A 121896-nucleotide genomic window follows, 5' to 3' on the forward strand; every position below is an offset into this window, starting at 1 on the left:
ACCCTGCATGAGCTTGTGTTCCTGCCCTTGGTTCTGCCCTGATAGATTTGGTTTCCAGGAAGGTATATATCCTGCCTGTGTGTCCCATTGTTCCATCTGTCTATGTTTGATTGTGGGAAGTAAGAGAAAGCCAAGGATAAATTATGGCCTCAGGCTAAAATAATTAAGCTCATTTCTAAAAATGTCCAGCTAAAGTTACTTTTGTCTCAGCTTCCTCTAATCCTCAGTAGCCTAGTGAACTTTTGTGGCTGATTAAAAAAAAATCATAATCAATTCTTGTGGTGAGCCTATCTAACTTAATTTAACTGGTTCTTAGATGACAGATAAGCAAGTTGTCACTATGCTCAAGCCCTTTCAGCTTCATAGGACCTGCTAGAGGTTGCAGTTTGCAGCCATAATATGTAAGAAAACAGGATTACCTTAACACCATCCTTAAGCATCTGAGGACGCTTAGTCAAAAATCTTATTAAAATATTTTCAAGGGGTGGCTAGGTGGCACAGTGGATAAAGCACCGGCCCTGGATTCAGGAGTACCTGAGTTCAAATCCAGCCTCAGACACTTGGCACTAGCTGTGTGACCCTGGGCAAGTCACTTAACCCCCATTGCCCTGCAAAAAAAAACCTTCAAAATTACATTATTCTGTTTACTGATTGCAATTTTGTTAAAAATGGATCAGAACTGAGAATTGGAGTGGAACATTGTTATCTTTTATTTCAGTAACTCTGTCGTTGCCTCATTTACATTAATCAAGGTTAGCTGGTTGTATATGGACTTAAACATTTTTGAGTGGGGAAAGAGGATATGAATTGCTGAATGAAAAATCAGAGTGTTAGGAAAGAAGACATTCATGCAATATAAAAACTGGTAAAGAAATTTGCTTTATTTGAAGAATGGTCAGAGATTGTTAAGGTGTCAGGAATGGAGGAATAATTGATATACTAATAATGGTAGGGGAACATAGAGATTTATTTGAGTATGAAAAGAAAAGAAATTATGAGTTGGACTAAATATTTTCCAGGGTTTCTTTCAATTCTAAATCCTATGAACCTGTGAGCACTTATAAGGTATAGTGGAAATGGAGGACAAACATTTATCTCAAATATCTAATAAAGGATGTAGTATTCATTTTGTGGCAACCCCTTTAACCTGTACTTGCTGGCCTCTTAGGGAACCAGTACTCTGGGTTCAAGTTATTCTATGAGCCCATTCTTCGAAAACTATGGCTCAGATGCTTCCACTGTTGTGTTCACATTTCATTGTCAGCCAGCTGACACAATTAACTAAAAGCAAAGGCATGTACTGAAATGACATAACATAAACAGTAGTACCAACATATTCCCCCCTCAAACCAGCATATAGTGTCTACTTTCCCATAAATTTACAAAGTGTCATTAGGAAGTGGGCACATATGTAGAATATATTCGTAGAGGGGCACATATCTAGGGAACACATGTGGCCTAGGTAACTCATGCATCTGATGCTGAAGAGTCCTAATGTTGCTTCTCTTGGTGTCTTCATGCTGCACTCCCCTGGACATGGCATACAAGTTGCTTATCTGTGCACTCTGCCTCAGTTCTTGTTTGACTCACAGATGGACTCTGATTCACTGGATACTGCCTGCCATGGACTGGGGAAGGGAGAGACTTAGGAGGAAGAAAATAAAGATGTCTTCTCTCCCTTGCCAAACATTGCTTGAAACTTTCCAAGAATTGGTTTTCTCAAATGACTGGGATGCCCTCCCCCCCCCCCCCCCCCCCACCCATGACTGACTTCCTTAGGGGCAGCTAGGTGGCGCAGTGGATAGAGCACCAGCCCTGGAGTCAGGAGGACCTGAGTTCAAATCCAGCCTCAGACACTTAATGCTTACTAGCTGTGTGACCCTGGGCAAGTCACTTAACCTCAATTGCCTCACCAAAAAAGAGAGAGAGAGAGAGAGAGAGAGAGAGAGAGAGAGAGAGAGAGAGAGAGTGTGAGAGAGTAAACCTTGCTTTTTAAAGGCCACCAGGAATGTGACTGAACCTTCTGCTGTCCAATGGTTATGTACCCAATAATTCTACTGAGAATTGAATGAAGAATATTTCAGTATTGCTAAAGAAATAGTAAAGTACAAACACTCCTTTATACTCCCTTTAAGACTGTAACACTTAGTTGTCTTTTGTTTGTCCCTTACACTCTTGTTATTTCAAGTTATTTGGGAGGACTCAGATGATCAGGCCTGCCCTCCACCCTGATCAATCCCCCCCCCCTCCGTAAATGCCATATCTTATATACCCCCTATTTCTTAGTTTATGGGCATACAGGATAATAAGGCACCCAAGGTCATTAAATATTTACACTAATTTGATAATAATATCACTAATTCACTGCCCTCTTAATATGTATTTTTCAAAATCAGCACATCTGCCCATCTTCTATGTTTGCATATCTTTTTTTAAATCTCAAGTTGGTTAGTGAGTTAACAGTATGTTCCTATCAGTCTTTTCATACAACTTCCACTTTCTCTCTCATCAGAATTATCTCCCTTGGTTCTTTTGAATTTTATTCTTGATAGTTTTCCATCTCTTCTGAGCTAACTTCTCCCTTGTAACATTTTAGTCCATGAGATCTTACCTATCCTTCTATACCTTTAAAATCTATTTTTCCTTAAATCTAGGATGCATGGCAGATTATGCCTGGCTTTCTTCATCTCTATCACAAATTATAGAAGTGATGGATGAGTCATTTCAGCCAGTTAGTCAATAACTATGTGTCAAACATTATGGTAAGTTAAAGAGTCAGTCCCTGACCTCAAGGAGCTTACAATCAAATGGGTGAGACAAGTAAACAGATATGTACAAACAAGCTATATACAGGATAAAAAAGAAAGTAATTAAAATAGGAAAGGCACTAGAATGTAGAGGAGTTGGGAAAGGTTTCCTGTAGAAGATGGGATTCTATTTGGGTTTTTTTGGAATCCAGGGAAGTCAGTAGAAGGAGATGAGGAATAAGAGCATTCCAGGCATGAGGACCAGTCAGATAAAATGCCTGGAGTTCAGAATTGGAGTATTTTGCTTTAAGAACAATAAGGAGGTCAATGTCACTGGATCAAAGAGTATGTGACTGGTAGTAACAACCAAGAAGAATGGAAAGGGGACTGGGTTAGGAAGGCTTTGAACACCAAACAGAGGATTTTCTATTTTTTCTGGAGGCAATAGAGAGCTATTGGAGTTTTTGTTTGTTTGTTTGTTTTTAAATAGGTGAGTGACACAGCCAGACCTGTGCTTGAGGAAAACCACTGGCAGCTGAATGGAGGTAGGCCTGGAATGGGGAGAGACTTGAGGGAGGTAGATCCTCCAGCAGGCCAATTGTCCAAGTATGAGGTGATGAGTTGTCTGCACCAGAGTGGTAGCAGTGTCAGAGGGGAGAAGGGGTATTTGAGAGATGTTGCAAAAATGTAATTGACTGGCCTTAGCAACAGATTGGATTCAGGAGGTGAGAGACAGGAGTTGAGGATGACATCTAGGTTGCAAGCCTGAGGGACTGCGAGGATGGTGCTACCTTCCACAGTATGTAGACAAATTAGATGTAGTGAAGGGTTTAGGGAGAAAGATAAAACATTTTTACCCAATATTTCTATTATTTTGACTCTAGCAATCAGTTCATCCTTGTTAATACAATCAAATTCAGAACAGGATTTCCTCTTGTTGGTTCCTGCCTTTCTTGGAGGGTGACATTAAGGTAGGCCATTAAGTTATTAACTACTCTGCTTTTGGCAGAGAGAGAACTCTAGCAGGTGTCTAGATAAGGGAAGTCTCCCATCACTATTGTCACATGCTTCTGTGCCAGTCTTGATCTGCTTCCTGAATTTGTGCTTTTCTTCTTTTTATATAGTTGGTATGTAGTATACTTTGATGACAAAAGTATTTCTGTTTCTCTATCTTCACTTAAATTCTTTCAACCATGCTTCCCAATTCTGGTTTCTGTATTTCCTTACACAAGTATACATTGGCCCTATATTTTCATCCCTTGGTGAACCTTGTTCTTTTGAATAAGGTATATAAATTCAAAGCCATAGTTATGTCATAAGTTTCATTCCATAAAATTTCAGTGTTATTTGTGTAATGGGGGTCTAGGGCAGAATTCCTCAGCATCTTAATGGGGAGGGCATTGGAAAGCAGATCGCATTTACTAGGGAGCTTTTTCTACAAGAATTGTGGTGATGTACAAGGGAAGTGCCTTGGAGATACTATGGAGAATGCACATTCTAGAACTGCTTCTAGTTGGGTAATACCATCATTGGGAAGAACCTTTTTCCAATGGCTACATAGGGGGAATTGTTGGCATCTTATAATGGCTGAGTCAGCTTCAGCCAGCTGTTTGTCTCATTGTCTTCACCTGAGCTCTGATGATAAGATGGAGTCAGGCAAAAGACTTTTAAAGGGAAAGTCATATGGCCCCCAAGAAATGAGTTCTCTTTGTTCTTTTCATTCATTCTTTTCCGTTCTAAGTACAGGGAGGAAAGTCTCTGACCATGAGAGAATGATCCACAGGAATATAGGAGTTAGAATCCATGCCAGATATTGTAGTGAGCCCAGCATCAATGACCCAAGGAACAAGAAACAATCTTTAGGAGCTACTTTTGAGTTTTCAGTTCCATGGAAGGATTCATTCAGCAGTAATAACACATAAGGACATGAATTCAGTGGGACCAGTGGTATGTATGAATTCAGCTAAGTTTTGAACCTATGCCCCCAGTAACTGAAGTAGCATAGGGTAGAGCATGCCCTAGAGGTATTGGGGAAAATGTATATCTTTGAAGTGAATAAAAAATATATATAATAATATAAAAGCTACCTGATGTTAAATGGCTAAATGAAACTTCAGTGTTAGTCACAGGTTTCTTAAAAATGGGGGAAACAGTTGGTGAGGGCCCAAGCCAATCATAGAGAAAAGAGATACCCCCCAGGACATCTCTGAACCCCAAGGGGAGATGGAGCTGGTCAGGCCCTGAGAGAGTGGGGGGCCAAATCATACCTATTACACTTTTCAGGTAGAATTTGTCTTCTTTTATTAGGACCTTTAGTTCCCTTTGGTTGTTGCTTAATCTTTGCAAGTTTATATAAAGACACTTGAGGCTATATAGTTTATTACTGGCTCCTTTCTTGGATTTTGTTTCTTGTGACTTATAGGTGTCTCAAATGCCATTTTTCCTTCATCATAATTACTTTCTATGGTGTCTTGATTGGTGGATCTACACAGACATTTCACTCCCTTTTTCCATCCATTTTAGTTGGAAATCCTTTTGATTTCTGGTTATCACATTTTAGGAAGGATATTAATAACAGTACCCAGAAGATAGCAACCATGATAGTGAAAAGCTTCATTTAGCAATAAGAGACTATTTATTTATTTTGGAAAAAAGGCTTAGGAGAAGCATGATGGCTATGTTAAAATATTTGAAAGGGACCCATGTAGTAGAGGCTTTACACTTGTTTTCCTTAGCCCCAGACAGAATCAGTAGCAATGGGTAGAAGTTACAAAGAAGCAAATTTCAGCTTGATATACAATTCCTTAGCAATTTGATTCGTCAAAGTGGATTTGGCTACCCTGGGTTCAAGAAAAGCATTCATGACTTCCCCCCCTTCAATTTTAATAGTATTTAAAAAAATACATGTAAATATAATTTTTAACATTCATTTTTGTAAGATTTTGAGTTCCAAATTTTTCTCCCTCCATTTCTTCCCTTCTCCCTCCCTAAGACAGCAAGCAAGCTGATATGTTATGCAGTACAATCATGTTAAACATTCATGGATGACTATTTGATGGAAATTTTTGTTTGGTGTATTTTTTTGATCTGCACCTGTGATTTCAGTGATGTAGAGAGCTTATTCTATTAGTGAAGATGAGCAACTGTTCTGCAGTTTTATAGTATTACAGAATTTCTTGGAATGAGAGGTTAATTGGCTTTCCCAGGGTTGACAGCCAATATGTGTTAAAGGCAGGATTTGAACCTAGGCCTTCTTGACTTTAAGGCTGGTGCTCTATATGTAATACAATAGCTGCTTCAGTGTGTGATATAGGAGATGAGGATTCTTGTTCCAGGTCCATTTGGACTAGACAGCTTCTAAGCTACTTTCCAACTCTGACTCTGGCTGTGAGACCATATCTGACTAAAGTAGTGCCATCAGAAAACAATGAAGTCTGATTCAATCACTTTCAGCCTTCACTGCTCAGAAGGAAAGTAATACTCAAAATCCTAGAACTAGAAACAATCTTAAAGAAAACTTACTCACCTCCTATATTTTATATATGGGGAAATTAAGTTTCAAAGTCAGAACTCAGTTAAATAACTCAGCTAAGACCACAGAAAATTGATATTAGATCTCATACCTGTACTGAAGTTTTCTGTATCTTCTTGCAGTTTTCTTTCTATCCAAGCATTTCATACATCTCTAGAAATCCATACTATAATAGAAATGGAGCTGACCTGGAACCTCCGAGGCCATCTATGTGATGTTCCCAACAGATCCACAACCTGTTTGAGGTCTCATTGTAGGAACTGGAAATTGAACCCCGAAATTTTGACTCCACTATCATTTTGCTTTCTATTGTTACCATGTTGCCTCTAAGCCTATTAAAAAAGAAATTTCTAAATACCTCTTAAAGGGTTGCTAAGACAATACAGGCATATCCTACATAATATTTCCCTATGAATATTGTTGTGTAATATTCTACCAATTTACTATTTGTCATTAGGAAGAATGTGAGGTTGAGAGTTCTGAGGCAGAAAAGCTTATAAATAATAACTTGTCCTGCTTGAAGGATGGTTTACCCTTGAGCTCTTTCCTATAAACAGTTGAAATGAGTAGTAGCTGATTGAGCTAGATACTTTAAAAATGGTTAACTTTTATTGATATCTTTTGTTTTTGCATCATTTTCATTTCTTGAATATATCCCTTTATATTTCCCTCTGCAGTCAACTGTCTCATATTCTGGGACAGGGCTAACTCATCCAGCCTTATGATTCAGGGTAGGGATTGGAAAGCAATAAAATGCTTATTGACCATAACATGCAATAAAAATCACTTTACTTATTATGAAGGGTATAATTACTAAAAATAGACACTGCCTCCCTCTGCTTCCCCATTCATCAGGGTAGCGAGGGCAGTGGGAACTCTGTCAAACGTCAGAAACAACAACTCCCCACAGGCAAGGCTTTTCATACCCCTAGTTCTCTGGAGCAACTACATCTGGAGGATAGCCCTCTTGCCTCTTTAATGCAAAACCATTCCCATTTATGTAAAATAAATGCTTTTCCTACCATATTCCACCTCTTGGTGTCAAGGTCCAAAAAATTCCTATAGAGGACCTTCTACTTCTACCTTAAAATAACCCTACCCTCAGGAGGAAGTCTAGAATAAACAGCACTGGACAGAACTTGATACTTAATAGAACTCAATAGAAAGATAAAAACTTAAAACAGCATAAGAGTCTGAAAAATATAGTCCATGCTGTGCTTTTTGAAATAATTACTATTGCTCTCAGTTTTGCATAAGCACATATTAATTTATTCAGTATTATATACCAGTAAAGGATTGACCACATGTCTCCCTAACTTCTCATGGTCTCAGGCCAAGCAGGAGAAAAGCACTCAAAGACCCACAAGACCTAGAAACTACCCCCTCCTCCTCCAAGAGCCTTCATGGAGTGTTCCCAGAATTTTTTATCCTCTTTTGGTCATTATACATTGATCAAAGCTAATTGGTTAGCGTCATTCAATTCCATTGGTTGACCAACGTTAAAATGAACTCTACAGATGACATCAGGGAAAAGTATGCAAAAGACCCTCTCTCAAGTTGCTTAAGGAAAAATCAGTTATCTAGGTGTGGCACGATCAGTTCTTCTCTGAGCTAGACTAAGGCATCCATCTCCATTTCTTTTGTTCCTTTGGTTTTGTCCCAGATCAAAGAGAACTGGACTTTCTGGAGGGAGAGGGAGGGGAGAAAGGACTGAGAAACTGATCTCTAGGTCCCCCCAAGAAATCCATTATTAATAATTATTTTCTCATAGTGCAATGGGGTAATGTGAGGGACAGTTCCAAATTAATTTCCCAATATAAAACAGCTATAATGATCAGGAATAGCATCTGGGGAAAAGGGCCATGGCATCTCAAAATCCATAATATGAATTTGCATTGTGGTTTAGGGTATCTGTAACAAAAGGCAATATAACCTGTCACCCATGACCTGTAATAAGGCAAGGTCATAAACCTCTTGCATGCAAACTGTCCTAAAATATTAGTTGATATGGAGACTTGACCTATAATGCCAATTACTCAGTGTTCCCTGGCCCATCAGAAAAAACAAGTCTTTACTTCCTTGGGAGACCCATTCAAGAGATGGTACCAAATCCTTGCCCCATTAGAAGCTTCAGCCAAGGAGTTGCCCCATTCTTTTGCAGGTAAAGTGAAGACTCCTCACCTTCATTTAGGGACTCAAGATTCCCACCAAGTCTACTCAAGGATCTTCTGCCTTTCAAGTCAATACATATTTACCATCATTATGAAAAAACAATTTCACTTTCCTTATATCATTAGAAAGCAAAACACTTTCCATCAATTCTATCCCTTGGCATCCCATGTCCTTTCTAGTAAGAAGTTATCCAAACCATTAAGGGGGCCCTGAAAAGTTCCTCTTGAATATAATGAAACTTCTGAAGGGGCAAACCCCACAAAGCCTGGGTGTCTCTGCACAGGGAATAGACTAAGGAAGAGCTAGAAAGAGTTGTAGGACTATGTCTAAAAGTAGGTAAATCTTCTTAGAGACCAAGATCCAAGAAACCATTGAAGTCAAGAGCTCTCAGCTTTCTAGGATAGTGTCAATTTATCACACATCCAGCTTCTACAAGGCAGATTCCAACTTTAATGATGGGAGTGTGATGAATAATGCTGTTTTGAGAATTCATTTCAGTATTCAATGACAACAAATGCATAAAGATGATATAGGAGGGGGTGGCTAGGTGGCACAGTGGATAAAGCACCGGCCCTGGAGTCAGGACTACCTGAGTTCAAATCCGGCCTCAGACACTTAACACTTACTAGCTGTGTGACCCTGGGCAAATCACTTAACCCCAATTCCCTCACTAAAAAAAAAAAACCACACACACAACAAAAACCAACAAAAAAAACAAAAAACAAAAGATGATATAGGAGATGAAAAATACTGTGAATGTGGTTATTGCCTGTCTGATCTTGAATCTGCTTTGAAGTAAAATGGGTGCCATGACTAGAAGCAATGACATAAGGGAAAGGGAATGGCATAACAAATAAGGATATGCTTTGTAAAAGCTTTACTGTTGTTTATCATAGTGGTGGATTTGCCATAATCTGCAATGCCATCTTCCGAATAAGGGTAAACCTCTTATGCAGACATTGGTTAAGACAGCTGATAGGATCACTTTGCCAGTTGGTGGCAGTCTGAGAAACATGGATGCTCTGATTGGCATGGTGAATGTTATTGAACAGAAGTAGCTGCCTCATTCTTAATTAAGGAGATCATTTGGGTATATGCTTATTACAACAGGATATCACAGCCTCTCTGTCCAGATTGATGATGGATCCAGTCCCCAGTCTTTGCTGTTCTTAGAATGGTGTCAACCTGATTCATCTCAGTAGAGTATATGGCATCTCTTATGGGTATTGTCTTATGGGTGTTAAGTCTGATGAAAAATAGAAACAGCAAAGTCTCCAAGCCATAGAAAAATAGTTTTATTGAGAGAGGATACTTGTCTCACAATAAAATTGGTCTCAGGTCTAGGACTTGAAAACCCTGAGCCTAGGGATCTGGGGGTTTTTATACCCCAGCAAGGCTTGAATGCTTTTATACCCTACTGTTTTTAGATAAACTCCTCCAAAATATACAACAGATTAAAAGGACTCTTACAGAAAAGCAGAGTGTGGATGTAGTCACTTGTCCCAAGTCACTGTTGTAGACATGTGTCCTCTTCACCTCCTCCAGTCTCTAATGCTGATTGGTCTCGCACTGTGCTGCACCCAGGAAGTTCTGACATTATATAGGTTTGTGACAACACCTACAGGTTTACTTGGTATAGTTGATGCTGGTGTAAGAATTGGAATGACACCCCCTACTGGGAGGGATATAGTGAGCTCTGGCCTGAAAAGAAACCATGCAACTTTAGCGTCCAGAAGTGACCTATTCTGGGGTTTGGAAGGTCAGTTCGGCATCAGCAAGTGATGTTTGCTCATGGGTCCTGTCAATCAAAGTTACTAGCTAATTAGCTTGGAGCTGTGTGTGTGTGTGTGTGGGGGTGTATGACCCTTTTTCCTGTTTCACAAGAGGTTCTGGGAGTAGCCACTGAAGTGTTGGGTTTTTGGGTTCCTGACCTTGGTTTGGGGGGGGGGTCAGATGCTGAGGTCTCTTAGAGATAGTTAGATTTTTACCTCTCTCCTCAACAACTTCTTATGCACTTTAATAAATACTTAAAAGTTTAAACTCTTGCTAAAGCTTCTAATTTAAGGCGATCACTTATTAGATTTTAGACATCATAGCTAGAATTTTAGCCCCTTACATTGGTAACTCTCTGAAGCTGATTGGCTCCTTCAGCTTAGAAGATGCTATTTTCAGTACCTTGTAGTTAACCACAAGGATCAAGGGACACCAGTTATAATGATCAGGAAACAAATTTACTTATTAAGTTAATACATGGGGGGCAGCTAGGTGGCACAGTGGATAAAGTGGATAAAAAAATCCCTGGATTCAGGAGGACCTGAATTCAAATCTGGCTTTAGATACTTGACACTTACTAGCTGTGTGACCCTGGGCAAGTCACTTAACCCTCATTTCCCTGCCCCTCCCCCCCAAAAAAAGTTGATACATGAGAACATATTACTGCATTGGCTTAAGCCACTAAAGTATATTAAGAGTACATTAAGAACAAGTTACATAATTTCTAAGAGACTAGAGAACACCTAAATGTAAGTAAATAATCATCTGTAGTCTATTATACTGATTAGTATCACAATTAAATAACTTGTATCTAAGGACTGGGGAAAAATCTCACTCACATTATTAACATGCCCAACAAACAGCTATATATGATGGGAGGCATCAGTATAATTCCTCCATTGGGCCTGACCCTAGCAGGTAGAAATTTTGACTATCTATTCCTGTTATCCCCAAGACCTAGACCAGATTCATGAACTTATCCATTCATGAACAGTAGTCAGCCATCCATTCAACCAACATTTATTAAGGGCTTACTAGGTACCAGGCCTTGTGCTAAGTGCTGGGGATAAAAAGAAAGAAAAAAATGAAACACAATCATGTCCTCAATCAATTCACAGTTTAATGGGGAGGGGAATAAAGGTGGAGACACAATGTATACAAAATTATATATACAAGATATATACAGGGTAAGTGGAAGGTAGTCTCAGAGAGAAGGCACTAGAAGTGGAACCGGGAAAGGTCTCCTAATTAGACTCCCTGTCCCAAATCTCTCCCCAGTCCACTCTATTTTCTATAGGGCTACCAAAGTGATTTTCCTAAAGTACAGATCTGACCATGTTACTGTCTTATTTGGTAACCCCTGATGACTCCTTATTGCCTCTAGGATAAAATATAAACTCTACTGTTTACCCTTTAGAGCCCTTCACAATCTGTGTCCAAACCTACTTTCCAGCCTCTTTGTGCATTACTTCCTTTCCTGAATTCTGTGGTTTAGCCAAGATGGCTTCCTTGTACGCATGCATGAAAAAACTGTTATTATCATAAGTAAGACTGCTTGAGCATTAGGAGAAGCTCCTCAGCTATTGACAACCCAGTCAATCCAGGAGATAGAGTCAGGGAATATAGACAATGAGTGTAAACATTGATTATGAAAGTTGACCCTATGTGTCCCCAAGTGATTCACTTATGTATTGGTCACTGTTAGGAATTAATTGTGATTTGGGGTTTTTATAACCCTATCTTTGCTTAATTATGGTCAGATTGAAAAAAATGTAAGCTTGAAAAGCCTAAGAGAAGATAGGTATGTACTTTGGGAGATAATTGAACAAACAAGAGGAACTCTGACCACAGGGAACATTTATTGAAATAAGTAACTAAGCCTCTCCTCCCCCACACCCACATGAGCCTGGCCAGATTATAATGGGGACAGCCCATGTGGGTGTGCTGAGCCAATTGGAGACTCAGCAGGACTAAGAACCACCCCTTCCTGTGGGAGAGACAGTTAGAGGAAGAGGGTGAGGGGAGTTTTCTGAGAGGCAGTTAGAGAGTGTTCTGAGAGATACAGGGAAGGAAGGTAGGGACAGTTAGAGGAGCTGCTGGTGTTTTTGACCTTCAGACAAAAACAGAAGAGACTACAAAGCTAATTCTCCTTAAAGCTACAGATTTTGGGTGTTGGCAAGTTTGTGTTTTTGAGGCAAAGCTAACTCTTTGGAGCTGGCTAGGCTGGAGGCAGGCTTGGGGTGCCTGGGGCCTTTTTACCCCAGAGATTTAGATTCCCTAGCTCTATTAACCTCACTTATGTTTTGAACTTGTTCCCATTAATAAACCTGTTTTGTTTTTTGGACGAGGCTGTTTCCTTTCTTACCACAATACTACGGTGAGCCACCCACTTAACTCTTCCCATATTCTAAATTTGGTCCTTACATCAACAAGACCAAAACAGAGGCCAACTCAGGCTAAACAATTCTTATCAAAGAAGTTCAAGTGACCTGTGTACTTTGTTAGACTGTTGTCCAGAGTAACTCCTCCTAGCAGCCCAAAGAGGCCTAGGTTCATGGGTTAAGGCTACATACTTAGAGAATTGTATAGAAAAAGTATACCAGAAAGGGTTAGGAAGTATTTTGCTACAATTATGGATGAGATTGTACACTTCAAACAGGAATCTGGAAATACTTTCCCAGAGACTAATGACCACTGACAGGCATTAGGAAAATAGGAGCACAGTCAAACACAGGCCACTAAGAAAATAGTCCCTTCCCTTTTTAGAGTCCTTTCAAACTAGAGTCATAAAACCCTGTGTGGCAGTTATAGTGAAGATTGATGTGCTAAAGTGCTATGCTGTGTAACCCAAAAGACAATTATATTTTAGTTTTATGAAGAAAACCTAAGGTATGTACTGATAGCTTGTAAACAGGTAGGTCTTTGCTCTGTGAAATGAATAAGAAGTGCTATCTATAACAAGTATGTCAGCATATTTGGAATTTTCTGGGGAAGTTATGAGTACTATCAAGAAGGTAAATACCAGAGCCTTGTTATGATCAAATACAGGCATTCTTTTCAGTATTTTGGTACTTTTTTTTTTTTTTTTTTTGGTGAGGCAGTTGGGGTTAAGTGACTTACCCAGGGTCACACAGCTAGTAAGTGTTAAGTGTCTGAGGCCAAATTTGAACTCAGGCCCTCCCGACTCCAGGGCTGGTGCTCTATCTGCTTCGCCACCTAGCTACCCCCCTTTGGTACTTATTTGGGACCATTTTTAGCCTATTCTGAGTACTGGCTCACAACCTGTGCAGATGCTTGTAGGAAGACAGAGGATCACAGCAACCGGGCTAGGAGAAGTTGGCTAAAACTGTCCAATTCCCACTCATGTATTACTATAAAAACCCTCCATAATGATTTTAGACACATGGACCAAGAAAAAATTCTTGGTGCATAATGGGAAACTATTGGTTCAGGATTCCAGAAGATTTATATTAGAAGGGCAAGACTTCCTTGGTGTGTTCAAAGGAAAGTTGATCACCTAGAAAACATGGCAATGTCTTTGGTGTGATTAAACTTCTTGTCTTTGGTAGGAATTGGAAGAACATGAACAACATCTTAGTGGTGACAGATGACTTCACCTAGTACATTCATAGACTACTCACTCAGCAAACAAAGGAGTTCCAACAGTGGGCAAGGTACTTTATGCAGAGTATTTCTTGGTATATGGTTCTCTTGCCAGAATTCATTCTAACCAGGGTTGAGATTTTGTAGGATCATACATTTAGAACTGAAAGGAACCTTAGAGCACACTGAGTCTATCTCTCTCATTTTAAAATAAATTTAATTATTTCAATTATTGAAAATCCACATCCTCTCATTTTACAGATGAGGAAACTGAGGCACAAAGGTAGGAAGGATTTGAATCTAGGTATTTCTTTTCTTTTTTTTTTTTTTTTTGCAGGGCAATGGGGGTTAAGTGACTTGCCCAGGGTCACACAGCTGGTAAGTGTCAAGTGTCTGAGGCCGGATTTGAACTCAGGTACTCCTGAATCCAGGGCCAGTTTTTTATCCACTGTGCCACCTAGCCGCCCCCTGAATCTAGGTATTTCTAAATCCAAGTCCTGTGCTTAATCTAATATACAAGATGCTTAACCTGCTAGAAACTAAATCTGCCTTAGGGAGAGCCTTGGTTAGGGTATTTTAACCCATATTCTGCTGTATAGGATGGGGCCCCAAGACCTGAACAGAAGGCCTGATCTTTCCAGTGCATGCTTATGATACCACCATAAAAAAAGTCAAAGAATTTACTTTATCTTACAGCTATTAAGTGTCTGGCTGAATCTGAACTCTGATTTTCCTGATTCCAGGACTGGTATTCTCTCTAGGGCACTATCTATTTGCCCCAGTTCACAAGTTGCAGCTGGATACAGTTACCCAGCCAGATGGTCTAAATGGGAGGATCTTAATAAAAATCTGAAGATAAAGCCAAATTTGGGTAAACAAACCCTTTAGGAATGGGCAAGCATTCTAAGAATTCTTCAATCAGAGAGAGATCCCTGTCTGAATAGGAGGAAGGGCTAAATCCAGAGGCTATCCATTTCTTGCCCACTAGTTCTGCTTTGGAAGTCCCATGAGAATAGAAACCATCTACAGATACTGCTGACTTTTAAGAAACTGGAGACAGATACATTTAGGTTGTGTGATCCATGGACCCAGATTTTGGGCTGTGGGCCTCTGGGTCCAACAATACCATTTATTCAGAAGCCACAGCACTTAATCTGCAATCTGAATAAATGGTGGAGGTAATTACAATTCAAAAGCTTGACCTTTAGGCAAATTTCTCCAGAATGTAGGTGAATGTGAAGTTATAAACTCCTAACCCTTATAACTCCCTTATAGCTTTTGAATTGTAATTACCTCTATCATTTATTCAGGTTGCAGACTAATCCTATCACCTGAGAATCAGAAGGAAGACACCTGTCAGCCCTGTCTCAGTGTCTTTGGTCATTAAGAGAGGCCATTGACTCAATTTATTAGTTACTGCTAGCCTAAATAATAGCATGTTTGGAATCTTGTCTCTCAGTTTTTTTTTGTTTGTTTGTTTTGTTTTGTTTTTTAGTGAGGCATTTGGGGTTAAGTGACTTGCCCAGGGTCACACAGCTGGTGAGTGTTAAGTGTCTGAGGTCGGATTTGAACTCAGGTCCTCCTGACTCCAGGGCCGGTGTTCTATCCACTGGGCCACCTAGCTGCCCCTCTCTCAGTTTACCTTAATTTTCAAATGCAATGGTTGAGACCATCAAATATGCTAATGGTATAATATTATAAGTACATTAATGCAGAATAACATTTTGTTTTTGTTTTTGCAGGGCACTGAGGGTTAAGTGACTTGCCCGGGGTCACACAGCTAGTAAGTGTCAAGTGTCTGAGAACAGATTTGAACTCAGGTCCTCCTGAATCCAGGGCTAGTACTTTATCCACTGTACCTGCCCCCATAATAAGATTTTAAAAGTAAGTTTGTTCACCAGAAGAATATGTGAATCCTTTAAAGATCTGTGGCAGTGATAAGAAACTCCTAGTGTAAAGATTTCCCTTTACTTTTTTTTTTTTTGCAGGGCAGTGGGGGTTAAGTGACTTGCCCAGGGTCACACAGCTAGTAAGTGTCAAGTGTCTGAGGCCGGATTTGAACTCAGGTACTCCTGAATCCAGGGTCAGTGCTTTATCCACTGCGCTACCTAGCTGCCCCCCTTTACCATTTTTTAAATAAATATTTTTATTTAAAAATTTGAGTTCCAAATTTGATCCTTTCCTCCCTTCCCCACTCCTTCAGATGGTAAGCAATCATACAAGTTATACATGTACAATTATGTAAAACAATTCCATATTAGTCATTTTGTATAATAAGACTCAAATAAAGAAAAATTGAAGGAAAGTAAAAAAAATAGCATGCTTCAGTCTGTTCAGTCAATATCAGTTCTTTCTCTCAAGGTGGATAGTATGCTTCATCATTAATTAGTCTTAGATCATTTTATTGATGAGAATAGCTAAGTCATTCACAAGTTCTTCATCAAACAATATTGCTGTCATTGTGCACAGTGTTCTTTTGGTTCTGCTCACTTGATTATATATCAATTCATATTTGCCTTTCCAGGCCTTTCTGAAATCATTCTGTTTGTAAATTCTTATAGCACAAGAATATTCCATCACAATCGTACCACAGCTTGTTTAGCCATTCCTCAATTGATGGGCATCCCATTGATTTCTACTTCTTAGCCAACCACAAAAAGAGTTGCTGTGAATATTTTTTTTTTTTGCTGGGCAATGGGGGTTAAGTGACTTGCCCAGGGTCACACAGCTAGTAAGTCAAGTGTCTGAGGCCGGATTTGAACTCAGGTACTCCTGAATCCAAGGCCGGTTCTTTATCCACTGCGCCAGCTAGCTGCTCCTTGCTGTGAATATTTTTGTACAAATAGGTCCTTTTCTCTTTTTCTGGATGTTTTTGGGATGTGAACCTAGCAGTGGTATTGCTGGATGAGGGGGTATGCACAGTGTTATAGCCCTTTGGGCATAGTTCCAAATTGCTCTCCAGAATGGTTGAATCAGTTTACTATTCTACCAACAGTGGATTAGCATACCAGTTCTCCCACATCCCCTTCAACATCCAACAGTTTCCTTTTTTTGTTATGTTAGCCATTCTGATGGGTGTGAGGTGGTACCTCAGAGTTGTTTTAATTTGTATTTCTCTGATAAATAGTGATTTAGAGTAATTTTTCATAACTATAGATAGCTTTCATTTCTTTGCCTTAAAACTGCCTGTTCATATCCTTTGACCATTTATCAACTGGATAATGACTTGCATTTTTATACCTTTGACTATGTTCTCTATATATTTGAGAAGTGAGGCCTTTATAAGAGATTCTTATTGCAAAAATTCTTTCCCAAGTAGGCCGAAAGGGCTATAAAACTATACATACTCTGACCCAGCAATACCCCAACTAGGTCTTTATCCCAAAGAGACCATATAAAAGGGAAAAGGACCCATATATACAAAAATATTTATAGCAGCTCTTTTTTGTGGTGGCAAAGAATTGGAAATCGAGGGGATGCCCATCAACTGAGGAATGGTTGGACAAGTTGTGGCATATGAATATGATAGATTACTATTTTGCTGTAAGAAATGATGAGCAGGCAGATTTCAGAAAGACCTAGACTTACATGAACTGATGCTGAGTGAAGTGAGCAGAATCAGAACATTGTAAACAGTAACAGCAACATTGTGTGATGACCAACTGTGAAAGTCTTAGCTCTTCTCAGCAATACAATGATCCAAGGTAATTCCGAAAGATTCATGATGGAAAATGCTCTCCATCCAGAAAAAGAACTATGGAGTCTGAATGCAGATCAAAGTATACTATTTTTACTTTATTTGTTGTTTTCTTTTCTTTGTTGTGGTTTTTCCCTTTTGTTCTGATTGTTCTTTTACAACATGACTGATATGGAAATATGTATAACATGATTGTGTACACACACACACACACACACACACATATGATTGCTTATTGTCTTGGGGAGGGGGAGGGACAGAGGGTGGGAGAAAATTTTAGAACTCAAAATCTTACAAAAAAGAATGTTGAAAACAATCTTTACATGTAATTGGAAAACAAAGTAAAATACTACCAAGAAAAAAATTTCTTTCCCAGTTTTCTGCTTTCCTTATAATTTTAATTGTACTGGGCTTTTTTTTTTTGTGCAAAAGCTTTTTTTTTTTTTTTTTTTAAGTGAGGCAATTGGGGTTAAGTGACTTGCCCAGGGTCACACAGCTAGTAAGTGTTAAGTGTCCGAGGCCGGATTTGAACTCAGGTACTCCTGACTCCAGGGCCGGTGCTCTATCCACTGCACCACCTAGCCACCCCTCTATGCAAAAGCTTTTTAATTTTATATAATCAAAATTATCTATTTTATATTTTGTGATGCTCTCTACATCTTCTTTGGTCCTAAATTCTTCCTCTGCCCGTAAATCTGACAGATAAACTATTCTATAATCTTTTAATTTTCTTATGATATCACCTTTTATGTGTAAATCATGCCCTTTCCATATTTAATTGAAACTTGTCTGTGACTTAGTAGATAAATCCTAGGGAGTTGCATGAAGCACTTAGAGGTTAAGTGTCTTAACTAGGGTGATATGCTGGTAAGTATCTTACTTAGGATTTGAATGCAATCAACTAACATTTTCTAGACTATACCACATTGCCTCTGCTGCCAGCAGTCAGTCAATCTATAAACATTTAAGCTAAGAACTGAGTGGGGCAGAGGGACAAGAGAGAGAAAAAGAGAGTAGGACTACTGGTGGGGAGCAGTCTCACTTTCCTCACATGAGAGTATGAGTTTTGAAGGAGATAATTTCCTAATACTCTAAAGGAAAGAATATTTGCTGGGGGTTGTGTGTAAACCTTGTATGTGTGTGTGTGTGTGTATGTTTTAATATAGCTTGATCTGATTCTTGCAAGTTCAAATAATGCCAAATTTGATTTAGCAAAAATTATACAATAAAATTATATATTTAATGCAAGCCAAAATTCAATCAATGCAAGTCATGATGGCCAGTTGAGGGTTTTAATGCATTGTTACATCTTCACTCTACATTTGCTTGTCATTGAGTGTGAATATGATATGCTGCTACATAGCACATCAACAACAGTTGTGTTAATTTAAAAAATATACTTTGAAAAATGGACAAATGGAAATAGAAACAGTAGAAAAAAGAAGAAGCTTTGATGTAATTGAAAGGCATGAATGTGGTCATTGTAAGTTTAACATAGTATGAGATGTCAATGTTTGAATCTATGGCACAGAATATTATAAAACATGCAGGCAAAATAAAGGTAAATTTCCATCAGTTTTCTTGTGGTTCCAAACAACTTCAAGGAATAGAAGTGTTTGAGTGATAGAAATGGAGTACCTTTTAGCTGTATGGATTTAAAATTGTAATCAAAACCATATTCCTCTTAGCAGAGCAGCCATTTAGACAAGCTTCAAGTTTATTTAAGGCAGTGAAAGAAAATGAAAATGAAGTGGAGAGTAAAGAAACTTGTTGGTTGGTATGATTGCTTTATTTTTTTTTACCAAGTGGTAATTGGATTTTATTTTTTTCCCCAAGTTACATGTAAAAACAAATTTTAACATTGATTTTTAAAACTTTGTTTTCCAAATTTTCTCCCTCCCTCCCCACCCCTCCTTAAGAACTCAAGCAATTCAATATAAGTTATACATATGTAGTCATGTAAAACATTTCCACATGAGTCAGGTTGTCAGAGAAAACAGACAAAAAACTTTAGAAAGAAGAACTAACAACTAAAAAAAATTATACTTCACTCTATATTCAGATACCATCAGTTCTTTCTCTGTAGATGGATTGCATTTTTTATAAGTCCTTCAGAGTTGTTTTGTATCATTGTATTGCTAAAAATAACTTACAGCAGATCATCTTACAATATTGCTGTTATTTTGTATACAGTACATTTCACTTTGCATCAGCTCATGTATATCTTTCCAGGTTTTTCTGAGAGCATTCTGCTTGTTGTTTCTTATAGCACAATAGTGTTCCCTCATAATCTCATCTCACAATTTGTTCAGCCATTATCCAATTGATGGCCATTACCCCAATTTTGAATTCTACTTTTTAAAAAATCTCTTTTAGAATACCAACCTGGTATTGGTATTGCTAGGTCGAAGAGTACACATGGTTTATAGCCCTTTGGCCATAGTTACAAACTGCTCTACAGAATGTTTGAATCAATTTACACTTTACCAAGAGTGTATTAATGTCTCATTTCCCCCATATCCTCCACAACATTTGTCATTTTCCTCTGCTGTCCTATTATCCAATCCAGTAGGTATGAGGTATTACCTAGAATTGTTTTGAACTGAATCTCTCCAATCAATAGTGAGTTAGAGCATTTTTTTCTCCTATGGTTATAGGTAGCTTTGATTATTTCTGAGAACTTCATGTCTTTTGATCAACTATCAATTGGGGAATGGCTCTTATTTTAACAAATTTGACTCAGTTCTCTATGTGTTTGTGAAATGAAGCCTATCAGACATACTTGCTTCAAATGTTTTTTTCACAGTTACTATTGCTAACTGTGTTTCCCTCCATCCTATTCCCTCCCCTTTATGTTTATTCTATTTTCTATCTTCTTTCACCTTATCCCTCCTCAAAAGTGTTTTGCTTCTGACTGCCCCCTCCCCCAGTCTGCCCTCCCTTCTTTTACTCCTCCCCCTTTATCCCCTTTCCTGCAAGGTAAGATATATTACTATACCCAATTGAGTGTGTATGTTATTCCCTCTTTGAGCCAATTCTGATGAAAGTAAGGCTCACTCACTCCCTTGAATCTCCCTCATCTTCCCCTCCACTCCATAAGTTTTTTCTTGTTTCTTTTATGTGAGATACTTTATCCCATTGCACCTCTCCCTTTCCCTTTCTCCCAGTACATTCCTCTCACCCCTTATTTTTTTAAAAAAAATTTAATGATATCATCTCTTTATATTCAACTCACACCAGTGGACTCTGTCTAAATATACTCCATTCAGCTGCCCTAGTAATGAGAAAGTTTTTATGAGTTACAAGTATAATCTTCTCATGTAGGAATGTAAACAGTTTAACCTTTTAATAGGTATTATTGCTTTAAAAATTTATATAAGTTACGTAATGTTTGAATTACTAGAAATGGGAGCAGGGAAGGTAAGGATTCAGCAGCTACAGATTCTGATGTTTTGAAGAAAATAAGTCAAAGATGGACACACTGATAAATACATTTTTTTACACATTTTTTTTTTAGGGCAATGAGGGTTAAATCCAGCCTCAGACACTTGACACTTACTAGCTGTGTGACCCTGGGCAAGTCACTTAACCCTCATTGCCCTGCAAAACCAAACCAAAAAACAAACAAACCCAAAAAACCCCAATGCTTATCAATCTCAAAATATTTGAGCTCTGAGAAGCTACAATCATTGAAAACTTCCAGCTTTTTGGCAGGCAGTAAGAAAACATGGATAACTAAAGTTGTTTTTGAAAGCTAGTTTTCGATTTATTTAGTGCAGTTTTTATTTATTTAAAAAATTAATTTATGGAACAAAAAAGCATTTCTATAACATAATGATATAGGAGGCAAAAAAGGGGTTAATAGAAAAACCTAAGACCCAAGCTTTAATTTACATATTAGCTCCAAAAGGGAGTTAGATCCCAGTTAATGGATAACTTACAAGTCAGGATGCAAGGTTATCGTACCCACAGTGATCAGTACCCATAACTGGACCATAAAGGGTCAGGTCATATAACAATAAGACACAAGACAGGGTATAGAAATTATTTTTTTTTTTTTTGGTGGGGCAGTGGGTGTTAAGTGACTTGCCCAGGGTCACACAGCCAGTAAGTGTCAAGTGTCTGAGGCCGGATTTGAACTCAGGAACTCCTGAATCCAGGGCCGGTGCTTTATCCACTGCACCACCTAGCCGCCCCCGGGTATAGAAATTCTAATGAAAAATGAAGATGTTTTGAAACTAAGCATGGAAATCAAAAAGAGACATGCACAGGAAAGGCCAAATTTGTCCCCAGATTCACCTTATGATGTGTAAACCCCCAAAACACACCTCCACTGAGAAAGGTACACGCCTCGGGGGTTGGCTTAGGACCCCAGGAACTCCAAATTAGGATAAGTCCTCCCCTGTACCTCCCAAAGGTGGAGAATATTATAATTAGAAGGACAGGCCCTCCCCTGTACCTCCCTAAGGTGGAGATTATTATAATGAGACTGATAATCAGTTTATCCATACTGTAAATATAATTGTTTTTCTTTTACTATTGGAGAGATACCTTTCCACTTTTCTGGCTCTCTCCCTGTGATGACTCACAGTATTGCAATAAAACTTGGAAAACTGAGTCACTGAGTCTTGTAATTCTTTTGGGACGACTCACAATCAATTTGACCCCAAATTTCAGCCCACATCATTAATAAAATTAAAAATAAAGATGATTGTACATGAAACTGCAAATCTACTATGCACGGCTTGCTATTCCTTTCTAGCATCGCCCCCCCCCCCTTTTTCTTTTCTCCAACCCTTCCTCCCCCTGCCTTAGATATGGCTATCAGAGACAAATAGGTATACATGCATGTAAAATTGTTCTATACATACTTCTTTCTATCAGTTCTTTCTCTGGATGCATATAGCATCTTTCTTTGTATGTCCTTTATAGTTAATTTGGATATTTGTAATAGACAAAATAACATTTTGTCAAAATTGTTTTTAAAACAACGTTGTTGTTGTATACCAGGGCTTCCCACTTGCAACCTCTTTTTGACTGAGAAATTTTTACACAACCCGGGGTACGTAGGTATATAAAATAGGTATGCATAACCTTTTATTGTTGCCAAATTTTTGCAACCCCCAAATTCAGTTACACAACCTTATGTGGGGTCATGACCCACAGTTTAAGAAGGTTTGCTGTTTACAATATTCTCTTTGTTCTGCTCATTTTGCTCATCATTATTTTGTGCAAGCGTTTCCATGTTTTTCTAAAATCATTGAGTTCATTATTTCATATAGCACAATAGTATTCCATTACAATCATATACCATAATTTGTTCAGCCATTCCCGAACTGATGGGCATTCCTGCAATTTCCAGTTCTTTACTGCCACAAAAAAAGCTGCTATAAGCATTTTAGAACATATAGATTCTTTTCCTTTTTCCCTAATCATCTTTGGAAACAGACCAAGTAGTGGCATTGCTGGGTCAAAGGATAAAGGTAGTTTAACAACTCTTTGGGCATAATTCCAGATTGCTCTCCAAACTGTTTGGATTAGTTCACAATTCTACCAACAGTAAACAAGTGTCTCAATTTTTACACATCCTCTCCAACTTTTGTCACTTTCGCCTTCTATGATTTTAGTCAATCTGATGGGTATAAAATGATATCTCAGGGTTATTGTATTTCTCTAATCAATAATGATTTAGAGAAGTTTTTATATGACTATAAATTGTTTTAATTTCTTCATTGGAAAACTACCTGTTCATAGTTTTTAACCATTTATCAATTAGGGAATAATTCATGTAACGACTGGAATGACGCCACCTGCTGGAGACTTACTATAGAAAAGCTCTGTCATGAGGTGAAGGCCTCTGAGGGCAAGAACATGCGTCTTTTCTTTGGCGTCAGGAAGTGACGTTTGCTTGTGGGAGGAAGAAGGGGGAGCCCGGCACTCTGACTTGCTCTCTTTTTCCTGTGGACTCTGGCAGAGAGTGGAGCTAGGAATGCTCTCTCCCTTTAATAGATAGAGAAATCTAGGCCTTTCTCTCTCTCTTTACCAAATTCTTATTCTCCTTAATAAATGCTTAAAAGTCTAACTCTTGCTAAAGCTTATAATTTATTGGCGACCACTCATTGGATATTTTATACAGTATAGCTAGAATTTTACCCCTTACATTCATATTCTTATAGATTTGACAAAGTTCTTTATATATTTTATATACAAAATTTTTACATGATAAACTGCCTATAAAAATTTCCTGCCCCCCATTTTCTGCTTTCTTTCTGATCTTGCCTATATTTGTTTTATTTGTATAAAACTTTTAAAATTTAATGTAATTGAAATTATCCATTTTATACCTAACTTTGCTTTCCATCTCTTATTTATTCATAAATTGTTTGCCTATCTCTAAGTTTGATAAGTAATTTGTTCCGTGTTCTTCTAATTTTCTTGTACAATCTCGTTTTATATCTAGGTAATGTATCTATTTTGACCTTATGGTAGTAAATAGTTTAAGATGTTGGTCCATGCCCAGTTTCTGCTATACTGCTTTCTAGTTTTCCAACAATTGTTATCAAATAATGAATTCTTATCCCAAAATCTAGTCTTTACTCATGTCAAATACAAGGCTATTCTGTTTATTTACTGCTGTAAATTATATGTCTGCTTTATTCCATTGATCTACATTTTTATTTCTTAGCCAGTACCAGATAGTTTTGATAATTACTGCCTTATAATATAGTTTAAGATCTGACACTGCTAAACTTCCTTCCTTTAGACTTTAAAAAAATTTCCTTTGCTATTTTTGACATTTTGTTTTTCCAAATGGATTTTATTTTTTTCTAATTCAGTAATTTTTTTGGTAGTTTAATTGGGAGAGCATTGTGTGTGTGTGTGTGTGTAAGACATATATATATATATATATATATATATATATATATACACACACACACACACACACATACACCCCCCCATATATATATGTATGTATATAGGTCAAATTGTAATTTTTATTATATTTACCCTAGCTATCCATGAACAATGAATATTTCTCCAATTATTTAAATCTGATTTTATTTGTATAAAAAGGTTTTTATAATTTTGTTTATATGGTTCCTGGATTTGTTTTGGCAGGTGTACTCTGAGGTATTTTATATTGTCTAGAATTATTTTAAATAGGGTATTTTTTTTTTACTATCTCTTCTTGCAGTTTTGTTTGTGATATATAGGAATACTGATGATTTATATTGATTTACTTAAATTCTGTTACTTTTCTATAATTATTGTTTCAACTTTTTAGTTGAGTCTTTGGGATTTTCCAAGAATATTATCATGTCATCTGCAAAAAGAGATAGTTTTATCACCTAATTCCCTATTCTGACTCTTTCACTTTCTTTTTTTCTCTTATTGCTATTGCTAAGATTTCCAATACAATATTGAATAATAATGGTGACAATGGGCATTCTTGTTTCACACATGATCTTACTGGGAAGGCCTCTAGTTCATCACCATTACAAATAATGCTTGCTAATGGTTTTAGATAAATGCTTTTTGTTAATTTTAAGGAAAAATCCATTTATGCCAATACTTTCAAGTGGTTTTTATTAGAAATGAGTGTTGAATTTTATCAAAAGCTTTTTTGCATCAATTGATATAATATTTTTTTACTGTTATTATTGATATAATCAATTATGTCAATAATTTTCTTTATATTAAACAATACTTGCATTCCTGGTATAAATCTCACTTGATCATAATGTATAATCTTTGTAATATACTGTTGTAATCTTTCAGCTAGTGTTTTATTTAGAATTTCTGCATCCATATTCATTAATGAAATTGGTCTAAAATTTCCTTTTTCTGTTTTTACTCTTCCTGATTTCAATATCAATATCATATTTGTTTCATAGAATACCTTCTTTGCCTATATTATTGCAAATAATTTATCTAATGTTGGAATTAGTTGATCTTATTTACTTGTAAATCCATTTGGTCCTGGTGCTTCTCTCTAAGGAAGTTCATTTATGGCCTATTCAATTTCTTTTTCTAAAATATATCTATTTAGGTATTCTATTTCCTCTTCTGCTAATCTAGGCAATTTATATTTTTGTAAATATTCTTACATTTCATGTAAATTGTTAAATTTATTGGCATATAATTAGGCAAAATAACTCCTTATAATTGCTTTAATTTTGTCTTTGTTAGTGGTATATTCATCCTTTTCATTTTTGATGCCAGTGATTTGGTTTTCTTCTCCCTCTTTTTAAATCAGATTAGCCAATTGTTTGCTTATTTTATTTGTTTTTTTCATAAAACCAACTCCTAGTTTTATTTATTAATTCAGTGGTTTTTTTACTCTCATTTTAATGAATTCTACCTTTAATTTTTAGGATTTCTAATTTAGTGTTTCATTGGGGATTTTTAATTTGTTCTTTTTCTAGTTTTTAAAATTACATGCCCAATTTATTAGTCTGCTTTTTCCTCTGTTTTATTGATGTAAGCATCTAGAGTTATAAATTTTCCTCTACTGAATTTTCTATATCCCTTAGGTTTTGATATGTTGTCTCATTATTATCATCCTCTTTAATGAAATTATTGTTTCTATGTTTTATTCTTTGGCTCACTCATTCTTTAAGATTAGATTGTTTAATCTCCAATTAGTTTTTAATCTATGTTTCCTTGGTTCCTTATTAAATATAATTTTTATTGCATTACTATCTGAAAAGGATACTTTTAATATTTTTGCTTTTAACTATAATTTTTTTATTACTAATGTATGGTTAATCTTTGTATAGGTACCATGAACTACTGAGAAAAAGGTGTATTCCTTTCTACTTCTATTGGATTCTCTACAGCTATCTATCATATCTAGTTTATTTAAAGTTCTATTTACTGCCTTAATTTCTTTCTTATTTATTTTTTGGTTAGATTTATCTAGTTCTGCAAGGGGAATTTTGAGGTCCCCTACTATTATATTACTACTATCTATCTCCACATGTAAATTCATTTAACTTTTCTTTTTAAAATTTATATGCTATAGTATTTGGTGCATATAGGTTCAATATTGATATTGTTTATGGTACCTTTTGTTAAAATGAAGTTACCCTGTTTATCTCTTTTAATTAAGTCTATTTCAGCCATAAGTTTGTCCGATATCATAATTGCTACCCTTGTTTTTTTGTATCAGCTGAAGTATAACAAGTTCTACTCCAACCCTCCATTTTAATGCTCTGTGTATTTCTTTTTTTTTTTTTTTTGCAAGGCAATGAAGGTTAAGTGACTTGCCCAGGGTCACAAAGCTAGTTGTGTCAAGTGTCTGAGGCTGGATTTGAACTCAGGTCCCCCTGAATCCAAGGCCAGTGCTTTATCCACTGTGCCACCTAGCTGCTGCTTGTGTATTTCTTTTTTAAATGTGTTTCTTGTAAACAACATATTGCTGGATTCTGATTTTACTCTGTTTTGCTATCCATTTCTGTTTTATGGGTAAGTTCATTCTGTTCACATTTACTATTTGTAAATCTCCCTCTATTTCATTTTTACTCACTATTTTCCTACTCTGCTTCTCTTTTTACCATATCCCTGTAACCCTATCTTCTCCCCTTCTCCTCTTATTCCTTATTTTGCCCACTCCTCTAAAAGTCACCCTACCCTCCTAATCTTACTCTATATCTCCTTTAAAAAATGTCTTCTCCACCATGTCCCCCATTTTTCACCTCTCTAGAAGTTCAGAAGATATCTAAACATCTTCAGATAAACACTTCGTTTCCTCTTCAGTCCTGATGAGAGTAAAGTTCCAACATTATCAGCCCTCCATGCCCACCTATTTCCTTTATATTAATTCTTCCTATTATGCTCTGTTTTTGAGATAATTGTTTTTTTACCTTTCCCCACCCAATTTTGTTTTTTACAATGTCTTCCCATGATACACAAATCAGCCCCAACCTTTCTTTCAAACTATCTCAGTGATGATAAATTTTAAGAATACTGATAACATTTTCATATATCATAAGCAGTTTGACCTTAATCAGTGCATTATAATTAGTCTTTAATGATTTCCTTATATTTATTCTGGGTATTTTATATTGAATTTTCTGTTTAGTTCTGGTCTTTTTGTTACAAATACCTGAAAGTCTTTAAGTTCATTAAATGTTTTCATCATATTGTCAGTGTAGTCTTGTTTAAGTAATTCTTCATCTTTTTAAAGATTATTCCCCTTAATGCAATTTATATTCTGCCAAATTGGAATATCTTTGAAGCAAGTTTCCCTGATAAAAGCCTCATTTCCAAGATATATAAAGAGCATTCATTCTCCAAATTAAAGCATCAGAGTGGTAAAGAATAAAAAAAGGGCAGTGATCCAAGATAATCCCAAAGGACTAAGGATGAAGCATACTACCCACCTCTAAAGGAAGAACTGATATTGATTGAACACAGATTGAAGCATGCTATTTTTCACTTTCTTTAATTTGTTCCTTTTGTTCAAGTTTTCTTGTACAAATTGACCAATGTGGTAATGTTTTACATAAGTGCACATGTATAACCCACATGTGATTGCTTACCAACTTGGGATGGGGTAAGAGGAGGGAGGAAAGGAGGGATAAAATTTGGAGCTCACTAAAAGACATATATCACTTGGTAGCATTGGTTGTATGTTTCCCCTCCATATACAGCTATACAGTTTGTGAGTTGAAGGGGATCCAGATAATATTGAGAACCCTCCATGTTTTCATTTTACAAATGAGAAGACTGAAACAGAGAGATGTGTGACTCCTCTAAGTTTGCACAGACAGTAAATAAAATGGAGAATTAAAACCAAGGGAATCTAACTCCAAATCTAAAGCTTTTTCTCTATTATATGGAAGACATTATGCATAATCACAGAGTGAAGATAGAAATTTGAATAAGATGAACTTTTTGCCTGTGTCAGTACAGGATTTCCCCAATCCTTTTGGAGAAAGGAAACACTTGGCACACTCACTACAAGGCCCAAACCATTTAATGAAGACAATAGAAGAAGGATTCACAGATATTCAAGCCCTATCAGCCATTTAGCTACTTATGGTTACATTATGCTTGGCCCTGGGGTATACAGCAGACTTGTCTAACCAGGAAACCCAATGTCTTTTGAACCTTCATGGTTGTTCTTCCTATTGATTATCAGCTAGTAATCTCAACTTTCAGCAAATGTATTTATTGAGGTGGTATAATTAAAAAAATTGGTACAAAATGTCCCCTCCCTCCCCCCCAACAAGGGGTATATTCTCTTCCTACACATACAAGGTCCTGGGGACAGTAGACGTAAATTTAGAGTACAATGATAGTGAGACATATAAATAGGATATATCTAGCAAAGGAGCAATTTATAGTTCCTGGAATTATATGACTGGAAGTCTTTTCTTTAGGCCATGGCTAATAATAATGATATTAATGGCTAACATTTTAATAGTTTTTTTTTGGTGGGACAATGAGGGTTAAGTGACTTGCCCAGGGTCACACAGCTAGTAAGTGTCAAGTGCCTGAGTCTGGATTTGAACTCAGGTCCTCCTGAATCCAGGGCCGGTGCTTTATCCACTGCACCACCTAGCTGCCCATTTTAATAGTTTTTTTTTTAAAGTGAGGCAATTGGGGTTAAGTGACTTGCCCAGGGTCACACAGTCAGTAAGTGTTAAGTGTCCGAGGCTGGATTTGAACTCAGGTACTCCTGACTCCAGGGCTGGTGCTCTATCCACATTTTAATAGTTTTTTAAGGTTTGCTAAATACTTTACAAATAACATCTCATTTTATTTTCACAACAATCCTGAGAGGTAGATCCCCTTATTATCCCCATTTTACACATGAGGAAGCAGGCTTTTAGAGGTTAAAGGGACTTATCCACAGGCACACAGCTAATAAGTGTTTGAAGCTAGATTTGAACTTGGGTATTCCTGACTTAATGTTCAGCACTCTGGCCAGCGTAGCTATCATTCTTCACTTGTGCAAAGAGACACACTCCTTAAAGAAGCTTCCTTTCATAGGTAACTCTCTGTGACCTTGTTTGTACATGTTTATCTTTGATATGTCCCTGTTCCCAGATGAATGCATTGTCTGCTGAAGGTCCAATCTTTCAATGATATGATTAAGGGAGGGGTGGAGGGAGGAGAAAATCTTCTCTCCTCAAGAATGATTCTCTCTCCTCAAATCCTGAACTGAAATATTACATTTTTAGACTGATCTACTCTGGACTGAGAAATTGCTGAATTTCTCTGCTGTTTAAAGTTCCTAGCATCTTGTTTGGTTACTCAATAATGCTTTTTTTTTTTTTTTTTTTGCTTTTTGACTCCACTTAAAAGCTTCATACTAAGGGATACTCTGAGATAGGAACAACTATAAACAACCTTATTTACATATCATATACTCTGATTTATTGATTAATTCTATAATTCAAACTGATAAAATATGAGTGTAGAGAATTTTGTTAAATGAAGTGTGTATGTGTAATGTGAAACTGTTCTTGTAGTTTCATAAGTGCTAGTCTTATTTCCCCAACTAGATTTTAAAATGCTTTTTTTTTTTTTGAGGTAGTTGGGGTTAAGTGACTTGCCCGGGGTCACACAGCTAGTAAGTGTCAAGTGTCTGAGATTGGATTTGAACTCAGGTCCTCCTGACTCCAGGGCTGGTGCTTTATCCCCTGTGCCACCTAGTTGCTTAGTGCTCATTGTTTCTTACATCACAGTAGTATTCCATTACATTCATATACCACAACTTGTTTAGTCATTTCCCAATTGATGGACATTCCCTTGATTTCCAATTCTTTGCCACCACAAAGAGAGCTGCTATAAGTATTTTTGTACATGTGGGTTTTTTCCCCTTTTCTATGATCTCTTTGGGATACAGACCTAGCAGTGGTACCACTGGGTCAAAGGGTATGAACAATCCCATAGCCCTTTGGACATAGTTCCAAATTGATGGCAAAGGTCTTAAAAAATCCCTAGTAGTACAAAGCACTGTTCAATAAATATACGCTGTGGACAGAAAATTGGGGGCCTTTTTTACATTTTGTTCTTCCAAATAGAGACTAACCATAGCATTTTATTTTTATTAAAAATTTTTTTTTATGGGGCAATGGGGGTTAAGTGACTTGCCCAGGGTCGCACAGCTTGTAAGTGTCAAGTGTCTGAGGTAGAACTTTAATTCAGGTCTTCCTGAATCCAGGGCTGGTGCTTTATCCACTGCATCACCTAGCTGCTCCCAATAAATATTTTTATTTGAAGTTTTGAGTTCCAAATTTTATTCCTCCATCCCTCCCTTCCCTCCCTCTTACCTGAGGCAATAAGCAGTCAGATACAGGTTATACATGCACAATTATGTAAAACATTACCATATTAATAATTTTGTATAAGAAAACTTGAATAAAAGAAAAAATTGAGAACAAAGTGAAAAATAGCATGCTTCAGTCTGTGTTCAATCAATATAATTTCTTTCTTTGGAGGTAGAAATTATGCTTCATCATTAGTCCTTTGGGATTATCTTGAATCATGTATTTCTGAGAATTGTTAAGTCATTCACAGTTCTTCATCAAACAATATTGCTGTCGCTGTGCACAATGTTTTCTTGGTTCTGCTCACTTCACTATACATCAGTTCATATCAGTCTTTCCAGGTCATAATCATAGACGTTTAAAACAAGAATATGTTTAAGGGGGAATGTCCAAATATGGATTACATGTTCTTTCTGAAACTAGATCCCCAAGAATGTATGTGAGGGTACAGTGTGAGGAACCTCTCAGCATGGTAGGTTTTGAAAAACAAGTGGGGAGTGTTCCAAAGAAGAGATACAGGGTAGGATGATTATGGAGGTTAACCAAAAGAAAGAAGAAAATGACTCTTTTACCTTATTGAATTCCCTTAACACTGTCTATGGGTGATTAGTGCATTCCTCTTACTGTTCTATTGGGGAGACAGAGTAGTAAATTAGGAGCTGAGATGCATGTGAGACATAAGGAAACAACAGCTATTTGGGAATGGATGCCAAGAACATTTTATCCCTGATTTGGTTCTCTGTTATGTTCTCATTATTGTCAAATGACATTGCTTTGATTTCAGTCTTCAAGCTTAATAAAACCAATATTGGTAGAAGCTTGGTGAAACTGACATTAGTGTTATCTTGGTTCGAATACACCAATACCCCAACAATACCATAGACATATTTGTAACTGAAAAGAGAGTGACCTGGAAGGCTACATATTGTTTTGGATCCTTCATCAGACGTTTAACTATTCTGCCACATGGGGTTAAAATGGTTTGAGAAGAATAGGTACATTGTACTAATTGCTCAGACTTTTCATTTCTTGTGTGAAATGCTTTATAGAAAAATGAAGAAAGTGGTGAATAATTTTAGTTGTGAATAATTTGATGTTTGAGAATGTTCTATTTCTGGAAATAGAGTTCACAACAGAATTTATAGCAACATAGATGACATAGAAGCAGAGAAAAATAGGTTGTCCTCTTAAAGTTTTATCTCAGTAGTAAATTCAGTCATTCAAATTGTTTTTTCTCGAGACCTAAAAATGCCAAAGCATTGCCAGCTTTGAGTTTATCCTGAAAAAGAAAAAGAAAAAAAATTTAAAGTGTTACTGATGGTTGTTAAGACAATACATCAAGGACTTGTTTCTGCAAACCATCTATCACGTAGAGTTTTGGAAAGTTGCCTCAGGAAGCTTAGTTGATGTTCATAGTCACACAGCTAATAGGTATCAGAGATTGGATTTGAACCCAGCCTTCCTGATTTTAAGTACAATACTTTATCTACTATGCTACACTTCCTCTTATTATTATTACTATTGATGATGCTGATAATGATGACCATGATGACTGGGTCTCTAGCTCATTCAGGCTACAAGTACAGTGGACACTTACAGTCCCAATCCTATTGCTGTTCTGCATTGAAGCTTTGACCTGATCCATTTCTGACCTGGGCCAGTTTGCCCTTTCTTGGGCTCCAGTTCATTGGGGTCCACCATATTGATGAGGGACTAAGTTCATCAACTAAGCCTCCTGTAGCCTTAGCCTTCCTCAGTAGCAGGGATTATAGGCATGTACCACCATTCCTGGCAACATTACCTATTTTAAGTGCAATCAACTCATTTGAAAAAATGTATTAAGTATCTATGGTGTGTGGAACCTATGTTGCATAGTTATAATTTTTTAAGACCTTGCCTCAGTATAAGAGAAAATACCTTAGTGAATATCTTACCAAAATCTTATTGGTTTATGATGTGAGAATTTGGAGATTAGAACTCTGTCATCCTAGGACAAAAAAAAGGTGGATTTGGAAGCTACAGTATCTCTAAAATATCCATCCTTTTATTGTAGTGGAAGTCTCCAGAGCAATGAATGTTTCCTAGCTTAAACTAAAGTATACTCTGGACTATTAAAATGTCTAAATTCTCCATCTTAATGTACTACCTGCCCTTCCTCTCTCTTTCCAAAGACCAGATATAGGGAGAAGAAAATAAGTTGTTTAAGTTTATATATATATATATATATATATATATATATATATATATATATATATATACACACATTTAAAATTATATCATATATAATAACACATTCATGCACTCTGTTTATTTAACTTATTTATCCTGTCTATAGCTTGATTGTACATATTTGTTTGCTGTCTTCTCCATTAGATTGTGAGCTCCCTGTCTTTTGCCTCTTTTTGTAACTCTAGTGCTTAGTATAGTGACTGGCACAGAGTAGGAATTTAATACATGATTTTTGTCTGACTGACATTTAGTGCTTTAAAGTTTACACAACACTTTACAACCCCATTATATAGGTAATACAATATTAGTGTTCTTTTTTCCACATAAGGAAACTGAGTCATAAAACTGCTTACCCGGTGTGGCACAGCTGATAAATGTCAGAACTTCTAATTTGAGCGTAGGGCCTTTTGTATTTAAAGCTTTGTAGATCATCAAAATAGTTTCTTATGGAATGCTGCTGGTCATGGGACCTGCATTTGGGAAACCTTTTTGGGAAACTAGGGAATGATAAGATGTTAGAGCTGGAAGGAATCTTGAAAATGATCCAGTCCAACTTTTTATTGACATAAGGCCCTAGTCACAGAGACCAACTATGATTTAGGCTTGTAGGATCCTGGAACTGACAATTCAAATAACATTGTTCTACCGTATCCTTCTACTTCTAAGCGTGTCAATCAGTAATATACATTTTTTGTTTGATTTTCTGGACGACTAAATGAAGACAAGCTAATTTGACTCATCACAGGAAGACATGAATGGAAATTATATGATAAGTATTGATGGGCATGTTAAAATTTCATCATAATTTTCATATAAGGTAGAAATGAGGATTAAAATCTTTTCTTAACCTTCCTTTTACATTTGTGAAAGAAACTATATCAATGTCACCAAGAGACTCTCCATGACACAAGGAGTATAAGAACTTAGCTTTGCAAGTTTGCACTACAGTCCCATAAAGCAGAGGTGGGTTTTTTTTTTGGGGGGGGGCAGGGCAATGAGGCTTGTGACTTGCTCAGGGTCACACAGCTAGTAAATGTCAAGTGTCTGAGGTCAGATTTGAACTCAGGTCCTCCTGAATCCAGGGCTAGCGCTCTATCCACTGAACCACCTAGCTGCTCCCAAAGCAGAAGTTCTTAATTATTTTTATGTTCATCTGGTGAAGCCTGTGAGCCCGCCCCTTCTCAGAATGCCTTTAAATGCATGAAATAAAATACTTAGGATCACAGACGAAACCATTTATATTGAAACATAGCTATTTAAATTTTAAAAAAAAGTCCATAAACTCTAAAATCCTTTGCCATATAGAGTATGAGGCAGATAGAAAGTTCATGAAGGATGTTCATAGGATCTTAGATTTAGAACTAGAAAGGCCTTTAGATTCCATCTTGTCCAATACCTTCATTTTACAGATGAGGCAAATGAAGCCAATGGAAGTCAAATGATTTTGCATTAGTATAAGAGGTGGGGTTTGGACCCAGGTCATCTGACTCCAGTGGCAGTGGTCTGTGCTACTTTAGATAAAGGTATATAGTATGACTATATACCTATACATGTACATACAGACAAATGGCTGATAAAGGAGTGTTTATACCAGTTACTCAGTGTATTTCCCCTAGCCTAACCTGGGCTCAACTCACTTGACCCATGCAGCCCTGAGGAACCACTTGCTTTACCTCATAAGAGGAGTTTATACTGATTTTCCAGCAAAAAATCCCTCTAGTACAATGTCCTCAGAAGGTCCTTTGCTGTCAGGATTTTTATTTCCTGAAGAATGATTCCTTAAAAGCATATCAAAATCTCAATTGAGTAGAATGTTTGGGTAATGAAATGAATTTCATTTTCTGATTAACCGACACTATGTAGAAAACTCTTTAAGTTTTAATCCTTATGTCTGAAATAGCTCCTCTTCTCTTCCTCCCTTCCCTTTCACAGTTCTTTAAAGCATATTAGAATGTTTTTCTGTACTAAGTAAGTGGAGAACCCTGATTGTGATTCAAGATATTGCAGTGCCTTGTAATTTTAATTTTAGTCACAGATTTAGAGCCATAAAAGACTTTAGAAACCATCTTGTCCAGCCCATTCATTCTGTGGTTGAGGAAACAGGCTTAGTGGGGCTAGATTATTTGCTCACAAGTATCAAAACCAAATGATAGACCAATTTAGAGTTGGAAGGAATCTCAGGGACCATCAGTCCAAGCCCCTTCGTTTGATGAGAAAATTGAGGTCCAGAGATGTGACTTACTCAAGGTTAATAAGCAGCAAAACCAGACTTTCTTTACAGTTACATCCACTGATTTCAAATCTAAGTTGACTATACTTCACTGTTTTCATGCATTTATGATGTGACATTGTGGATATAAAGTTTGTAGGACACTAGGCAATTCTATACTAATGCTAGGACATAATCTCTGGAAAAGGCTTAGTAAATAGATCCCTAATAGCACCTTGTTTCATAAAACTCCAGCTATTTTGACGGTCTTGATTAGTTGGTTTCTGGGTCTTCAAGAATTTAGACACTGGAGTAAAACAGGATCATGGCAGTAGGGCTTGCTTTGAAATAGAAGCAAAAGATAACTGACAAATTTTCTAACACTTATCTGACTTGGAAATATAAATGAACATTAGGAGATGCTTCTATATCCACTATCCATCTGTATCCATTATCCATTTTGGTTGCAATTAGTTGAAACTGCCTTTTTACCTTCCTTCAAACCATGTGAAATTAACTGTTTATAATAATAACAATGATAACAGCTAGCATTTTCATAGTGCTTTATGGTTTACAAAGTACTTTACAAATATTATCTTATTTGATCTCCACAACAACCTGAAAAGCAGGTACTATTATTATTCCCAGTTTACAAATGAGAAAACTGAGGAAGGGAGAAGTTAAATGGGAGGGAAGGGAATAAACATTTTTATAGTACCTACTAAGTGCCAGGCACTGTGCTTTTTTTTTTTTTTTTTAGTGAGGCAATTGGGGTTAAGTGACTTGCCCAGGGTCACACAGCTAGTAAGTGTTAAGTATCTGAGGTTGGATTTGAACTCAGGTACTCCTGACTCCAGGGCCAGTGCTCTATCCACTGCACCACCTAGCTGCCCCGAAGCACTGTGCTTTTTACAAATGTTATTTCATTTTATCCTCACAACAAGCCTGCAAGGTAGGTAAATACTATTATTATCTCCATTTTACAGATGAGGAAATGGAGTTAAGCAAAACTTAAATGACTTGCCCAAAGTAACATAGCTAGTAGTGTGTGAAGCCAGATTTGACCTCAGTTCTATCTGACTCCAGCTGGGTACAGTGCTCTATCCACTGGGCCATCTAACTGTCTCTGGAGACAGAATAACACTTTCTACTTTATGGATTATCAAACATTGTGATCCAATGACTAATCCAATGCTGTTAATTATAAAATACCCAATGACAACCACATCAACACTTCTGTGACACTTTTAAAAGAGTCATAGCTTTTGAACCTTTTTTTTTTTTTTTGCTTTTTTGCAGGGCAATGAAGGTTAAGTGACTTGCCCAGGGTCACACAGCTAGTAAGTGTCAAGTGTCTGAGGCCTGATTTGAACTCAGGTCCTCCTGAATCCAGGGCTGGTGCTTTATTCACTGTGCCATCTAGCTGCCCCCCTGAACCTTTTTGGTGTGGGCTCAATCCCAACCTGATATGGAAGCAAAACCAAAGCTCAAATACCATACCTTTGCTTCATCATCAAATTCTTCCATAGACTCTATCAGTTTTCCAGCTTCTAAATCTCCTAGGGGAAAGGGATAATCAGTTCCCAAAAGGACTTTATCCTGAAAACAGAAAGATGTGGTTTTAAAAAAATCTATAACTTGATTGGATACCAAACTACCTATGGTAAATCAACTTTTGGAAAATACTTCTTTAAAACAAGAAACTATGCCTACATTTGATTTATCCTCTTTCATGTCAATGGAAATATAAAATACAATGACCAGGATATTTTGAGACTGAAAAGAGATTTTGCTTGTTTTGAAGGTTTTTAAAAATTCATCCTAACATTTTATCTCCAGTAGATGTCACCATGGTGTCTCCTAAAGCTACAAAAAACGAGTAGTTTAAGAGAACCGGAGGAAAATATAGAATGTTAACCTAAAAATGAAGGCTTCTACCTGATACAAAAATATGGATGGCCTTGGGCTTAAAGCAACATGATTGTATCTAATGAAATAATTTCTGAAAAATAATCATTGCACACAAAACATGCACGATTTTTAAGGGTATAGGCTGTACAGTTCAAACCTGTAATTTTACAGATGAGCTGGAGCCTCCCAAAATGAAATGACTCACCTAAAGCTACACAGGCAGTCACATAAGTGGCAGATGTAAAACTGGAAGCTAGATTCCTTGATTATAAATCTGGTGCTCTTTCCACTCTATTCTTTTTGGAGCAATGAGGGTTAAGTGACTTGCTCAGGGTCACACAGCTAGTAAGTGTCACGTATCTGAGGCCATATTTGAACTCAGGTCCTCCTGAATCCAGGGCTGGTGCTCTATCCACTGCACCACCTAGCTGCCCCTGTTCTTTCTTAAAACAACCAATCAACCCCAAACAAATAACTTTCACCAAATTGGTCTCCTTTTTTTTTTTTTTGAATGATGTTGCTTCAGTACTCATTTTGTGATGCTTTGTGAATCAAATAAGTAGGATAGTATTAAAAACTCATTACCTCCTTTGTTGAACAAATTACATTGTCAGTAAGATCACTTATGTTTTTTAAGGATAATTCCTTCATTGACTACACTTCTCTTTATATGAAAGTGATGCTACTTGATTTCCTGTCAGTGAAGCCATCATGTTGGGTTATTTTTCCAGGGGTAATAACAGGCTTGACCCAATTCATCTGCATTCCTTGCAAGTGCTCATGATCAGGGCATTTTTAAGACTATTGGACATGGGGGCAGCTAGGTGACACAGTGGATAAAGTTCCAGCCCTGGATTCAGGAGGACCTGAGTTCAAATCTGGCCTCAGACACTTGACATTTATTAGTTGTGTGACCCTGGGCAAATCACTTAACTCCCATTGCCCCGCCCCCCCCCAAAAGACTACAGGACATGAACAAGTAAGAGGCATCATTTTAGTCTTATTAATCACATACTCTAAGTGCCTGAGCTATGCAGCCACAGATTCTGTGACACCAGAATGAAGCATAGTCTTGGGGGAGTTAGATTTTAGCTAAAAATAATGACAGGTTTTTTTTTTAATGTGTCAACCATAATGGACCCCATTTATAACTCAGGATGAGTCTGAGTTTTCATTTCATTGACATAACACAGTCATTTTAAAAATTAGAATTGTATCCCTGGTCTTAATACAATTGGGTAATTTCATACAATGCAAATGTCTGTCAAGTAAATTTTTTTATTTTAATTTTTTTTCAAATTTTTTTCTGTCAAGTAAATTAACAAATCTTGATGACAAAGAGGAAAAAGAAGTAGGACTATATTCAAATAAACCATTAAATATAACTTTAGCACTTTAAATTTGAGTTGTTAGAAGCCCAAATGATAGTTCATTTAATAAAACCCATAAAATTTATAAAGATTTAAAAAATATAATTTATATGAAATAGTTTGAAAGAAAGTTTGAAGACAAGGCATGATGGATCAACAAATCTGTTCCTGAATTTTGTACTCATTGCTATACCAAAGCGAGGAAATTAACATTCTCAACTCCTGCTGATGGAAGTCCCACAAAGAACAAAAGTTATGTCTCAGTACATCTGTGCAAACAGCTGATCCTTTCTTAAATTGCCTGCTTGCTGTTCAGTGGAGAATCATTTGCCCTTATTTCTAAGCCCCCTTAAAAAACCCTAAACAGCCCCTCACAACTTTTTGCAGTTCTAAAACCCTCCTATTACATTATGCATTTTAAAAATTTGAATGTTTACATTATATTTGTCAACTCCTTGCCTATGAAAATCAGATTTAGAAATTAATTTATTTTTCTAGTTCCCAGTGCCCCCATTCCTAGTGTTACAATAACCTACTTTGATATTGGTAATTTGCAGTCAGATCTATTCTGCTTGAATAGAGAGAAAACATAATTCAAAAGCAGAAATGAAAATTGTTCCTTCTGAAAATTTTCTAAAATTTTGTTCTTTTGAAGTAATTTCACAGAATTTTAACATCAGCAAGGACATTAGGGATCATCTGGTCCAACCCTCTCATTTTACAGATGAGAAAACAGGCCCAGAGAGGTTAAAATACTCACCTACATAGCTTGTTAGTGGCAGAGCTGACACTGGGATCTGGGTCTACTCCTAATACTACTTACTGATCTATACTTCCCTGCCTTTGCCTCTACTATGGTTTTCTGGTTCCATAATACCAGAAGCTGAGGTGATATATAATTATTTCTGGTTTTTTTGGTGGGGGGTGGTAATGAGGGTTAAGTGACTTGCTCAGGGTCACACGGCTAGTAAGTGTCAAGTGTCTGAGGTCACATTTGAACTCAGATCCTCCTGAATCAAGGGTTGGTGCTTTATCCACCGTACCACCTACCTGCCCCAATATAATTATTTCTTCTAGATATTTTCTATAACCCACATTATTAAAAACATGTAGGAGTTAACTGTATACTCTCAAATTTAGCAAATAACCTAGGTGGTGCAGTGAATAGAGCACTGACCCCGAAGTTGGGAGGACCTAAGTTCAAATCTTACCTCAGACACTTACTAGCTGTGTGACCCTGGGCAAGTCACTTAACACTGATTGCCTCAAACATCTGGCACTGTCTTCAAGGTTGGTTATCTTGTATAGCCCTCCCTAACTTAAATCCAATTCAGCGTAAGTCATAACATCACCTTGAAATCATGGTCTTCTTTGAGAAATAAAGACAAACAACAACAGAAACCAAACAGTCTCAGAAACCAAATAGTCAAACCTATATGGGAAAAAGGATCCTGACTGACATCCCTCACAACATGTCATATACCTTCCATCTGAAGACCTCTGATGGAAGGGAATCTCCCCCAGTATAGCAGCCTAGTTGAATTTAGGATCGTTTTAATTACTAGAAAGGTCCCCTACCCTCTATCTTGAGCTAAAATCTGCTTCTTTATCTTCCGTCCACAGTCCTGGTTCTACTCTCTTGGGTCAAGCAAAACACATTGGATCCTTCTTCCACATGATAGCCCTTCAAGTATTTAAATGAATAACAAGAAAAGTATTTATTAAGCATTTCCTATGTGTAGAACACTGTACAAAGCTCTGGGGATCCATAGCAGAAAGCAAGCTAGTTCTTGCTCTCAAGGAGCTCACATTCTAATAGGGGAGACAATGCATTCTGTATAGGAAGGAGCAGTATGGGCAGCTAGGTGGCATAGTATATAGAGCACTGGGCCTGGAGTCAGGAAGACCTGAGTTCAAATACTGCACTAGACATTAGCTGTGGGACCTTGGGCAAGTCACTTAAACCTCTGTTTGCCTCAGTTTCCTCAACTGTAAAATGGGATAATAGCATAAGTGACAACAAGAATTGAATACAAAAACCCCAGATGTGGTCCCTTTGTGCAATATAATAATAATGGTTAACATTTATATAGCACTTAATATGTGCCAGGCTGCACTAAATGTTTTTGAATTATTTCATCTGATCCACATAACCCTTCAAGGTATGTGCTGTTATTTTTCCTGTTTTGCAGAGCAAATCAGGCACAATTTGAACTCAGGTCTTCCTAACTCTTTAGCTAAGTGGCACAGTGGATAGGCTGCTAGGCCCACAGTCAAGAAGACTCATCTTTCTGAATTCAAATCTGGCCTCAGACATGTACTAACTGTGTGACCCTGGGCAAGTAACTTAATCTTATTTTCTGCAGTTTCCTCATTTGTAAAATAAGATGGAGAAGGAAACTGCAAACAACTCCAGCAAATCTGTGAAGAAAACTCAAAATGGGGTCACAAAGAGTTGAACTTGACTGAAACAACTGAATGATAACAATTTCCTAACTCAAGACCTGTGCTCTATCCATTGCACCATCTAGCTGCCTTACCACATGACCTGTTTTGGATGTCATATTATATTATTGAGTCAAATTGAAGTCTTAGTCCATTAAAACCCCAGATTTTTTTTCTTATGAGCTATTGGTTATTCATACCTCTTTTCTCCCATCTATGCTTGCACAGTTGATTGTTGAAACATTTATTATAGAACTTTACATTTATACATATGATATCATCTTATTAATTTCATCATTTTAATCTTGTGAAAGCTTCTGGGTTTTTGACTGTTAATTTCATGTGCTAGCTATCCCACTCAACTGCATTTCTAATCTGATTTAATAAACATGCCATCTATACCTTCATTCAAGTCACTGATGAAAAATGTTATGTGTCTGATGGCCCTTGACAGGGGCCTTACTCTATGTTATACTTAGGATGACAAAAGGAGCTAGAGCTCTTTCCAAATATACTGTTCTAGGATTGGAGGCCCCCCCCCAGTACCTTTGGAAATGCCAACAATGAGAAAACCAGACATGGATATACATAGGGCTTGGTAAAATTCCTTTGGTGCTCTGTAGTTATACTTATGGACTCATCAGTCATTTTAAATGCTTCTACCTTTATATCTTCAGTTTTTTCCTTTGGTTAGGGGAGACAACATGCAAACAAGTATGTACAAAATCTAGGATCGATTGGAGATAATCAATAGAAAGAAGACATTAAAATGAAGGAGGAATGGGAAAGGCTTTGTGCCTCCTGCAGAAGCTAAGACTTACAGGAAGCCAGGGAAATCAAGAGGTAGAAATGGGGAGGAAGAGAATTCCAGGCATGGGGGACAGCCAGTAAAAATTCCTGAAGTTGGGAGATGGAGCTATTTGTGTGAAGAATAGCAAGGAGGCCAGTGTTCCTGGGTCACAGAGTATAGAATGGTGAGTCAAAATGTTAGTCTAATTGAGTAGAACTGTATCTTAAACGGTGATTTCCCATAGTACTTTGCAGAGTTTTAGTTGGTAGTAGGTAATCAATAAATGCTTAATAAGATTTAAAAAAAGAATTGAATTGTTTCTCAGTACTAATCTTGCCTCAATACTATTAATAGCAAAGGTGATTATATTGTAAATTTATCTAGATGAATGAAATTTGGAAGAGTGTAGTTAAATCCACCTGTGCTATTGTCTTGATGTCATCATACAGATGTAGTTTTGAGTAATTCACAGTATCTCCTCCCTGCCATCCCCCTTCCTCACCCAGGCATCCAGGGCCCTCATGCTATCCTTGACTGTTAGGTCCCCTTATTAGTTTCCTCTCTAGCAGTATTCTAGACCTTTATCTTCCGCTCCTTATTCCCTGATCAGAAGTCATAGATAAGTACTTGTACCTTAGTGCCTTGAATGACAGATTTCTATTTGATATAATGATATAAATTCATGGGATAATGAGTTAATGTAATACATTTATATTTTCATAGGCCATATTTGGTGATGATATTTTAACCCAAGAAGTAACTCTAGGTATGGTTGGAAATTTCATGCACCATGGCAGCCCATGGAGAAGATATTTTGGGGTAAGTTTGCTGTAGTTACCCTTGAAAGAAAACTTTGTTAACAGGCAAGTCCTGGGTTTTCCTGCTTATATACTTTTAAAATGGGGAATTCTAGGGGCAGCTAGGTGGCACAGTGGATAGAGCACCGGCCCTGGAGTCAGGAGTACCTGAGTTCAAATCCGGCCTCAGACACTTAACACTTACTAGCTGTGTGACCCTGGGCAAGTCACTTAACCCCAATTGCCTCACTAAAAAAAACCAAAAAACAAAACAAAAAAAAAAATGGGGAATTCTATAATAGTAATAATTCCCAGGATCTCCCCCTCCAATTTGTTTTTGGTGATGTTAATGTCACATAACTCCCTTTGAGCTCAAGCACTTAAGAAGTTCTTAATATTATTAACAATCTTGTTAGTGAAAAGGAAATAAACTGCTTGTTAATCAGTTGAAGGGTCATTATCTTGTTGCCCCATTACATATTTTTTTAGCATTCTTAGGTTATATTTCAAATGTTTCAGGAGATAACTTAGTAAACGAATATATTATTGGTCTGAAAAAGTTAATGCACCTCTATTATGTGAATAGTTGACTCTTTTATCATCCACAGATTTCATTAGCAGCATGAGCAGCAAACTCAATAGAGCTATAATAAAATGCATTCAATTATTATATAGATTTAAGGATGCCCATCACATTCCCAGAAATATAACTCTAAACAGAAATAGCCTGATATTATTATTACAATTTTACTGATTAAGAAATTGAGGCTCTCCCCAATTCATAAATTGTCAAAGGATATGAACAGGCAGTTTTCAGACAAAGAAATCACAGCTATCTATAATCAGATGAAAAAATGCTTTAAAAACTAATTTTTTTTTTTTGGTGAGGCAATTGGGGTTAAGGGACTTGCCCAGGGTCACACAGCTAGTGTTAAGTGTCTGAGGCTGGATTTGAACTCAGGTCCTCCTGAATCCAGGGCCTGTGCTCTATCCACCACACTACCTAGCTGCCCCTTAAATCACTATTGATCAGAGAAATGCAAATTAAAACAACTCTGGGATATCACTTCACACATACACAGAGGGGCAAATATAACAACAATAACAAAAAAGGATAATATTGGATGTTGGAGGGGATGTGGGAAAACTGGGATGCTAATCCACTGTTGGTGGAATTGTGAAAAGATCCAACCATTCTGGAGAGCAATTTGGAACTATGCCGAAAGAATTATAGAACAGTGCATATCCTTTGATCCAGCAATACCACTACTAGGTTTATTTTTGTTTTTTTGTTTTTTTGGGTTTTTTTGCGGGGCAATGAGGGTTAAGTGACTTGCCCAGGGTCACACAGCTAGTAAGTGTCAAGTGTCTGAGGTTAGATTGGAACTCAGGGCCTCCTGAATCCAGGGCCAGTGCTTTATCCACTGTGCCACCTAGCTGCCCCCACTACTAGGTTTATATCCCAAAGACGTCCCTCAAAATAGAAAAAAAGACCTATTTGTACAACAATATTTATACCAGCTCTTTTTGTGGTGGCTAAGAATTGGAAATCAAAGGAATGCCCTTCAACTGGGGAATGGCTAACCAAGCTATGGTATATGATTGTGATGGAATATTATTGTGGTATAAGAAATGACAAGGCAGGATGATTTCAAAAGGCCTGGAAAGACTTGTACAAACTGATGTATAGTGAAGTGAGCAGAACCAGGAGAATATTGTGCACAGTGACAGCAATATTGTTTGATGAAGAACTGTGAACAACTTAACTATTCTCAGCAATATAAAGATCCAAGACAATTCCAAAGGACTAATGATAAAGCATACTATCCACCTCCAATGAAAAAACTGAACACAGTGATGGAACACAAACTGAAGCTTGCTATTTTTCACTCTTTCAGTTTTTCTTTGATTCAAGTTTTCTTATACAAAATGACTAATATGGTAATGTTTTACATAATTTGCACATGTATAACCTATATCTACTTGCTTACCACATCAGGGATGGGGAAGGGGAGGGAGCAGAGGAGGAACACAATTTGGAACTCAAAACTTTAAATAAAAATATTTATTATTAAAAAAAAAGAAATTGAGGCTCAGAAAAATTTCTTTTTTTTCCTTTTTTTTAAATTAAAAAAATATTTTTTAAACTTAGAAATACAATTTACATGTATAAAATTAGCATAATTGCAAGAGGGGAGTTACTTTTTTCTTCCGAATAGACATTCTGTCCACTGTCTTTGGCATTTGAAGCTTGATGAGTGGCTTCTGAGTACTTTAGGATGATGCACTTAATCCTTCCTTCCATTCTCAAGATCTCCTGAAAATTCATACCTCCACTCCTCCCTACCAGCTTTTCACTGCTTTCCTCTTTTTTTTTTTTTTTTTGGTGGGGCAATGAGGGTTAAGTGACTTGCCCAGAATCACACAGCTAGTATTTGTCAAGTGTCTGAGATTGGATTTGAACTCAGGTCCTCCTGAATCCAGGGCTGGTGCTTTATCCACTGTACCACCTAGCTGCCCTCCACTGCTTTCCTCTTTAGAGAATGTCTATTTTTATCTAAGCCTCCAACTGCCTTGATTCCTAACTCTAGAGTCTTTTATGCTAACGAGGGTTACTGCTGGACAACTTGCAGCTACTAGGAACCAGAGAGGTCCCTTCTCCTGTGACTTGAGTCTCAGACACCAGGGATATGATCTAATCTATTCTTTTTTTTTTGTTTGTTTTTGTTTTGAGGGTTAAGTGACTTGCCCAGGGTCACACAGCTAATAAGTGTCAAGTGTCTGAGGCCGGATTTGAACTCAGGTTCTCCTGAATCCAGGGCCAGTGCTCTATCCACTGCGTCACCTGGCTGCCCCTTAATCTATTCTTGAAAAGGTTAGTCACTCATGGTTCCAGAGAAATCCAGAAGAAGCTGGTAGTTCCCAAAATGAGGCTACTCATTCAGAAAAGTTTAATGTCTATATTCATGCAGTTGGTAAATGTAGAAACTGAGTTTTGAAGTTGGATCTTTGAACTCCAAATCTAGTGTTATTTCCTCTATTGTTTCAAAATTAAAACAAAGAGGAAAAAGAATCTGAAGAGGCAGAGGGCATTTTTTGTTTGTGTCTGGGGGTTTCAAGAAGGTGACACAGGAAAGGAAGGGAAGATAGACCACTTAATCTTTGAAACTGTGGAATAGGTCTAAGGGTCTTTCCATAAAGAGGAGATAGTAACTTCTTTTGGTCCATGTAAATATGATGAAATTCATAAGTGTTTCAAGTAGTGTTCAGTATTGAGGGAAAACATTCACTTTTGTTATTAGGAAGATGAGAAAAGTTATAGTGGTCGATAACTTCCTCATGAGGGGTCTGAAGGTGGCCATGTGATGACTTAACTGAAGAACCAGAGTGTATCTTGTATTCCCTGGTTATATTTATAGAATTTAATAGAGAGGCTTGAGAGACTTGTGAAAGCTGAGGACCATTGCCTACTTCTAGAGAGCCTCATAAGGACAAACATTACAACAAGAATGAATCAAGAAAGTATTATTGGGGACAGCTAGGTGGCATAGCAGATAAAGCACTGGCTCTGGATTCAGGAGGACCTGAGTTCGGAACTGGCTTCAGACACTTGATACTTACTGGCTGTGTGACCCTGGGCAAGTCACTTCACCCTCATTGCCTTGCCAAAAGGAAAAAAGAAAGAAAGCATTATTGGTGATTATGAAGCCCTATGAAAGAAACTGACTTTCTTGGGGGCATAAGTAGTGATTTTGTCATTGCCACTGATTAGAGTAGAGAGTTACATTAGGGAATGGTACCTATGGGAAATTAAAAAACAAACCTAAGAAAATGGTGTGCAAGAATGGGATTTGGATTTTTGTACTAGGGCTTCAGATACACAGGTCATTCTTAGGAAAGCACTTTGTAAACCAATCTATACCAATCCGAGGTTTTTTTTAAACATTAATGAACATTTTATTGATGTACCAACCTACCAGTTGACAATTTGATGGGAGTGATAACAGGTTAATCATATCCATTTCTTCAAAGAGTATGCAGTGCACTTGAAATATCTTTTAAGAGGCATGATGCCTTAATAAATTTAGAAGGTGTGCTTCTCTTTTCAAATTATGGTGTTTTTTTCCATTTCATGTTCCTCACAAAATTTACTCCTTTATTAATAGAAGCTTTTAGCATTGGAATGATCTCAGTGACTATCTTCTCTTCAAAAGGGGAGATCTTTCCAATGCCCTGTTCATCTCAATGCCTTTTTCTCAAACAGCGAGAGTATGGAAAAGTCAGAGCACTCTGTTTCTTCTGATCTGACAGAGAGAATTCCATGACTCTTTTCTTTTCATTTATTGTCACCATGATAGAGAAGACAAATTTGATACTGGCATAGACCATCTTTACGGTAGCAGAACCTGTTCTAGTATTAGCTTTGATAACTTTTGTTTTAGTCTTTGGGATTCTTCCTGTCAAGGTTTTCAGTGGCTAATTAGCAAATTCCACTTTAAGTGTGCATCAGGGAGGTAATGGTCTTCCCTGCATGGCCACCAATGATGGAGACATGATTCAAGCTGGATCTAAGCCCTTCACTTCTGCAACAGAAGTATTTGTTTTGATGATATCCAATGTTGGGCCATAAAAAATTTTGTTGATGATTGTATGCTGCTTTTTAAAAAAAAATTCAGATTTTCAAAATTTTGATTTGGAAAATTTCAGATTTTTTTGAAATTTTTTTTTGAAAATTTCCAATGTGATCAGAATATTAGAGTTGACCTGGTTTGCAATAATACAGATCATGGCTTCTGGGCAATGCTTGGCACAGGCATCAAGCAGTTAGAGCAATAACAATTATAGTATTGGTGTTGAAAAGGTCATCAGGAATCATGGCTTTTTTCAGACTCCTGCAGGAATCACATCACAGCCTTTCAAGCAATCTGGTCCCATGTAACATTTCATAGTTCCTAGTCTCAGTGTGGCTCTGATCAGCTGCTATACCAGGTGTGTGAGCAATATCATAAAGCATTAGACTGCTCACTAAAGGACTATTCTTCAAGAGAAGTGAAAGAGGTTTTCCAATTCCACCAGAAGGACCTAGCACAGCTACTGTAGCCGAGGACAGCAGCATTAAGGGGACAACAGAGAGCACAGGTTTGGTATGGAGCAGGAAAGAGACCTGTCACAAATGTGAGTTATTATCAGTGAAGAAAGGAATAGAAGAGTTGTGGTGGTGGTAATATACTAGATTATCTTTCCAGATGGAAGAAATGGAATATGAGTTCCACAAATAGATGACAAGTCCAACAGAGAGGCATAGTTATGATGGGGGACTTCAACTCTCTGAGTATCTCTTAGAGCTCTTTTGCAGAGAAAGTTTTGATTTTGGAAGTTTGATTTCAAAGAGGTTACAGGTAGGAAGGAGGCTTAAGTGAAATGGGGATGCTCTCAAGATAAATGTAATGATACAAACAAAAATAATTCTGATGAGGAAGAAGGAACCATCTAAAGAGAAAGTAATGGATGACCAAGGAGCTCACTAACCAATTTAGATTTTAAGAATACATATACAATATAAGACTGAAGCAAAGGCAGATAACAGGATGAATTTAGAAAATAGTGGCACAGTTCTATGAGAATGTTATCAGGAACATTATCTCTGAACAGTTTAGGACTACAAAATGGACTTTTTACAAAAGCTGTGTCAGAATCAGAAAGAGAGCAATTTTCAAGAAAACTTTGGAGACATTTGCAGCAACTAGGGGGAGCAGCTGAGTCTGGGCACTTAAATTGTGCCTAGGAACTCCTGAGTTTGGGATATGCCTGTAGGTTTGTTGTGGATGAACTGGTTCCTGGTAGATGCTATGCATGGTAGCCTACATGGCGGTTGTCTTATGATATTTAGATTATGTGCCTTTTGTGCCTTTAGTCATGAATAAAGACTGACATAATGGCACTACTGGCACTCCCTCCTACTCTCTACTGCCTCTAGGATCAAATATGAATGCCTCTTTTAAAGCCTTTCTCAACGTAGTTCCAAGCTGTGTTTCCAATTTTATACATTATTCTCCTTCCTGTACTCTATGGTCAAGCCAAACTGGCCTTTTTGCTTTTCCTCATACATAATACTATCTCTTGTCTCCATCTTTGTACTGGATGGCTACCCATGCTTGAAATACACTCCTTGATTTCTGCCATTTAGAATCTTTCATTTCTTTTAAGACTCCATTCAAATAGTACCTTTTTTACATGAAGCCTTCCTGATGCCCCCTCCCCCAGCTGCTAGTACTGTCCCTTCCAAAATTAAATTGTATTTATTTTGTTTTAAACTTTTTTTTTTCTTTTGGGGCAATGAGTGTTAAGTGACTTGCCCAGGGTCACACAGCTAGTAAGACAGTCAAGTGTCTGAGGTGAGATTTGAACTCAGGTCCTCTTGAATCCAGGGCCAGTGCTTTATTCGCTGCGCCACCTAGCTGCCCCCAATTGTATTTATTTTGTATATATTATTTATACATACATAATACATATATGTAGATACGTCTCATCCAATAGAATTTAAGCTCCTTGAGGGGAGGGACTATTTTATTTCTGTCTTTGTCTCTCCAGAACCCTAGCACAGTATTTGGTATATAGTAGGTAATTAATAAATGTTTGCTAATTGGTTGATTATTTGCTGATCATGTGATTAGGGTTGACTGATATTCAGCAGACTAAGGAGGAAAGAATAGTTTTCAAGATAAGTGAAAAGAGTTAAGATTCTAAGTGGATAAATTCACACACTGACCACAGTCCCTAAACTAGTCCCTAAACAATCAGCTGTCTGGGGCAATGGAGGGAACTGTTCTCTGAAAGCCAGAGACTGGTGTTTTCCTTAAGTTCTTCCTGATTATTTGACATAGCACACAATTGCCAAGTGAGCATGGGTCTTACTAGTGCTTGCTTCTTATTGTTGAAAAAGATAAGACTAGTGGTAGCAGTGCCCCGGGATCATATTTGATAGATCAGGGAAATTCTACAGACAGCTGGTTTTTAGCCAGATATTTCAGAGTCTTATAACATGCTTATGGAGAAGATGAAGAGATATGGGTTAGATAATTGTATTGTTTAGTCATTTCCAATTGTGCCTGACTCTGACCCCATTTGGGGTTTTCTTGGCAAAGATACTAGAGTGCTTTGCCATTTCCTTTTCCAGATCATTTTACAGATGAGGAAACAGGTAAACAGGGTAAAACTTGCCCAGGGTCACACAGCTAGTAAATATCTGAGGCCAGATTTAAACTCAGAAAGATGTTGTCCTGTCTCCAAGCTGGGTGCTTTATCCACTATATCACCTAGCTGTGCTAGATAATAGTATAGTTAGGTAGATTCAGAATTGTCTGAATGATTGGATCCAAGAAGTAGTTATTAATATATAGATAAATGTCATCTAGGAGAGAAATTTCTAGTAGAGTGACCCATAGATCTGCCATTGACCATATTTCCCCCAGTCAAATGTAAGGTCTCAGAGGGCAAGGGCTATTTTATTTTTTACCTTTGTAGTACCATTTTCTGGTAAAGTACCTGAAACAGAAAGTATTTGATAAATATTTGAATTGAACCCTATTTTATAGATGAGAAAGCTAGGCCGAGAGCTTAAATTACTTATCCAAGGTCACTTAGTGAGTAACAGTACTGGGATTTGAACCTCAGTCTCCTGACTCCAAGACCAGTGCTCTCTGCATCACATCATACTACTTTTCTAGAAAGGGTCTTATTAATCTTTTTTTGTGGTGAAAGGGCAACATGGTTTCAAAAATTTTTTTAGTAGCAGCTTCCTAAAAGGCCATAAGATGGTGATACAGCTCCATGGAAGCAGGCCACATTTTTTTCTTTTTATTATAAAATGAAATATGATACTTTCTAATTTCCAGATCAGGAAGTTTAAGTCTCTTATTCAAAAACACCTATATACCTACAGAGTTCATAGGTAGGAATTAAAACACTGTCTCATGAATTCTGATGTTTACCTTTCTTCTTTCATTTTTTCAATCTAAAGAGTCATATTTTATCCTCAGGATATTAATAAAAATTTAGATATTTACTGCTCAGGTATAGGCCCATATTGGGTCTCCATATTGCACCCATGTTGTGACAGCTAGGTGGTCAAGTGGCTAGAGTGCGGGACTTGGAGTGAGGAAGACCTGGGTTCTAGTTGCTTAACTTTCTGTGCCTCAGTTTACTCATCTGCAAAATAGGGATAATAATAGCACCTATTTCACAGGGTTGTTATGAGTTATAAGGCTCAGTTGAGTTAATATATATCACTATCCATATATATATATATAAAGTGCTTTGTAAACCTTAGAGCACTATATAAATGCTGAATATCATCATCACCGCCACCACCACCATCACCATCATCACCACTGCCGCCACCACATCTGTCTCTACCTTCTGTCAGGATCCCTGACTGACTAAAAGAATGACTAGATCACCAAAGACAAAGCTGAACTAACTATCCCAAAGAGAATTTTAGAAGTACAAATCTTCTGCTCTAAGGACATGGTTCTACCTTTGGACACAGATACTGAAACACTCTTAGGCAAGGAGGATCTTTCATCAGGGGACTAAAGTTCTGCTTTTAAAGGTTTGAACTAGATTGTTATAGTGGAAAGGGTCCTGGTATTGGAGTCAGAAGAAATGAATTCATATCCCAGCTCCAAAACCTAATGCCAGCTATGTAAACCTTCCTGAGCCTCAGTCTTCTCATCTGGAAATTTGGGATAATGATACTTGTACTATATACTTCATAGGTATGTTATAGAAAATTTCCATGTTACATAAATGTGAGCTCTTATCCTCATTATTTCTTTGGTAGGCTAGGGTAAAATGTCTCTGGCAACAGAAAAATCTTGTTAGAATAACAACATGCTTAGAGTTTTCTTTGTTTCTGCAACCAATGTAAGGAACTAGACCAGTCACACTAAAAGGAAGGCATATCACTCTCCTCTTAGTTGTTATATTTATTCTGTATTTTCATATTAAATGTAATGTATAAGTATGTTATATGTAAATATTATTTAAAACATAAATTATAATATAGAGGTACAATGTGTTATATTCGTTAAATAGAGTTTTAAGTTTTTTCGTCTGTTGAAAAACCAAGAATGGGTAAAAATGGCTAAATTTTAATTTGTGTGGCTCTGACTATAAGTTTCATGATGGAAGAGCCTTGAACGGTGTTTTTTCTTTTTTTGGGGGGGGGGAGGTGTGGAAATGAGGGTTAAGTGACTTGCTCAGTTACACAGCTAGTAAGTGTCAAGTTTCTGAGGCTGGATTTGAACTCAGGTCCTCCTGAATCCAGGGCTGGTGCTTTATCCACTGCACCACCAGCTGCCCCCTTGAACAGTGTCTTTTAGTATATAAACATTTTTCACCAAATAAAGACATTTACTAAATAAAACAAAGCATTTGAGAAAAAAAAAGCCCATTGTAGGTAGGCACCAGAGGGTGACATGCATTCTTTTATACAGAATTATGTTAAGAAAAGCCTAGATCTAAAATTTTGCTTTGTCAAGAACTAAGTAAGTAAGACAACTATATATGGATGGTGGCCATTATACAATATATTTTATATTATGTCCTTTAGGACTACCTACCACAGCGTTTTACTCATAACATGTTTATTGGATGAATAAATGTATAAAATAGTTGCATGTTATGGTCTATTACTGAAAATTTTTCTTGACCCTTAGTGGAGCTACTTAGACATCTAGGTGATGGGAAGACTAATAGAGTTCTAGCCTTGAAGTCAGGAAGATTCCATATCCTGTCTCAGATACTTCCTAGCTGTGTGATCTCAGGCAAAGTACTTAACTTCTCTTTGCCTCAGTTTTCTTATCTGTATAATGAAGATAATAATAACATCTACCTCACAGGTAGGATCAAATGTGAGTATCAAATCAAATGAGACAACATATGTGAAGTGCTTTGCAAATCTTAAAGCACTATACAAATGTTAGCAGTTATTTTTATTATTGAGTTGATTGTGTCAGCTTCAGGACTTACGCTAGAAGGTGGTTGGGTTTTTTTTGAAAGCTTGTTCTCTTATGATTTGCTTTTTTTCTCCTAGAAGTGGCTAGTAGAAAAAACAAAACAAAACAAAATAACTGAGAATTCTGCTTAGTTGAGCTCTCATTAATCAAGGTTCCAGTGTATTACCTTGTGTACAGCAGAGTCGAGCATACAAAAACATGTTTATTATCCTCATTATTTTATTTTAGTTAAACAATCTGGCATGTTAGTTGAAATTTCCCTGGTGACCACCATTAGTCTAAATAAAATGGAGTAAATGTTATCACCACATCTCAGGGTTTACTTGACTTTGAACTATTTAAATTTCATTTTTCTCCCTTGGGAAGCAGGGAGTTGTCATGGTTTTATTTGAAGTAAGGTGGTTTTTAAATGATTTGTTTTCCTCTTGACACAATAAACACAATACAAAGCTATTTTATCATTGCTCCTCACATCATTGGTTATTCTCTTAACTCTAAACATCTGTCCTGTCGTTCTTCATGTACTATACTCAAACTTGCTTTTAACACCATCAAATACAGCATTCCTTTAGGATATTTTCCCTTACTCATTTTAGTTATTTTCTCTTGCCTTTCCAAACCTAGGAGCCTATTATTTATACCAAGTATAATCAGACACAAAAGGCTTACATAGTTAATAACTTATTTAGTTCTCTAGAAGGAAGCTCAAGGACATGCATATTTACATATTTTAGGTGTAGGACTTTTATTAAAAAATGCTGATAATTAATAGTCTCTCTGTATCATTTTATTTTTTTAAAGCCTGAAATTTTTACTCACATCTTTTATTTTCCATCCCATTCATTTCTGAATGTCCCTCCTTCTTCCCTACCCTTTTTTGCAACAAAGATTAAAGATGAGAAAAAGATTAATTCAGCAAAACCAATAAACACACCAGCCATTTCTGACAATATGAAATGTCCTATGTCCATAGTATTCCATGTCTGAGGTGAAGAGAATCTCCCTATCATTTTAAGCCTAAAAATTTTTTTCTCCTCACAAAATAAGAGTATTAGTAAAAGGTTAAGGGTGGAAAGTTATTAAACTAATCATATTGTGTGGGTCTTTGATATAAAAGGGAGCTTTGGAGAGTATCTGATGTCTTTGAGGAGAAAGATCTGGGGAGAGAGTTCCTTTGGAGAAGGGGGAAGAAGGAGTAGCACCTCAGGCACTTCCTTTCTCTGCCCTTGATCTTGTTAACTTTGAAGGGTTGAAGGTTGTGGATTTCTCATAGATGGCTTCACAGGAAATACCAGGGACTGACACCAGTGTCTTTCCTGGGAGAAAACTGGACAAACTGAGTGATGGGTATGCTAGAGTCAGCTCTAACCACTTGGGAGAGCCTATTGTTAATTTTTAATATGAGCATTTACAACTCAGAAATCATTGCTACAAATCAGGACTTGATTAATGGTTTTGTTGATTTTTTAGACTTAAGAATGTGTTAATAATGCAGACTTAAATTAAAAGTGTGTATGTATACATCCCCCATCCCACCTCACCTCCACCTCCATCCTGATTGTTCAACTTTTTTTTTTGCAGGGCAATGAGTGTTAAGTGACTTGCCCAGGGTCACATAGCTAGTAAGTGTCAAGTGTCTGAGGTCGGATTTGAACTCAGGTCCTTCTGAATCCAGGGCTGGTGCTTTATTCACTATACCACCTAACTGCCCCCCCCCACCCTGTTCAACTTTTACCAGCACACTCCTGGATTGCTCCATAAATATTTTTTGAGCTTAGCGGGAGTACAGTAGAGGGCTAAAGGAATGAAGTCATCACCAGACTGGAGGTCTTATGGCTATAGGCTACTAAGATTTACAAAGTGCTTTATATCCTTTATCTCACCTGAACCTCACAATACCAATTGCATTGAGGAAAAGAAACTTCAGGATGCTACAAGGAGCTCAGCAGAAAGCTAGACCATGCCTAACAGGGACTTTGTAAAGACTCCAAGAAAGAAAAAAAAAAGACACTTCCAGGAGCTGTGCGTTACCCCTTTTGTCTCATGTCCTGAAAGCTTGAACCCACTTTCCCTTAGGGAAAGTATATCACAGACTTTTGGGAAAGGGATTTTTGTATGAACTATTCATATTATGCCATCTTAGTAAATATTCCTTTCTAAAAGAAAATGAAGGTTTGCTGATTAATTGATATAAGCTCATTAATCATGGAGGGAAGTATACTAGAGGAAAAGACATTAGAAAGAGGGCCCCCTCAGGGTTTTCTAGAAGTGATTTCAACTCAAATAGAAACTGAGGCCATGAAACCTTATAGAAGGGTCCCTAGAACTGCATATTGACTTAGAAAACCACAAAATGAATGTTACTTTTGTTTTATCATATCCTTATGTATTTTGTTAAATATTTCCCAAATATACTTTAATATGGTTCTGGCCACTCTGGAGTGTTAGGGCTGTCCACAGTGTGGACTGTGGGACTCTGTTTGACTTGCTGCTCTAGAACTTTGAGAGTAGAATTAGCAACTGCTCCCTGAAGACCCAGCCTGGAAATATGAGTTGGGGTCTGTAGAATGCCTACAGAGCAGTGTTCCATTACTAGATAACTTGGCCTCTTTGGCAAACACTGAAGTTACATTTCTCTTGTATCTCTGATATCTGTTCATGAACCTGTCCTCAGAACCTGGACTTCTGATTGGGAAGCATTTACCATATCTAGCCTAGGCCCAAACCCACCTTGTCACTTCCTGGCCATAATTCATACCATGTATCTGCATGTGTACCATCTTTCTTCCTCCACTTCCCTTTCCAACTTCAGCTCTCTGAACAATCATCAAATCAACACTAGCGTTCCAGGACAATCAGTTGCCCTATGGTGCTGATAACTGTTTCTGTGTCTTTCCTATCCAAAACACTCCTCTTTAACCATGATTCCCCTACATGTGTTTTCTTCCCCTAGTACAATATAAGCTCCTTACTTGTTGGTACTTGTATTCCCAGCACTTAGCATAGTGCCTAGGAAGTTAAATCACAACAACAAACATCTATTAAACTCCTATTAAGTGTCAGGCTAAGTCCTAGGGATTCAAAGAAAGGTAACAAAAGTACCTGACCTCAAGGAGTTCACAATCTAATCTAATGGGGGAGACAACATATAAATCAATTTATGCACAGAAGATATATCAGATAAATTGGAAATCTCAGAGGGAAGATACTAATTTTTTATTTTGTTTTGTCTGTGAAGATACTAATTTTAACTAGCACATAGTAAGTAAATAAATTATTTTTGTATCCCCAGTGTTTAGAACATAGTAAGTGTTCAATAATTAAATTATTTTTATTCATTCATTTCTAGACATAAAATATAAGCTGACCTGAATGAAGATAAAACAACATAAGGCCTAGGAAAATCATGATTCCATTGCCACAAAACATCATATAGCAAAACAACCAAAGACTAGACTGGAGAAGTTACACAACTGGCAAATACACATCTAATTTCTATGACCTCTGAATTGTGAGCAATCCCACATATAGGTTAACTATGAAGATTAGGGGATTACCATAAGACCTTGCCTTCACTCAACTGCTAAATTTCTCTCCTATTGCTTTGAAATTCTGGATATTACAGTCACTCTTGTTGGATTAGACAAGAAGAGAGGGCTGCCTAATTCCATACTACATCAGCACCAGAAATTAGTCTATAAGATGATGTAGTTCTTACCTTGGAAAAGAGAATTGAACTATATGAGAATGGAACATGGAGGTCAGATAACTTTTCATTAGGTGAAGGGGATGCAGATAAGGAGAGGTTTAGTTTGGAGGGCTTCTTAGGGAGACCAGGCTAATGGGAAGGATAACTCTGTAGGGCATGGAGATTAAGCATAGCAAGACTAGACATTTCAGGGTAGAGAACATGGTGAAAGGATTATACATAATACAGAAGTCAGATTTTTTTGAGCTCTACAATTTTGCCCAGGAGTTTGATACAACTTAGTATTTTTTATAATCCCAGAATCATCAAATCACAAATGAAAGATGTTTCTTAAACCAATACAGACAAATAAAATACAAACTTCTTGACTTCAGATCATTTTTTTTGTCCTTGTGTTTCTAGTGCCTAGTACAATATCTGGCACCTAGTAGGCACTTTTGTTGTTGTGTTCACTTGTGTCAGTGAGGTCTAATTCTTCATGACCCCATTTGGAGTTTTCTTGGCAAAGATACTGGAGTGGTTTTCCATTTCCTTCTTCAGCTCATTTTACAGATGAGGAAACTAAGACAAAAAGGGTTAAGTGACTTGTCCAGGGTCACATAGCTAGTAAGTGTCTGAGGTCAGATTTGAACTCAGAGAGATAAGTCTTCCTGACTCCAGGGCTCAGATTCTATCTACTGCAGCCACCTAGCTGCCCCAAGTAACTTAACAAATTCTTGTTGAATGAATAGATGAATCCTTTAAACTAGTGTATACTTTAGGTACCTCTCCCTTATCTGGCTCCTTATTATGTGCCCATGACTTTGTGCAACTCTGCCTCACAAATCCAGTTTATGTATGAGTCAAAAGATATTACCCATACCATTTTACCATTTTCACCTACCTCAAAGTCCTGTGGTGATGGGCAAGTGAAGAAGCAGTAGATATGGATACATTGGGAGTTGTAGTCACCACTCTGCACACAAGTGGCCCAGGCCACTTGTCTTCCCACTGGACCAAAGCAGCAGTAGGGTTCAACAGCTCTCTGGTGTCTGAGTAGCTTTTTTAAGGACCACCCTGCTCACCTCCAGGCATGGGAAGGGGCTAGAAAAGGTGCCCTAAGAATTGTCTGCTTTACTTAACCCTGGCCTGCTTACCATAGCAGGTAGGTATCCTACCCTGTTGTTAAAAATACCAAAAGATGTACAAAAACTTTGGCAAAGATGATTCCACTCACCATTAGTACATGCTTATGAACAACAAGAAATTCAGTAGACCTGAAAGATGAACAGCTCTTGTTGCCAGAGAAATCGGCAGGTATCACATCCAAATAGCCACCCTGAGTGAAATAAGGATGGCAAATGAAGGTGGCTTCAGAAAGGACCAAGGAATGGTTGAATGGTGTTTGATACTCAACAACTCCAGGAGAAATACCAGGAGCAGAACAAAGGTCTGTACACAACATTTGTCAATATGACCAAGGCCTTTGTTAGTCCTTAAGGAAGATCATGGCAAAATTTGTTTTCCCAGAGAAGTTCATCAGTATTGTATATCAATTTCATGATGGCATGCTTACATGGACAATACTCTTGTGCTTTCCCAGTAACCAATGGAGTGAAGCAGGGCCATGTACTTGTTCCCATGCCTTTTAGCATAATCTTTTCAGTGATGTTGTCAGATGCTTTCAACAAGGAGGAAAAGGGCAATCGAGTCAAGGCCAGTTACCACAGTGATGGTAAATTGTTTAACTTGAAAAGGCTACAAGCCAAGATTAAAGTGAAGGGAGAGTTGGTGTGTGACTTTGGGCAGATGATTGTACACTTACTGCATTCAGCCTGTGAGGCTGAGATGATGAGTATGGATTGATTCTTTGCTGCTTGTGCTAATTTTGGTCTAACACCAGCCAGCACCATACCATGCATAAGTAGAACCATCAGGTATAGCAAATGGAGAAATTTTGAATTCCATGTATGTTTACTTACCATGACAGTATACTTTCTAGGGATGTACACATAGATAATGAGGTTGATACACACACTGCCAGAGCTAGCTCAGTGTGTGGGAAACTCTGAAGGAAAGTGTGAGAGAGAAGAGGTAGTAGGCTGCCTTTCAAACTGGAGGTCTACAGATCTGTGTTGACCTCATTGTTGTATGCCTGTGAAATCTTGACAGTATATTACCACCACGCCAGAAAACTAAATTGCTTCCATTTGAATTGTCTTAGGAAGAGTCTGAAGATCACATGTCAAGATAAGGTACTGGACACCAAGGTCCTTTCTTGGGCTTAATTGCTAAGCATTCCGACTCTACTGCAGAAAGCACAATTCTGATGGGCTGGCAAAGTGGTTTGAATGCCAAACATATGTTTGCCCAAAAGACTATTTTACAGAGGACTCATACAAGACAAGCACTTACATGGAGGTCAGAAGATGCAATACAAGAACACTTTCAATATCTCTTTGAAGAACTTTGGAATCAATTGTGAGACATGAGAGACACTGGCAAAGGACCACCCAACATGGTGTGCCTGCATCAAAGAAGGTACTATGCTCTATAAGCAAAGCAGAATTGGGGTAGCTAAAAAAAATAATATATGCAAATTTAGAGATATTGCCACTCCAAAAGTTCATATAGACTATTTATATCTGACCTGTGGTAGAACCTTCTGAGCTCATATTGGTCTAATCAGTCACAGTTGGACAGACTGTACATTGACCCCAACATTGTGACATTGTTTTGCTGTTCTTTGAGCATGAAGAACAATGACCATCCTTTATCCAGGTGGAATCTGGGAATTTCAGTATCTGGTATATCTCTAAATGTTGCTACCAGTTCTCCTTAATGTCTAGGCAGCTAGATGTTTTAGTCCAGTGCACTGAAATTGGAGTCAGGAAGATCTAAGTTCAAATTTTACCTCAGACACTTACTAAACTGTGTGACCCTGGGCAAGTCTTGAGGCACTTAACCTCTGTTAACTGGAAGATCTCAGTTTCTTCATCTATAAATGGGAATGATAATAATAATAATACCTTTTTGTCTAGTCTTTTCAGCCATGTCCAACTCTTTGTGACCCCATTTGGAGTTTTCTTGGCAGAGATACTGGAGTGGCTTGCCATTTCCTTCTGCAGCTCATTTTACAGATGAGGAAATTGAGGCAAACAGGATTAAGTGACTTACCCAGGGTCACACAGCTAGTGTCAAGTGTTTGAGGCCGGATTTGAACTTAGGTCCTCCTGAATCCAGGGCTGGTGCTTTATCCTCTACACTGCAATTTACCTTATTCTTTTATTTTTAGACAGGGGTACTAGACTAGCAAGTGAAAGGAATGACATAGATATAGTGTTCCTTGATTTCAGCAAAGGATTTGATAATAACTCTAAGAATATCTTTGTGAATAAGATGAAGAAATATAAGGTAGATTGTTGTTGTTTGTCCTTCATTCTCAAAGAGGACCATGACATTGGGTGATGTCATGACTTGTACTGAATTGGATTTAAGTGAGAGATGGCTGTGCAAGATCACCAACTTCACTTTTTCCTCATTTGGGTCCAGTGGCAAGATATATATCGGGAGAACTGAAGATGACCCTGAATGTTTTAAGGCAATTGGGGTTAAGTGACTTGCCCAGGGTCACGCAACTAGCAAGTGTCTGCGGTGAGATTTGAAGTCAGGTCCTCCCAACTTCAGGGCCAGTGCTCTATCCATTGTGCCACCTAGCTGCCCAATGAGGTAGATAATAGTCTGTAATGGATAAATGATTTAATGTAAAGATTAGTGTTAGATGAATGTTAATCTGGATGGAAGTGTCACAGGAGCTATCATTAGTGCTCTTCTGTTTAGTATTTTCATTGATGACTTTGATGAAAAGATGGAAGAAATGCTTATCAAATTTGTGGATGATATGGCAGCAAGGGATAAGTAATATGTTGGATTATAAAACTGAGTAAAAAAAAAACTTGAGGGGCAGCTAGATGGCGTAGTGGATAGAGCTCCGGCCATAGATTCAGGAGTACCTGAGTTCAAATCCGACCTCAGACACTTAACACTTACTAGCTGTGTGACCCTGGGCAAGTCACTTAACCCCAATTGCCTCACCAAAAAAAAAAAAAGAAAAAAAAGAAAAAAAAACTTGACAGGCTGCAAGGGTTTGATCTAATAAGATAGAGTTCCATATCAATAAATATAAACTATACCTGGGATCAAAAATTCAACTGCACAAATATGGGATGGGGTTGAGGGAGGTATGGACAACAGTTCATATGAGAATGTTCTATGTATTTTGGTTTTCAGTGCCCCAATACGGTGCAATCTTAGTTGTTTTTTGATAGGGATATATTATTACCCCAACTTTTTTTAATAGGGATATATTGTTAATAATGAAGTAGGGAATAATCCCTCTGTTTTCTGATTTTGTTGGATCATGCCTGGAATGTTGGGTGCCACATTTTAGGAAGGTAATTGATAAATCAGTGCACTTCAAGAGGAGAGTGCCTAGGTTGGTTAAGGTTTTGCAATCATGCAATGCAAGAATTAGTTGAAGGAGCTAGAAGACTTATGGGAGATGTGATAATTGTATACATATATATATATATATATGTATATGTATATATTGGTGAGGCAGTTGGGGTTAAGTGACTTGCCCAGGGTCACACAGCTAGTAAGTGTTGTGTCTGAGGTCGAATTTGAACTCAGGTCCTCCTGAATCCAGGGCTGGTGCTCTATCCACTGCGCCAACTAGCTGTCCCTGTATACAGATATTTTAAAAGTTGTTGTGTTAAAAAGAGATTAGACTTATTTTCCTGGCCCCAAAGGGCAAAACTAGGACCAATGAATGAAAGTTGCAGAGAGGCAAACTTCATCTGGATAAAAGAAAAATCTTGCCAATCATTAGGGTTATCTCAATGTAGAGGGAATTGCTTTTGGAATTTGGTAAAGTCCTCATCACTGGAGGTCTGCAAGCTGTAGCTGGATGACCATTTGCCAAGTTGTTGAAGAGGGAATTCATTTATGCAGGTTGGGCTTGGTGATCACTTAGAATTCTTCTAATTCTGAGATTCAAGGTTCTGGTAAAGGTGGAAAGGCTTTAAGCATAGGCCTGGTCATGGATTATATACCTATTTTTCAGGGATTAGCCTTCCTAAATTTGGAGAATCACGTGACTGCAAGGTTGATCTCCAAATGATAAATTTTGGGGGGCCACAAGATCTCATAAATACCATCTACCAAGAAGTATAGGCTTTGGGATCTATGTCAGTGGAGGAAATACCCACATTGATGAAATGGCAGCTATTTTGAAGTATAGAAAAGAAAACAAATATCTACTCTGTGCCAGGCACTATCCTAAGCACTTTAGAAATATCATGTCATTTGAGATTCACAACACATTATCTAGTTTCATTCTCATAACCTAGTTAGAAGTAGTCACTATTATTATAATACCTGTTTTAGTTGAATAAACTGAGGCAAAGAGATTAAATAACTTGCCCGGGGTCATACAGCTTATTAGCATCTTAGGCTAGATTTGAACTCAGATCTTCCTGATTCCAGGTTGCACTCTATCCACTATTCCACCTAGTTGTCTACAAGTAAAATATGTTAGTATTGTAGTCTCAGTCACCATTATAAAAAAAATGAGTGAAATTTCCCAGTTGATTTTAGCAGGGATAGTATATATCACAATACTAGCAACTAGATAGTGTAAACTGCAGGCTATTGATGATTTCTGTTCCATATAATGAACTGTGAAACAGACATGGACAATTGTTCAATATAAAGGACCCAGACCACCACAATTCTCTAAGCTGTAGGATCAGGCATTTCTATGCTTTCTAAGACAACACTTGCTTTCAGGCTTAAAGGTAAATTCTTTCCTTCTGTCAGAAGAACTATGAGCAAATGAGCTGAGACTCTTCTTCCCTCTTACTTTACCAGAATTTAGCTTTAATGATAATAACCAAAAGAGATATGGGCAAAAGTTAATTGTACTTTCATTTTGAAGCAGTTGAATGTTCCAGTAGAAAGTGAGTTGAAACAGGAGAGTTAATGGCCAACTTTCAGCTTTCCTCATTCTGCTCCCCCCTTTTCCCAGTTATATTTAGTCTCCAATTGCTGCATCCAAAGGAAGGTGAACATAAAATATTAGAAATGGAAGAGAACTTACATATTATTTGGTTTGACCCCCTTATTTTACAGATGAGAATGTGAAATCTGAGGTAGTTAAATGATTGGCCAAGGCAACATAAATAGTCAGGGACTCAGTCTAGTGTATTTTTTAATACTCTCTCTAGAAATGATAGATTATCCTTCCCCTCTAAGTAAGACCAAAGTTCAGAGATTTTTATTGCCGGTGCCAATGGACATTTGTCAGAACTTTGTGGATAAAACAAGATTACAAAGCTAATTGCTTATAGTAGTTTGCAAACAAACAAAATATGCTTATCCATGTTTGCATGCTCCACAAAAATCTCTTTTGACCTCATTCAATTGTATATACTTTCTGAACCCATGCTTAATAAATTGGTTGATATCCCAGGTCTGATTTTCTTGGTGCCTTTTATTTTTCTCCCTCATATGTTCTTTCTTTGGAGGCGGATAGTATGTTTCATCATTAGTCCTTTGGGATTATCTAGGATCATTGTATTGTTGGGAATAGTTTTCATTCACAGTTCATGAAGAACTTCCAATGTTGAACAGAGTTTATTTTTGATCCTAGAGATAATACTTAGCCATTAGAGTTTGAGTAAGGGAGTAATAAGTTCTTTGAAGAAATGGACCGGCTTTTTTTTAAGTCCTTGAATTCTCAAATACTGAAATAAGTGCCTTATATATGGTAGGCACTTAATGACTATTTAATTGAAAAAGATATAGTAAATAATTATGAATTGAGGATATAAATAATGAAACAGGGAATGGGAAGAAATAAAACTTGCTTCATCATTAAATTATTTTTACTACAAAATTATTTCATTATTAAAATATTTATTATTTTATTAAAATAAAACTATTATTAAAACTAAACAAAACTATTATTCATAAGTAAAATGCAGAACACGTTTCTGCCGTGGCCTACATTTGAAATGAAACAAAGGTGTTTACCAGTCTGTTACAATGAAGACAAGTGTTTCCTCATTTGCACTTTCCTGGAGTTCTCTTACTTCAGTATTTTCTGTAGGTCTACACTAATGAATATGTTAGGAGAAGTAGATTGTTAGTAAGTTGTGGTTTATCTCCCTTGAGCTCCAGACCTGAATCTCTAGTTGCCTATTTCCACCTGGTGATCCCAGTGCCACATAGCAGTAAGACCTGAAATACAAGATTCTCTGAAGAACTAAGAATGAGTATCACAATGTCATGGAAAGTCCCATTGGGACAACAACAGACAACAATATCTAACCAATGGGGAACTTAGAAGAAGAATGGGAATAAAAGATGTCAACTAGTAATTGTATGATAGGAAGAAAAGATAGGCCAGTCACATGATGAAGGCAAGGGGAAAAAAAAAGAAAGCCAGAATTCAATAGTAGGAGAAAGCGAGGAAGGCTTCCAGCATATTGGATGAATCCCTATGGCCTACTTATTGGAGCCCATGGACAAGAGCTGCACATGATAAACAGATTGTGATCTTCATTGTTAGAGAGACCTCTTAAATCAATGAGATCATGGATCAATTTAGTTACTCCATTGTCTTCTCAAACTCAACATACCCCCCAAATTCATTGTTTCCCCCTACAAACTATTTTTGATTTTCCCATTTCTGTCAATGAAATAATATCTTTATTCAACACCTTACTGTTACTTTTGGCATTTCCCTCTCATTTCTCAAATGTAATCACTTACCAAGTTCTTGTTAATCTATCTACAAAAAAATCTCTTTATAAGTTCACTGCTCATGACCACTCTTGTCATCCTACCAAAGGGGTGATTACAATTTGTCTGAAGTACATAACAACAATTTCCCAAATTTGCTTATTCCCTTCCCATCATTCCTTCACATATTGCCAGATTAAGCTTCCTTATGAACAGATCTGATCTATGCTACTCCTCAGCCCAAAACCTATTAATGGCTCTATGTTGCTTATTAAATAACATCCAAATTGCTTTTGTTGCAGTTCAAGCACCTACACCTCTCCATGTTACCAGTTGGATACACAGAATTGTAGAAATAAGTTTCAAAATTGGAAGGAATTTGAGAGCCCATCTAGTTCAACCTATACTTGAATAAGATCCTCTCTGTAACATAACTTGATAAGAGATTATCTAGCATTTGCTTGAAGACTTCTAGTAAGGAGAAACCCATTACATCCCGAGGCAGCACGTTCTGCTTTTGGATAATTCTAATTGTTTTCAAATTTTTCCTTATGTCAGATCTAAATCTGTTTCTCATACTTGCACTTCTTGTCCTTAGTTTTCTTCTCTAGAGCCAAGAAGAATAAGTCTAATAAGCAGTTTACTGATTCACAATTCTTTCTTACATTAGGATTATCTTTCAATGACTCATCCTCCATATTCCTCTTTAATGGCCCCTCCCAACAATCTTCTTTTGTAACAAAGAAGAATTACTAGGCAAAAAAACCCCATGTTCTTGTCTGACAAGATATACTTCAGTAGGCAACTATGATCTATCAGTTCTTTTCTAAGAAGAGATATGTTTCATTCTCAGTATGATTGGTTGCTGCCTTGACAAGAATTCTAATATCTTTCATTTCATCATTCTGAATGTCATCTTCCTTCTATCATTGAGTGGATTGTTTTCTTGGTTCTGCTTACTTTGCATCAGTTCATACAAGTCTTCCCAAATTTATCAGAATGCTTGAGAATATTTTATTATTCCAATAATTTCAATTAATTCTAATATTTTATTAGTTCACATTTATTATATTCCACCTTTGTTTACAGTTGTTTTTTCCCTCTTTCACATGATAGTCCTTCAAATACTTGGATAGCTACCATGTTTTCCCTAAGTCTTCTCTAGGTTAAACAACCCCAGCTTCTTCAATCAATATGCCATGATCTTAAAGCCTTTACCATCCTGATCACCCTCCTGTGGATACTCTTGAGATTATCAATGTTCTTCTTAAAATAGGATGCTCAGAACTGAACACAATATCCCAGATATAGTCTTGTCTGGATAGAGTTCAGTGGAATTAATATCCTAGTGATGGACACTGTCTCTCTCATTGAAGCTAGATGCCCTTTTACTATCTTCTTACTTATTTGGGGTTTCAACTCCTTGCTATCTAATTTTTTCTTTCCTTTCTAACCCAAAGTTAATTTTTCTTGGTAGAGAAAATGGAAACATGCAAGGAGGAGTTCTGTCTTGTTTCATTTTCATCTTATCCCTACAGAATTAATATCCCTTCTTTGGTCTTCCTCTTTGCCCCAAGACAGGATAAAACAGCCCTTCTTTGGTCATCCTTTACTTTTCTTATCAGACTTAGTTAATTCTGACCCTATTCCTACAGGATTATACTTGTTGAATTTTTGTTGAATGCCATGTATTTGTGTTCACCTTGCATTATTTGCCTTCATTTGATCTTTTGTACATAGGTTTTAAAAATCTAAGTTGGTTAATGAGTTGCCTGTGCATTCACCTTATTCTTTCTAAGTAGCACTCCTTTTTATACTTCATCAGAATTGCTCATCTTTGGATCTTCAGAATTTCATTTTTAAGAACTCCCTATCTCTCCTGATTTGACTTTCTCTGAAGAATTGTAGTGCATGTAATTTGACCTATCTTTCCTCTGAACTCTGAAATTTGTCCTTTATAATTTAAGTTTGTGCAATACTGTAAGCATTTCTCTCCCTTTCTAGCACAAATTCTAGGATAGAGTGAACATTTCCCTCCAAGTTTCCCTTCATTTCTACTTCATTTTTTTCCTTTCTGGAATTAGTGAGATGTAGAATAAAAGCTGCTTTTGTTGCCTCCTTCAGCTTTTAAAAGATGTAAACATCAAGGCAAGCCAAAAAATAATTAGCTTCTCTGCTTTTGGCAGAAAGAAAATGTCAATAGATATATGGACAATTAAAGTCCCTTATCATAACCATATTATGCTTCTGTGCTAAGTTTTCTAGGTTTCTTCAACCCTTCATCTATTTTCTTAGTCTGTCAAAGTGGTCTATAATAGAATCCAATAATAATATTGATTCTGTCTCTAGAACTTTACCTTATACTCTCCATGTGCCTCTTCCTCTGGTTCTGTAGTTTCACACAGGAGTCTACATTTCTAATACTTGACATTATTTTCTTCCTCCTACCTCACCACATTTTGTCTATCTAGCCCCTTTTAAATAAGGAATATGCTTCCAAATTCATATTCCAATTATAAGTTGCATCTCATTAAGTTTCAGTGATAATCGACCAACATCTCACACCAAATACTAAAATGAGGTCAAAATAAAGGGTGAAACCATAAACAAATTAAGAGAGCATGGAATAGTTTATCTGTCAGATATATGGACAGAGGAAGAATTTAGTACCAAAGAAGATATGGAGAGCAATATAAAATGTAAAATAGATAATTTTGATTATGTAAAATTAAAAAGCTTTTGCACAAACAAAACTAATGTAACCATGATTATAAGGGAAGCAGAAAACTGGGAAAGAATTTTAAAAATAAGTTATCTCTGATAAAGACCTCATTTCTCAAATTTATAGAGAACTGAGTCAAATTTATAAAAATACAAGTTATTCCCCAGTTGATAAATGGTCAAAGCATAGGAACAGGCAATTTTTCAGACAAAGAAATCAAAACTCTCTATAATCATGTGAACAAATGCTCTAGATCACTGTTGATTCAAGAAATGCAAATTAAAATAACTCCAAGGTATCACCTCATACCTGTCAGAGTGGCAAATATAACAACAAAGGAAAATATTGTATGTTGGAGGGAATATGGGAATACTGGGATACTAATCCACTTTTGGTGGAGTTGTGAAAAGATCCAACCATTCTGGAAAGCAATTTGGAACTATGCCCAAAGAGCTATAGAACTGTGCATACCCTTTGATCCAGCAATACCACTGCTAGGTTTATATCTCAAAGACATCCCCCAAAAGAGAAAAAGACCTATTTGTACAAAGATATTTCTAGTAGCTCATTTTGTGGTGGCTAAGAATTGGAAATCAAAGGAATGTCCATCAATTGGGGAATGGCTAAAAAGCTGTGTTACATGATGGTGATGGAATATTATTGTGCTATAAGAAATGACAAACAGGACAAATTCAGAAAGGCCTGAAAAGACTTATATGAAATGATGTGTAGTGAAGTGAGCAAAACCAGGAGAACATTGTGCACAGAGACAGCAATATTGTTTGATGAAGAATTGTAAATGACTTAACTATTCTCAGCAGTACAATGATCAAAGACAATCCCAAAGGACTAATGATGAAGCATACTATCCACCTCCAAAGAAAAGAACTGATATTGATGGAACACAGACTGAAGCATGCTATTTTTCACTTTCATTTTTTTCTTATATTCAAGTTTTCTTATACAAAAATGACTAATATGGTAATGTTTTACATAATTTCACATGTATAACATATATCTGATTGCTTACCACCTCAGGGAAGATGGAAGGGAGGGAGGGAAGGAGGGGTAGAATTTGGAACTAAACTTTATATAAAAATGTTTATTATTATTTAAAAAATTTAAATTATATTTATTAAAATATGGATAGAATGATTCTATTTAAGACAACATATGTGAAGAATGCTAATTTTTTTTTGGCAGGCAATGGGGGCTAAGTGACTTGCCCAGGGTCACACAGCTAGTAAGTGTCAAGTGTCTGAGGCCGGATTTGAACTCAGGTACTCCTGAATCCAGGGCTGGTGCTTTATCTACTGTGCCACCTAGCTGCCCCTAGAATGATTCTATTAAAGAATATTTTAAAAGAAAAAAAGTTTCAGCCATAACTGTGACGTCAAATTTGCCTCCTTGAATTAAGATTTGTGGTTCAGCTTGGTTGTCACCCTTACTTTGTGTAATTGTATATAGATATTTGTTTGAATCAAGGTTTTTATTGCTGGCTTCTTTCTTGGAATTTGTCTCCTGTGAAATTCTGGGAATCTATACTGTTCTTCTTCTTCATACATTGAACCTACTATGTATAGTATGTAACTTGGTAGAAACATATAAGCAATCTTTACCCCACTTCTTCCTTTTCACATTAAAGCCTCCCACTCTGCTTTGAAAACCGCACACTAGATTTTCAAGACTTTAGGCAAATACATTTTTATGAATCCTTACTGGGTATACTTCATTCCTGTCCCTAAAATCCATCATTCCTATATTTTAAGCCATGGTTCAGCAATCCCAAACAAGTTGTTTTCACATACCATCTTATTAATCAAATTAATTTACCATTCATGTTCTAAAATTCAGAATCGATACTTCCTTTTTCTGACTTCACATAGCACTTCATCCCACCCCCATCTCTTTCTCTCTCTCCCTCCCTCTCTGTCTCTGTATGTCTGTCTCCTATATTCTACTGCAGTATGGCATATTTGTGTATGTGTCATACATCATCTCCTACAGTATAGGGACAACATCTTAATTATCTTTTTCTTGCTCCCAGTGCCTAGTATGTTGCTTTGCCCACAAGATCACAGATAAAAAGTGGGAAGAGACCTTAGAAATTACCTAATTTAACCATCTTATTTTTTTTTACAAATGAGGAAACAGAAGTCCAGAAAAATTAAGTAACATGTATAAGGTCACACAACTAACTAATATACAATTGAGACTAGAACCCAAGATTCTTTCCTCCTAGTCTTGTGTTCTTTCTACTATCTTATGCTGTCCCACCTCTTTAGTTTCTGCTTGGGGGAAGAGGCTGGGGATATGGAAATATACAGTTGATTAAGCTGGCTTGGACTATTTCAAAATGGGTAATAATTCCAAGGTAATGATATAGGGTCCAAGAATTCTCTTTGTTTAAATAAGCCTAAATATCAAGAGTGGACCCTCAATTAGGTAGGTGACAGAGAAACAAAGAAAGTTATCTGTCTTCTTTTTCCTTTACTTTAATTCACATTTCTCATTTATTTTGTAGGAAATAGAGAAGAAAACATAAATGAATTCAGCAATCCTCCACTTTCTCCCTCATTTCCTCCCCAAAAGCAAACCTCAAGAACATGTCAGCTTACCTTTCCTATAACATCTGTCAGCAGCTTCAGGGCCAGAGGATCATGAACTAGAGAGTCAGTATAAAAACAACCAAGGTATTTCCTTGGGTCAATTGAGTTGTCTTGGGCACACAGATCAGGGCGTACTTTGAATCCATGAGATATTCTCCCCACTGTGAATGGAAAAGCACCACCTACAAAGAAAACTTCTTATTGAGGGGGCTGATCTTGATTAGAAAAATACATGACAAAGCAGAGAGACATTATTGTCATAAATGACAATTATTTACTGAATATTAAACTTACAACAATCATAGGATCACAAACCTAGAGCTATAAGGGATCTTAGATGCCATCTAGTTCAACCCTTTTATTTCACTGATGAGGAAATTAAGTTCTAGAGACTTTGCCTATGGTCATATCAAAGACAGAATTTGAATGCAGATCTTCTGGCTCCAGATACTGGGGTTTCCTGATTTAACACAGGAAATAGAAAATAGGCAAGTCTGTTTGAGGATGTTACATTCTAATGGAGAAGTGACAGATGAACCCTTACACAAGTACAGTGAGAATACTTAGGAATAAAATATGCAAACAAGTATAACAGTAGTGAACAGCTAGTTTTTAAAGTACAAATATGGTGTTTATATTACTTATAGGATCTATAACCAGAAGACGCCATAGAAAACATAAAGTTCCTCCTATACCCCTCCTCCACCTCATTTTTCCAATGAGGAAATTACATCTCTAAGGTCTATTAAGTTAAAAAATAGCAGTGATCCGTACCAAGTTCTTCTCTAAGTATTCTCTTAGGATGTTCATATATCTAAGCACATAGAGACAGTTTTTCCTGCTGCTTCTCAAGGACAAATGGTGACACCTAGAATACAAAGATATGATGGTAGCACAATGATGGAGACAAAATATAGACATGATCATGTTCCCAGAGTATTTTGTTTTTTTCATCTGGGGGCTCCTAAGGCTTTTCTTCTTTTACTTACAAATGTGCTAAAGTAGCCTCCTTATTTCAATGCTAAGGTAGAATTATAGGTGCTAAAGTAGTAGAGATGAGAGAAATTTTATTCTTTTCATTTCCTGCTGGAAATGTCACATAGCTAGAGTGACCAGACTGGGAATATTGAACCTCTGTGAGATAGTGTAGTGCTGTACATGTTAACTTCTGGATACCTCAGTATAGGAAGGAGGCTCCCATTGCATCATCTGAACAGCCTCTGGATTGAGTGCATATATTTACTTTATACCTACAGGGTGTCCTGAAAGTCTTAGTATGGTTTTAAGCTATTAAAGCTTGATGATGATGATAGTAACAACAACAACAACAACAACAACAACAACAACCTACTTATATGTATATAAATAACCTGCAGTGATGAATTAACCTGTAGTGATGGTTGGTTTTTTCTGATAAGTTCCTTGGGAACAGGAATTCCTTCAGTTTTTGTTTTTTATATTCCATAGTAACTAATCTAGTGTTTGGCAAGTAGGTGCTTCATAGATGCTCATGGAATAAATGAATGTTTAATAATTGTAATGAATAAGTTCCTTTAACTTTTATGCTTATTTTTTCAAATATATTAGTGGAATGGATCCATTGAGCAATGGCACCAAATCTATAATAAATAATAAATTTGACATAAATTACTTCAATTATCCTTTAAAATGTTAATCTTTCCCTCACTTCCTATTGGTAATTACTGTAGTGAGGTATTTCTTCTGGTTGCAATTGGTCTGTCTTCTGCAGCTTTGTTGGAGAATGAGCTACTTCTAATCAAAGACTTATTTCAGAAAAAAAATCCTCCTGTTGGTAATGCTAAGAAAAAAATTCTCTTCTTTCCTTAAGATCTCTATATCCACTTGCCAGCAATTTCCCTGAATTAACCTGTAGTGATGGTTGGTTTTCCAATCTATTGGGGTTAATGTTCTTGGAAACAGAATTTTCAGAGCTTGGAGGGATGTCAGCAGCCATCTAGTCTAACCTAGACTCAAAATGAATTCCCACAACAATATACTAAGTAAGTGGTGAAAACTAGCCTCTGCTCCAAGAGTTCTGATGAAGGGGAACTACTTCTCAAAACAACCCATTTCCCTTATGGTTCACTCTAGTAATTAGGAAAAATTTCCTGACATTAAACCTAAATTGGTTTCTATGCAACTCCCAATCATTGTTCCTGGTTTTGACCTCTGGGTCCAAACAGAATGAGTCTTCTGCTTCTACATGACAGCCCTTCTTATACTTGGGATAATTATCATTTACCCTCCAAGTCTTTACTTTATTCCAGGATAAAAATACCCAGTCCTTCAACTAATCCTCAGATCACATGGATTCAAAGGTCTTGCTGTGCTGACTGCTCTTTTTTGGCCATTCTCTAGCTTATCAGTGCCTTTCCTAAATGATAGCAGCCACAAGTGAACACTCCACTCCACTTGTCGTCTTACCAGTACAGAATACAGGACTATCACCTCCTTATTCCTGAGAGCCCTGCCTTTCAAGCCTACTAAGATTGCATTTGCTTTTTTAGCTACTACCTCACACTGACTCATTGAATTTTCTGAACTAAATTTTCTGGGTTTTTCCCCCCAGAAAATTTCAGTCTAGCATTGTCTTCTCCATCTTGAACTCATGAAGTTGATTTTTTTGAACCTGAAACTCACATATTTCACATAAAGCTGTACATGGTGAAGGAAGCAGAATTGGAGGAAGGAAGACGGACTGCCCAATTGTGCACCCAACTCGAGTTTTCATTTCTTGGTTTTGCTTTCCCATTAGCACAAACAATAACATCGAGTACTACAAAGCATTATATAGTTCTGTCCATGATCAATTATATAGAGTGGTGGATATGGTGGATCAGATCAGCTACAAGAAAAGTTATGGCTTGAGAGGGTCATTTAACCTGACCAATCTTCTGTTCTATTCACAGAAGAGCTGAAGGGAATGAATGTTAGCTGATTTTTACTGTCATTTATCTTAGAGCTAGAAGGGATCTCAAGAGATCCTTTGGTTCAACCACCTGTCTTTGGGCAGATATGGTATTTCTTATGCCCATTTTATAAATGAGGCAAGTAAGTCCCAGAGAACTTAAGTTACCTGTTCAGGGTTGCAATCATAAAGTGTGAGGAAAGATCATAAGGTCATAGATATAGAGCTGGAAGGGATGATCTAGTCCAAATTCCTCACTTTACAGATGTGGAAACTGAGGCCCAGGGAGATTTAATGAGTTGCCCAAGGGCACAAGGTAATATTAGAGGTGGAACTGGAAATGAACAGGTTACAAGGAAAACAAACAGGAGTAGCATTGTTTAGTGGAAAGAGCATAAGACCTGAAATCAAGATACTTGGTTTTGCTTCCTAACCCCTGATGCTGACACACTGTGTGACCTTACATAAACACAAAACCTGAGTCTCAGCTTCCTTATCTGCAAGTTGAATCAATATTTGTACCACCTACCTCATGCACTAGTGAAGAAAGGCTGTTTAAACCTTAAAGCTCCATGTAAATGAGTTACTATTATTAACCTCCACATAGAGGAGCCTTGTTGGCGGAATAACAAGAAAAGAAGCAAAGTAGCACTGGACCAGGATTCAAGAGAATTGAATCCTACTCTGTAGTCTCAACAGATAGTTGAGAGATGTATAGATGTAGGAGGAATCACCTAACTTCTCTGGGATCTATTTTCTTTATCTGAAAAAAAATTAGAAGGTTGGATTTGACCATCTGAGGTTTTATAAAGCTCTAGAATTTTGTTGTGTCTTTAAATGTATAAGGAGGATTCATCTGATGAAAGACCTTGAAGTGTAGGCTTTGGATTTTGAATTTATTCCAATAGGAAGCCAATTTCCAATTCTCTAGCAGGAGAATCATGCCATGTATTGGATTTTGTCTTTTGCACTGAACTATAAGCTCCTCCAGGGCTGAGATTATGTTTTCTTTCTCCCAATTACAGAACTAAATCTATAGTGTGCTCTCTCCATGGTGCTAATGAAATGTAACTCTGGTTCTACTGTTGCTGTTCTGTGCTACTTGGGCCAGACTGGCATTGCCATTTAAGTTCAGTGACCTTAAAGTGATAGAAAACATTTCTCATGGTCTCAGGCCAGTTGTCCTAAGAGGGAGGGCCAAGCCAAGAGCTGGAGTCAAGAGAGAGAGAGAGAGAGAGAGAGAGAGAGAGAGAGAGAGAGTTCATGGCCTTTCCCAAGAATTTTTATCCTCTTTTGATAGAGGTGGGTCATTATATATTGATCAAAACTAATTGGGTAGCATCATTCAATTCCATTGATTGACATGACTTGAAGGTGGTCTAAAGTAAAATGAACTCTACAGATGAATGACATCAGGGAAAGACCCTCACTCAAGTTGCCCAAGGCAAAGTCCATTATCTATCACTGAGCTAGACAAAAGAATCAATCTCCATTTCTTTTGTTCCCTTGAGTTTGTTCCCGACAGGAGAAAAGGACTTTCTGGTGGGGGAGAAAAGACTGATCTCTGCGTCCCCCAAGAAATCCATGATTAATAATTATTTTCTCACAAAGAGGAAGTAAAGGAATAAACATTCATATAGTACCTACTATGTGTCAAGTACTGTCATAGGTGGCTTTAAAAACAACAACAACAACAACAACAACATTATCTTTTTCACTCCTAACAACAATCCTGTGAGGTAGGTGCTCTTGTTGCCATTTTACAATTGAGGAAGCTGAAGCATATAGAGGTTAAGTGACTTACTCAAGGTTACACAGCTAGGAAGTGTCTGAGGCTGGATTTGAATTAGCTCTTCTTGACTTGAGGCCCAGTGCTCTGTCCACTGAGCCACTGACTACCTTCTTGCTCTAAATTCTATGAATACAATTATTTAGCAAATGATGCCCTCCAAGCTCTTACCTCCATGTGCAAAGCACACTTTAAGTTTAGGAAACTTCTTAAAGACTCCTCCCATAATCATGGAACAAATGGCTGTGGTGGTTTCTGCTGGCATGCCTGAAAATAACAAGCAAAGTAGCAATATGCAGAGCTTGTTAGATTGAATTAAAGCTATTGCTGAGCAGTTATAGTTTTTTCTGTTCTTCGCTCCAGTAATTTCTTAAGTTTAAAGCTCCCATGATTTGATAAATACAGATCTTAAAAAGGCTATTACTTGGACCATAATGTAAACTTACTATTTTAAAATTTTTACATTGTGGTTGTTTAGGGGTTTTAAGCTAGTACTGTAGTCAAAAAGACTTCATTTCAGTTTCTGGGTCCTTTGATGATTCATAAACATGAATGGCAAGTTGACTTAAGTTTGCCCCATCTCTAAAATGGCGATAATAGTATTTAGTTAACCTTCTTCCCTTTTCTGTCTTTCCCCCTGTCCTGTCTGCCCAAGGGATAAGATCAAGGCTAACCAGTGTAGATTAATATAAATCTACAAAGTTCTTAGGATTCTTGCTGTACTTGTTCTACACCAAATGCACTGATTAACTTCCTTTTTCTTAGATGGACATTACCAAACTTGTTAAGAAGACCTTCAGAAGAGGTCAACTCCACTGAATTGAACAGGCACATTTCTGATGTTGTCAGGTCACAAGGGGTATAATTCTCGGGGATGGGGTGGTGGTGAGAAAAAGCTTCATCATCTAATTTTTTGAATTTTTTTGGGGGGGTTAGGCAATGAAGGTTAAGTGAAGGTTAAGTGTGTGCCCAAGGTCACACAGCTAGTAAGTATCAAGTGTCTGAGGCCGGATTTGAACTCAGGTCCTCCTGACTCCAGGGCAGGTGCTCTATCCACTCTGCCACCTAGCTGCCCCCATCATCTAATATTTTTAAAAATGCAGGCTGCTCTACAGCCCTCAGAAGAATTTCAGCCCTTTTATAAGAAGGCAGTGAGACAGGGGAGAGATTTCTGGTCACCTTTAGTATTGTGAGGGAAATTATATAGTTTCTATCCCTGGAAGTGTTTGGAAACTGTATGTATATACATTAAGACTTGTTGACAGCCATGAGTTTCAACCTTTACCCTTTTATTACCAGGGATGATAATAAGTAACCAAATAAGTCCAATGGGAATTATTTCCCTTTCTTTCTGTGGACTCTGGTAGAGTCATAGCAAGAAGTGATATGGCTGAACATGTGGGGAGGAAAAGAAGCAGGGGTCTGTGTAATTTACTCTAGAGTGGATAATCAGCCCACTGAAATTTGGCTATTTGGTTGTAACATTGAGGATCTCAGTTTTAAGAATAGAAGCTCTAAGATTACTGGAATGGACTTCACCCTCACTTCCACCTGTTAGTATCTATTAGTCTCCTTTAAGACTCAGCTCAAGCTCTTCCTTCTATATAAAGCCTTTCCTGATCCTCACAGCTTCAAGTACCTTTCCACTCCAAAATACCTTGTATACATTTTGTTAAAATCTGTATAAGTACATGTCATCCTGACAGAATGTAGTTCTTGAGGGTAAGGTATTGTTTTATTTTATTATTTCTTTGTATCTTCTGTGCCTAGAACTATTCCTGGCACCCAGTAAAACACTTAGTAAATGTGCTTTGATTGACTGATTGGAAGCTATTATTAGGTTTATAAAACAATGCAAGAGCCACTAGTTGGACCTAATAGAGGAATCTGGGTCCTTGGCTTTATTTCATATTTCCATTAAGTATTTAAATTTGATATCACATGTTTTCACTGATGATCAGGAAAATGTGAGCTGTTGCTACATTCCTAGCCTTCAAAACCAATACAAACCCACGAGCCAGGGAAGCCAGTACTTGGCCATCCGTCCATCCATCTGCATGTCCCAGGGGTGTACAAACAAGGAGCAGTTCAGCTGTTCTGCAGCCTTGAAGGAAGCAAGCAACACAAAAGAGATTATTTTAGATTGGCCAGCAGCAAAATATCAGCCGAGTTTATATTTGCCTTTAGTGTATCACTCTGGGGAAATGATCATTCTTGGATTCTGAATACAGTAATGGACTAAATAACTAAATTCAAGGAATTAGAAAGCTTCCTCTTGACCTAAGGGACACATTCATCGATAAGTTCATGTTTCTTGTGAATAAGATTCTCATGTTGAAGAAATACAAAAGAGAAGATTAGGATAAAACCAATTTATAGTTAAGATTGATTTATATGAGCAAAATAATCCATCAAATACATATTCAGAAATCATAAGTTTTGAAGGTTAAAGAGATTTGATCTCATAAACTCAATAAAGGAAAGAGATGTTATTTCATAGCTTAGGTATGAGCAGAATTCTCCCTGCTTTCTTCCATGGGTCTTATGGGGCGGGGGGGTTCTGTCAGTTCCCAGAGAAGCCTCTCTCCCTACTCCATCTCTGCTTTTTCAACATGTCAGCTACAGAAATGAGAATACCTTGCATGAGAACTAAGGGGATTATGGGGCATACTACTTTAGAGGTAGAATCAGAGTAGTTTGACCCACATCAACTGATAGCTAAAAAATAATAGTAGAATTGTTGTTTTTTCCCTTAGTTGCTGGGGCAGCTCCACAGCTATAGATAAGTCTCTGAACCTGCTTGGTGCAAAGAAAGAACCTTATTGCGTAGGCTATTCTGCTTATTTTATTGTAAGCAGATAAACAAACAGTATCAATGGCAAATTCAAACCATTTCAGGAAATGATGTAGTTCTCAAGAGAGAATATCATTTACAGGGATTTACTAGGCAAAATGTTTGAATTTCCAAAAAATTCCTAAAAAGGTCAATGGATATTGGAGCTATAGGTCTGCCCTGCCTTATATCATTAATTGGGTCCAAAAAACTTGATGTTCCATTAGTTATTCAGTTAACTAGAATTTATAAAATTTCACCTATGTGTAAGGCACTGTGCTAAGCACAAGGGATACACAGGAAAGCAAAAACCAAGTAACTCTTACAGTCTAATGGAGGAATCTAATGTTTTGTGAAAACAATGTTATAAACATCAGTTAGTTCCATAGGAACAATGATAAAAAGATTATTTTTCCCTCAGTAAATACCCCTTTATTTAAAATTTTGAGATCTACATTTTATCCCTCCTTCCTTCTTCCTCCCCCCTCCCTGAGGTGGTAAGCAATCTGATATAGGTTATACATGTGCAATTATGTAAAACATTGCCATGTTGGTCATTTTGTATAAGAAAACTTGAATAAAAGAAAAAAATGAAAGAAAGTGAACATTCTGTGTTTACTCAATGTCAGTTCTTTCTTTAGAGGTAGGTACTATGCTTCATTATTAGTTTTTTGGGATTGCTGAGAATACTTAAGTCATTCACAGTTCTTCATCATATAATATTGCTGTCACCATGCACAATGTTCTCTTGGTTCTATTCATTATTCTTGGTTCTATACATCAGTTCATATAAATCTTTCCAGGCCTTTCTGAATTTGTCCTGTTTGTCATTTCTTATAGCACAATAATATTCTCTCACCATCATGTACCACAGCTTGTTTAGCCATTCCCCAATTGATGGACATTCCTTTGATTTCCAATTCTTAGCCACCACAAAATGAGCTACTAGAAATATTTTTGTACAAATAGGTCTTTTTCTCTTTTGGGGGATGTCTTTGGTATATAAACCTAGCAGTGGTATTGCTGGATCAAAGGGTATGCACAGTTCTATAGCTCTTTGGGCATAGTTCTGAATTGCTTTCCAGAATGGTTGGATCTTTTTACAACTCCACCAAAAGTGGATTAGTATCCCAGTATTCCCATATTCCCTCCAACATCCAATATTTTCCTTTGTTGTTATATTTGCCACTCTGACGGGTATGAGGTGATACCTTAGAGTTATTTTAATTTGCATTTCTCGAATCAATAGTGATCTAGAACATTTGTTCACATGACTATAAATAGCTTTGATTTCTTTGTCTGAAAATTGCCTGTTCCTATCCTTTGCCCATTTATCAACTGGGGAATGACCTGTATTTTTACAAATTTGACTCAGTTTTCTATAAATTTGAGAAATGAAGCCTTTATCAGAGATATTTATTTCAAAAATTCTTTCCCATTTTCCTGCTTCTGTCATAATCTTGGTTACATTTGTTTTGTTTGTAAAAAAGCTTTTTAATTTTATATAATCAAAATGATCTATTTTACATTTTGTATTGCTTTCTATATCTTCTTTGGTTCTAAATTCTCCCTCTGTACATAAATCTGACAGATAAACTATTCCATGCTCTCTTAATTTGTTTATGGTTTCACCCTTTATTTTGACCTCATTTTAGTATTTGGTGTGAGATGTTGGTCTATACCTAGTTTTTGCCATACTGTTTTCCAGTTTTCCCAGCAGTTTTTGTCAAATAATGAGTTTTTGTTCTCAAAGCTTGGATCTTTGGGTTTATCACATACTAGATTACTATAGTCATTTACTATATTGTAATTTGTACCTATGCTATTCCACTGATCCACCTCTTTATTTCTTAGCCAGTACCAGATTGTTTTGCTGATTATAATTTTGATAAAAAAATTAGTAAATGAGTGACATATCAGTCATGCTATATCAGGGTTTCACATTCTTGCACAGAGTTTAGTTAGCATGTATAATGTGGAGGGGCAGAGCAAAGATGCCTAAAAATTAGCAGTGCAGTGAGCTCTTATCCAACAAACTCCTCCAGACAGACCTAAAAAATTCACTAGATAAAATCCTGAGGGGAAAACCAGAAAAAGTGATAGTGAGTCCTTTGTCTGGCCAGGGTCAGCATAAAGACACAAACAAGGACACTAGAGACAAGTTGGCTCTGGAACATGTCACATACAGAGCAGTTCCAGTGCCCAGGGAGAGACTATGCACAAGAGCCAGAGGGGGTCCCAGACCCATACCAATGTACTGCAAACTGGGATAGGGTGAATTGCAGCTTTTTGCCTTACTCTATCCCACATCTCAGGTTCAGTTTGTGCTGCTCTGAGCCAACAGAGCTTTCCAACTGCCTAAATATAGCAACAGTCCAAGTATACTAAGACCTAAACCCAGCTTAGAACTTTCAGAACCCAAACCAGGGGGTCAGCAATCAGATTTGCCCTAAATCAGACCATTTGGTAGCACTAAATCTTGTATGTCCCAAGCCTGTCCTTGAGACCCTGGAATAAACACATACTCAATAGACCCCAAGGAGCATTAATAGGATCAGCCTAGATCCTTCCTCTATACCTCAGAGCCTTGCCCTAATATCAGAGTCTGAAGTCAGAAAGTAGGATGGAAGAATGGGAAAAAATAAAAGAATCCCACCCTTATGAGCTATTGTGTTGGAAGGAATGCTCACAACAGAAATGCAGAAGAGAATGCCTCAAAACATCTACAAGCAAATGCTTCAGAGTAAAATACAAGTTGGGCACAAACTTAATGAGAATTACTGGAAGAGATGAAGCAAGCTTTTAACTAGAAGAGTTGACAAAAGTAGTTATAAATAGAAGAGCACTTGAGGAAAATATCTGGAAAGAAATTAAATCTATGTAGGAAAGAAGTGGAAAGACAATTGACAGCTCGGCACAAGGGGTATAAACACTTGTTCAAACAACTCCCTGAAAATTCAAATGGGCCAAACAGAATCTAATGATTCCATGATGCATAAGAAATATTAAAACAAATCCAAAAGCTGACAAAAATAGAAGAAAACATAAGGTATATCATAGCAAAAAGAAATGATATGAAAAACAGATTAAGGAGAAAAAAAAATTGAAGAATCATTGGATTATCTGAATACTATGTTCAAAAAGAGAAGAGCCTAGGCATATTTCAAGAAATCTTAAAAGAAAGCTACCTAGTTCTCTTAATAACAGAGGGCAAAGTGGAAAGAGAAAGAATCCTTCAATCACTCCCTGAAAGAAATATGCAAATAAAAACTCCAAGGAACATCATAGCCAAAATCCAGATCTCCAGATCACAGGGGGAAAAGATAGAATACATATATAATTACAACATGGCCTTGTTACAGCAGCTTGCATATGAGATATACTGTATCATGAAACCATAGGACCATAGATCTGGAGTTGGAAGGGACATCAGAGGCCATCTAGGTAATGTCCCTCATTTTATCATGAGGAAACTGGAACCCTGGAGGATTAAGTGATTACCCATAATCATACAGATAGTAAGCATTAGATGTGGGATTTAATCCAGGTCTTCTGACTCCAGAGTGAGTGCTCTTTCCCCTGTATCTTATGTGGAAAAAAATGTTTTTCTTTCTTGTCCTCTTTAGCAAGTCAATGTCTCATTAAACAGGTGACATAGTGGATAGAGCTCTGGGCCTGAATTCAGGAGGATCTGAATTCAAATACAGCCTCAAATACTAGCTATGTTACCCTAGTCAAATAATTTAATTCCTGTATGCCTCAGTTTCCTCAATTATAAAATGGCAATGATAACAACAGCTACCTCCCAGGGTTATTGTGAGAATCAGATGAAATAATATTGTAAAGCACTTAGCACAGTGCCTGGCACTTATCAGGAATAATATAAAATGCTCATTCGCTCCCACTTATCCCCACTATATTGGGACTATTCAAAACATGTATCTCAAATAGTCCATGCAGACCACTTAGTAAAGTGCTAAATAATAAATGATATAGTCTTTTGAATTAGACATTGTAGCATGCTTATAACATTGTGATGAAGTCTTAGGAATTAAACTCTATACTATTTTGAATGATTTTTCCCCTCTAGGTGTGGGTTTGGGGTTGGGGTCTTGTGAGTTCATCTCATAGAAAGCATCCTTTAGCTAATTCCCTTAACCAAAGCAAATCAGCAACCTCTAGTCCTACAAGTATTGGCTGGAGGACACTACCAGGTTAGGTAACTTGCCTACAGTCACATAGTCAATATGTGTTAGAAATCTTGCTAACTCTGAGGCTGGCCCGTTATCCACTATACCATATTACATCTTTCCTTGAGCCTAGTAAAAACTTAACAAATGCAAAGGAATTGCAAAGAAAAAAAGAGGCCGTGGTTATTATTATTATTATTTTTTAGTGAGGCAATTGGGGTTAAGTGACTTGCCCAGGGTCACACAGCTAGTAAGTGTTAAGTGTCTGAGGCCGGATTTGAACTCAGGTACTCCTGACTCCAGGGCCGGTGTTCTATCCATCTGCGCCACCGTAGCTGCCCCCCGTGGTTATTATTAATACATAGCCTTTGTAGTGGAACAGGCACAGGTTTAGAGTCAGAAGACCAGAGTCAGATAGAACCTCTGGTACATATTACCTGTGTGACCTTGGACAAGTCATTTTTCCTGCTCTGGTCTTTAGTGTCTCTGCCTGAAAAATGAGGGGATTGAATGGGGTCACCAAGGTCCTTTTCATCTCTAACAACCTATGATCCTGAGGAATCATCATAATTGCATTTACAAACTCTAATGAATCATCTTTCTTTTTAATCTACCTTAAATATCCTTGGAGTAATCAGACTGATGACTCATGTTTATCTGCAAATAGTTGATGAATAAATCAGAGATGTCCCTAGAGTTCCTCTCCAAAATATCTCTAGGGAACCCCAAATTACTTTAGGTCTAGAAAATAGAAAGATTAAAAGAGAACCCAGGTGTCTGAGTGGGACACACAGGACAGTTATAAAAAGAGAAAAGCATTTTAGTTCAATAGAGGTTCAGGTTAGAAAAAAGGCATATTGCTTGAGAAATGAGGAGAAAGCAGTTAGGCCTGGATGGGGAAAAAGGATCAGAAAAAGAATAGATGTGAGGAACTAGGCTGGAAGACCTTGACCTCTAAGTAGATTAGGCTCAGGTGTTTGAACAAAGATACCCAATAGCAATGGTCTTGTAGGATTTAGAGTTAGAAAAAAAATCTCAGAGATCATCTAGTCCAACAGATTCATTTTATAAACAAAGAAACTAAAGCCCCTAGAGGTTAAATTATTTACTCAGGGTTACACAGGAAGTAAATAAGAGAGCAGAGGCCACTCATAGGAGACTTAACTCACTGCAATAATACTATATAGAAGCAATCTCCAGCTTAGGAAATGGTTGACTGTAACTTTTATTTGTTGCCAATTGCCTAGGATTTGGGATGCCTGTTCCTATGAAAAGAGCATTAGAAGAGCTAGTCAGATTTCCTCTAAAGCCTATTTAATCCCAAACTAAAGCATAAATTGTATCAGTGGCCCATAGAGTAGCTGCATTTTGTATGGCCTCTTCAGAAATATGACATCAGCAGCAAGGTATGACTTACTGATAAGAAGAAAGTTATGTGGGTACAGTAGATAGGACATTAGATTTGGAATCAGAAAGACCCAAGTTTGAATCTTACCTCAGACACTCATAAGTCCTTTAACTGCTCCCAGCCTCAGTTGGTCATTGTTTGTGACTCAGAGTGAGGGTAAATAGCAATTGTTTCTGTTCTTCCTCTCCCAGATAGGTTTTTCTTTTGAGTAGGTAAAAGAGACCCCCCCCCCCATTTCTTAAATAGGTTTAAATACTGAATGGGTGTTGCTTCAGATAAACTGACTCTTGGGAAAGACCTTAGCTTAAAAAGGCCAAGGTCTCCCACTACATCCTGGGCCATCTTGGATCTTCCTGATCTTTTTCTTGCCCCTGGACCCAGATAACTCTGGAGGAGAGAGTGACACTGTGAGTTTTTGAACAGCTCTGTCTCACTTAAATCCAATTCACTTGTAAGTCAAGCCATCACCTTCCAGAATGAAGGCCAAACAATGATGTGGTTAGTAGAAACAAAGCAAGAATGAATGACAAAGTCAGTTACAGGTGGGCCAGGTGATTTCTGTGACTCCATCCAATTTTGTGATTCTGTGATACTGTGTGCTTGCAGTGAAAATGGTTTAAAATTATATAGTCATATTATTAGTAAATAAAGTATAAAAACAATACATTTGAATATGAAATAGCCTTTTAGGATTGGTGCTTTAGGAAAAGTTGGTTTAATTGGAGAGAAATCAGGAAGTTGATGAAGTTTTATGGAGCTACTAAGAGGTCAACAGTAATTATATCTCAAATTTATAACTTTCTTTTTTTTTTTGACATATTAGAGTCAGGACAGGGAAGCTCCCTGGGGGTGATCAGAGGGAAGGGTAGGAATATTTAACTGCGACCTACATGTAGGGGACATTTGCATATTGGATGTTTAAGACTTGGTGAGTGACTTATGTGAGCTTTTAATATAGGGAGATGATGCTATTGATCCACCATTAGAAGAAATGCTCTGACTTGTTCCATTTGTATTTATGCTCATCTGTTCACAGTCTCTGATCCAGTTCCCTTTTAGATCAAAGAGGAATATGAGGGCAGCTAGGTGGCACAGTGGATAAAACACCGGCCCTGGATTTAGGAGCTCCTGAGTTCAAATATGACCTCAGACACTTGACACTTACTAGCCGTGTGACCCTGGGCAAGTCACTTAACCCCCATTGCCCCGCAAAAAAAAAAAAAAGAGGAATATGTATGACAGCTGATTAGAAGTAAGGATGTAGTCTCTTCTTGTAGGATATAATGAAGCTTACTGGTCTATTTGGATATTATAGCCCCTAAGATTCATCAGCTTAGTTCTCTAAACACTTAATTAACTGAAAGATAAATTATCAATTTATTATAACGTAATAGGAACATTACATTTACTACCAAACAAGGACATAGGACCTGGAGAGATTTGAGCCCAATGTGAATAGGCTAAAGATGGTCTGTGGTTTATGTCCTTGGATTGACTGATCAAAGGTGTCCCTGTGCAGTACACTAGTCTCAAAATTCAGGACTCTATTTGGTGACTTTCTGAAAGTTCTGGGACATTTCTCAGGTGGTAGCTTGTCATGCCATTGGGTGTACATTCTGGTTTGTCAGGCTCTGGCAAAACAAAGAAGTAGCTGAGGTAGCCACTATAGCTTCTAGCCTTTTAAATTGCAGGCTGTCATTGTCCCTCTCCTCTCATATCTAATTCCTTCTTACTAGTGGTTCTTTGGAAAGGGAAAGTTGGGAAACTGATACTGGACAGTTGCACCACTTCTGGAACAAGACAAAAAAATGGAGCTCACATTACAATTAAAGTTTGTGAAGCGAACATTTATAGACATTATGTCTATTGATCCTCCCAACTTTGAGTAAGTGCTATCATCTCCGTTAGACAGGTGAGGAAATTGAAGCAGAGAGAGCTTAAGTGATTTGCTCAGAGTCACACAGCTTATAGGTGTCTGAAGTGTTATTTGAACCTAACTCTTCCTAACTATGAGTTCAGTGCTCTATTCACCAAAGTCATGTAGATAAGACTATTCGATAATAGTTAAACTGACTAGATAAAATTTATTAGATAAAAGCATGAAACAAACACTCTTTCAAATCATACTCAGTTATCCCATTCCTTCAACTGATCTGGTTTAGCCTGTCAGAAGTGGTATTAAGATTAACTAAGATTTTAACTTATAATTAAGGTATGAACTAATAATCAAAGCGTTAAATGATAACAAATAGATTTGCATTTCAATAGGGTAGGGTTTTTTTGTTTTTGTTTTTGTTTTTTTGGGGGGCAACGGGGTTAAGTGACTTGCCCAGGGTCACACAGCTAGTAAGTGTCAAGTGTCTGAGGCTGGATTTGAACTCAGGTCCTCCTGAATCCAGGGCCAGTGCTTTAAAATACATTAAGGGCTTACTGTTTTCAGAGCACTATGCAAAGGTTGGCATGACAGTACTTGTAGACTCAAACTTTACATAAGACAATCCCTATCCTCAGGGATCCTTGCTATAATTAATCATAGTATCATAGATTTAGATCTGGAATGGACTTTGGAAACCATTGAGTCCACTCTTTCCCCTTCATTTTACAGATGAGGAAACAGACTGATAGGTGAAGTGAACACTGGTATAAAAGACATTAGAGTGGAATAGGAGGTCCTCCCCATCTGCTAGAATTGCACTGTAGGTATATCATAAACCCAGATTGGGTGAAGGTACGTTGTATTTGTCTGAGGAAGATTCTGCCTTTATTTAACTCAGGATCTAGGAAAAGTGTGTTTTAAGGGTCTCTTTGCTTCTGGCCATTCCACTCAACTGTGCTCAGATAGGCTACTTAGGAGAGAAGGAGATAAAAAAAAAAAAAAAGATCTCAGGCACTCCTGAGCACATAAACCTGAAAGTCTGGAGATTGGAGTGGATAGCTGGAAATAATGCCTTCTCCCCATCATCCTCAGGCTGTGTGTTCTCATTTCTGTGGCACCTCTCCTCCCCTTCTTTGTCCTTTCAAGTCTATCTTAGGTGTTCATTTTAAGTCAAGTTCACCTGTATAAAAATGTTTAGAATGATGGAGAGGGGAAAGATTCACACAACGATCACTCTTGTACATCTCACATTGATAGTATGGGCTTGCCAGACTAGTCACTTCTGGACCTGTTTCCTTTTGTAAGTTGAGAGGATTTGGCTTAATGACATCTAAGGTCCCTTCTGGCTCTAAATCTAGGATCCTCTGATATCGTGACACCAACTCTTAGGCAAGTCATGATCCTACAGCTGAGGGAGAACAATGCATACCTGTAGCAGAGGGCTGCAAGCACCTGCAACAAACACTCCAGAGCACAGTCTGAAACCAGATTCAAATGTAACTAGAAAATGTTTAACAAAATAAAAGTACAACCCACATAATGCTTATTTGTGATTTTATAAGACAATGTGAGGGCTCAGAGATCCACTTCTATGTGAGTTTGACCCCAGTGACTTACAGCATAGACAGGGAAGAGCTCCTTAGAGTTCAGGTCCCACTCATTGATATGGGATCCGATCTGTATCCCAGGAAAACCCAGCACCTTCACACATCGATACATCTCTTTCACTGCCAGGTCAGGAGCCTGCATTGGCAATGTTCCCAAGCCAACAAACCTCTTTGGGTACTTTGCAACAGTTGTAGCTAAGTCGTTATTTAAAATCTGGCATAGGTCTAAGGTGTCATGAGGTTTGGCCTGGTATGAGAAAAAAAGGGAATGAATGAACTAGTTGTGTATTTGTCTCCCTCCCTCCCCCCTTCTCTTTTTTCCTCCCTCCCCCCTCTCTCCCTCCCTCCCTGTCCCTCTCTCCAGCCCTAGATATATGATTTTATAAGTGGGGGGAAAAAGAGAATAAAACAAGCATTTATATTGTGCCCACTATATTCCAGGCACTGTGCTAAGCACTTTACAGATATTATCTCATTTGATGAGTGTAGGATCTCCTGGTATGGAAGCTGCTTCCACTAATTGAACTTGTCTGAAATAATGCTTTAGACAAATGCCTGAGGCACTGAGATATTAGGTGATTCACCCATAGCTAGAAGGTGTCAGAAGTGGAGTTTGAACCCAGATCTTCCTTACTCCAGGGCTGGACTTCTAAACACCATGCCAAATTGCTTCTTACCCTCCAGTGGAAACTTATTAAATGTTTGTTTAATTCAATTGAAATATCGCTCCCCATCTACCAGCACTGTCATCTGACTTATTTATGTATCCTGAGACCCTCTGAGTTTTTTTGCGTCACAGAGACACTCTTGGGACTTTGGGGCTTTTCCATTTGCTCTGCAGCAGAACTTGTCTCCCCCAATTGTAACACGAGCTCCTGGAGAACAGGGACTTTCTCAAACTTTCTATTTGTATCCTCAGTGCTTAGAAAAGTGTTTAACACATAGTAACTATTAAATACTTTTTCATGAATGCATGAATTAATTCATTAATGGTTTCTAAAATTCTCAACATTAGACACCATTTCTTTCTGTTAAAGCTTTCTAATTCCAGGAGCCTTCTCTTTCAAATAAACATTTTCCCAGAAAGGGTAATGCTAATGTATCTAATCATTATTTTACTCTTTAACATGAATGAGTTTGTTAGTTTAGATTAGCAAATCACCTAACAAGGATTTCTAGAACTGAGACCTAGGACTGGTAAATTTTGATGGAAAGAAAGGGGAGTTCAACTTTTCCAAATATTGCTTGCTTCAGAAATTTTATTCATTCAGCTCCTGGTTTTGTGTATAGAAGAGCAGCCATAAAGGGAGAGGGTAGGTGAAGGGAAGGAGGTTTGTGGGAAGAGGGCTGTTAATATTGAAGGCTTTAATCGCACCATCTACCAAACAGTAAGCTATTAACCTTTCAAATGGACCGTTCAAAGCTTCACACTTACCCAGTAGCTAAACATAACAGGGACTGTAGAAAGGGCTTGGACAGTTACTCCTAATGGGAAAAAAAAAAACACCAGACCAAATCAGAGAAAATGTAAGCTCTTTATACTTCTTAATATATAATCCATTCCCCAAAGCCTTACCTCCCTTTCAATTCCTACTAGAAGCATTACTACCAATCTTTGCACCTGGGTTGAGTAGCACCTGGGGCAAACAGCATGAAATCTACCACCACAAGAAATCTGTAATTCATAATTTTATTAAATTTTTTATTTATTTAGAATTTTCCCCAAGTTACCTGTAAAAACAAATTTTCACATCTATTTTTTAAAACTTTGTGTTCCAAATTCTTTTCCTCCCTCCCTTCTCACCCCCCCTTAAGAACTCAAGCAATTCAATATAAGTTATATATGTGCAGTTGTACAAAACGTTTCCATATTAGAACTAACAAAAAAATTATACTTCAATCTGTATTCAGATGCCATCAGTTCTTTCTCTGTAGGTGGATTGAATTTTTCATAAATCTTTCTGATAGCATCCTGCTCATTATTTCTTTTTCTTTCTTTCTTCTTTTGTGAGGCAATTGGGATTAAGTGACTTGCCCAGGGTCATACAGCTAGTAAGTGTTAAGTGTCTGAGGTCAGATTTGAACTCAGGTCCTCCTGAATCCAGGGCTGGTGCTCTATCCACTGTGCCACCTAGCTGCCCCTTCCCTATTGAATTCTTGTTGTTGTTGTTTTTGGTGAGGTAATTGGGGTTAAGTGACTTGTCCAGGGTCACACAGCTAGTAAGTGTTAAGTGTTTGAGGCCGTATTTGAACTCAGGTCCTCCTGAATCCAGGGCTAGTGCTCTATCCACTCCACCACCTAGCTGCCCCCTGCTCATTATTTCTTACAGCACAATAGAGTTCCATACTAATCTCATCCCACAATTTGTTCAGCCATTCCCCGATTGATGGGTATCACCCCAATTTCAAATTCAACTTTTTAAAAAAAAATCTCTTTTAGAGTACCGACCTGGTAGTGGTTGGAGTGTATGCATGGTTTTATAGTCTTTTGTCCATAGTTCCAAATTGCTCTACAGAATGTTTGAATCAGTTTACAACTTTACCAAGAGTGTATCAATGTCTTATTTTCCCCATATCCCCCCCCCAACATTTGTCATTTTCCTCTGCTGTCCTATTATCCAATCCAATAGGTATGAAGTAGTACCCAGAATTGTTTTGACCTGAATTTCTCCAATCAATAGTGAGTTAGGGGATTTTTAAAAATATGGCTATAGATGGCCTTGATTATTTCATCTGAAAACTTCATGTCTTTTGATCATCTATCAATTGGGGAAAGGCTCTTTTTTAAACAAATTTGTCTCAGTTCTCCATGTGTTTGAGAACTGAGATCTATGAGACAAACTTGCTTCAAATCTGTTTTTTTCAGTTACTATTGCTAACCATATTACCCTCCATCGTATTCCCTCCCCATGACATTTACTCTATTTTCTATCTTCTTTCACCTTATCCCTTCTCAAAAGTATTTTGCTTCTTACTTCTCCCTCCCCCAATCTGCCTTCCCTTCTTTCACCCCTCCCCCCCTTATCCCTTTCTCCTCCCACTTTCCTGCTGGGCAAGATATATTACTATACCTACTTGAATGTGTGTGTTATTCCCTCTTTGAGCCAATTCTGATGAGAGTAAGGCTCACTCACTCTCCTACTCCTCCCCTATCTTTCCCTCTACTCCATAAGATTTTTCTTGTTTCTTTTATTTGAGATACTTTACCCCATTCCATCTCTCCCTTTCCTTTTCTCCCAGTGCATTCCTCTCATCTCTTAATTTTATTTTAAAGCTGTAGTCATGGGTCAGCTAGGTGACACAGTGGACAAACACTAGCCCTGGACCCAGGAGGACACTAACCCAAATCTGGCCTCATACATAAGACACCTACCAGCTGTACGACTCTGGGCATGCCACCCAACCCTGACTACCCCACAAAACAAAATAAAAAACTCCTGATAAACAAAAAATAAATACTTTACAGATATAATCCCTTCATATTCAATTCACACCTGTGCCCTCTATCTAAATATATTCCATTTAGCTGCCCTAATACTCAGAAAGTTCTTATGAGTTAGAAGTATCATCTTCCCATGTAGGAATGTAAACAGTTTAACTTTTTAACACCCTTCATGATTTCTTTTTCCTGTTCACCTTTTTATGCTTCTTTAGGGTCTTGTATTTGAAAATCAAATTTTCTATTCAGTTCAGGTCTTTTCATCACACATGCCTGAAAGTCCTCTTTTTCACTGAAGTCCTATTTTCCCCCTGAAAGATTATATTCAATTTTGCTGGGTAGGTGATTCCTGGTTGTAATCCCAGTTCCTTTGTCCTCCAGAATATCATATTCCATGCCCTTTGATCCTTTAGGTAGAAGCTGCTAAATCTTGTGTTAACCTGACTGTGGCTCCACAGTACTTGAATTATTTCTTTCTGGCTGTTTGCAATATTTTCTCCTTGACCTGGGAGCTCTGGAATTTGGCTATAATAATATTCCTGGGAGTTTTCATTTTGGGATCTCTTTCAGGAGGTGATCAGTGGATTTTTTCAATTTCTATTTTACCTTCTGCTTCTAGAATATCAGGGAAATTTCCCCTGACAATTTCTTGGAAGATGATGTCTAAGCTCTTATTGTGATCATAGTTTTCAAGTAGTCCAGTGATTTTCAAATTATCTCTCCTAGATCTATTTTCCAGGTCAGCTGTTTTTCCAAGGAGATATTTCATATTGCTCTCTATTTTTTAATTCATTTGGATTTGCTTTATTGTGTCTTGATTTCTTATAAGGTCATTAGCATCCATTTGCTCAATACTAATTCTTCTTCTTTTTTTTTTTTTTTTTTTGCAGGGTAATGAGGGTGAAGTGACTTGCCCAGGGTCACACAGATAATAAATGTCAAGTGTCTGAGGCCAGATTTGAACTTAGGTCCTCCTGAATCCAGGGCTGGCACTTTATCCACTGCACCACCTAACTGCCCTCAATCCTAATTCTTCAGCAATTATTTTCTTCAGAGAGCTTTTGTATATCCTTTTCCATTTGGCCCTTTAAGATATTGACTTTTTTCATGACTTTCCTGCATCACTCTCATTTCTCTTTCCATTTTTTTCCTCTAGCTCTCTTACTTTATCTTCAAAGTCCTTTTTGAGTACTTCTATGGCCTGAGACCAATTCATATTTTTCTTGGAAGCTTTGGATATAGGAGCTTTGACTTCTTCTGAGGGTGTATTTTGATCTTCCTTGTCATGAAAGAAACTTTCTATGGTCTTCATTTTTTTTTTCTGTCTGTTCATTTTCCTAGCCTATTTCTTGACTTTTAAGTCCTTCTTAAAGTGGGGCACTGCTTCCTGGATGCACTGTCCTAAGCTTCAGGGGGTCAAAGGTGATATGATTTGAGGAGAGGCATGTTCTGCACTTTCCTGGCCTGTGCTCTGGTCTGTAAGTTACCTCAGGCCTGCTTGCTCTTTAACCTGGGAACAGAAATCTGGTTCACTGTGGTTGCTAGCTCAGGTTTGCCTGTGCCCCTCCGCAACCTGGGCCACCACTCAAGACTGCTTCCTGGTTCTGAGCATGGGGAACCCAACAGAGTCCAACCTCAGTGCCAGCAGAGACCCTTGCTATCTCCCCCTGGCCAACTGCTCGACCCCCTCACCAGACCATGAGCTAGCTCCAGAGGTAGCCACTGCTACCTCTAGCACGGCCTGTCTGGGGCTGGATCTCTGAGTGGTATGGCCTGGGTCTGGATCTCTGTTCGTATGGCCATGGGGCTGGGCTCCACTCTCACCCTGATATGATAGACATTTCCTGCTGACATTCTAATCCACCTTTCGCTGGAAAATTATCTTACCCCATCCTTTTGTGGCTTCTGTTGCTCTAGGAATTGTCTATGGCATTATTTTGGAGCTATTTGGAGGGATTGTGTGGGGAGCTCCATGAAGTTACTGCCCTTCCTCCACCATCTTGCCTCCACCCTCACCCCCATCTTGGTGCTATTCCCCATAATTTTAAACAGTACAAACTAGAGGATAGGTAGGATATAAGGTAGGAGAGATTACAGGATACTACCTTTTGGGAGAGAGACAAAGCCCCTGGGCTACTGGCTTCTACTGGGACCCCATGCAAATATTAAGACCCTTGCTGTTGAAAAGTTTATTCAAAATTCAGAAGAGGGGAGCAGTGTAGAGGTAGGCAGGAAGGAGTTCACCTGATGTATAAATGGTATAGGAATATGTGTGCTTACTTGTAGCTTCCTATTTTAAATTATCATTCTTTTTCTGACTAGTTCTATTTTGTTCAGTTCTATGTTGCTAGAGTGTGGATGTGGTCAAAATGTAAATGTAATACATTGAACAACTGTACAAACTTTAATCAAATTAACCAATGGATTATCTATTCCCCTCCCCCTGATAAAAAGCAGCTTCTAGTTTTATTTATTAGTTCAATTTTTTTAAACTTTCAATTGTATTAATCTCTCCTTTGATTTCCAGGATTTCCACTTTTTAATGTTTAATTGGGAATCTTTAATTTGTTTTTTTTTCTAGTTTCTTTAATTGAATGCCCAGTTTATTGATCTGCACAACTAAATGCTTTCTCTATTCCACCATCTTGGCTCCAGCCACCTGCACAAACTTTAAAAATCATTATTTTAAAATTTTTTGCCCTCTAAATTTTGGTATCCCAAGGAAAAGATTTAGTCACTCCTCCCTAGTTCCAGTTCTGGTTTCTCTTTTTCCCTATCCCCATATGAACCCACATTCCTTTGTATATCAGGTTTCAAGGGAATGCCTCCAAAACACTCAAAAGTGAACTCATTGTAGACTGCCATTCATTAGGGAAAGCTTATGAGTAAGGCCAACCCTGATAAGTGGGGCTTGAAACTCCCAGTTTGTGTTCAGTCCCATCCTATGAATGATATGCCAAATAAACTTTCATGCCTCAAATTGTACCAAGGCCTAGTGGTGGACAGGGGGAACTTCACTTTCACAGATTAAATGAATTGGCATTGTTTTCTACTCACTCAGACTTCTGAAAACAGTCAACACAGGCAGCAAAAATTGTGTCTAAAGTCACTTTTTTTTTTTAGTGAGGCCAATTGGGTTAAAGTGACTTGCCAGGGTCACACAGCTAGTAAGTTTAAAGTGTCTGAGGCCGGATTTGAACTCAGGTCCTCCTGAATCCAGGGCTGGTGCTCTATCCACTGCACCACCTCAGCTGCCCCTTAAAGTCACTTTTAAAGGGGCTCACAAAACACTAATAATTTCCTATATATGTAGCAAAAAGGGTACTGGATTTGGAGGTAGGGACTGTAAGTAATACCTGTGTGGCTTTGGGCAAGTCACTATAAAATAATTCTCTGGGGTCTTTCCTTCCTATTCAGTGGTGTCCTAGGGATTGCTTCTCTCTCCTGGCACAAGTCCTCCCTCAATTCCAAGCTACTAGTTCTTTAGCACTTCTTCCTCCCCCAGGCTATATAGCAGGTGCACACCTTCTATACCCTTCCAGCAAAAATTGCACCTGGCTCTGTTAGGTGATAAACCTGTTGCTTCCTTTCTGCTGTCTTATACTTCCTCCTCCCTCCCCATCCCTTAGAGGCTTGGATGGGTTTACCATTCCTGGTACTGTTCCTTGGGCCTAATCCAGGCATCAGTCCTAAACCCCTTATTATTCCATCCTTTTTCAGCTTTGCTTTAGGGCAGGTGGTAGAGTGACCCTGAGGGCACCAATTAAACTTTTCTTCCCATGAAGATGACTTTGACAAATTTGAAACTCCTTTCCTTAGAGTTTACCATTTTATCTCCTTGTTCCAAGGACAAAGGAATACAGAGTGATGAAATAGAATAGAAATGGAAAGGGAGGGGGATGAGGGGAGAAAAACAAGAAGTACATTTAAACTTAAGTTTAGTCATAAACAGCTGGTTTATGACACCAATTAGTCTGAGTCCTGTCTTTTTTACTTCTCTCCTTAGAGGGGAAGAGATTTGAAGTAACTTCACTGGAAATCAAATCTTGCTCCTCACCTCCCAGAGCAGAGCTTTGTTATTTCTCTCTAGGTAGGCTTTGAAAACACCTTACCCTGAAGCCATTGCTAAGGATATTTTCTGCTGGTTATTAATTCCAAGCAATTAGGCTAGCACAGGAGGGCCAGGGGAGACCACTTCCTCCCAGTGCCTTGTAAACCTGAAAGCCCAATAGAAATGCAGAGTTTGCAATATGTATCATTTGATATAGGCCTTCCAGAGAGAGGAGCTAGAGATAACCAGAGTGACTGATGAACGGATTTGAGTACATCTTGGACTCCAAAGGAATCCTTCTAGCCCTGTGTTCAGGCCTTTCTCATATACACAAGGCTAGTGTAGTCTAAGGTGTTTTGGGGTTTGCCCATCCTAGATAAGAATAACCCACTCATTTTGTCTACACCAATATGAGTCCACAATCCCTACATTCCCCTATAGAGAAACATTTTTGGCCTGAGTTCAGTTACTTGCCTGGGATTTTAATCATAACAAAAATAATAAAAAGTTAACATTTATGTAGCTCTTTAAGTTTTACACATTTTTACATATGCTATCTCATTTTATTGTCACAATAACCCTTTTAAGTAGGTGCTATTATGATCTCTGATTTACAGATTGAGGAAACTAAAACTTCTCAATGTTAAGGGATTTGCCCAGAGTCGTATGGCTTGTTAATGTCTGAAGCAGGATTTGGGTTTAGGTCTTGATCTCAAGTACAACACTCAGAATATATGCAGCTAATGTAGGGAGTTGGAATGGGAGTAAAAGATGGGTACGTATTTTCTGGTACCTTTCCTGTGTTAATTTCCTCAAGAGTATAGTTTGCTTCATTTATGTCTTTGAATCCACTTTGCCAAGTATAGTGCCTGAAGTATAGTAGGCACTTAAATGCTTGTCAAGAGTATGTTTACAAAGTCATCTTGCAATTAGCTTGGAGAAGGTGTGGCCATATCTCTGTTCCTTGAAATCCAAAGCTATTATTTTTTGTTGCATGCTATCTCAATAAATAAACTTCTAAAGGATAGCTGTAGTTAGCACAAATAGTAACCACCTGTTTGATCCATTTCTCTAATACGAACTATTGGATCCCAGCAGTTTTCTTGGACAATTCGGAAGAGCTTTCCATCTTTCATCATTTTGGCTTCTCCCTAAGGTGAAAAACTTTGGTCAACAGAATGTGAGCCAAGGTGACTAGTGTGTCTTTGGAATCAAATAAAAATAAGATAGCTTTAAGTGTTTTGCAAGGATTCTCCCTTTAAAAATTGTAGATTAAAAAAACCCCTTCAGTTTAATTTCCCCTTAGAAATAGAAATGTATTTGCCTACCAAAAGCTTCCTGCTTACATAGTTGCTTGGACCTGGACATATGCACTTAAGTCCTATAGCTAAGTTTGGGACAAAAAGCTCATTTGGTTAAAGCCAAGTGGCAATAAGGCCAAAGTTAATCAAGGGGTTCAGTTAGCTTCTCTATAACCAAATATTTCTAATCATAGGATCATTAATTTAAAGTAGGAAGGAATTCTAGAGGGCATCTAGTTTTAACCCTCAATTTTTTTCAAATGAAGAAACTGAGATAACAAGAAGCTAAGTGGCTTGCTCAAGGTCACATGACAGGATTTAGAAGAATAATACTAGTTAGCAATTATGTAATGCTTTTTGAGTTTTGCAAAGTACTCTACAAATATCTCATTTTATCCTCAAAGTAACATTGGGAAGCAGTTGCTATTATCCCCATTTTACAGATGAGGAAACTGAGGAAGACAACATTGACTTGCTCAAGGTCACTTAGCTAGTAAGAGTCTGAGGGAGAATTTGAATTCAGATCTTCCTGATTTCAAATTCAGGGCTCTATCTACTATGCCAAGCTATTCCCTCTCTTTTTAGGGGAAGCTAGGTGGTGCAGTAGATAGAGCGCTGGCTTTGGAGCATTAAATAAGTGCTATATTATTATTATTATTATTATTATTGTTACTGTTATTTTGTAAATGTAGACTATTTGTCCTAGGAAAAGATTAGGCAAGGATGCGAATGGATCATTTTGGAGCTGGGGGATACCTCATATCACACAGTTTAATCTTATTTTATACTTGAGGAAAATGAGAACCAGACAAATCATAGGATTGGAGATTTAGAATAATAGGGGACCTTCTAGTTCATTGAGTCTATCACCATCACTTTATATATGAGAAAACACCAATGCACAGAGGGATTAAACAATTTTCCCAGGTCACATAGCCAGGAAGTATCTGGAACAAGATATGACTTCCTGACTCTAGTGCCCCCTCCACTCTTCCAGGTTGCCTTTCATGATGAAAGTTCTTGCCTGAGGTTACACTATTAGTTAATAGAAGGACTTGCATCTTTTCATGTTTTCCTTTTCTTTCTGAACATAGTGTCTTTCTGAAAGTTATTTATGAGACACCTCAATGACACAGAGTGACCTTTGAATCCCTACTGGGAGAGCAAAGTGGGCGTGAGCAGGTTAAAAAAACACACTACTGTCCTTCTGATTTGGCTGTTTCCTCTCCTCATCTCTCCTATCTCCTTCCCCTTCCAAGACTTAATTTTGAACTCTATCCATACCCAATTCTTACTACAGCTCTTTGCTTTTTTCTTCTCACTTTATGTACTTGATCTGTCCTACTGTCTTTATCTAAAGCCTAGGCTACATTTCACTCACAAAATGAATTCAGGTCTCTTAAGAGGCCATGGGCTCAAGAACAAAGTGTACATTTTCCCCTGATGTTAACTCTTCAGAGTCATTGAACAAGTGACTTGTGAAATCATGTCAGAGAGAACAAACAACCATTATTTACAGCTCAGAATACCTGGGTCTGGGTCATCAGCATTAGTTTTCTGGCAGGATTGGTTCAATTGCAGTTGTAAAGCCATGCAGTGAGTTATAGACATTTTTAGGGGGTGGAGGAGAGGAGGTAAAGAAAAGAGATGGCATTGAAGAGAAAATCTGGGAAATGTATTTCATTTGTCACATGAAAAATTCTTCCCTACTCCTCCTGCTTAATATTAGAGTGCTGTTCAGCATAAAAGAGGACTTAAAAGTTGTTCTTCCAAAGGAGGAAATTATTCATAAGGAAACTATCATTATAAGTTGAGAGGAATGTTAAAGCTGGAAGGAATCTTAGAGACATCTAGTATTCTTCTTCTCCCAGAGAATTATAGTCAAAGAATTTCAGGGTTGGAAGGGAGGGGATTGATTGATAAATCAATTAATCAGCAAGGATTTATTAAATATATAATATGTACTAGGCAATGTGGCAAGCAATAAGGATACAAAGATAAAAATGAAACACTCTCTTACCCTCAAGGGGCTTAAATTCTAGAGGAATGAGGCAACAGTTCCACATATAAACAATGTGAATATAAATTGATTTGAGAGAGGAGAAACTAGCAGCTGGGGGAGGAGGGACTAGAAAGGTCTCATAAAAAGAATTAACATTTGAGCTATCTTGAATCAATCAATTGGTATTTTTAATAACATGTAATGATACAAAGTATTACTATGTTCAAGGAGGGATTCTGCTAAATGTTGAGCATACAAAGAGAGAGAAAAAGTAATCATAGTTCATAAAGAACTTATACTTTAATAGGGGAGACAACATTTATACAAAGAAGGTATTATAAATGATATAGACAAAGTAGATGGAAAACAAAGTGGCATTTGAGCTGATTCTGAAGAAGCAAGGATTCTAAGAGGTAGAGGTGAGAAGGTGGAGACTTCCAGGCAAGAGATACAGCAGACAGGGCAAAACACAGAGATACCTCTGTGTGAGGGTCAGCAAGTAAGCCAGTATGGCTGGACCATAGAGTATGTGGAGAAGAGTATTGTTTTTTAAAAAATAAACCAACAACAACTGGTGTTAAAGGTGGCATTCGAATGCTCTTTGGCTGGTGACTTGACTAGATGAAAGCACTTTTTGATTGAATCAAATAATCAGAACTGAGTGTGAATAGGACCTGTACATCTCCTTGAATTAATCAAAGCCGTTGTGTTAGAGACTGGGTCATGCCCTGAGCAGTTTGAATAAAAGGAAGAAGCTATCTCAGAAGAGGAAATTGTGAGGGGGTGGAGATTATGAATGTCTAGATTTGAGAGGTTGGAGTAAACATGTCATTTCCAGCACAACTTTGAGGAGCAAAAGAAGGACTAGGCTATGTCAGAGAAGAGAACTATCCAGCAGTCATTGGATCTAAGACTATTTCAGATTAGAGGATCCAGGCTGATGGAAGTCTAAAGAAAAGGTCAACTCTTTTCTGAACTTCCCCATATCTATCCACAGAGACTATAATATAATCTTCTGTTTTGTTACCCAAATATTTCCAGTAAATTGAATTTCCCTTAGTCACAAAGAGGCCAGGGGTCAACTAGAGATAATAAAGGTAAATTTAGGCAGACAGCTTAACCTCAGCCTTAATTTTAGGAATTTTTCCTAATTGGCAGTTTGCAGCAATTCTGGCCAAACTAATTTTTTTCATCTAAAATAGCCTCCCTAAAGCCAAAGAGAAAGAAACCAAATGGACCCCAAACACTCCCTCCTTTCAAATTTCCCTATTGACTTTTTTGGGGAGGGGCAGGGCAATGAGGGTTAAGTGACTTGACCAGGGTCACACAGCTAGTAAGTGTCAAGTGTCTGAGGTCGGATTTGAATTTAGGTCCTCCCGAATCCAGGGCCTAGGCTCTATCTACTGCGCCACCTAGCTGCCCCTTCCCTATTGACTTTTGAGGACACCACTGTCTTCCCAGTCTCTCAGGCTCACAACCTAGGTGTCATCCTTGACTCTTCACTCACCATCCCACTCCTCCATATCCAATCTGTTGCCAAGGCTTGTTGATTTTATCTTTGCCAAATCTCTTCATTATGACTCTTTGGTACTGCCACCATCACCTTGTATGACCTTCAGTCCTTATAATTGGATTGTTACAATAGCCTGCTGGTTGGTCTCCCTGCCACAAATCTCTTTCTTCTCCAATTCATCCTCCATTCAGCTGCCAAAGGGTTTTCCTAAAGTGCTGCCCTGACCATATTACCCCCACGTTCCATACACTCCAGTGGTTCCCTGTCGCCTTCAGAATTAAATACAAAACCCTTTCATAACCTAACCGCTCCCCCAGTCTTTTTAGTCTTCTTGCACTTTATCTATCTATCTATATCTATCTATTTATTTTCGCAGGGCTATAGGGGTTAAGTGACTTGCCCAGGGTCACACAGCTAGTAAGTGTCAAGTGTCTGAGGCCAGATTTGAACTCAGGTCCTCCTGAATCCAGGGTCAGTGCTTTATCCACTGCGCCACCTAGCTGCCCTCTCTTCTTGCACTTTACACCCCATTCATATACGCTCCCATCCAGTGACATTGGCCTCCTTACTGTTCCACTAACAGGTCACCCTGTCTTTCACCTCCTGGCATTTTCTCTGGCTGTGCCCCATGCCTGGAATGTTCTCCCTCCTCATCTCTGCCTTCTGATTCTCCTGGCTTCCATCAAGTCCCAGCTAAAATCCCACCTTTCCCAATCGTTTTAAATTCGACTGCCTTCCCCCTGCTGATCACTTCCTATTTACGCTGTATATAGCTTGTTTGTATGTAGTTGCTGTATTTTGCTCCCCTCCCCTCCCCACCATTAGACTATGAGCTCCTTGAAGACAGGGGTTGTCTTTTGCTTTTCGTTGTGTCTCCAGTGCTTAGTAAAGTGTCTGGCATATAACAGGTACTTCCTAAATCATTATTGACTGACTAACCTTAGGGCCACACTATATAGTTCCCAATCTTGAAACAATCTAATTATTATAATAGACAATAGAATGTTACAAATTGGGTTGCTCCAATGTAATTTTTTTCTTTGTTTAGAAATGTAAATACTGTGCTAAATTTGAAATTTTATTTTGCTTTTTTTTTTTTTAAATTTTGATCAGAGTGTTAACATTGGGAAGATTAAAAGGGGCTAGGCTGTGAGCATGTCAAACAGAGTCAGAGTAGCTTGTATCTCATCCTAGAGCTAATATGGAGCCACTGAAATTTACTGGGGGTGGTTGGTGCATGCAGGTGTGTGTCTGAGACATGGCTAGATTTGTATATCAAGAAAATCACAATGACAGCTGAATAGAGACAGATTGGAATGGGGGTCTATGGGTATTTTCAGAGCAGAGGAACTGGGATTGAGGCAAGGAGACCAATTAGGAGGCAATAGTAATAGTGACAGTAGCCTGAAGTTATTTATTATGAATCTATTATTTTGTGCTCTAAAAGTCATTCTAAAAGTATTTATGAAGTACACAACATTTTCTTGGGGTTTAGTATCTATATCTCTTACAAGTTGTGTGAAGAAGTATTTCCAATTTATGATTCTTTTCAGTGTTTTAGACACCAGAACCAAATGTTAATCAATGACCGACCATAAATAGATCTCTAGCAGGCAACACTGCTATGGTACTGCAGCTGGCCTTTTCAATTCCCAGTCTCTTTTGAACCTTGATCAACCAGGGCTTGCAAATGAATTGAACTTGTGAACCAAAATCTTTTTAAAAAGTGGCACTAATTTCCTAAACCAAGTATGGACCTTTTTTTTTGGTTGTTGTTGTATTTTACTCAACCTTGAAACGTCTCCCCTGTGACTTTTTTAAACTACCAGCAAACCCATTTGAATAACATGTTATTTAAAACATCTTTTTCATTATAAATTTTTTTATTGTGAGTTTGGTCAATAACATTCCAATAAACCAAGGACAAAAAGAGAGGCTTGCCTAAGGAACTGCGAACTATTTACTTAAAAAAAAAACCTAATATATATATTAAGTTCAATAAAGTATTAAGAAAATTGCACTACTTGTTTGCATGATCTTCAATGTTTCTTTTTGTTTTCTTCTGTGCATTTAAATAAATGTGACAAAATTATTGAACTGTAACAAAATATACCCAAAAGATGGAACAGTAGACTGGAATGAGGCAGTGAATGTAATTAGCACACTCCAGTGATACAAAACCAACTAGAATACTTAGTTAAAATAGGAAACTACTACATCAGGGATTCCATGGATAGATTTCAGAGGGTCCATGAACTTGGGTGGGAAACAGCTGCATCTTTATTTTCATTAACCTCCAATTGATGTGTAGGATTTCAAATATATATGAAAAATATTTTAAAACAGTATTCTGAGAAGGGGTCCCAGGTTTTCTAGACTGCCAAAGGGGTCCATCACACTCCAGATGAGCTCTTCTCCTTCATCTTCCATATGGATTAGCCTTCCTGTTTCCAGGGTCTCTGTCTCTCTCTACCACCAAATGAATTTTTCTTAAAAACTTGACTTGATGACTCTTTGTCCTCGTGCATTTTATGAAATTTGCTTCAGGCAAGTTATAAAAATGTTAGTTATGATTCCAAAGTCATGTCACCTGGATTCTAGTCTGGGTCTTTTCAGTAATTTGCTGTGTGAATGAGTCCAATAATTTCATCTCACTATGCTTCAGTTCCTCATCTTTAATGTATAATGGAAGGATAAGATAATTCTGAGGTCTCATTGTATTCTAACATGCTGTGGAAAGCTATCAAAACTGAACCTAACCTAATTAGTTAGTATTCTATTCAATTTAAATACCTGATATTGATTTATTTATTATTCAGAAGTTTATTGCTGTTCTTGATACTTCACTCTCTCATTATCACAAGGCAAATTGCTAGTAAGACTAGACAGACTGAAGAAGCAGAAATGGCTTAAATCAGGAGTCAGTCACCTTTCTGAGACTCTCTTTCTTAGGAGACTTTCACAAATCTCTAATTAACTTTTAGATACATCCACCTGGATATCTTGTTATCACCTTAAATTCTTCATGTCCAAAACAGAACTTATAATTCCCCCCCTCCCCCCTCGCCAAAGGTTGAACTCTCCATTTCCTTCTCTGTACTTCCTTATTTCTAATGAAGAAAAAAATTTATTCCAGCCAAGCAGGATAAAACCTTGGATTCATTCTCAACTCTTCCCTATCCCACTCTTTTTACTTCCTTCTTGTCCCTTTTTCTTTTCCCCACATCCAAATTGTTCGTTGCATCCTTCACACTGATGTTAGAGTAATCTTCCTTATGCACAAAGCTGGTCATGTTAGTTTTTGAGCTCACGACCCTTCAATGAATGCTTATTGGTATCAAGTAATTAAGTAAAGTTTCAAATTCTATTGGCCTGACAGTCAAGGCTTTCCACAACCTGATTTCGTCCCACTGGTGTGGTCTTATCTGGTGGTATCCTCTTCCACATACTCTATACTTTATTCAGAACTTTGACTCTCCCAAGCTTTCCCACCTTCATGCTTTTGCTCATATTATTTCCTATGCATGAAAGTTGTCTTCCTTTCCCTCTGTACCTGTTGAATTTCTATTATGCTTTAAAAGCCAACTCAATGCCACCTGTATAAAAGTTTCCTTCGTACTCCCTGTTAGCAATGACCTAAACCTTTACCTGACATAGCACTTTATTTGCATCTCTGATGCATTTAACATTTGCTCTTTCATATTAAAGTCATTTGTATTATAGTCATATGGTAGGGAGCCTGAGTTATAGCCCCCTACTAAGCTGAAACCTTTTCAGGGAAGTGAGTGTTTTGTCTAAACTTTGGATCTCTCCCAGGCTCTAACACAGTGCTCTGTTTGCAGAAAACACTTATATTTAAAAAAATTAAATTTGAAACAGTCAACAAGTCATTTCAATTCTTTTATAAAGCCTTTGCACATCTATCTATCTGCCATTCCCATTCCCATTCCCATTGGCAACCTTTTAGTCCAGGCCATTAGCATATCATGTTTAGTTGAATCTAGTCCTCTAGCTATTTTCCTGCCTTTAATCTCTCCCATTCCCATCAATCCTATATAGGAAACAGATTAATCTCTTTTAAATACAATTTTATCATGTTATTCATATGAATAAAACCTTAATTTCTATGATTGGCTTAAATGGTCTCTACCTACTTCTACTTCATCTTCCTACATGGAGTTATAACTCCATGTTATGAATAGGATAGGGCTATGAGGTGGGGGGTTGGGTGGGATTTGTCCAAGAGTGGGAAATTTGTCCCAAAGAAGATTTCTAAAGACTTGAAGACAAGAGATTGTATTCCTCTAAGCAAGAAGGCTGTGGTAGGTCCTTGAGTTAAGGAATGGGTGGAACTGAGACTTTGTGGAGTCTGGGCTAGGATCATGAGAGTGGAGACAGGAGCAGATTCCAACTGGGTTTCCATCTTGATGGTCTTTTAGGGTTTCTCAGGGAGAGTCCTGGGCATGGTGATACCCAAGCTCAAGGTTGGTCTTAGAATGAGAGGAGAGGCCTGGCCCTGGTATAGGAAGTTCATCTCCTCACTGTCAACTGGCCACCTCACAACATTTTTCAACTCAAGAGCATCCAGGGTATCAGCAGAACTAATGTTTGTCAAATGGGACCATTCATTTGATTGGCAAGGTAAGAGAAGGGAGACTGCTTCCTTCATTGCTGTGACATTTTTCTCCCCTTAAAACATTGCCATACTATGTTACTTAAAAATTCCTGAGGAGTAGAGGGGAAGCTTGGGTGGGGTAAATTTGGGGTGTAGGGTATACGTGGAAGGTCTGAAGAGCCAATTTTCTGACTAGCTCCTTGTCATGAGCTCAGAGAATGATGCCTTAGAAGGGCAGTTGCCACTCTGACCACCAAATCTCCTGTCCTTGAGGAAAATAGGATTTAAATTTGTTGTTGTGTCAGTCTTGTCCAACTCTACACGATCCTATTTGAGATTTTCTTGACAAAGATACTGAAGTGGTTTGTCATTTTCTCCTCAATCTCACTTTTACAGATGAGGAAACTGAGACAAATAGGGTTAAGTGACTTGCCCAGGGTCACATAGGTGGTGAGTTTCTGAGGCCAGATTTGAACTCAGGAAAATGAGTCTTCCTGACTCCATACCTGGCACTCTATTCTCCGCACCACCTCGCTGCCCCTCAGCTGTAACTAGCCTGGATAAAAGAGTGTTAGGCTGGAAGACAGGAAAAAAAAGAATTCTATTCCCCCTCTAACACTATCTCTGAGTCTTTCTTTTCTATTTTATAAAAGTGAGAGGGTTTGGACAAGAGGATCTCTAGTTCACCTTTCTCTCCTCACACTCTTCAAGTCTATGAGATTTAGATTTATTTGATTGGACTTTGGGCAAGTGACTTTCCTCTCTGGGTTTGCAGTTTCCTTCCCTCTTAAATAGAGAAGTTTCACTAGATGATTGTTAAGGTCCCTTCTAGCTTTAATATGATACTTGGAGGTAATTTTAAGGGTTAGTTTAAAGCCCACTTTCAGCTCCCTCTCCAAAAGCATCCATCTTCTTTCTGTGACTGTTCTACCTTTTATCCTTGTAGTTAGGCTTAGATGCCAAATGAGAAGAAACAACTGACCTTAGCACTGAGGTATCAAGAACAATCAATTCATATAGTATGGATTTTCATTCATTTCTTAATCCACAAACATTTATTAAGTGCATACTATGTACCAGGCACTGTGTTAGTTATTGTGCATGCCCTAACTTTCTAATTAGACTGTAAGGTCATTGAAAAGAACTGTCTTTGCCTTTGTATGTTGAATATCCAGCATGTAGTAGGCCCTCAATAAATGTTTGTTGAGAATGACCGACAGATGTGGAATGATTTTTGTTCCAGTCCTCCTGTGTCATGTATGGCCCCTGAAACATTCTCGTTTTCACTGGCCAATGTCCCAGTGTACCAAAGATGGCTGTATGAATCAAGGATTTGCCTGCTTCAAATATATGCCAATCAAAGGAGAAATTAATTGCTCTTTGAAATCTTTATAAAGCTCTCCAATGATGAACAAATGTCACTGGACCTGTTCTATGACTATTCAAGAATTAATTAATTCAAGAAGGGAAACAGAGAGAAAAACACAATTGTAAAGTGTTTCAGGAAGATCATTTAGGAAACTCAAATCTCTGCTAAATTAGGCATTGAAACAAGCTGTCCCAGAAGATTTTAGTTTTATCAAATGAATGTCTAAGAATGAAAACACCTTGTAAATGACAAATCCCAGGTTTCCTTATTCCTGTTTACCTAGGGAAGGTGGGATCATAATTGTGTATTGCCCATGAGGCAACTTTTGGGTTTAAAACACATTTGCCACATGAAAGAGTTGAATTAGCTTGCCATTTTTATTATGTTTAGAAATAGTCTGGGAATTCAGATATCACAAATCATTTGAAAGTTTGAAAGCTTTCTCTAATCGAACAGTCTGGTCCTGGTTCATTCAATTTGCAGAGAAGCTCATTAATGACTTATTTGATTTCTCCTTCTGAGACTGGTCTATTGAGGTTACATTTCTTATTTGGTAAGTTCAAGTATTTTTTTTTGTAGATATTTTTCCTTTTATTTTATGCTCTTTTTTGAATAAAGTTGTGTATGCAGATCTCTGACTTTCTACTTTATCAACGATCCTTCCCTGCCCTCCCTCCCCAAACCAATTACAACTCCTTAAATAACTTATAATTTTAGACTGCCTGTGGCACAGAAAGATTAAATGACTTGCCTATAGTCATGAAGCTATTAGTATCAGAGTGGGATTTGAATTATCAGAGGTGGGATTTGAACCCAGATCTTTCTACTTTCAAGTACATTATTCTATTAATTATGCCATTCTGTTGCTCAGATTGCTGATAGTTTTCTTTAGCAATAATTGTCAACACATTAAATTTTCTGATTGCTTATTTATGTATCTAATCTACATATGTATGTATGTGTATGTGTGTATATATATGCATCCATCCATCTATCTATCTATCATTCAAGTTATCCAAAAACAGAACGGGCAGCCCGGGCAGGTAGTAGGTTCTTTTTCATTGAAGATCGTCAGGCAAAGGCTGGCTGACCATTTGTTAGGTATGTTGTAAACCATTTTTGGTCAGGTATATTGTAGAGGGAATTCTATTTAAGATAGAGATTTGATTAGTTGGCCACTGAAGTCCCTTCCAACTCTGAAATTGTTTTTTTCCTGACTAGTGCAAATACTTAGACTTATTGTGCATTTTCCACCCATTAACCCAGAGTCAACCTTGCCCCCCCAAAAAAGTTAAGAGGAAGTCTTACTGTTTAAAAAATTATATTAGCCAAAGGAGAAGAAGGGGGGCTATGTACATGTGTTAAGGGTGAGAAGATACTGTGGCACAGTATAGTGATATCATTCTCTTCCAGCTCTTTGGTATTTTATTTACTTTTTGTTTTTCTATAGTTCATGTGGCCACAACTGCAGTGATTTCCAGAGTTCTATGATAGGTAACAAGGTGGTACAGTAAATAGAGACCCAGTCCTAGAGTTAGGATAGCAGTGAGCTTAAATCCTGCTTTAGATACTTATCAACTGTGTCACCTTGGGGAAATCTTAAAACTACAGCATCAGTTTCCTTATCTGTAAAATAAAAGTTTTGAACTGGATGATCCCAATAAAGCCTGGTCACCCTGAAGATTGAATAGTACCTGGCACATGGCAGGTACATGATAAATGTCTGTTGACTTGACTTATCTCTGGCCTTCCAAAATATTCCTAGGGCACCTTATGATGACATGAAAGTGACCCTTGCTTCCCAAAGGCAATTCCAGCAGATGGCTGGTGCCGTGGGCATGGGCCCAATGACATCTGGTGCATGAGGACTAGCTTACCTAAGTTTGGAAAGGGTGATCCAGAGAACACGAATAGAAACTGGGGCCCAGGAATCCAGATATAGAGTCCATTACAGGGGGAATCAAAGGATCGAGTCAGCATCAAATTAAGGGGATTGAGGGGGGAAATAACAATCAGATCTAAGAATCAATACAGAGGAGAGTCAGGGCTCAGGTTCTCATAATGCTTGTGCCTAGCTTGACACTTGAAGTAGCAAGCTGCCACAGTGGGTAGAGCACTAGATCTGGAGTCAATAAGACCTGGATTCAAATCCTACCTGAGATACTTACTAGCTGTGTGACCCTAGGCAAGTCACTTATCTTCTGTCTGCCCCAGTTTCCTCAACTATAAAATGGAGATAATAATGGCACTTTTCCCCAGGGTTATTATTAAAATGAAATAAAATAATATTTATAGTGTTTAACACAGCACCTGGCACAAAGATGGCACTTGATAATTACTTGTTTCCTTCCTTTCATTTAATCAACTGAATAATTCCCATGTACAATTGCCATTCCAAGTTGTTGATCCTCTATACCTGTATCAGTGAGGTGGGACATGGAGCATGTATTATATTTTCCAGAGAGCTCTGTCTATGTGTTATGGACATCATTAATATTAGGGGCACTGTTGGAGTACTTTATCTTGACCTCAAGAGACAAGGTGACTCTGAAGCATGTCATCTAACCAATCCTTCATATTACAAAGTAGAGACAGGTGGCCCAGTTCTTCAATAATAGCAGCTATTTGCAAAATTTAAATCTCCAAATGACCAATGAGAAGTTTGCTTTTAATGATCTCACAAGGTCATCAAAAGTTTTAGGGTCTGTGAAGAACCTGATCAGGCAAGCATTTGGTTGCTTATTGCCTCTAGCATAAAATAAATGCTCCTCTCTTTGGCATTTGCACCCCTTCCCAAACTGGTCCTCACCTCACTTTCCAGGCTTATTTTGCTTTGCTCTCCCCCAGGTCCTCTAAACTGGACGTCTTGCTATTAGTAATACACAACATGCCATCTTGCATCTCTGCACCTTTGTTCAGTCTGTTCCCCATACCTGGAGTGCCTTCTTTCCTCCCTTCTACCTCTTAGAATTCTTAACTTCCTTCAGAGCTCAATTTAAGTGCCACCTCTTTAACATATCTTTTCTGATTTCCACCAGCTACATCCCTAATCCCTAACCCCAACCCCAACCCCAAATACCTTGTCCATGTTTTATATATACTTTGGCCTCATTTTTCTAATTTGTAAAATGAGAGAGTTGGACAAGATGGTCACCAAAGTCCCTTTGAATGCTAACGTTTTGAGATATTATTTGACTTGGATGTTTCGTGGGCAATTGGCCAAGTGGTGCTACAATTGGGGTTTGATTATAATGCAATAATAGATTTTGCAAAAATAACAGTGTTGGGGCAGCTAGGTGCACAGTGAATAAAGCACCAGCCCTGGATTCAGGAGGACCTGAGTGCAAATCCAGCCTCAGATACTTGACACTAGCTGTGTGACCCTGGGCAAGTCACTTAACCCTCATTGACCCGCAAAATAAAAAAGTGTTCTGGGCAACATTTCAAATGGTATACTTATATCATCATTGCATTACACAACAATGCCCCCTAAAAAGAGCACAGTTTTCCTTTGTAAAATGGTGTTATTATTAAATAATTGATATGACTTTCTAGATTGGGTACAAACCAAATATGTATGGATTAATGTATCTGTAATAGACTTAGATTTCCAGAGCAGTCAGATTCTGTCCTGGAGTCAAACATCAAAAGGAAACAGTGGGATAAAAATCAGGCACTAAGTCCCTAAGATTTGGGCCACTTGGTAGCCTTAAAAGCATCTCCACCTGTGTAGTACTTTCCTTTAATAAAATAATCAGCCAGTTCAGGTTGTGGACAGAGAGGCATAATGCTTTTTGCTGTATCCTATTTATGCTATGTGCTGTGTACAAAGCATACACAGATACTTTATAAATAGGATTCGGCAAAGGGGAGGATGAGGATAAAATGCTAAGCAGGCTCCTGCTGTGTTAATGATGGCTCATTATTACTCTGTGAATAAAGTTAGGAGATACAGTCCTTCCCAGGGCCAGATTTCTAGCTCACCCTTGGCCTGATTATTTGCAATTGGGTGCTGGAGGCTCCTTCTCCTTCCTTGCTTTGTACTTTTATCAAACCCTGGTCCCAGTGAAGGCTTCTCTCCTTAGCCTCTGAGGTTTAATTTCTCTAACTTGCACCAGAAATCCAAACGCTCCATTTATTTAGCCCTACCTTAATACACAGCAATAATGTGTGGCAAGATTAGGTCCAGTTCCTAAAGGCTGAATAATAAATGCCCAAATTGGTTCCAGGGCAAAAAATGTTTTTTTTAATGCTTCTCAAACGATGGGTTTTATCTTTTAAATGTTGCTCTTTGAAGGTAACCATTTTTTCCTAATAACCCTGAGAAATCTCCCTTCCAATCTCTTAGGGAATGAAAAGTGAATCAGGAGACAAAGGAACTCAGCTTTCCTGGAAGTCTTCCTTTGGTATCATAGTGTTTCTGTAGGGCCTATGCTGCATCTGTTGTTTGTAGGGGATTAGAGGTCCATAAAACCTGATGGGAAAAAGGGCACCAACCTTGCTGTCATGATGGAGCTGCACCCATCCTCCATAGCCATATCTCTGTAGAGGGTAGAAAAGCATGATTAAATTCTCAAAGAGTAGAAATGGAAACAAACCCATAGTTCATTGAAACATTCAATTTAGGCAACATAGTATTTAAATTCCTAAAAGCAAATAACAATGAGTATGACATGAAATAAATACTCAGATAAAGCTGTGATCTCTTTGGGTTTTTTCTAATAACAAATGTTTTTATTTATAGTTTTGAGGTCCAAATTGTATTCCTCTTTCCCTCCCTCCCCTTCTCCAACCCTGAGGTGGTAAGCAATCAGATATAGGTTATGCATGTGCAATTATGTAAAACATTGCCATATTAGTCATTTTGTATAAGAAAACTTGAATGAAAGAAAAAAATGAAAGAAAGTGAAAAATAGCATGTTTCAGTCTGTGTTAATCAATATCAGTTCTTTCTTTGGAGGTGGATAGTATGCTTCATCATTAGTCCTTTGGGATTGTCTTGGATCATTGTATTGTTGAGAATAGTTGTCATTCACAGTTTCTTCATCAAACAATATTGCTGTCTTTGTGCACAATGTTCTCTTAGTTCTGCTCACTACACTATCATCAGTTTCATACAAGTCTTTCCAGTGCTTTCTGAAATCATCCTGCTTATCATTTCTTATAGCACAATAATATTCCATCGCAATCATATACTGCAGTTTGTTTAGTCATTCCCCAATTGATGGGCATTCCTTTGATTTCTAATTCTTAGCCACTAAAAAAAGAGCTGCTATAAATATTTTTGTACAAATAGATCTTTTTCTCATTTTGGGGATGTCTTTGGGATATAAACCTAGCAGTGGTATTGCTGGATCAAAGGGTATGCACAGTTCTATAGCTCTTTGGGCATAGTTCCAAATTGCTTTCCAGAATGGTTGGATCTTTTCACAACTCCACCAAGAGTGGATTAGTATCTCAGTTTTCCCATATTCCCTCCAACATACAATATTTTCCTTTGTTGTTATGTTTGCCACTCTGATAGGTGTGAGGTGATACTCCAGAGTTGTTTTAATTTGCATTTTTCTGATAAATAGTGATGTAGAGCATTTTTTCATATGATTATAGATAGCTTGGAATTCTTTGTTTGAAAATTGCCTGTTCATAGCTGTGACCTCTTTGATTCAGAATTTCCTTCCAACAACAATGATCCATGCAACTCTACTCTTCATCCTCCTATAAGATTGACACAGCAAGTCCTCCTAATGTACTGGAGGCCTTTCTTGTTCTCTCCTGACATCACAAGGGTACCGTTGGACAATTCTGCCTGTGCTCCTGTCATCCTCTCCTTCCCCATATGACCAGTCCATTTTCTCTTCCTCTCATAAATTCCTTGATGACATAATTTCCTCCCTTTTTTGAGTTCATTATTGGTTATATGTTGTAGTGAACCATATTGGCTCACTGTTGGGCAGTTAGAAACTACTTGAAAAGCAAATATTTAAGGATGTGCAATGGGATGTGCTTTATGTGAGCTTTGTGTGTGGGCTTGATGCTAGGAGGCCCTGGGTTCAAGTCTCAGCTCTGCTCATTTCTACTGATTTGACCTGGAGCAAATTGTTTCTTCTTCCTGTGCCTCAGTTTCCTCATCTGTGAAATGAAGGGATTAGATAATCTCTAAAGGTCCTTCTAGCTCTGATCCCTATTTCAGGTTTCATCTCAGTCCCTTGGGTTTCTAGTGAAACTAGGTGATGTTACACTTTTAAAAAATTCACTTTCTGCTCTGTAATTCAGACTAGAATGGTGGTGTATTCTCTTGTACTCCTAAAGCTTCCTTGTAAAGGTGGCATGGAATGGGAGAAAGATACTGGATTGGTAGTCATAGAACCAGGGTTTCAGGGGCAGGGAAAAAGTATCCACTTCTCATTACCTTCAATTTCTTGATGAATCTTTATTTCCAGGCCTATTCTCTCTAGTCTAGCACAATGCTTGGCATTTACTAAGTGTTTAATATGTTTTCATTCATTATTTTATTATTTTATTTTGCAGGGCAATGAGGGTTAAGTGACTTGCTTAAGGGTCACACAGCTAGTAAGTGTCAAGTGTCTGATGCTGGATTTGAACTCAGGTCCTCCTGAATCCAGGGCCGGTGTTTTTATCCACTTTGCCACCTAGCTGCCCCTTCATTCATTAACTTGCCTCTATACCCAGCTTCAATCCAGTGGTATGGAATTTTAAAGTTTAGTCAGTCAGCCAACAAGCATATACTGGGTGATTACTATGTGGTAGGCACTGCGCTAAGCACTGGGAATATAAATACAAACAGAAAGAAAGACAGTCCCTGCCTTCAAGTACATCCCTTTCTGAGGGGGAAAGAGCACATAGAAGGGGAAAGGGCATGGTAGAGAAGGTCCCAGAGTGCATGCAGCCTGAGGAGGGATGAGTTTCAGTAGCTACTACCCAGAATCCCTTGTGTCCCTGACTCTCTATCATTCTTGACCTGTGAATTCTTGTTTCTGGGTAATTCCTATGTATGATTTTTTTCATTATTGATTAGGGGCTGCTAATTATCATTGGATGAGCAAAGTAATTGAATTTAATTTACTCACTACAAATACATAGTACCTAACTTCAGCTGGGTCTTTTCTAACCCTTTATAGTCCTTCAAATGAATCTTTGTTGTACTTGTTCAGTTGTTTTTCAGTCAAGTCTGACTCTTCATGACCCCATTTGGGATTTCTTGGCAAAGATACTAGAGTGGTTCGCTATTTCCTTTTTGGCTTGTTTTACATATGAGGAAACTGAGACAAACAGGGCTAAGTGACTTGCCCAGGATCACACAGATAATAAGTGTCTGAGGTCAGATTTGAATTTAGGAAGAGGAGTCTTCCTGACTCTAGGTCTAGCACTCTATCCACTGAACTGCCTAGTTGTCCCATATGAACCCTTCCTGACTTTTTATTACATTCTTCTCAGTGGGTATTCTAAATTCTTTCCCCTTCTACAACTGAACTTCCAACTCCTACACTTATTGGCAGTTTAGTTTAGTACGAAGAGTGCTTGATCTGAAATCAAGAGAGACTTGGGTTAAATCCTGCCTCTCACATTTATTAACTGTATGAACAGTGACAAATGTGGTAGAGTAAAGAATGCTGGCCTTGGAGTCAAAAGACATGGGTTCAAATCCTAGTTCTGCCACTTTTACCTGCGTGACCTCGGACAAATAATTTAACAGATACATCTCAGTTTCCTTATCTATAAAATGAAGGGGTTGGGCCAGGTGACCTCTAGGGTCCCTTTCACTTCAAAACTGTCATTCTAAGTCATCTAAGCTTGGTTCCTCACTTGGAAAATGTGGATAATAACCTATAGTCATTACCACACAGGGCAATTGTGAAAATCAAATGAGATAAAACTTGTAAAATGCTCTGTTGTTGTGAGTTGTTTCAGACTCTTTTTGACCCCACTTGGGGTTTTCTTGGCAAAGAAACTGGAATGTTTTTTGTTGTTGTTTTTTGTGGGACAATGAGGGTTAAGTGATTTGCCCAGGTCACACAGCTAGTGTCAAGTGTCTGAAGCTAGATTTGAACTCAGGTTCTCCTTAATCCAGGGCCAGTGCCTTATCCACTGTGCCACCTAGCTGGCCTCAGATACTGGAATGGTTTTACCATTTCTTCTTCAGCTCATTTTACAGATGAGGAATGGAGGCAAACAGGGTTAAGTGACTTGTCCAAGGTCACACAGTGAGTAACTGTTTGAGGCCAGATTTGAATGCATGAAGATGAATTTTCCTGACTCTAAGTCCAGTGCTCTATCCACTGTGCCACCTAAAATCTTTAAAACACCATACAAACATCAACTTTGTTATGAAAGTGGATAACCTAGCATCCTATTTTATTAAGATTATAGATATCTTGGGGCAGCTAGGTGGCTCAGTGGATAAAGCACCAGCTCTGGATTCAGGAGGACCTGAGTTCAAATCCGACCTCAGACACTTGACACTTACTAGCTGTGTGACTTTGGACAAATCACTTAACCCCCATTGCCCTGCAAATATATATACACATATAGTCATCTAAGTGGTACTATGGACAGAGCCTAGGAGTAGAGTCAGGAAGATGATTCGAAACCATCCTCAGACACTAATAAGCAGATCTACCCTAGGCAAGTAGCTTCCTTCACCTTTGTCTGCCTTTTCCATTCCTCAAATGTAAAATGGGGTTAATAATAACAGCTACCTCTTAGGGTTGTTGTGAGGATCAAATGAGATAATATTTGTAGACCACTTAGCACAGTGCCTGACACATAGTAGGTAGTATATAAATGCTGGCTGAAATGATTATTATTGTTATTATTATTATAAGACCTCCAGAGAAACAGATCTCACTCATTTAGACTCCTGCTGATTCCACCCAGAAATATAGTAGACAGGCCCACATAAAATAATACCAGGAAAGACAATAGAAGACAATTCTAGACCCCTGTGGCAAAGCAGCCATAAATTTCATGGAAGCTTTGAGGCCATCCATTTCCTCATTTGCTCAGAAATCCTTAAGTGTCTTGGGGGTATCCAGACTAAGATAAGCTTGCATTGACTACTGGCTTGAATACCTACCAGATGTGGGGGGAGTCTGTGGCGATCATTTCAGATACTCAGTCTTAGCCAAGGTGCTCCCTCCCCTCTACTCCCAGCTCCCTTCTTGTTATTTCTCTTTCATTTAATGTAGGACTCCAGTTGAACTCCATCCTCTTGTTGATGATATTCTTTGGACTTTTCCTCTGTGCTCTTCTCTATGGCATTTAACAAGTTCAAAGAGCTTTATAGAATCTTTGCAGGCATTTGCAGGCAATACAGACTTTTAAGGCATTTTAATTTGGTGCTTTAACTTCAAATGCATAGCATAGCCATATTACCTGTACATTAATTTTTCATAAGTCAAATCATATTTTGATGCCCATGAGAGCTCACCAATTAAATAGAAATAGCTTGTATTTAAAGTTTACAAAAAATTTTTTCCATAAAGGTGATAAAGGTGACATGAGTATTATTTCCTTTTTACAAATGAGGAAATTGAGGTTCAGAGGGATGACTTTTTCAGGGTTCAGAGATATAACCAAGGCAGAGTGACTGGGGCTTTGTCCCAGAGCACTACATTTAGAGGGTACTGACAACATTCAAAAGGCCACAGAAACAACAGCGCAATGTCTAGTTTGCAAATTAATTTCTATAGGAAAACTGTAGCTTTGCTGAGTTGTAATGTTCTGCCCCCAATACCTCAAATGATGACATACTTAGTACTTTTTTCCCCTTATGCAAAAATTCCTAGAGATGCTTCAAAAGCCATATAGCAAATGAGAAAGATTTCTTCCTAAAAACTGAAAGTAGAAAAAAGATATAATTATTATTAATTAGCAATTAGTTAGTAATTAGAAGATGAAATTATACATATACAAACTTGAATCAACATCCTTAGATTGGCTTGACTTATTTTGAGCTTATTAGAGGAGAGAATTCTTGCGTGCTGTTTGTCATCTATGTAATTACATTGTGAGTCATGGGGTCATGGATGTGGTGTTTGTAGGGGCTATGGAAGTCACTCTGATTTGACAGACAAGAAAATTGAAGCCTAGAGAGGTTAAGTGAGTTGCCATAGAAGTGGTAAGTGGAAGTGCCAAGATTATAACCAACTTCTTCTGCCTCCCAATCCAACACTCTTTCCACAGCACAAATATCACATTCAGTTCTTACTGTTGTTATTTTTTGTCAGAATCTTGGTTTTTTTGTGAAGATGAACCTTTATTAATTTGTAATAACCCAAATGCAGCTCCACAAAATCTGTCTCTTCTCAGCTGGGATATTTCCCAGTCTCAGCAATAACTACGAGGACCAACAACGCTATTTTCCAGAAAAGATGAAAAGCACGTCCTAACTGTTTCTTTGATCCTCCTCATTTGCAATCAGCTAATGATTAGCCAATGTCCTGTTGGTTCTGCCTGCCCCCTTTCCTCCCTTCAGTTACAAAGTGAAGGTCACCTTGGTTGCCTATTAATATTTAAAAAGCAAGATGGGCTTAAAAGAGGCATTGATTCTTTCAGTGAGGACTGAGTTCTAAAATGAGACCTAAGACCAGATTATTCTTTTAATGCCTTTATTATAAAATTTTCAGAAAAAGAAAAAGAAAAGAAATAGTAAGAAAAGCAGATGAAAGGGGGAAGGAGTATTCTGCAGTTGCATTGTCTACTTCAAGAAATATTTTAAACTAAAGGAAAGCCTTTAATGTTACATCCAATACACTTATACCATTATCTTCCTAGGGTCCTTGAAGAGGGAGAAGCATGATATCAAATGTATTTGTGTCTCTGGCATCTTTATTTGTTCCATTTACCCAAGTTGCATATGTGTTTTAATGTAATTGAATTTCTGGCCATGTTCCCAGTCACTGAATTTGTCAATGACATCTAGATTCATAACTAGAAAACAAGTCTTTGAAGCAAAACCCTTTCTGGACGACATACAGATGTTCGGAGAACATTGTGGGAGATCTTGAGGCAGCATGGTGCAAAGAGGTGGTTGCTGTTGTCCTTCGAACCGGGAGAGGACCATGACATCAGGGTGATGTCATGACTTGTATTGATTTGGAGTTTTAAGTGAGGTGGGGCTGTGCAAGGTCATCAACCTCATTTTCTTTTCCAGAGCCATCTGGGTCAAGTGGCAAGATATATATCAGGACAACCAGAGATGGTCCTGGATGTTTAAGGCATGGGGTTAAGTGACTTGCCCAAGAGCAAGTAAGTTGTCTGAGGTGATATTTGAACTCAGGTCCTCTTGACTCAGGGCCAGGGCTCTATCCACTGTGCCACCTAGCTACAAAGAGGATTAGACTTACAGAAGGTTTGGATTCTAATTCAGGTCCTAGTCCTAGATGTGTGACAGTGAGTAAATGGAAAGGGTACCTGGGTTCTGTGAGAAATGATTTATAACTGATATCTTGGGGAGATTCAGAGCTCCCCCATTCCTCCAAAGTGCTGACTTTTAGAGGCCCATTTTCTCCTTGATAATGATTGTATTGAATTTCTTCATCTTGGTCAGACCCATCCCAAGTTTGTAAGGAATTTAAGGTGAGGAAACTCATTGTGTTCCTACTCAAACTTTGGTTGAGACAGATGCATTAGTCTAGTTAGGAAGGCCTCTCTCTCCAGGGAGGGGGTCACTTAACCCACCCACTTAATTGATAGCCCGAGGTTGGAGATGTTCTGGCATAGCCCTTTATTTATTTATTTAGGGGCAATGAGGGTTAAGTGACTTGTCCAGGGTCACACAGCTAGTAAGTGTTAAGTGTCTGAGGCTGGATTTGAACTCAGGTCCTCCTGAATCCAAGGCCAGTGCTTTATCCACTGTACCACCTAGCCGCTCCCAGCCCTTTATTTTAATATACCTACCTCCAATTACTTTAACCAATGAGATTTGATTGCCCTTTGATGAAACACATCCTGTTTCAAGGGTATATAAGCTGTGAGCCCTGCTGCCATGATGGTCTTTGGTCTGAGAGAGACAGCCAAATGGCCATACTTTTATCAATAACCTGCCAGCCTTATTAGTTAAATGATTAAATTACCTAGAAATGGGGGGTGGCTAGGTGGTGTGGATTCAAGAAGACCTGAGTTCAAATCCGCCTCAGACACTTGACACTTACTAGCTGTATGACCTTAGGCAAGTCACTTAAACTCTCATTGCCCTAAGAAAAGAAAAAAAATGTGTGTAATAGATTCACCATACAATATTTGGGGCAGCTAGGTGGTGCAGCACCAGCCCTGGATTCAGGAGGACCTGAGTTCAAATCTGGCCTCAGACACTTGACACACTAAATAGCTGTGTGACCCTGGGCAAGTCACAACACCAGTTGCCTCACCAATAAATAAATAAATAAATAAATAAATAAATAAATAAATAAATAAATAAACAGATAGTTAGATAGATAAATTACAGAAACCATGTCTCTCTAATTTTTAATCGTCACAGTTCAAATTCCTTTCCTTTAACTTTTTTCTTCCCTACTGTGGGGTACTAATCAGCAGAGACAATGGACATGAAAGCAGATAATCCCATAATCCCATTTAGTGTCATGATTGAAAAGAGAACAGAGGAAAGTTGGACATAAGGCCAGTATTGCATGTGTTGAGGAAATGATTCCAGCCATGACCCCATTCACTCTGCCCCCTGTCAGTTTATGGAATAAGCGCCACCAATATAAAAGCCTCTTCCTTCTGTTTATTGAAGTCAATAACTTGTGGTCTCAGAGAGTTGTTTGAGGCTGACAAAGTTTAAGTGACTTGTCTATGGTTATTATGACTGGTATGGAATATGAATCCAGATCTTCCTGACTCCATGTCCAACACACTATCTATTACGCTGGGCTGCTTCTACGCTTAAAATCTCTTCAAGCTCTGTTTTCCTGTGACATATTGATGATAACTCTTTTATGGCACTTGCCCTATTTAACTTCTACTTATTTACTTACTTGTCTTCTTTGCTAAATGTAAGCTTCTTGAGGTTAAATATTCATCTTTATTTCCCTCATAGTACCCAGCATAGTGTAAATCCTGACTTAATATAAATTTACTATTTAGTTAGCTGTCAACTCACAAAGTTAAATTGGGTGGTTTATAAGGTAGAGGAAAAGGAATAGTTATAGACAGCATTTAGCCTCTGAGTTTCTGGGAAGCATGGAGAATTGAGTGCATAAAATGGATTAGTATATCTTGTAAGTCATTCAGAAACTGTTCCCATTGACTGGAATCAGAGAAAAGGCACTCATAGAAGCATAGATTTAAAGCAAAAAGAGACCTTACAGGCTATTGGGTTCAACCTTTCCATTTAAAGATAAGCAAACTAAGGTATGTAGAGCTTAAGTGACTAGTCCAAGGTCAGACACTTAATAAGTGTCTAAAGCAGACATTGAACCAAGGACTTCCTGGTTCCAAGTTCAGTGCCCTACTCCTATTCCAGACTGCCTGAATTGTAGTTCTTGGAGAACAGAATTGTCCTCATTCACTTATTCTGCTACATTTGAATATCTTCTTATTCTTTTATTTGATATCCTGGTACTGACCCTCCTAAGAACATCAGCAAAGTCATCCCTTTTCCAGAGTCTCCCACCTAAAGCGTCATTGAGTATCCTGGGAGACCTGGCCTTGGCCATTGATCAATGATGTCAAGTCTGTTTTTTTTACATCTGACCTCCAGTGTCCTCATGCTGCCTGCCAAATGGTTGTTCAAAGTCCTTTCCTGAATTATCCTACTCAAGCTTACTTTCCACTCCCTCCTCTATTCCTGTTCCAAAATGATTTTCTTCCCTAGAATCATAGAGCTTTAAAACAACAAAGAACTTATATCTAATAAAGTTCTCATCCATCATTTTACAGACAGGAGGTGAAGACAGTAGCCATGATACCCTGGGCAAGTCACTTAAACCTCTGTTTGCCTCAGTTTTCTCATCTATAAAATGGAAATAATAATAGCACCTACTTCCCAGGGTTGTTATGAGGATCAAATGAGATTAATAATTGTAAGAGTGCTTAGCACAGTGCTTGGCATATTGTAAGGCTCTATAAAATGTTAGGCTGTTATTATTACAATGATGATTGTTATGATGACTTGGCCAAAGTCACACCTCGAGTTAGTGGAACATCCTGGATTGACGCTAGACTTCTGATGTATATAGAGTGGATTACTTTGGTTTTAATTATTTGTGAAGCATCCATGTATGCTTTGTGCTACATCACCTCCTATAAAAATTCATATTCCCTCAGTGTACAATCTCAACTAAATATTAGGAGGAAAGCAAGCAAGGTGAAGTCAGTCACACTAGGATATGACTGACTGCTAAATATTATCAGGTTCTTAAAATGGATTATGTTTTTTTCTCAGAGCATTTAGTGAATGACTCTTTACAGATAGAATTTCAGGCATGTACAAAGCAAAGGTTTTCCAGTATTATTGGGGAGAAATTCTGAGGCAGGGACCATTTCAGTGACTGCCTAAATTATACCTGCAGGCAAAATTGGTACACCCTCTACTTCTGGGCCCTGTTCTTGAAAGTTCTTGACTCTTTCCCCCTCCCCAAATGAGAATTGGTACTTTAAATCACTTAAACCACCTCCATCAGTTCCCTGACCTTAGGAATATGGGGCCTGGGGTTTTCTCATATTCTTTCCCTTCTGAAATGCTGCAGATTCTACATACATGTTCTGGCCCTCTACATTTGGGAAGTAATCAATAGTGATAGAACTTGGGCACCATTTCAGGAGTTCTCACCTGTGTGACATTTGGGGCAGGATAATTAATGAAAGAGAGCTGTTGTTGGGAGTTCTTAGGATTTACTTCCCGGTGTGGGGTAGGTTGCAACATGAAGGGTCTTACAGCCTGCAGCAAAAGTCTGGTACCTAGTTTCCAGCTTTGGAATTTGGTGGTATTCCACTGAATTCATTGCTCATTGTTCTTGGTGTTTTGTTGAATAAAACCAGATCCTCCTATTATCAAAGCTATTCAGGTTTAGAAAGAAAAAGAAAGAAAAAGAAAAAGACACTGTGATGCTCCAGCCATAAAGACTGCAATAAAATTACTAACATTTCCTAGCTCTAAATGCATGGAATATTATGCCCAAGCAAATATGCCTAACTGGCTCTTGTGTCAAAACTTATGAATTGAGAGTTTTTGGTTCCTGTATTTCATGAAATCATTAATATCAAAGAGAGTCTAGTTATCCTTCAGGGATGCATAACTGGGCCAAAAGGACCCTAAGGAGCAAGTTCTTAGCATAGTTGTCATAGCCACATTACTTTTGTTTGGGTTTTGATATTAACTAGGAAAGGGATGGGGAGGAGACAGCTTTCAAAGACCTCTATTGATGATGGTTACAGAAATGTATAGAGTCAGGGCTTGTAGCTTTTCTTAAAATTAAAAAAATGAATATTTGTTTATACATCAAAATCATTTCTGAATATTCTCCTCTCTATTCTCCTCCCTAGTGCACCATTATTTGAAATAATAATAAAAAAGAAGAGAAAAACAGCATTTGAGCAAAACCAACCATTCCCTCAACATAGTCTAGTAGGATAGGCAATATTTCACACCCCTGGTCTGCCACTTTTGTAAATAAGAGAGGAAGGTACATTTTTGCATCTCTTTTCTAGGGCTAAACTTTCTGGGTCATAATTTCATTGTTTTTAGTTTCTTTTTTCCTTTTCCTCCATGTGTTGCTAGAGGAGTTTTCTGTATTCTTTTCCTTGTTCTGGTTTACAACATTTCAAAAGGGTCATTTCAGAATTTAATCTCTGGGCTGCTGTATTGGGGAGCTACATGCTCCTGAATAATTCTCAAAGGTTGGTAAAATTTTGAGCTTTCACCCTGCATCAATATATAAAGGAAATTTAGGATTACCAATCCTCCAGAGTGCATCATGGATAGGAAAAAAATCATTTGTGCCTGGAATAAAATTTAAATGAGATTTTGGAATGAATTTATTTTTCTTACTTGGATTAGATGAGGTAGAATATTTTCAGTGGTGTAAAAGTTCTAGAAGATAGAATACTGTATTTTAAAAAGAGAAAGAAAGGCTTCCCCAGCTTGAGCTAAGCTGAAAACTATTTTAACTTTATTTAAAAAAACACACAACACTACTTCTCTCTGGCTTCATGAAGGAACATTCATTCGCAAGTTCATTGTGAAAAAAGGAAAGGAAAATTTTGGACTTTAGGAAACCATACATTATACTCTTTAGACAAACCCATTTTACAAAGGACATGTCTTTTATCCTAGTTTCTGAGGCCGTAGCTGCATTATTCTTCATAAGAAATCTATCAAGCATAAGGCAAACAGAAAGGCAAAATAGACAGGATTAGGATTGAGAGTTGGCAGAGACTTAGAACTCAGAGGATGTTGAATCCAGCCTCCTCATTTCCAGATGGGGAAAACCCATGCCAAGAAAGGAGACATGGGATTTGAACCTAGGCTTTCTGCATATAGAATCAGAAGACAGGGTTCAGATCCTGACTCTCTGATTTTCTTCCTGTCTGATTTGGTGCAGACACCTTTCTAGGTTTTCATTTTCTCCCACCTGTAAAATCAAAACTCGGATTCCATGATTTGAGAGAACACTCTCAGTTCCTAATCTTATCATCTGAAGTTAGGCCAAAGGACATGGACAGAAGGTGAAAAGCCCATGCACCTCTCTCTAGAAACTATTACTTAAACCATGTAAACCTGCCAGGCTTTCAATGTTCTGGGAAGGTTATGCAAATGAATTTGATGGTCATTTACTTGAAAATCCCAATTTTCAATTCTGCAGCTGTGACACATCCCTGTACATCTGTTTGTTCATTTACAATCTGATTTAAACTCAGTAAAGCTGCTTGACTTCTGCTAGACAGATTTGTGATCCGCAGGGGGTGAGATGTGGCAATAATAACAATAATAATAATAACATGAAAAGTAGTAAAATTCTGGTTTCTTCACATGAATTGTTCTCAAAACAAATGGCAGAGGCATGGAAAACAAATTTAGAATCAATAACATTTAAGTCACAAAATTAAGGAAACCTATTATCTTATTCCCACAGAAGGAGAGAGGGTTATAACATAAACATGGAGAAATCAGAGGGGGAATAGGAATTCAGCAAGGTCATTGAAAGTTACCTCTTTCAGGTCAGGCCATTCTTTAGGCAAAATATGACTGTGGATATCAATTTTCATCTCCAAAGGATCAACTGAAGACAAGTGTTAAGAAGATGTTGTTTTGCCCAGTGATACTTGCACAGGCTGCTGAGTTAATCAAATTACTTGAATTTCTACAAAGATTATCCTCCCTAGCCAATCAGTAGCTTGAATCTCATAAGCTGACATCTCATTGGAGTTGTCTCATTCAAGTTCAAAGTATTCACTGTTTGTCAAATTTGCTATGAGTCAGCAACCCTTAAAGCAATTCTCCCTGTGCTAATTGCTAAAATCTGAACTCTGGCCCACCTCACTAGGTTAAAAAATACTGTAGGTTGCTTCAGGTTAGAGTAAGATGAAAAAATTTGCTTAGGATCATAGA

General features: G+C 37.8%; 1 protein-coding gene and 1 pseudogene across 2 annotated transcripts; both read right to left on the minus strand.

The window, feature by feature from the left end:
• Positions 1-31040: 31040 nt before the first annotated feature.
• On the minus strand, positions 31041-121620 carry ACMSD (aminocarboxymuconate semialdehyde decarboxylase). 2 transcript variants are annotated; one of them, XM_043990547.1, is made up of 11 exons: positions 121497-121620; positions 119119-119345; positions 108822-108866; positions 94579-94675; positions 87470-87519; positions 86045-86281; positions 76131-76224; positions 74292-74387; positions 69412-69584; positions 36746-36844; positions 31041-32086 (listed from the first exon to the last, which is right to left on the minus strand). In XM_043990547.1, exons 2-11 carry the CDS (start codon positions 119209-119211, stop codon positions 32024-32026), a joined length of 1047 nt encoding a protein of 348 aa, XP_043846482.1. In that variant the 5' UTR covers positions 119212-119345; positions 121497-121620; the 3' UTR covers positions 31041-32023. The 2 variants fall into 2 exon arrangements, with proteins under 2 accessions (XP_043846482.1, XP_043846484.1); XM_043990549.1 differs by lacking the exon at positions 119119-119345 and having other exon boundaries at positions 121497-121617.
• On the minus strand, positions 46669-47674 carry LOC122746112 (annotated as a pseudogene).
• Positions 121621-121896: the final 276 nt, after the last annotated feature.

This window comes from Dromiciops gliroides, chromosome 3 (assembly GCF_019393635.1).
Source record: "Dromiciops gliroides isolate mDroGli1 chromosome 3, mDroGli1.pri, whole genome shotgun sequence".
NCBI lineage: Eukaryota > Metazoa > Chordata > Mammalia > Microbiotheria > Microbiotheriidae > Dromiciops > Dromiciops gliroides.

What these genes read in the sequence shown, in the direction of transcription:
- ACMSD (XM_043990547.1), bottom strand. Translation starts at nt 119,211, where the DNA reads ATGTTGCAACCTACCCCACACCGGGAAGTAAATCCTAAGAACTCCCAA. An exon ending in CTGCCCCAAATGTCACACAG is followed by an intron (nt 108,867 to 119,118) that starts GTGAGAACTCCT and finishes TACCCTCTACAG; the next exon opens with AGATATGGCTATGGAGGATG. An exon ending in CTGGCTTCCCTGGCTCGTGG is followed by an intron (nt 74,388 to 76,130) that starts GTTTGTATTGGT and finishes TGTTATTTTCAG; the next exon opens with GCATGCCAGCAGAAACCACC.